Below are 107597 nucleotides of genomic sequence, written 5' to 3'. Positions count from 1 at the left end.
TTAAAAATAACACCATTATCAATTTGCCACTTCTATAAATCAATTACTTAAAAAAAAAAAAAATAATCACAGATCCCTTTACTCTTACTCTAATATATGTATCATGATACACTAATGATTCATTATTACTTAATACAAAATCATATTTAATAATAGAAAACAAAATAACTCCACATGATGTTTCTCTCTCTGTGACATTTAGTACTTTCAGACAATGATGTGTCTTTAATCATTTCTGTGAATGGCTGCATAATGTAATGCCGAAATACACAATAATATGTTTTGAATTTCAAAAAGTAAATTAAAATAAATCATGATCGTTTTCTAAAGTATGTTTTCATGGGTGTTAATCGCTTCATTTTTGTTGGAAGAAAAAACAACTGTCACACCGTGATAAAGGCTGAAAGTGAAAGCAGCGAAGACGTACTGGTATTGGATGCGAGAACACACACACCACACGCACACACGCACGCACACACACACACACACACACACACACACACACACACCTTGTACTCTCTGATGTTCGCTCTGCTCGGCGCCCCTGTGGATTGAAAAACGCGCTGAATCCGTGCAGACTCAGATCAGGGGAGGAGCCGGAACTTGATGCAGCTTGCCACCGTTTCAAATGAGTTTTTAAAGGGGACAGAAGCGATCACTAATTAATTAATCAAATAATTTTTTAGGGGGGCTGGGCATAAGTTTAGGGGGGCTGAAGCCCCCCTAAAAAGGGCCTAGCGACGCCCCTGCTCGGTACTGCAGGGAAGGACAATCCGACCTAAAGAATATTAAAAGAATCATAAATTATCAGGACATAGCCATGTTTTCATGAATGACTGAAGCATTTGTGTAGATGAAATTACTGTGACGTCACACAACAGGCAGCTGTACTTGTTTTATATTGATGGAGAAAACATGAGCTGCATTGGGTTCTAATGTTCTGTTAAGCATTAAGTCATAATATGTTGTACAAGTTATTATGAAGTGATTCATATGGATTACAGTGAAGATGTGTTTTGTATGTGTATGTAACGTCTTAGGTTGTTGAACTACACATAAATCAACACTTATACAGTCTGATAAATGATGCATATAAAAGTAAAATGCCCAGCAGACAAGCAATATGCATATTTATTTACTGGTTAAAAACACACTTTATAACATATTAACAATGTAAATAACAATAACTATTAATTTAATTATTATTTTAACTAAGTTAGATTTATCCACTTACAAATCTCTAGTGCTTGTTGCAGTGATGCTGAAGACTGTTAAATCCCTCACGCTCATTTGGTCATATGTTTAAGATGTCTTCAACTATCACTGTGGTTGTGCTTTATAAGGTAGGATCTCAAGCTTGATTTCATAGTTTGTGTAATGTCTTATTATAATATTCATTAGAAGTCTAAAAAGTTTTCTTTTTATTTATATCAACAAGGCCAAAAAAATATATATATACAAAACTCTCAAAGGCTTAAAAGTTTTAATACAAAAAGGGATGGGGTGGGGAGGGGGGTATAAAAACCTGAGTTTTAACATATCAATAACAATATCACTCAAACATTGTTCAGATTTGTTGAACCGAGGCAGTGGATGATCACTGAGACGAATGCCCCACTTCTTTGTTTGACTCCTCCTCCACATCATCATAATCTGTTATTAAATACTAAATATCAAATCAGGCCAAATGTTTTTATTGGATGAATATTTTAAAAGTCTTAACATGAAAACATTGACTAAATTAAAATAAAGATGTTAATATAATGAGAAAAAAGGGTTATAATAACTTACCCAACAGGTTTCTCACATCTTCACTGACATTCATCACATCATCATACTCCTCCTGAACTCTCTCTGATCAAGAATGACAGAAAAACATGTCACATCAGTTTATAAAACAATTCTCATTTGAAGGATTATTTTTCCCTTGAGTGACTTTATTACACAGAACACACATCTCAGGCCCTAGTCCACAATACACTGGTATTTTTATAAACAGGAGTTTTCCTCCATTTAAAAAACTTGTCCACATGAAAATGTAATTTAAATTATGCATTTAGCAGACTTACATTGCATTCAGGCTAACAATTTTCCCCTTACATGTGTTCCCTGGGATTTAAACCCCCCCAACCTTGCACAACCTAACACAATGCTCTACCACTTGAGCTACAGGAACACATGATGCAAATACACACTATGAATGAAGTGCTGTCCAGAGCATGTGAAAGTTGCCAAACCATCAAGTGGTGATATAAAAGACAATAAAGCCTTGTTGGCCAATCAGAAGCCTGATAAAAGTGTCCACTGTGACATCACAAGCTAAAAGTTGCTACACAACAACACTGCAATCAGAGTTTCTGAAAATTTTCACCCTGGAAGGAGTTTTTAAAAAGGTTCACTTTCAGTGACCTGATACTGTGTTTGTGTGTGTGTGTGTGTGTGTCTGTACGAACGACCAAACCACACAGAACCAGCTATAGTTTTGAAAATATGTTCCTGTGGACAGGGCCTGATACTTGTTACATGTTTCCTGTGTGTTTTCTGTCCTTGTCTGTTGTGTGCCTTGTTTGTCTTTATTGTTAACCTCATTAGTTCCCAAAGCCACTCATTTGACCACACCCATCTGCTTGTTGCTATAGTAACTCATTAGTCTCTTGTTCTCAATCGAATCCACCTTATTTTTTCTGTAGGAGTGTGTTCTTTTGTAAAATTTATGTGTCTGGCTTCCAGTCTCATCTGGTTCTAGCTATTTTTAGCTGTACAAAACAGCTTGTTTTGCTGCTTGATATTACAAACTGATGTGTCTTACCTTATTATTTGAATGCATAATCTTAATTATTAACACACTGGTTTGTAGTGCTTAAAATGTTACCATTTACTGCACATTGTTATTTTTCTCGTTATTTCCCTACAGCAGCTAATGAACCAGAAGTCTCACATTCACAGAAAATGACTTACTTCTGTGTTGAATAATAAGGTGGATAAATGTCCCTTGTGTTTCCCTTGGTGCTTGTTTTGCCTGTGTTTTGCATCTGTGTGTTTTTTGTTTCCCGGTTTTCCATTTTATTCTATTAAACTGCAGTTAGATCTGATCTCAGACAGCTTTGTCCAGCACATCACAATACTCATGTAAATATGTGAACGGTGATTAAAAAATTTAGTTCTGTGCATCTCACCTGTTAAACCTCGAGACCTCGGTCTATTAATGATGACATCATCATAATTCTCTGGGGTGTTCACTACACATGCAAATATGAGTCAATTTAAGTGTAAACCAAAAACTCAAATTAAGGCAGGAATGAAAAATATTATCTTTAATATTATATTATAAGTGATATTAATAAAAAAATATATATATTTATTTACCTTTTTTGATATCAGAGTCGTGTCCACTCGTCATGACATCATCATAACTCTCAGGCGTGTCTTCTACAAATTCACACATTTATTACATTCAGAACAAATTTGAAATATCTATCTTACATATATTATAATATTTTGATTTAAAAGTATATTATATGCTGCTGTAGAATAAGAGAGTGGCACCTGTCTCACGATCTGGTTTCAGTCCATCAGTGATGACATCATCATAGTATCCCGGTGTGATTTCCTTCATCATCTCTTCTGCTTCAACACACAATATGTTTGGATACAAAAGCCAAAATATGTTGTTGCTGCAGATCGTAAGACTGAAAATGTATTATATGTCATCTGATAATGAATCATGTGATCAATTTAAAAGGTCACTGACCTTTTAGGTCACTGCCATTGGTGACATCATCATAATATGCAGTATTGAACTCTTTTGCTAATAAAGGAGAACAGACCATTAATATACAAGTAAACAGCAGGATTTGAAAAGTATTGAGTCATTTATCAAATATAATATGGAATTACTAGTTACAGTTGTTCATTATAAAATTATTATTCTTTTTTTTTTTCTTTTTTTTTTTTACATTTTGTGGAATGATTATGTGCTTCAGCTCTCTAACCTGAGAGAAGCTCATCAGCATCTTCATACCCAGAATGCAGTTCTTCAGAGATAAGACTCCCTGTTAAAGAAGAGCAGAACAGAAACATGTTCTTTATTACAAACAGACTGAATCCTCTTTCCTTTCGATTATAAAACACTGTGTTAGTGACAACACAACAAATTACTTTATTATTTAACGTAATAAAGAAAAAAATCCTATGGTGTTTAGGCCCATTAGCAAACATATGAGCCCATTTCTTACTTCCAGAAATATACACAGGAAGAGACAAACACAGACACACACACACACACACACACACACACCTGCATCTACTGTACATGTACAAACATATAAGTCCCTGTTTATGACCCTCTAAAAATACACACAGGAAGAGAAGCTGACTGACACAAACACACAAACACACACACACACACACTCCCTCCCTCTCTCTCTCTCTCTCTCTCTCTCTCTCTCTCTGTCTGTCTATCACACACACACACACACACACAAAAACATGCACCTGCAGCTCTGTGGTTTTCTGTCAGGAATTCTGTGGTTTGAAGCAGGAGGTTTAACAGGACTAATAATAGATGAACATCTACTGCCTGACAGACTCTTATTAATGATATTAAATGAGATTGATGGCTCATGTCTCACCCCTCTGAGTGAAGTGACTGTGTCTGTGCTGAATCTCCTCATAAACGGCCTCAGACATCATCCTGTGTCTCCTCTTAGAGAGAGCTGTGAGTGTAGACAGACAAACCTGCATCAGTTCACAACACATGACTGATCACACACTGAATAAGACACAATATGACAGTCTCTGGATCTCTCCTACCTCTCCTCATCACTCTGTTCTGCTGAATCAGTATAAGCAGTGGCACTAAGAGCAGTAAGAGCACAACTCCCAGAACAATCACAAGCACTGGGAGAAACACTGGTGGAGGAGTTTGTGGAGGAGAGACTGATGTGGAGCGCACTGAAGGAGAAACTGATGATGTTGTGGCAGGAGTAGTGGACACTGACACATTTGGCAAAACAGACACAAATACATTCAAATTATGAATACATAAAATTATCTCAAATTGAACATTATTCCTCAGTGTTTGTTGTGACCTGCACAGGTGAGTCCAGCGTGCTCTTTGCGGAAGCAGTCAGTGTGGTTATTCAGGGAGAGACGACAGTCCCACAGGTGAATCTCATTCCCTCTGCACTCGACTCTATTCAGCCACACAACACCTTCACCTGCACCAAAGACTGAATACCCATCAGCCCTCAGTGCTGCTCCACAACCCAGCTGCCTGCAGACCACCTGAGCATCGCTGATGTCCCACTGATCATCACAGACTGAGCCCCACACAGCGTTATGATACACCTCCAGCCTCCCAGAGCACCGGCCGTCCCCTCCACTCAGTCTGAGAGGAAGATGATCTAAAACACACACATCAGCACTGACCAGCTTCAGCACAACATTTACAACAAAGTTTAAAGTGGTTATAATAATAATACAATTATAATAAACTTACTTGAACACTGTCTCTTGTATGGAGATGGTGAGGTAGAACATGTCAGAAAACTCTGAGGTGACTCACTAATTTGATCCTCTGAGATTAAAACATTAAATTTTAATAAATCACTAAATAGAATAAAATAATTAAAAGACAAAAACTTATCATATTTAAACAAACAAAACATGACAATTTCAAACCAACTTAAATCATTTAAATATCATCTCACTTGAGCAGGTGATTTTGGCCACTTCATTATCACAGTCATACTTTCCCCATGCTGAAGATGGACACTGCCATAAAGTGGAGTCATGTCGTCGACATTTAAGATTATCAAGCCAGTTACGAGGCTTCAGTCCCTCTGAATAACTGGGTTCACTGCCAGATCTTCCACAGTTCAGCTCTTGACAGATCAGACTCGCTGTGTCTCTGTTCATCTGGTTCCAGCAAACATTACCCCAGGATCCATTGTAGAAAACCTCCACATTCCCCTCACAGCCCTCAGTTAACCTGATCTCTTTAAACTCTAGATGGAAAGGGATGTGCATTAAAATAACTGCAATTCAGGTATAGTGCTTATTTTGAAATAAATAACCAAAATAACTGGTTAATTCAAGGTTGATTCATGCTGATTCATCTAAAATATTATGGTATCCTAATGTTAATGACATGATATGCTATCAGCATTTGCAACATGCATTAGCCTTTTTGGCGAGAAAAACAAAAAAATACATGAATGGAGAACATTTCCTCTTAATTATCGTAATACTGTTACTGACATTTATCACTGGCAACGTATGTTATCAGCATTTGCAACATGCATTAGCCTTTTGTTGGGGGAAAAATTACATTTCTGGAGAGCATTTCCTCTAGTGTACCGTTTACCTGAGCACACGACTCCTACATCTTTCTTGTGTTGTCAGTCATGTTTTACCCAGCCTAGAGAAGAGCAGCTCCACAGGGACGTCTCATTCCCCTCACACTCCACCTCATCCAGCCATATGTGTCCAGAACCAGGACCAAACCAGGCTGGTACCGGCTGGTTACTGAGGGCCACTCCACACTGCAGCTGTCTGCACACCACATGAGCATCTTTAATATCCCAGGAGTCATCACACACTGTCCCCCATGAGCCGCTGTGAAAAACCTCCAGCCTCCCTGCACAGTCTCCCCCAGAACCCACCAGCCTGATGGACCCACGACCTGATATTCAGAGACAGAAAAACACATTATTGGTCACAAACAACTGAAGAATCTGTCCAGATGTTGTTCTTCTCACCGATGCAGGTGATTGACAGCTGTTGTGTGGAGCTGCAGTTGAGAGTTTGTGGAGAGCTGCAGTTCCCCAGATGAGCTTCACTCCCAGAGCACTGGAAGCCCGTCACACACTCATGACTGTGTTCAGGACTGGACAGAGATGCTCACAAGTCTCTGAGCTAGAGTCCAAGTCAAGTCTCAAGTCTCTGAGCTAGAGTCCAAGTCAAGTCTCAAGTCTCTGAGCTAGAGTCCAAGTCAAGTCTCAAGTCTCTGAGCTAGAGTCCGAGTCAAGTCTCAAGTCTCTTTATTATATTAAGTCTCTGGTTATAATAAATGTTGCATCACGTACAGCGACCCATCCAAGCTGCTTAGAACACTGCATAGCTATATATAAGGAATTCAAAGCATGTAATATGTTATTATGACAACTCTATTTATTAGCATACAATATCAACTTTGATTTTGGTATATAATCAGTGTAAACAGGCTATTGCAACATGACAAAAACACCAAGAATGCTTTACTTTTAAGTTAATATCTGTATTTTGCATTTATGGATTCAGTAATGGCCTTCTGTCTGTCCTGGCTGTATAGCTGCACACCTCTTGTCTGGCTTAAGAATGAACAAAGCTACGCTGACTTATGTTATTCATACAATACCTACTCACAAATAAACATCAAAAACAAAGCCGGCTGCTATGAATTTCTGTGCAAAACAGCTTTTACTACAAACACTTCAACACAAGAACATTGTTATCACACAAGAACATTTTGATAGAGAACCAAAAATATTTAAAGTAGATAAAATTAGAATAAATAAAATGGAAATGTCTACATACTATTACTACTGTAAACTTTGCAAATAGGACATCAGCCCCTTCAAGTCAATGAACAATAAGAAAGTGGGCTGCAATGAATATCTGTGCAAAACGTCATGGCTCCGCTCCTACCCAATGACAGAGGCACGCAGGTTTTTTTCCACTGGAGTACTCACGTGAAGGATGCGTGCACAACTGATAACTAATATCATCACGCTATAAAGGGTTGGCCTGCGCTGGGTGCGCCCCTCCCCCTATAACTGTTCTGTCTCGCGGAGGAGCTCATTTGTGTGCATCTGTGTGAAACACGCGCTCTGAAACACGCATAGGAAAAAAGAGCGACAGAAAGAACGGCTCCCCTCCAGCCGTGACTCGCTCCCATCGTTCATGTTTATGAGCCGTTCAAAAGAATCGGTTCGTTCGCGAACGTCACAACTCTAACAGCGATCTCATGTGACGTTTACTAAAAATTAACATTGTTCACGAGTCCCGGAGCTCGAGTCCGAGTCGAGTCTGAAGTCTTTCGAGGACGAGTCTCAAGTCGAGTCTGAAGTCACTGTTTGTGCGACTTAAGTCGCACTCGAGTCCGAGTCTCAAACTCGAGTCCCCATCTCTGGGACTGGATAAAGAGGAGCCGGAGAAGTTCAGCACAGAGCCACAGCCCAGCTGTCTGCAGACCACAGAGGATTCAGAGAGACTCCAGGAGTCCAGCAGAACTCTCCTCCAGACCTGATGGATGAAAACTTCCACCTCCCCCTCACACTGTCTCTCTCCAGACAACCGCACCAGACCGTCATGAAGAACCAGAGAGGAATCTAAGTGAAAGATCTGACATTTCACTAAAATACTGCAAATGTGTTAAAGACTACAGAGGAACAATTGGGAAATAAATATGCTTTATATCAATATAACATTTCTATAAGTAAATTCAAAATTTAAATAACACAATAATTAATCTTCAGTCGGAAATGTATAGGGAATAAATGTTGTATTTTGTATAAGATTAAGTCTTCCAGTAGCATAATGTCAGTAAATGCTACAGTAATAGACTCACTAGAGCAGATGACTCCAACATCTCGTCTATGAGAACATTCAGCTCGACTCCATGAAGAGATGGAACATTCTGAGAGTTTTCTTTCATTCCCGTCACAATCAAACACATCAGCCCAGATTTCACCACTTCCTTCTCCAAACCAGTCTGATCCCACAACAGACACAGCAATCCCACAATTCAGCTGTCTACAGAGGACACTGGCAGCTCTCATATCCCAGCATGCATCACACACTGTGCCCCATTTACTGAAGTACTGACGTTCAACTCGACCAGAACATATGTCAGGACCATTGACCAGTCTGAGATCAGTGTAACCTGCAGGAAATTAAAACGTATTTAAACAAGACATGACATAGGGTAGTTTAGAGGGGAGAACTGATTGTTTATTTATTTTTATTTTTATATTTTTGTTATTGTTGTATTACCATTTATAATGCATAACATGCTCATTAGAAATGTTGATAAAACAATTGGATCTAATATATTTAGCGATTAAAGTGTTGGATTTGATTTATTAACTGACAGGATAAACAGTGACATTTTACCAGAACATATCAGTCCCACGTTGTTGTCTTGAGAGCACTTTATGTCATTTGAAGTTGGACACGATCGAATGTGTGATTCATTTCCTCTGCACTGAATCTCTTGTGTCCACATCTGAGCATTTCCTTTACCAAAAGCAGCTGCTCCCAGCACCTGTACAGGAGCCCCACAGTCCAGCTCTCTACACACAACCTCTGCATCCTTCTGGTCAAAGGCAGCGTCACACACTGAGTACCATGTGTTCCCATAAAGCACCTCTAACCTCCCGGAGCACAGGTGAGGTCCATCAGCAAGTCTTGTAAATCGTCCATAGTTTATGGTTTCTACATATTTGCATAATACACAAAACCAATTTCATTAGAGTCATGGTGAGTGAAGCTGTCTTACTGTGAATGTTACAAACAAACAACAACTGTGAGTGATTAAGTATATCCTTCAGTTGAATATTGTTATTAAAAAAACTGTCAATTCATAAACAAAATCATGTCAAAAACAAAAACATCACAATTACTCGTAAATTGATTGTTTATAGCTAGCTCTGAAACTAATTGTATAAAATTATTGTATATTGCATATGTTGTGTTAAGAGAAGAAAGGTTGATAAGTGATTATACAATGAGCTGCATGAAATCACTTACCTGAGCATATGACTCCAGCGTCATAATTATGATAGGCACAGCCGCTATCATGTTTACCCCATCCTCTTGATCTACAGTCCTTCAGTGTTGACTCTGATCCATTACACTGCACTTCATCCATCCAGATTTTTCCTGATCCTCGTCCAAAGTAAGAAATTCCTGGTGATTGTAAAGCCTCTCCACAGCTCATCTCTCTACACACCACTGCAGCATCAGTCAGATCCCAGTAAAGATGACACACTGTTCCCCACTGACCATCATGAAGAACCTCCACTCGTCCAGCACAGCGACTGTCACCATTCACCAGCCTCACATTCACACTGTCTGTCCATGAGGGATACATCATAAAATTAGCATACAACAATAAAATATTATAAAAGTTATAAGAATAACATTTAATTGCATAATATTAATCAGAGATAAATCAACACAGTATAGAATGTTTAAAAAAATACATTGAATTTCATCTGTCGCTGAGTGTACTTACTAGCAGTGATGAGTGTAACCAGTGAAGACAAAAAAATAAGTGTCAGACAGTTTTCCATCACTTTGTTTGCCCAAAAAATGAATTAATTCAGCACCAAAGTTTCTCCTCTGCTCCCTCAAACACACTGAAGAAACTGGCTCCTGTCAGCCCCCTAAAGAGAGAGAGAGACTCACAGCTGCCAATGACACTCACTGTTACCTTATTAGACACAACAGAGGAAATCATCAAACACAATCAGTGACAAATCAGAAAGCAGCATTTTTATTTTCTCCATATATATCAATAAAGTGTGAGCGCTGATGAGCGGGACTCCTCCTCCAGCGTGAAGAGACACTTCACTGAGGACAGACTCGTGTCAGTCAGAAGTCAGTGTGGAGATAAAGTCACACTAAACTTAAAGCAGATTGATACAGAAACACTGCAGCTTATATTCAGCATCAAAACCTGAACCTGAACACAGCAGACACAAGCACTGATGACTGACTGCTCACTTACTGAAACTTTATTTTAAAATGATTTTTGCTATAAATTTATAAATTAGAATAAACTGAACGTTTTAAAGTTATTTTTAGAAACAAAAGTGCATAATATTAGGTGGATTTTACTTCACCATTATGATTTTCTAATCAAGAAGAAAATAAACAGTATGTTAATATATTATCAGATGAACTGGACTGATTGTGTTCAACAGCAGAAGGCTATTCAGACAAGATCTGTAAATAAACATTGTTTTCTGTTCTAAAGATGTTAATTTGGCATCATATTAAACTCAATAAATTTTTAAAGAGATAGTTCACTTTCAAATTAAAATTTGGTATGTTTTAGCTTACCTCAAGGACATCCAAGATGTAGATTTCTTTCTTCCCGCAGTATTTCCCATTTTGATATTTTTAGGTCAAACCGTTCTTGCCTATGACTCATATAATGGAGGTCACCTCAAAGAGCATGCACAGAGAAGTCCAAATTAAACAATTCCCCTTCATAAGTACACATTGATGACCTAAGACACGAAACTAGCAGTTTATGTAAGAAACATCTCGGTTACGTATGTAACCTTGGTTCCCTGAATAGGGAACGAGATGCTGCGGTGACGTCACCACGTATGGGAACACCTCTGGTGTGACGAATGTCTGAAGCCCTATACCATCCCGCCAATCCTATTGGCCAAATGGCGCATAGCACCACCCTGCGCATGCGCGAGCATGATATACCTGGGTGCAGCGCGCCATTTCGCTCAGATTTCATGACTGAAGATGAAGAGTTATCAAGGTACGGAACGGCCAGAACCGCAGCATCTCGTTCCCTATTCAGGGAACCAAGGTTACATACGTAACCGAGATGTTCCCTATCATAGGTCACTTCGATGCTGCGGTGACGTCACCACGTATGGGAACGATATACCAAAACGCCTGACGTACCTGATAACTGAGATCCGAGGAAGCAACTGCTCAAGCGGAGAGAACCCGGGAGCCAGGGGCCATCCTCACATCCAGACTGTAGGATTTGATAAAAGTGCTCGGTGAGGACCATCCTGCCGCGGCACAGATATCATCCATAGAAGAGCCACTGAGAAAAGCTTGAGAAGAAGCTACAGCTCGAGTGGAATGAGCCTTAACCCCTAAGGGCGAAGCGAGTCCGCGCGCCTCATAGGCCAAAGAAATCGCCTCCACCAGCCAATGGGACATGCGCTGTTTTGTAACTGCATGGCCCTTACTTTTATGTCCAAAGCAGACAAACAGCTGGTCAGAACCACGCCAAGGAGCTGTGCGATCCACATAAGTCTTTAAAGCTCTCACAGGGCAAAGACTTAGATCTCCTGACCCGGCCTCGGCAGGCGAAAAAGCTTCCAGAACCACTTGCTGAAAGCGAAAAGGGTTAGATGCGACCTTAGGAACATAGTTAGGCCTGGGCCGCAGCAGCACCTTCACAGAGCCTGGTGCAAATTCCATGCATGAGGGTGAAACAGAAAGAGCCTGTAAATCCCCAACTCTCTTGAGGGAGGATAAAGCCATGAGAAGAAGTGTCTTCAATGTCAGGATTTTATCCGATACGGTCTCCAAGGGCTCAAACGGATGCCCTGATAAACCTAACAACACAATGGATAAATCCCATGAAGGAACTCGCACAGGGCGGAAAGGCCTCAGCCGTCGCGCACCCTGTATGAAACGAGAAACTAATGGATGACGCCCCACAGAGGCACCGCCTATGCATTCGTGGTAAGCTGAAATGGCTGCCACGTAAACCTTTAAAGTGGCTGGTGTAACGCCATCCGAGAAACGCTCCTGGAGGAACTCCAGCACTGAAGCCACTGGGCAGTAAACTGGATCCACATTATGATTACCACACCAGGCTGTAAACAGTCTCCACTTGAAAGCATATAAGCGTCTCGTAGAAGCTGCTCTAGAACTCAATATAGTCTCAGTAGTTTCAGCAGAAAGACCGGGACATACTAACGCACTCCGCTCAGTGGCCACGCCCACAGTTTCCACAGATCTGGCCTCGGGTGTCAAATCAGCCCCTGTGCTTGTGATAATAAATCCTGTCTGATGGGAATCTCCCACGGAGAGCCCGCTAGCAGACTGATCAGATCCGCAAACCACGGCTGCGTGTGCCATCGCGGAGCCACCAGCAGCAGCTGTTCCACTCTGTCCCGGCGTAATCTGCATAATACCGCTGGGATCAAACGAATCGGAGGAAAAGCATACAGACTGGTCTTGGGCCAGCTGTGAGCTAACGCATCCACGCCCAGGGGCGATGGGGAGCGTAGGGAGAACCATAGCGGGCAATGCGTAGTCATGCTCGATGCGAATAAATCCACTTTCGCTTTGCCGAATATCCGCCATAAAAGATCCACCGTCTGGGGGTGTAATCGCCATTCTCCCTGTTCCAGAGCCTGTCTGGATAGCAGATCCGCTCCGAAATTCAATCGTCCGGGGACATGAATGGCCCGGATCGAGAGAAACTTGTCCCGAGACCACAGAAGAACACGCCTCGCCAGCCTGCACAGGGGGCGAGAGCGCAATCCTCCTTGATGGTTCAGATAAGACACAACCGCTGTGTTGTCTGATCTGAGTAGCACATGACGGCCGATCAGCAGATCCGAGAAATACTGGAGAGCCAGAAAAACTGCCAGTAATTCCAGTCTGTTTATATGCCAGCCGCGCTGAGCCGCTGTCCACACTCCGTGGGCTGGTCGCCCTCGACACACAGCTCCCCAACCAGTCAAAGACGCGTCCGTCGTGACAGTCTCTCGGAAAGCATAAATTCCCAATCGAACTCCTGACAGGAGAAATTCGGTTGACATCCAAATTTTCAGCGACATCACACACCGCCGTGTCACCGAAATCGTGCGATGCGGGAGACAACGGGGTGAAATATTCCGCCTTTTCGTCCACCACTGAAAAGGGCGCATTTGAAGCAATCCCAGACGAATCACGGGGGATGCTGCTGCCATTAGACCCAAGAGCCTGAGGCACAATCTCACCGTCACCGTGCGACCTGCTTTGAAGTGCCGCACGCATGACGCAATCGACTGAGCGCGCGGGAGAGAAAGCTTCGCTGTCATCGCGCGAGAGTCCAGATCTATTCCAAGAAAAGTTATCCGTTGAGAGGGAGTTAAAACACTCTTCTTGAAATTTGTTCGTAAGCCCAGGCTGTTTAAATGATTCAGCACAAGATCTCGGTGAGAGTGTGCTTGAGTCCGCGATTGCGCTATCACCAGCCAATCGTCCAAATAGTTCAACACACGAACGCCCTGGAGCCGCAACGGGGCCAGAGCTGCGTCCATGCACTTTGAGAACGTACGGGGCGCTAAAGCCAAGCCAAAGGGAAGAACGCGGTACTGATACGCTTTGCCCTCTAAAGCGAATCTGAGGAACTTCCTGTGTCTCTTGACGATCTGAATATGGAAATACGCATCCTTCAGATCGATCGTAATAAACCAATCGCTTGGTCGGATCTGAGACAGAATATTTTTCACCGTCAACATCTTGAATTTGCTCGGTCTGAGTGCAAGATTCAGACGGCGTAAATCCAGAATGGGTCGTAACCCGCCGTCTTTTTTCGGTACCACGAAATAACGGCTGTAAAAACCTGTCTCCATCTGAGAGGGGTGTACTTCTTCTATAGCCCCTTTGCTCAGCAGAGCTGACATTTCTTGTCGCAGCACCGCCATTTCCGTAGACTTCACCGTAGTGGGAAGAATTCCGCGGAAAGGAGGCGGGCCTTTCCGAAACTGAATAGTGTATCCGTGACAAACCGTGCGTAACACCCATTGAGGAATGCCGGGCAAGCGTTCCCACGCGGCCCGAAACAATATTAACGGTTTCAAAGCTTCCGCTCCCAGCAACGCCGTCATACGCGTTAAAACGACCGGACACGAAAAACCCGTGGTGTTCGTGCACCGGGGAAGCGTATGCGCCGGAGTCGTTGCGTTCCGTTGAGTATAATCCTGAAGCGTGTCCACGGCAGGAATTAGGCCAACAGATGGAACATCGGGCTCTGCCGCTAGCGAAAAAGCGGCGGCTGTGTGAGCCGTCATAAACGGGCCGTTTGTGTAGGGTCCTTGAGTCGTCCCTCGAACTCCGAAAGCAGGATTGCGCAGAGTGTCTGAGGGAGCGTCTGTCATTACAGCTCGATCCAATGTTGCTCGAGGCGCTGTTAGCGGCGAGACAATCAATGTTTGAGCAAGGGGACTGCAATGAGAGTGTGGGATGCGCGAAAGCGGTCCGACAGCGCTCTCTAGCGGAGGGCACAGTCCCTGGCAAGCAGCAGAAAGATCAGGAGCTGCTATTCGGCACCCGAGAACGAGAGGCTTTAGCCGTCGAGGTCAGGTTCAAACGCTTACGTTGACGCTGGTGCGCCGGAGGAAAAACCCTAGGGCCCCAGTCCTTACGAGGAGGCGCCATGGGTGTAGGTTCCTCTCGAGAGGCTGCTCGCTGGCGGTGAGAGGAGGTTGAGCGAGAACGCGCGGGCGCTTGCCGGCGTTCGACCTCCCTGGGTCTGCGGGGAATCAGCTGGCGGAAAGCGGCTGATTGTTGTTTCGCTGCCCTGAACTTCTCCACTACTGACGTGACAGCCTCACCGAACAATCCATCCCTGGAGACAGGGGCATCCATAAGGAAAGATTTATCCTTCTCCTTAATATCGGTGAGATTAAGCCAGAGGTGGCGCTCAACCGAAATCAAACCGGCCATAGTACGGCCCACTGCACGAGCGGTATGTTTGGTAGCGCGTAGCGCCAAATCCGTAGCTCTACGCAGTTCTTTAACTGCCTCCGGTGTGATGCCCTCACCTTCATCCAATTCCTTCAATAACTCCGCCTGGTAGGCCTGAAGGACCGCCATAGAGTGGAGCGACGCAGCCGCCTGACCAGCCGCCATGTAGGATTTACCCACCAAACTAGACGTGACTCGACACGCCTTCGAAGGAAGAAGGGGGCGAGACTTCCAAGCCGCGGCCGAACTAGGCGCAAGGTGTTCGGCGAGAGTCTCTTCCACCGGGGGCATCATAGTATAGCCATGGTTCGCCATATCAGAAACGGTGGCGAAATCCGCGGCCGCGGCGTTAGTAATCCGAGCCGAAATGGCTGTTTCCAGGACCTCGAAACCTCCTGGTGGAGGTCCGGGAAAAAAGGCAAAGGCCTCCGGGGCTGTGTAGGTGTCCGACTAGTTAAAAAACGGTCGTCCAGCTTGGAAGAAGGTTGGGCCTCGGCCTTGTCAACCTCCCAGTCTAGCCCCAATTTACCCACCGCACGAGAAACCACATCCAACAGCTCACTGTAGGAGGGGGAAACACGCCTCTCCTGTCCGCTAGGAGGAAGAGGGCTAGTGTCGGTCGCGAAGTCCTCAGACCCCGAGGCCGCGGTGGATAAAACATCGTCGTCATAGCGTCCACAACCGAAGGAGATGGCGGTGCATGCCTCCGGTGTGGGAAGTAAATCCTCATTAGAGAAGACGACGGGCTCAGTATAAGTTTTATTCTGCAGCAGGGTAGGGGAGAGCGAGCGATGTGGAGAATATTCCAGCGCTGCGCTGTCCACAAAATCCATGTCGCACGTGTCACCCCAGGCCCTCGCCTCGTGCGGTGCCTCGGCAGTCGCAGAGGTGACCTGACGGGGGTTAGACTCGAGGGCGACATTAGAGAAAACTTCCACCCTGGAGCGCAGCACTCTGAGCCGCAGGCCATCACAATGGGGACAGGAAGAAAGGCCGCTAAGCGCCGCCTGTGCGTGATGTAAACCAAGACATACTACGCACCTGTCATGAGTGTCCCCCGCCGTGATGTACCTGGTACATGGCTCCTTACATTTTCGAAAGCTCATCGCGTCCGCGAAGAGGAGTTAACACTGCTCGAAGAGATCGCTGGAGAACGCGAGACGATAGGGCACAGATGATTCGCTATTCCTGAAGGAATGAAATCTGAGCGAAATGGCGCGCTGCACCCAGGTATATCATGCTCGCGCATGCGCAGGGTGGTGCTATGCGCCATTTGGCCAATAGGATTGGCGGGATGGTATAGGGCTTCAGACATTCGTCACACCAGAGGTGTTCCCATACGTGGTGACGTCACCGCAGCATCGAAGTGACCTATGATAGGGAAACGAACAGTATTTATATCGTTTTTACCTCTTGTATTCAGGATCGCTCCTGAGTACTTGATCTGTGTATTCTGGTTCAAATAAATATGGTTGTGAAAAAAATTAAACGTTGTCTATGGATATATTGAAATCGTCTTCCATTGCAATTTCCTGTACGTCTAAATGTTTAGATCTTCACAGTGAAAGGTAACACTTCCGAAATCTCTGTGTAAACCATAGACAGTAAGTGTAAACAATGAGTGATGTACACGTGCGAGAGATCACTTCCGAGGCTTTCCGCGCTTGCACAGACTAAGCCAGAGCGCGCGTGCATGTCACATCAGGAAGCACTCGCGCACTCAGATCAGTTGGATGTGGTTGTGTACAAGAGGTAAAAACGATATAAATACTGTTTGTTTTCTTACACAAAATGCTCGTTTCGTGTCTTAGGTTATCAATGTGTACTTACGATGGGGAATTGCTTAATTTGGACTCCTCTGTGCATGCTCTTTGAGGTGGTGACCATAGACCTGCATTATATGAGTCACAGGCAATAACGGTTTGACATAAAAATATAAAAATGGGAAATACTGCGGAAACAAAGAAACCTACATCTTGGATGCCCTTGAGGTAAGCTAAAACTTATCAAAATTTAATTTCAAAGTGAACCATCCCTTTAAGTGCTTATGCCTGTAATGTGTAATTCTTCCAGCAGATGGCAGAAAAACACTTCTAATTGTAAAGTGCAGCAGATAAGAGTCTTGTCCTTGGGAGCTTCTCACTTTTTTCCAGACAGACTTTTTTATTTTTATTTTTTTGAACAAGATTAAATTACATGTATATGACAAACAGTAAACATGATACAAACATTATACATTAAATAAACTTCTTTACATTAGAGGGGCTGTAAATTTATATAAAAATATTAAAGCGTTTTCAAACTTTCAAGCTTTTTTTAACAGAAAATCATATAGTATCAATAAAGGTGTTTTTTTTTTTTTGTTTTTTTTTTGCATGAGAACTTACATTTGTGAATACTGAATTGTGCCTTTAAAAAAAAATAAGATTTATCAAGTAAACATGACGTTTTTTTTTTTTTTGCTGTTCTCCAGTATACCAATAATGCATATTTCCATAACAAAACAAAATGATTATCAAATTTTGCACAATAAAATCACATACATTTTGCCAAAATGGTTTTACAAAAGGGCAATGCCAAAACAAATGTACCACAGTCTCAGGGCAACTGACACAAAAGGAGCAACTAAAATCAATATCAGATTTAAATTTGACCAAATAATATTAGGCTGAGTAAATCCTGTGTATAATTTTGAATGATACTTCCTAAACCAAGTTTGTAATTTAATACTAATTAGGTATAAACAAACCTTTTTCCAAACAATATTGTCTTTTTAGTTTATTCCGATATTAATAAAAATGAGGCAAATGCACAATATCTTGTTGTAATAAAGCTCTTATTGAACTGTTGTATATAAAAACAGATCATGACTGTTATAAAACAGATGTTATATAAGAACTTATTATATTAGGCAGAGAACACTGTTGGATGTTAATTCTTGTCTGATGTCTAAATAACATGCAAGCTTAAGGAGAATTGGCAACAGGATTTTTATAATGTGCCGAAAACAAATCCCATTTCAGGGAAGGGGGGTCCCATAGGGGGCCCCAAACACTGGCATGGTTTGTGTACCGCTGCTGTTGGTCATCAGAGCAGTCATATTACTTTGTAAATATTTTGACCAACAGAGAGAGCTGCGAGCACCACTAAAAATGTATCAGTTCAGTTCCTTTGACGCACACTACACCTAAACACGATTCTGCTCCTAAGCAGTATTCAAGGCTTAGTGTATCCCATCATGCATCATGTTCAGGATCTTGTGCTCCGAAATCGTGAAATGGAGGAAAACATTTGACTAAGTTAAAATAATTTGATATTGCATATAATCTTATAGTAAAACAAAAAAAGTTGTATTTTTTTTTTTTTACATTTAATTGAAACAAAGATGAGTATGTGTATTATGTACATCATTTACAACTGTTTTTATTGCTTAATAAGAAGCACCACAATTATTCAGTTGTGTTGTCTGTTATAGGGACGACTGAACAGACATTCAGAAGTTTATTTTAAAATGCAAAATATTGAAAATAACATATTTATATATATATATATATATATATATATATATATATATATATATATATATATATATATATATATATATATATATATATATATATATGTTCAATTGTTCTACACACCCCTTACTTTTGGATTACTTTAAGATATGTAAATCAAAAAAGCAATTTTATTTAACTATGACTTTAAAATTAAAGATAATAAAATCTATAGTAAAAAGTATTTTAAACTATTAAAAATCGTGTCTTGTTTCACTATCTAGCTATTAAAGCCCGTATATATATATATAAACACATATAAACATATAAACATATATATATATATATATATATATATATATATATATATATATATATATATATATATATATATATATATATATATATATATATATATAAAATGCTATGCATTAATCTACACTGAAAATAATGACTTTGTGGTGTGGTAAAATCTATTACATTAATTAATGTAATTTATACATTGTAAAATCAAGATTAAGTTGTAACTATAATATCTTAAGTAAAAATTACACTATTTATTCATGTAATAACATAACTGAGAAGAAAGAGTAAATTGTATTATATATTTACAAGTACTATTTAATGTTTTATGGTCACAGCACATTCACCTAAAAATACTAAGTAAATGTTAATCTGAAAAGCTAAGTGCGTTTGAATCCGCGCGCTTTTTTTTTTTTTTTTTTTTTTTTTTAAACAAGATCCTTCTGGCAGTGGCAGAGACGGTTGGTTTGGTTTGGGCGGTCACTTTTGGCTGACTTATCTTCGGTAAGTTTTGACTTTTCTACTTTAGATTTGTGATAACAACTATGTGTTCATTTTCATGGTTTGATTATTGCATAGACGTTACGGTTCAAAATTATCTGAACGTAAGTTTTAATCACGCCATTATCCACTTCTATAAAGTTGAGACTGATGGTTAGTCAAAACTAAATGTAGTTAGCCGCGTTCTTGTAGAAAAAGTCACCAAGTCTGGTTAACTTCAGAGTAATTTAATGTTAGCTGGCCGTGATTAAATTCAAACTGTCATGCGTTATGTAAGGAAATCGATGTAACGTAACATTAACGTGCTGACTGCCTGTGTGTGTCCTATCTAATGTTAGCCTTATTTAAAAGTGTCTAACGTTAACGTTAGTCGTTTTAAATCCACTGAAAATTTCGCAGCAAGTAACGTTAGCTTATCAAAGTCTGCATCAAAGAAGGAACGTTTGGAAAAATGCAGTAACGTTACCATGGCAGGTGAACTTCGCTACTAATTACGTTAAACATTGATGTGTAGCAGCAAGTGCTTGTATGAATTCAGTCATTTTATTTTAATAAGCTAGCGGTATGAAGGTACGGTCATCAAATCCTAACGTTAGACCACAGCCTTTCACGGCTTAAGTGAGGGAGGTTAGCATCAGTAGCTTCATCCATGTGAATCTCCGTCTAGGAGATGAAGCAAGAACCGTTATCTTTGAACGCAATGGGCGGCAAGCGTCTACGCCTCGTTGCCATGCCAATTCATTTTCAGGCACAAACTCGTAACAAGTTCATTGCTGTATTAAAAGCAATTAAAACAAAATGTAAATGAGATCTCAATGACACAATTAGTTTCTCTCAACAGGTAAAAGAACAGTACAGGAGTGCGTGCGATATCTATCTGGTCTGACACGGCAACATTCAAATATTTGTAATAATACTATAATATTGCTGTTCTTATTTCTCAAACTTACACACCAAGGAATCTTTTCAAAAAATGTCTAACAAATATATAAAAATGTGACAAATAGATAAGTAAATGCATGTTTTTGACAGGTCATAAAACTGTAATGGATTGGAATATATATATATATATATATGTATATATATATATATATATATATATATATATATATACATATATATATATATATATATATATATATATATATATATATATATATATATATATATATATATATAAAAATTTTATTTTTAAAAACTTAAATTTAACTTGTTAAAATCTGCAGAATACTGCACACAAGACAAACTGCATGCAGGTATATATGCAGAACAGCTCCTCCTGCTTGTAATTCACACAGTATTGACACATTATCAATCTGTTCACAGTACCAAAGCAGACGTGAAACTGTCATCCGCAGCCTTATCCTGTACCTCAGTGAGAAAGAAGAAGAGCTTTTTGAAGATTGCCTGGTAAAGCATTATTTTTTTTTTGTCATAAAAATCATTTTTAAGCGCAAGTGAAAAAGTAAGACACAAACATGAAGATTTTCCAATCAGCAATTGTCCAAATTATGTGCAGTCACAACTTAAACGTAGTCTGGATATTAAAAAGGGTTTCCTGGCACTGTAAAGGTGCAGAGTCACACAATGTATGGTTTCGCACAACATTCATTTTATGGGTACAATCTGTGAATTGCATCTGTCTTGCGCAATGTTCTACTAACTTTTTTACTTATGTTGACTCAAGGTAAAACACATTATACTGAATTTAACAATGTGAGTTATGTTAAGTAATTTTTAGCGAGCATGTTTGTTCTGCATTGATAATTAATCTCTTTTGTATTTGTGTCTCAATAGAATTGTGTTCTTTCTTTTTTATAAACTGTATGCAGGAGGACACTTGTAGTGATGCCGCTGAACACACCCTTAAGATACTGGTCATCCATGGTGCTGATCAAGAGGATCCAGTCGATGTGTCCATCATGCGGCAGTACTGCTAAAGCTTGAACACTGCTGATGGGGCTTATTTATGCCCTCAACCTGGCATACACCCCAACACTGCTACACCTTTGAGGTGTTCCAGAAACATTTCCTGGACCTGAATGGTGTTAAGATGTCCCCAAAAGTGCAATCTTTATAGTTGAAGTTGCTCTCTTAAATGCTATCAACATGGTACATGCTGTACAATCGAAGCTGTTGGTAGACTCCAAGTTACATCTCCAGTGCAAATATTTTTTACAAAATCTTGACTAATTTTTACTTCTTGAAATGTTTTAATGTGTTAAGGTTTTAAGAGCATAAGGAGCACTTAGTATCGGTTTGAATGTTGTTATTGCATTAAAGGGTTAGTTCACCCAAAAATCAAAATTAGGTCATTAATAACTTACCCTCATGTTGTTCCAAACCTGTAAGACCTCCATTTATCTTCAGAACACAGTTTAAAATATTTTAGATTTAGTCCGCTCTCAGACTAGGACTTTATTCATCATTGTCTTCTCTTCCGTGTCTGTTTTGAGAGAGTTCAAAACAAAGCAGTTTGTGATATCCGGTTCGCGAACGAATCAATTCGATGTAACTGGATCTTTTTGAACCAGTTCACCAAATCGAACTGAATCGTTTGAAATGGTTCGCATCTCCAATACACATTAATCCAAATGAAATCAAATGACTTAAACTGTTAACTGATGAGTCAGTCTTCTGTTTGTTATCTAGCTTGGCTTGGTGTTAATCTTCAGTTCTCTCTTCACAGCAGTTCAGTCAGTGTACTGTTTGAGTAAATGAATTACTCCGGGATATTGGTTTGTTTGAACTCAGAGGGAGTGTCAGCCACATTAAAAAAGTGAACAGCTTAAGTCATTTGTGGATTAATGCATTTTGGAGACGCGAACCGTTTAAAACGATTCAGTTCGATTTGGTGAACTGGTTCAAAAAGATCCAGTTACATCGAATGATTCGTTCACGAACCGGATATCACAAACTGCTTTGTTTTGAACTCTCTCTCACAACAGACACGGAAGAGAAGACAATGCTAAATAAAGTGGTAGTTTTTGCTATTTTTGGACCAAAATGTATTTTCGATGCTTCAAAATATTCTAACTGACCCTCTGATGTCACATGGACTAGTTTGATGATGTTTTTCTTACCTTTCTGGACATGGACAGTATACCGTACACACAGCTTCAATGGAGGGACCGAGAGCTCTCGGACTAGATCTAAAATATCTTAAACTGTGTTCCCATAATAAACGGTTTGGACTTGTTTGGAATGACATGAGGGTGAGTTATTAATTACATAAATTTAGATTTTTGTGTGAACTATCCCTTCACCTATTTGAGAAAATATAATCCCAGATATGTGTTGGATGGAGTAAAATGGATTTTCCTTTTCTTTAGGGGAAATTGTTGGTTAATTCTTATTGTAAATGATCCGAGAGGTTACTGAATGTACCTTACCTACTTATCAGTTGATGTGAATATGTGAATGTTGACATAATAAACTGTTAAACTTTATTGAATTTATTTGTGATTTGTGAGAAAAGTATTTGATGCAGAGAAAATAACTACATTTATTTGGTAACACTGAAACAAATTTTGTAACAGTTACATAATAATAGTGAGTAATAAAAATTCATTAAACTAAGTAATTCAAAATGTTAAATGGACAGTCTAAAATCTACTTAATTAATTCATAACAGTAAATATAACAGATTTATAAAATTTACTTGATATTTTCACATTTTAAAATTAAATTTACTTAATTACTTTTAATAAATAGAACCTGCTAAGTAAAATATAATTAAGTAACATTTACTTAATGTCTTCACAAATGTTACATTTAGAGTTAAGTAAATTTCACTTGATACTGGCAAGTAAGTTGTACTTGATATTACAGCAGTAAAATTTACTAAGAAAAATTGAGTGCAAATTGTTACAATGATTTTATCAAGTAAATCCTACAAGTTGTTTTTATCAGTGTAGTGTCAGTTTAGAATTACAGTTTTTATTTTTATTATTATACATTTTTCATTTCTTTAACTTTATTTTATTTCATTGACTGATTCGGGTGGGGACTCTCATGTTAATTTCTATATTTTCAGGTTCATTTCCGTTACAAAAACTTACAACTGCAGTCATACACACCATGAAGCTTTAAATCAAACACTGAATTTAGCTAACTCCATACTAGTCGGACTCGTAACTGCAAATGTTCAAGTTAGTTGAGTAGTATTTGTTAAAGCAAGAGTCTTGCAAAGCTTAAACTGTACAACTGTCTTATTTCCTTTATCCTCTTTGAAAACAAAATAACTGTGACATTTCCATACATTAAAAACGTTTTTCACTGCAGAGACCAGCGTAATTAATTTACTGTAGCAGCGTCTGTCATCTGATGAGAATAATTGAGTCAACAGGTGTCAACAGAACCAGGAACTGTGCAGCGCTGCCTGGATATATAGCGTTATGTCTTAATACTCATTGAATTTTAAATGAAACCAGTGTAGTCCTGATTTTACAAAATGTAACTGTAATCTGAATGCTTAGTTTCTTGATGCAACTGTAAATGATTATAGTTATTACATTTGTGTATCCTGATAAGGCTACATAACGACCATTTCCGTTACTACGCAACCCTGTTAATGATTACTAGCGCTGGGTCTTATTAATTTGTAGTAGTTGTTTGTGTGTGGGTTGTGAACAGTGTTGGGGAGTAACTAGTTACATGTAACGGCGTTACGTAATTTAATTACAAAATTAATGTAACTGTAATTAGTTACAGTTACTAAGAAAAAATGAGTAATTAAATTACAGTTACTTATGAAATTTTTAAAGATTACAAAGGGGATTACATTTGGATATTTACACACATCCACATACAGATTTAACTGATTTCCCAAATTGCACTGACTATTCTGAGACATACGCCCTAATAATTTCCGGGATGCGGAAACACAGTCTGGTTCGTAGAATCCAGTCATAAAAACGGAATGCCTAACGCGGACGGAATATGCCATATTTTGGATGATTAAATCAAAAGTAGGTTAGTACACTTGAATCAAAACATGATATGGACTAGTGTCTGTGAATATTAAGCCCCAAAAATGCAATATATGACTACTGCACGTTCTGCGTGTCAGTTGAAATCACGCGCGGACTGGACACCGGGAGAACCGGGACAATTCCTGGTGGCCTGGCAGCTTCCTCAGTCTTCCTCAATTTGGCCCTCTATTTTAATATCATTATTGTATAATTGCCTGCCGAATGTACTAAAGCGATCGTTTGCGAATCCGCCATTTGATAATTAAATCTCGAATAAATCTGTTAATCGTGACTCGCGCGCTCTCCGCGCCTCCGCCAAACGGTTTGGATCAGACTCCAAGTAATCAATGCGAAAGAGAGAGAAAAGAGTGGACTGTGGAAGCGCACAGCTGGAGCAGAGAAGCAGAACTACTGTTCAGGGTTTCAGGTCAGTTTCATCTGTAAAGATGCTTTTTTTTTTTTTTTAATCAAACAGCAGCACGTTGCTCATCAGTCATCACTCAAAATATATAAAGGACATCATTATTATCTGTTGTAATGTTACAGTAGTAATTTTGCTGAAAAATAATCAGAATTTTTTGGGAAGCTGAGAAAATGGTTACTATTGTTAAACTGTGGTAACCAAAAATGTAAAATTATTTTACAAATGTATTTATTTAAAAATAAATACAAATCCATTTGCAAAACAAAAAACAAAACAAGGTTATTGTACTTTTATATAGGCTAATAAAAGCATGGTAAATTTTTGTAAAGGAAAAACATGACTCGTGTACAGTATTAGGATTTTTCTATAAATATATTGTTGTATTGTAGAGTATTGTAAAGTATAGTTTTGTTCAATCTTGAGTATTAAAGTCATGAGAGAGATGGATAACAGGGCAAAATAAAGAGACTGAAGAGAAAAATGGAAGTGAAGGTGCAGTTCAGGAGAGAACTTTTAATTATTTGCATGTCCCCACTCCCCAATTTAAAGATTTAAACCTTCATGTCAGGTCCATACAAAAAATAGTTTGTATGAGTTTGAATTTTCCATTCTGAATTTTTTTCCCAGTCCGCCCCTCCTGTAAATTAATGGCAAAGACATGGTTTCATTTACTCAACATAGACCTACTGAAGCTTGCAGTGTTATCAACCTCTGCCGTCTCAATATAGGAGTACACAAGCACATAAACATAATTTCTTGTAACGCCACGCCAGCAGAGGGAGCCCTCTCCCGAGTACTGACTGTGATCCGCTCCCTCTGCTTCACCTGTACTTCCTGTTTGTGCTATATATAAGCATGGCCGCCACCACTGTCACGTTGCGAAGTATTGCCAGCCTGTCTGCCTTACCGAGCGTTTTTTCCCATTGCCATAGTTTGCCTTCTTGTGTATGATCTTTGCCTGGTTTCCCTGTCTCTGTCTTTGGATTTGCCCACTGTCTTGTTGTTTGGATTGGACTGCCTATCTGTGTATGATTCTCTGCCTCCTATGATTACGATTCCCTGCCTACTGTTTGGATTTGTCTGCTGTGGAAGTTATTAAACTGCACATGGATTCTAACGCCGCCTCCGCGTCATTACATTTCTAGAACTGCTCTGTCACTTCATGCATTTTACTTATTTTGAGAAAACTATCATCATATTATATACAAAGAGACAGCAGTTAAAAAAAAAAAACACCAATGTTTCAGGAGTTTATTATACAGAATATGACACAATGCTTATTAGATAACTGTATTTGAGTTGATGTATATGTATATGTATGTCCTAAAATGTATTTAAAGCATATAAAGTCTCCTAGGTAGATGTGCACTGTTTGTGTAGTTAAGGTGTAGTTCACCCAAAAATTTAAATTCTTTCATTTATTACTCCCCACGTATGTCGTTACAAACACGTAAGACCTTCGTTCATCTTCGCAACACAAGTTAAGATATTTTCGATGAAATCCTTGAGCTTTCAGACCAGGGTGAATAATTTTCATTTTTGGGAGAACTATTGTCAAACACTTAGAAAGCTTTAAAGCAAAGATCTACAACTGAGAGCAGTGTGGTCTGATATAGAGCCTGTCTATGGAAGGACAATTTTCAAAAGGAATTGCAAATTATATTTACATAATCCAAACACAATTGCAAATCTTGCATTATGTTTCCGTTTTCACAAATGCACTGTGACTGCCAAATTTCAAATGGAAAATCTAACTCCATTGACAGCTGTATTTTCCATGTATTATGAGCAATAAGCCTGACATGTTTAAAAAATACAGCATCAAAGCAGCTAAATAAATAGGAAAATAGTATGTAATAATGAAAAGGGACAACAGTAAATGCTCAGCTTTCAGTTAAAGTCAATTCATCATTGATTCAGCGACGTATCATCCAGCTGTGCAATCAAGTCAATGATATAGCTTGATATTAAGGGTTCCCCAACTAAGCAAGTCAGAGGCGACAGCAGCAAGGAACCAAAACTCCATCGGTGACAGAATGAAGAAAAAACCTTGTGAGAAACCAGGCTCAGTCATGGTGCCAGATCTCCTCTGACCAGACTAAACCAGCAGTTCAATTCCAGACTGCAGCAAAGTCAAAATGTGCAGAAGAATCATCTGTTTCCTGTGGTCGTCTGAGATGAGGTCTTTACAGGGGATCTGTATCTGGGGCTCTAGTTGTCCTGGTCTCAGCTGTCTCTCAGGGCTGTAGAGGTCCTTTCTAGGTGCTGATCCACCATCTGGTCTGGATACGCACTGGATCCGAGTTACTGCAGTGACCCCTCTGATCTGGATACGTACTGATCAGGGTTGCTACAGACAATACTATGGGCCGTGTTTGTATTGGGAGGGGACTTCACTCAAAGACAATTGTGCCAAACGCTTTGAACAATAGAGGTAAAGGCACTACTAAAGGCAGCTGCCGCTCCGAGAGATGCGTGTTAAAGGACAGACAGTGAAACCTGGGTCTCCCTATATTCTTGGCACCTTATACAATAAATAATTCTGTAATTTTTACCCCAAATGCAGGTACTATCCCCTGCTAACAGCTGGAGCCACATGGTACTATTGGTCAATATTCACCATTAACCAAATGCTTTTCTCCTGAGGAATAAAATATACGGTGAGATGCAAGAGTAGAACTGCAATGTTGTTTTGCTGACGTGCATCAGAGTGCAAACAGTGAGAGATTTGGGGTAAAAAACACAAAATATTTCCCAATACAAATACACCCCAAAGTATATTCCCACCCCGACACGAACTGACAGGTTTCCATGTAAGGCATCTGAAATTCAAATGCTTTTCAATTGTGTTTGGACTATGTCACAATTTATGCATCCACATGTGGAAAATTAAATATACAATTTGCAATTCCTTTTGAAAATGGTCCAGAATATCCTTACCTGTCCATTGATTATGATCAATGCCTGAGAGATCTGTTGGTATTTTTAAATTGCCATAACAATTGGTGTAAACAAAATACAGATTGTTTTAATAACAGTGATTCAGTTCAAATGACTGTGTGAAGTTAATCATGAAATTGAGTTCATCATAATTATGAGTTAAATTCACTTATGACTAGGTCTACCAAAGCAAAATATGAAATAGTGTGATTGGCTGAAAGGTGTGCGTTTCAGTCAGTATAATCAGTTTGCTGTCACTGGCACATATATGGGAGCTCACACTGCATATGCACACACAGACATTTCTATGACATGTCACGCAGGTACTGGGCTACTCTGCAGCTTTAAAACAGTCCATATATAAACAATTACAGGTGTACCAAAGTGATTAGGGACACTGATGTATTGGCTCATTATAATTTCTGTACATTCTGAACACAAAGTTTCAAAGTGCAGCTTTAACTATAGTACGAAACAAAAGTATATGTGCGTTTAAGTTACGCGAGGGTTAGTTGATAATCACAGACAATCAATTATGTATGTAAAATCTGTAAAATGTATAATAAACAGAGGAAAATGAACTTAAACGTCTCGATAAGACTACACTCGACGAGTTTTTCTCCCACAAATGTATCCATTGTGCTTTTGCTCTGAAAAGAAAAAAACTACATTTTGAATTATGGCTGGCCAAAAACATTTATTTGCGTATGTAAAAAGACTTTATAAATCACACAAGCATGAAATCACTGCGCTAACGCGCCTACGTCACCCACTGTGCGTGCGCGCACTTTGAAATGTATCGAAACCCTGAGACGTCGAATTGATAAAACTGTTTATTTGAACCTGATCGTCTGTTCTTTGATACGGCGTGTATTTTGCATAGACAGTAAAAGAAATGGACACAGCGACCCCATTGGAACTCAATTGAGACAAATGAAGCCCGGTTTTAGCGTTTTTTAGCACTTCCGTTTCTGATGCGCAGACTCAAACGAGGCTTGACGACGTCAGCAACCTGTCTGCCAGACGTAAATCTTCTAGTAGCTGTGCGTGAAAACTGCCATCGTTAATCTTGCAGAGACGGTGAGCTTGAGCGGGGAGTTCTTTGTCGTGAGTGAGCAGGAGTAAGTATTCTGATTAATTATTTTGTATAGTATTTTAAAATGTAACGCCAGTACGCCATATTAAGTTAATTGCCTGCGAGCTTCTCCTCCTGTCTGTACGGTAATGCGACAGAGAGCCGAGTGCTTATGACGCAATCGTTAGCCTATTTTTTACAAAAACTGTTTATACGGGGCCATAATGTAACATAGAAGGTAATGGAGCTCTTTATACATTGTCGTGTATCTTTAGAAATAAATAATGGACAAACAGAGTCTTTAAACGCCTCAGATGTAAAGCTATTCGCTGTCAAAGTGAAGCCAAAATGAATGGGAGTCAATGGGAATGCTAACTCAAGTGAAGTTCTGCTAAAAGATGGCAGCCCCCACCCGACTTCAACTTCCTTGCCCCTTGGTATTTTGTGACAGATCGAAGGCTGAGAAGGAGAAGAAGCAGTCTACCCTTCCGTCTCCGTCAGTCAGTGTCTGAAAATGGCGTCAGTAGAGTATGGAGTGAGATTTGGTTCTTTATTACCATAGACAGTAAAAGAAAGTTTATTACATGCGAGAAAATAAAAGATCTGAGAGAAAAAAAAAAGTTTGAGAGAAAAAGTTATCACACTGATAGCAAAAAAACATTTCATGAGAGAAAAAAGAATATTTGAGAGAAAAAGTTTTCATGCCAATAGCAAAAAATAATTATATTTGAGACTAAAAAAAGGTTTGAGAGAAAGTATTTTCCCATAGAACATAAAAAATATACATTTGACATTTTTTAAATTATTTCTGAGAAAAAAAAATCTCTCTCAAAATACTTTGAAAAAACTCTCAAATATATATTTTTTGCTATCAGTGTGAAAATATTTTCTCTAAAAAAAAAAAAGTGTTTCTCTCGAAACGCTTTTCTTTGCTCTTGATGCAATTTCTTGCTCTCGTGTCAGGATTTTGCTTTCACTGTGAGAATTGTGTCATGGGCGGGGCCATGTTCCTATTGGCCAGTCGGGTGAGCATCGTCTTGTCTTGGGAGTCGAACTGAATCATTACACCATTGTTCGGTTCACCTGCATAGATGCCGCCTCTGCCTTATGGCTAGTTAAGTTGAGCACGGACACTCCAATGTTTGGGTAAGATGATGACACACAGCTGGCTGAGCAAGTTCAGTATCACTAAAGATTAAACATTAAAAAATAGCACTCATATTCATGAATGAATGTGTATTATATTATTTGCTTGCTAATCGCTAGTAAAGCTAACCAGCCATCATGCTAGGTAAACTTGCAAACTCACCTGGTTTATACTATGTTTAAATCAAATGCCAAATTAATGTTTTGATTTAGATAGTTTCACGCCTTATTTAGTGAGTAGTGAGCAGTGATTGATATACCGTTTGAAAGTGTCCCACCTAGTTTTGTTTAAAATAGTCTTTGTATGGTTGTTGCACTACATGTTTAGCTACACTGCATGTATAGCTCACAAACTCAGCTACACGGGGCTTATTCTAAATATTTTTTACCATCTAGCCGAGGTCTAGAGCTGACAAGGTAAATTGCAGGTCTAGGACTAACTCTTACATTAGCAACCCACAAATATGTTTGTGCCTGTACTGTCATTAATTATTTTTTCTTTTAAATTTTAAACGGTATGTCAATCATTGTCTAACGTTAGCTAGTTGTAGGGTTGCCACCTTCCATGCATACTAACGTTAGTTGAAAGTTGTACGGGAGGTTGTATGAACAAGCAGTTACTCTTCAGGTGCTTTGAGGCTAGCAAGTGCAAAGGTAGAAACTAGCTAACTACTCACTAAATAAGGCGTGAAACTATCTAAATCAAAACATTAAAGGGGGGGTGAAATGCTCGTTTTCACTCAATATCCTGTTAATCTTGAGTACATATAGAGTAGTACTGCATCCTTCATAAATCCAAAAAGTCTTTAGTTTTATTATATTCATAAGAGAAAGATAGTCTGTACCGATTTTTGCCGGAAAAACACGACCGACTGGAGGCGTGATGTGTGGGCGGAGCTAAAGAATCACGAGCGCGAATAGGCTTTTGCGTTGAGAGCGTGTGGAAGCTGTGACATTACCGTGAGGGAAAAACCATCATCCAAAACAAACCATGGCTTACAGTCAGATTCAGCCGTTTATTTATGATCCAGAATCAGATCCAGAGGCTGAAACTAAACGAAAGCAGCAGCAGCAACGACTCGCTCCGAGCGGGGCTCGAACCCGGGTCTCCGGCATGGGAGGGGACGCACTAACAAGGAGGCAGAGATATTTAAAGCAGTTTTACTCACCGCCTGCGGTTCCAACACATGATCGTGACCCTTTTTCCTTGGGATTGTATCATCCTTAAGAAAAAAACGATACGCAAATCCGTCGTCAAACTGGGCCTTGTGAACAAGCATCTTCGAAATGCAGGGAACAAACAAAAACACTTGCACAACTACGTTGATGCTCTGTAAAAATAAACTCCATCCACTGGTCCCTTAATGCTGTTTTTTTTTTTTTGGTAATCTGTGCAGGGTTGTCTTGCCCTGGCAACCAAAAACACACTTCTTTTGTGACTTTTTGCGACGCTCTCGCTCTGATCAGTGAATCGCTCTGATCAGTGAAATGTCTGTGCTGCTCAGCCTTGCTATACGGGAGCACGCACTCTTCCGGCAGAAGTGCGTCAGGACCCATATAAGGAAATTCCGCTCCATCTAACGTCACACAGAGCCATACTCGAAAAAAAACTTTCCGAAACTTGTGACAAACCGGAAGGAGTATTTTGGGAACAAAAATACTCCTTCAAATGTACAACTTAATTTTTGAAACTTTGTCCATGTCCATTTAACAGTGTAAAAAAACTCAGTATGCATGAAATAGCATTTCACCCCCCCTTTAATTTGGCATTTGATTTAAACATAGTATAAACCAGGTGAGTTTGCAAGTTTAACTAGCATGATGGCTGGTTAGCTTTACTAGCGATTAGCAAGCAAATAATATAATACACATTCATTCATGAAAATGAGTGCTATTTTTTAATGTTTAATCTTCAGTGATACTGAACTTGCTCAGCCAGCTGTGTGTCATCATCTTACCCAAACATTGGAGTGTCCGTGCTCACTGCTCAACTTAACTAGCCATAAGGCAGAGGCGGCCGGCATCTATGCAGGTGAACCGAACAATGGTGTAATGATTCAGTTCGACTCTCAAGACAAGACGATGCTCACCCGACTGGCCAATAGGAACGTGGCCCCGCCCATGACACAATTCTCACAGTGAAAACAAAATCCTGACACGAGAGCAAGAAATTGCATCAAGAGCAAAGAAAAGCGTTTCGAGAGAAACACTTTTTTTTTAGAGAAAATATTTTCACACTGATAGCAAAAAATATATATTTGAGAGTTTTTTTCAAAGTATTTTGAGAGAGAGTTTTTTTCTCAGAAATAATTTAAAAAATTTCAAATGTATATTTTTTTATGTTCTGTGAGAAAATACTTTCTCTCAAAACTTTTTTTAGTCTCAAATATTATTATTTTTTGCTATTGGCATGAAAACTTTTTCTCTCAAATATTCTTTTTTCTCATGAAATGTTTTTTTGCTATCAGTGTGATAACTTTTTCTCTCAAACTTTTTTTTTCTCTCAGATCTTTTATTTTCTTGCATGTAATAAAGAACCAAAACTCACTCCATAGTAGAGCGCCGACATACATTTTCAAAGTAAAAGTCTCTAAACAGTGAACAGCAGCATCGACAAATATTGCTCAAAGGAAACAAATCAATAATAAAAAAAAATTGTTACATTCAAACTGTGTTCACTATATCTCGTTACACTATATTGGATCAGATAAAAGCATTACTCCTCTCTCTTTTGCTAACTGTTATGATTTACATGGCTACTGATTCACAAAAGTTTGAAACCTTTGATATCTAAAGTCTGTGAATCATTATTGTGCATAGTGTTTCTTACTTCTTAAAGGCTTTTCAGTTAATCATGTTTAAATGTGTGTTCGTGTGTTAGTTAAAGCCCACTATGCTATATCAGATGGATTTGTTAAAGCAGGAGGCATCACATGAAAGGGCTTGAGAAGACACACTGCCTGCATTTAAACCCTGGCACACACTGCTCAGCAGATTGTCAAACACCATCAATTCACTTTCTGCAGAGTTTATAGTTTCACCCCTGAACTGTACAATGTCATAAATAATCTGGACACTTAAAAAATATGAATTTCATTGTATTAGGTACAAAAAAACCAAAAGGCATCTTCAAAAAACAAAACTGAAGCTTTTTAGCCATTAAGTTACTTTTAATCAATTCACTTGTATGTTCCACACAGAAATATTACACAACGGTACCTCCTAGTGGCCATTATACCTTACTGCATTATACCTTACTGCCTTACTTACCTACATAGTACAAACAGGATTGAGTTAGTTTTGCATTAATAAAATTATTATCGTCTTGTTTAGGACATTTACATTTAGCTTGAGTCTGATTTCTTTATTTTTGTTCCACAGTCTGTACTCTTATCCTTTTAAGCATCTCTGAAAAGCTTGTCGTCTAGAGTAATCTATGGCATAACCAAAACATAATCTCAACTTGTCACTGATGATAAACATCAAGCATTAATAAAAAGCTATGTCACTGTGCCCTGCAGGTATCACAGCATTACCAAGCAGTTTTTCTGTAAGGCAGATGGTGTGGTGGTCATCTATGACATCATAATGGAGGACAGTTTCAGATCAGTCCGCCCCTGGCTGACCAGCATACAGGAGGCCGTAGGCGACCCTATACCTGTCATGATCCTTGGCAACAAATTGGACAAGGAGAATGAGAGCGAAGTGCAGACAAAGGAGGCTGAGCAGAGGTGTGGACATCTCTTATGATGTCAATCACACAGTATATCATAGTAAATTATTAATAATATCTAATATGCTCTGTCTTTATCTAACATCACCTCATTCAACACAGTAAAAGTATTTGATAATTTTGATAGGGAGCAAACTTGAATTTTTATGAGTGCAGTGCTTATACTGGAGCTAATGTGATACATCTGGCCAGGTAAGAACTCAAAAACACACAACTGCAACATGTTGTTAAAGATTGACATATTTTGTTAAGCTGTGATGTTTGTAACACTTCAGCCACGGCTGCAATAAGGCCCACTAAATGTGCCTGCTGGCAGCCAAGTTGAGATCACATGATCAGCCCAATGCTACTAAGTTTATCTCAGTATCTCCACTATAATCAGACACTTTCAGCTGTTGAATAAATTGGATATGAGATTAGTGTACAAGTAAAACATATGTAGTTTATATATATATATATATATATATATATATATATACGTGTGTGTGTGTATGTATGTATGTATGTATATGTATATCATCTTATAAGTGTTTTAATGAACACTGATATGTAAGTACAACTTGTTTATTTTGTTATTTTATTGTTGTTGTTTTATTTATTTTAATTCATGCTTTAAGGGTCCTGAGGGAGCAGTAAGACAGAGTATGGGTAAATACTAAAGATATTAATTTGCCGTCATATCAAATACATTTGTATATGTGTCCAGTAGATGGCAGCAAAGCTCTTATTATAAAGACCAGCAGACAAGAGTCTTGTCCTTGTGTCGCCACAAGAGAAATCTTCTCACTTTTTTTTCCAGACAAAAAAATGTTCATTTATTTAATTCACAGCTACATTTTGGGTACAAATCTAATTTGAATCAGTGGGTTACACAAGTTTGAGGGAAATTTGTTCAGATTTGTTGAACCGAGGCAGTGGATGATCACTGAGACGAATGCCCCACTTCTTTGTTTGACTCCTCCTCCACATCATCATAATCTGTTATTAAATACAAAATATTAAATCAGGCCAAATGTTGTTATTGGATGAATATTTTAAAAGCCTTAGCATGAAAATATTGAATAAATTAAAATAAAGATGTTAATATAATGAGAACAAAAGGGTTATAATAACTTACCCAACAGGTTTCTCACATCTTCACTGACACTCATCACATCATCATACTCCTCCTGAACTCTCTCTGATCAAGAATGACAGAAAAACATGTCACATCAGTTTATAAAACAATTCTCATTTGAAGGATCATTTTTCCCTTCAGTGTCTTTATTACACAGAACACACATCTGAGGCCTAGTCCACAATACACTGATATTTTTATAAACAGGAGTTTTCCTCCATTAAAACAAAAACAAAAAAAACTTTGAAAATGCAAATAAACACTATGAATGAAGTACTGTCAAGAGCATGTGGAAGTTGCCAAACCATCAAGTGGCGATATAAGTCAATAAAGCATTGCTGTCTAATCCGAAGCCTGATAAAAGTGTGCACTGCAACATCACAAGCTAAAAGTTGCTACACCACAACACTGCAATCAGAGTTTCTGAAAATGTTCACCCTAGCAGGAGTTTTTAAAAAGGTTAATGTTCAGTGTCCTGAAACTGTGTTTGTGTGTGTGTGTGTGTGTGTCTGTACGAACGACCAAACCACACAGAAACACTTGCAGTTTTGAAAATACCCATGTTCCTGTGGACAGGGCCTGATACTTGTTAAGTTTCCTGTGTGTTTTCTGTCCTTGTCTGTTGTTTGCCTTGTTTGTCTTTATTGTTAACCTCATTAGTTGCCATAGCCACTCAATTGACCACACCCATCTGCTTGTTGCTATAGTAACTCCAGTTTATCCACCTTATTTTTTTCTGTAGGAGTGTGTTCTTTTGTAAATTTTATGTGTCTGGCTTCCGGTCTCATCTGCTTCCAGCTATTTTTAGCTGTACAAAACAGCTCTTTTTGCTGCTTGATATTACAAACTGGAGTGTCTTACCTTATCATTAATGTATTTAATGCATAATCTTAATTATTAACACACTGGTTTGTAGTGCATAAAATGTTACCGTTTACTGCACGATGTTATTTTTCTCGTTATTTCCCTACAGCAGCTAATGAACCAGAAGTCTCACATTCACAGAAAATGACTTACTTCTGTGTTGAACAATAAGGTGGATAAATGTCCCTTGTGTTTCCCTTGGTGCTTGTTTTGCCTGTGTTTCACATCTTTGTGTTTTTTGTTTCCCAGTTTCCCATTTTTTTCTCTCGTTTACTTCTATTAAACTGCAGTTAGATCTGATCTCAGCCAGCTTTCTCCAGCACATCACAATACTCATGTAAATATGTGAAGGGTGATTAAAAATTTAGTTCTGTGCATCTCACCTGTTAAACCTTGAGAGCTCGGTCTATTAATGATGACATCATCATAATTCTCTGGTGTGTTCACTACAAATGAAAATATGAGTCAATTTAAAGTGTAAACCAAAAACCCATTAAGGCAGGAATTAAAAATATTATCTGTAATGATCTTGATTGTAGAGTGATATTAATAAAAAAAATATAGAGTAAAACACCTTTTTTGATATCAGAGTTGTGTCCGCTCGTCATGACATCATCATAGCTCTCAGGTGTGTCTTCTACAAATTAACACAGGTATTACATTCAGAACAAATTTGAAATATCTGTCTTAAATATACTGTAATATTTTGATTAAAAAATATATTATGTACTGCTATAGAATAAGAGAGTGACACCTGTCTCACGATCTGGTTTCAGTCCATCAGTGATGACATCATCATAGTATCCCGGTGTGATTTCCTTCATCATCTCTTCTGCATCAACACACAATATGTTTGGATACAAAAGCCAAAATATGTTGTTGCTGCAGATAATAAGACTGAAAATGTATTATATGTCATCTGGTAATGAATCATGTGATCAATTTAAAAGGTCACTGACCTTTTAGGCCACTGCCATTGGTGACATCATCATAATATGCAGTATTGAACGCTTTTGCTAAAAAAGGAGAGCAGACTGTTAATATACAAGTAAACAACAGGATTTGAATAGTATTGAGTCATTTATCAAATATAATTTGGAATTACTAGTTACAGTTGTTCATTATAAAATTATTATTATTTGTTTTTTGTAAAATGTGGAATGATTATGTGCTTCAGCTCTATAACCTGAGAGAAGCTCATCAGCATCTTCATACCCAGAATGCAGTTCTTCAGAGATGAGACTCCCTGTTAAAGAAGAGCAGAACAGTCAGAAACATGTTCATCATTACAAACAGACTGAATCCTCTTTCCTTTCGATTATAAAACATTGTGTTAGTGACAACACAACAAATTACTTTATTATTTAACGTAATAAAGAAATAAATCCCAAGGCCCATTAGCAAACATATGAACCCTTTTCTTACTTCCAGAAATATACACAGGAAGAGACAAACACACACACACACACACCTGCATCTACTGTACATGTACAAACATATAAGTCCCTGTTTATGACCCTCTAAAAATACACACAGGAAGAGAAGCTGACTGACACAAACACACAAACACACACACACACAAACCCCCCCCCCCCCCTCTCTCTCTCTCTGTCTATCACACACACACAAACATGCACCTGCAGCTCTGTGGTTTTCTGTCAGGAATTCTGGGGTTTGAAGCAGGAGGTTTAACAGGACTAATAATAGATGAACATCAACTGTCTGAAAGACTCTTATTAATGGTATTAAATGAGATTGATGGCTCATGTCTCACCCCTCTGAGTGAAGTGATTGTGTCTGTGCTGAATCTCCTCATAAACGGTCTCAGACATCGTCCTGTGTCTCCTCTTAGAGAGAGCTGTGAGTGTAGACAGACAAACCTGCATCAGTTCACAACACATGACTGATCACACACTGAATAAGACACAATATGACAGTCTCTGGATCTCTCCTACCTCTCCTCATCACTCTGTTCTGCTGAATCAGTATAAGCAGTGGCACTAAGAGCAGTAAGAGCACAACTCCCAGAACAATCACAAGCACTGGGAGAGACTCTGGTGGAGGAGTTTGTGGAGGAGAGACTGATGTTGAGTGCACTGAAGGAGAAACTGGAAGAGAAGCTGATGATGTTGTGGCAGGAGTAGTGGACACTGACACATCTGACAAAAACACAATAATAATCATGCAAATGACTGATTAAATACTCAACTATTATTAGCACTAATAATATCAAACAATCTTGCTGTGACCTTCACAGTTGAGTCTAACAAGCTTCTTGTGGGAGCAGTCAGTGTGGTTATTCAGGGAGAGAGGACAGTCCCACAGATGAATCTCATTCCCTCTGCACTCATCTTTGTTCATCCACACAACACCTTCACCAGCACCAAAGACTGAATTCCCATCAGCCCTCAGTGCTGCTCCACAACCCAGCTGCCTGCAGACCACCGGAGCATCGCTGATGTCCCACTGATCATCACAGACTGAGCCCCACACAGCGTTATGATACACCTCCAGCCTCCCAGAGCACCGGCCGTCCCCTCCACTCAGTCTGAGAGGAACATGATCTAAAACACACACATCAGCACTGACCAGCTTCAGCACAACATTTACAACAAAGTTGTTAAAAGTGGTTAAAATAATAATACAATTATAATAACCTTACTTGAACACTGTCTCTTGTATGAAGATGGTGAGGTAGAACATGTCAGAAAACTCTGAGGTGACTCACTAATCTGATCCTCTGAGAACAAAATAATTGAAATGCAAAAATTATTATATTTAAACAAACAAAAAACGACAATTTCAAACCAACTTAAAGCAGTTAAATATCATCTTACTTGAGCAGGTGATTTTGGCCACTTCATTATCACAGTCATACTTTCCCCATGCTGAAGATGGACACTGCCATAAAGTGGAGTCATGTCGTCGACATTTAAGATTATCAAGCCAGTTACGAGGCTTCAGTCCCTCTGAATTACTCGGTTCACTGCCAGATCTTCCACAGTTCAGCTCTTGACAGATCAGACTCGCTGTGTCTCTGTCCATCTGGTTGTAACACACATTACCCCAGGATCCATTGTAGAAAACCTCCACATTCCCTTCACAGCCCTCAGTTAACCTGATCTCTTTAAACTCTAGATGGAAAGGTATGTGCATTAAAATAACTGCAATTCAGGCAGTGCTTATTTTGAAATAAATAACCAAATAACTGGTGTGACGAGTGGGGCGGGGCCGAGAGGCGTGGGAACGAGGAGTGAGGCCAGGTGTAGTGATTGGAGATGAGCTAAACCTGCGCCCCACCGCCAGTCTCGAGTCCCACGTAGGAGATGGAAGGATATAAAACTGGAGTGACGACCGTGAAGGACGAGAGAGGACCAGGCCTGGGACATTATTTTATGTTTGCTTTTTATTTTGAGCGCACCAGTCGTCCGTGAGGGGCTGGTGTGCTGTTTTGTGTTTATTTTTCAATTATTAAAATGTTTTGATTGTGCGCCGGTTCCCGCCTCCTTCTTCCCGATGAATAGGAAGTTTTTATCGTTACAGTGGTGCCGAAGCCCGGGAGAAGGAGGGACGCGCTGCTGAAGATCCCTCGCCGCTGTGGTGAATCCGCGGTGCCCTCGAGCAGGCGAAGTATGTGCCGCCATGGCCGCTCGAGGCGGTGGGCTGGAGCGAGTTGCCGGGGACGTGATGGAATCCGGAGGGGCAGGGAACGGGGGACTCCTGCCGCTGCCCAAAATCGGAGGAGCCGTCGCCGTCCATTGGGCGGCGGAGGGGTGTCTAGCCATCCGCCGAGGGCCGTCCAGTGCCACCGCCAGGCACCGTGGAGGAGATCACCCAGCTGGTGGAGGGCCGAGCAGCAGTGCGTCTGGGAACCGGAATTTTTTTATTTATTTTTTTCTCTCTCCCCTCTCTCGTCCCTGTCGCTACTCCTTCCATCTCCTTTTCTCTGGCCTCCTCTGTCCTACCCCCAGGTTCCCGCAGGTCCCCGTGAGGGTCCCCCCTCGGAGGGAAGGGGGGGAGGGAGTAGAGCGCAGTCTCGAGGGTACCCCCCGGCCTGCGAGGGGCGATGGGGGTATGTGGCGAGTGGGGCGGGGCCGAGAGGCGTGGCAACGAGGAGTGAGGCCAGGTGTAGTGATTGGAGATGAGCTACACCTGCGCCCCACCGCCAGTATCGAGTCCCACGTAGGAGATGGAAGGATATAAAACTGGAGCGACGACCGTGAAGGACGAGAGAGGACCAGGCCTGGGACATATTTTATGTTTGCTTTTTATTTTGAGCGCCCCAGTCGTCCGTGAGGGGCTGGTGTGCTGTTTTGTGTTTATTTTTCAATTATTAAAATGTTTTGATTGTGCGCCGGTTCCCGCCTCCTTCTTCCCGATGAATAGGAAGTTTTTTATCGTTACAACTGGTTAATTCAAGGCTGATTCATGCTGATTCATCTAAAATATTATGGTCTCCTAATGTCAATGACATGATATGCTATCAGCATTTGCAACATGCATTCGCCTTAAAAATACATTAACGGAGAACATTTCCTCTTAGTTATCGTAATACTGTTACTGACATTTAACCCTGGCAACGTATGTTATCAGCATTTGCAACATGCATTAGCCTTTTGTTGAGGGAAAAATTACATTTCTGGAGAGCATTTCCTCTAGTGTACTGTTTACCTGAGCACACGACTCCTACATCTTTCTTGTGTTGACAGTCATGTTTTACCCAGCCTGGAGAAGAGCAGCTCCACAGGGACGTCTCATTCCCCTCACACTCCACCTCATCCAGCCATATGTGTCCAGAACCAGGACCAAACCAGGCTGGTACCTGCTGGTTACTGAGAGCCACTCCACACTGCAGCTGTCTGCACACCACATGAGCATCTTTAATATCCCAGGAGTCATCACACACTGTCCCCCATGAGCCGTTGTGAAAAACCTCCAGCCTCCCTGCACAGTCTCCCCCAGAACCCACCAGCCTGATGGACCCCCGACCTGATATTCAGAGACAGAAAAACACATTATTGATCACAAACAACTGAAGAATCTCTCCAGATGTTGTTCTCACCAATGCAGGTGATTGACAGCTGTTGTGTGGAGCTGCAGTTGAGAGTTCGTGGAGATCTGCAGTTCCCCAGATGACCTTCACTCCCAGAGCACTGGAAGCCCGTCACACACTCATGACTGTGTTCAGGACTGGTTGAAGAGGAGCCGGAGAAGTTCAGCACAGAGCCACAGCCCAGCTGTCTGCAGACCACAGAGGATTCAGAGAGACTCCGGGAGTCCAGCAGAACTCTCCTCCAGACCTGATGGATGAAAACTTCCACCTCCCCCTCACACTGTCTCTCTCCAGACAACCGCACCAGACCGTCATGAAGAGCCAGAGAGGAATCTGAGTGAAAGATCTGACATTTTACTAAAATACTGCAAATGTGTTAAAGACCACAGAGGAACACTTAAATAATAAATTTGTTTTATATCAATATTACATTTATATAAGTAAATTCAAAACTTAAATGACACAAGCATTAATCTTCAATCTGAAATGTATAGAGAATATATACAGCATTTTGTATAAGATTAAGTCTTCCAGTAGCATAATGTCAGTAAATGCTACAGTAATATAGACTCACTAGAGCAGATGACTCCAACATCTCGTCTATGAGAACATTCAGCTCGACTCCATGAAGAGATGGAACATTCTGAGAGATTTGTTTCATTCCCGACACAATTAAACACATCAGCCCAGATTTCACCACTTCCCTCTCCAAACCAGTCTGATCCCACAACAGACACAGCAATCCCACAATTCAGCTGTCTACAGAGGACACTGGCAGCTCTCATATCCCAGCATGCATCACACACTGTGCCCCATTTACTGAAGTACTGACGTTCAACTCGACCAGAACAGATGTCAGGACCATTGACCAGTCTGAGATCAGTGTAACCTGCAGGAAATTAAAACGTATTTAAACAAGACAACAGGATAGTTTAGAGGGAAGAACTAACTGTTTATTTTTATTGCTGTTGTTGTATTACCATTCATAATGCATAACATGCTCATTAGAAATGTTGAACAATTGGACTTTAGTATGTTTAGCGATTAAAATGTTGTATTAGATTTATTAACTGACAGGATAAACGGTGACATTTTACCAGAACATATCAGTCCCACGTTGTTGTCTTGAGAGCACTCTGTGTAATTTGAAGTTGGACACAATCGAATGTGTGATTCATTTCCTCTGCACTGAATCTCTTGTGTCCACATCTGAGCGTCTCCTTTACCAAAAGCAGCTGCTCCCAGCACCTGTACAGGAGCCCCACAGTCCAGCTCTCTACACACAACCTCTGCATCCTTCTGGTCAAAGGCAGCATCACACACTGTGTACCATGTGTTCCCATAAAGCACCTCTAACCTCCCGGAGCACAGGTGAGGTCCATCAGCAAGTCTTGTAAATCGTCCATAGTTTATGGTTTCTACATATTTGCATAATACATAAAACCAATTAAATTAGAGCCATGGTGAGTGAAGCTGTCTTACTGTGAATGTTACAAACAAACAACAACTGTGAGTGATTAAGTCTATCCTTCGACTGAATATTGTAAACAAAAACCTGGGTCATTTCAGCATCACAGTTTTACAATTATCCCTAACCTTAAATTAATTGTTTATAACTAGCTCAGAAACAAACTGTATAAAATTATTGTATATTGCATATGTTGTGTTAAGAGAAGAAAGTTTGATAAGTGATTAAACAATGAGCTGCATGAAATCACTTACCTGAGCATTTGACTCCAGCATCATAAGTATGACCGTTACAGCTGCTACGATGTTTACCCCATTCAATTGATCTACAATCCTTCAGTGTAGACTCTGATCCATTACACTTCACTCCATCCATCCAGATTTTTCCTGATCCAGGTCCAAAGTAAGAAAATATTGGTGCTTGTAAAGCCTCTCCACAGCTCATCTCTCTACACACCACTGCAGCATCAGTCAGATCCCAGTCCCAGTTATAACCACACACTGTTCCCCACTGACCATCATGAAGAACCTCCACTCGACCAGCACAGCGACTGTCACCATTCACCAGCCTCACATTCACACTGTCTGTACATGAGGGATACATCAAAAAATAAGCATAGAACAACAAAATATTAACCATATAGAAGTTATAAGAATAACATGTAATTGCATAATCACATGTAAATCAATACAATATAGAATGTTTAAAAATATATATTGAATTTCATCTGTCGCTGAGTGTACTTACTAGCAGTGATGAGTGTAATCAGTGAAGACAATAAAATAAGTGACAGACAGTTTTCCATCCCTTTGTATGCATCCCCCCCCCCCCACACACACACACAAAGACCACAGATATGCTTAAAAATGTATTAAAAGAATATAGAAAAGAGATGTTGTATCTTATCTTTTCTTTTTTCCTTTAGCTATCTCTTAATTCTGAGTGTATACTTACCGGCTGTAATGAGTGACACAAATGAAGATACAAAAATATATGCCAGATAGCTCTCCATTTCACTATACTCTCAGACAGTTCAGAACACAGCACAAGTTTCTCCTCTGCTCCCTCAAACACACTGAAGAAACTGGCTCCTGTCAGCCCCCTAAAGAGAGAGAGAGACTCACAGCTGCCAATGACACTCACTGTTACCTTATTAGACACAACAGAGGAAATCATCAAACACAATCAGTGACAAATCAGAAAGCTGCATTTTTATTTTCTCCATATATATCAATAAAGTGTGAGCGCTGATGAGCGGGACTCCTCCTCCAGCGTGAAGAGACACTTCACTGAGGACAGACTCGTGTCAGTCAGAAGTCAGTGTGGAGATAAAGTCACACTAAACTTAAAGCAGATTGATACAGAAACACTGCAGCTTATATTCAGCATCAAAACCTGAACCTGAACACAGCAGACACAAGCACTGATGACTGACTTCTGTAAGTATGAATACTTCAAACACTTACACAAACTTACTAGAACCAATTTCTAATGGCTAATTTTAATGAATGTACCATTTAAATCATACCATTTTAAAAGTTTCTGGATAAATAATGCGTAATATTATTGTAAGTGGTTTTTACAATATTTTTTCTTTTATTATAAAATATGATTACACCATAGTGTAGACTATATTTTGCTAAAGATATTCTGAGGTGTTTTTAATGAATGAAATATCTACTTTCATTAAGTAGGCTATAACTAATCATGTGCGTTTAATGCTGCATTGATGTATTTTTTCCAGAAGATGGCAGCAAAACGTTTTTTATTGTAAAGAGGCGCAGACAAGATTCTTGTCACTGTCAACTTCTCACTAGTTAAAGTACTGTACAAGCAGCCTGTCTTATATGTAATGCCATTTTATATTTTAAATTAAAAATATAAAAAATATAAAATAAATATATATATATATACAAAGAAAAAAGAAAGATAGAAAGAATTCAACATATTTCCTTATGTAAAATTGTATTTTCCCCACATTTATTTATTTCCAGATTTATAAATTATTCATATATGTATTTATGTACAATTTAAAACAAATGTGAAAATGTATAAATGTTGACATAAATACATATATAAAAGTGGAAATTAATGTATAAATAAATGAAAAACATTTTTGGGAAAAATTTAATTATTCATTCAGGAAATATAGTAAATTTAATATTTTGCTGTTTTAAATTTTGCTCTAGATTTTTGTATTTTTTTAAAAGTATTTTTTTATATATATTTCTTTGTAGATTTATGCATTTATTTATTTGATCAGTTTTCAGATCACGAGAGAACAGGAGGAAACGAGGAAGCATCAATATTGAAAAGCACCTTATATGAAGCAGTTATCTGATAACAACAATTTGTTCAGTCACTCAGATTTTGTTTTGGAATACCAGTTTATAGTATTCAGGGAAGAATTTTATATAGTTTTTCTCTTTGGAAACAATAATAGCTCACTGTCTCAGTGATTTCAGTTTGTTCCTCAGCTCTGAATACACTATGGTTGGTTATATTTGTTGCAAAAGTTTAATTAACAAGATTCTGTTTTTGGACATTGTTATATCTATTCCTTTTTCAATTTGCTATTAGAATAATATTCATGCTGATATTAATTGGCCACATGTGTGGTCCCTCCCTCAAAATTTTTTCCTAATGAATAAAGTTAAAGAAATATCTTACAAAATTATTCACAGATTTAACCATTAAGCATTGCTTACAAAAATGTTAAAATACCATTGACACATCCTGCTGTTTTTGTGAATATTTGACAGAAAATCTCGCCGAAGACCGTCCACCCGTGCGATGAGCTCGGAGACCCGGGCAGTGAGAGTGTCCACTTTCCGCGCGGTGGTGCCGAGCTGGGTGGCATGCTGTCCCAACAAAACTCCCTGCTGAACGAGAGCCGAGCGGAGTGGATCAGATCCCGCTGAATCCATGATCTGGTCAGACTGTTATGTCAGGAGAAATGGGCAGGATTCAGATGCGGGTTTACGCAAGGCTTTATTTAAAGCAGAGGAGGCATATCAGATGAGTCACGTTCACAGGATTACTCGTAGTGACTGGAAGAATAGTCGAAGCAGATGAATCAAACCGATGAGTAACGTTCCACAGTTATTTGTACGACCACTGAGACCGGAGGGATGACACTGAAGCTTCCAAGAGCTCTGCGCTGGGGAACAGGGGGCAGAGAAAACAGCTAAACACACTGGAGCCTGAGGACAAGACACGACAAAGGTGAGTGCTAAGAACAGCTAGAAGATCCGAGCTATTGAAACGAGTAACAACAGTCTGACAATAGGCAGAGAAACACAGGGAATGATAAAGGTGTAAAATTAGAAGAACATAGAAAACAGGTGGCGAGCAATTAAGGTTCACAACACAGAAACAAGGAGGGCGGGGAAAACTCAAACAGGTAGACACGGTGAGCTGACAAGTGATAAACACACACACACACACACACACACACACACACACCAAAAAGGCAGGTGATTAGCCCCGAGACCCGACAGTACCCCCCCTCCCAGGAGCGTCACCTGACGCTCTAGGAAGGGCCCTACCTCGATGTCGCCGGAAGTCCTCAATCAACGAGCGGTCCAGAATGTCCCGGGACGGCACCCAGCACCTCTCCTCTGGGCCATACCCCTCCCAGTCCACAAGATACTGAAACCCCCTGCCGCGGCGCCGCTCATCGAGTAATCTCTTAACCGTATAGGTGGGAGATCCATCCACAAGACGAGGGGGTGGGCCGACTACAAGCAGGATTAAGGGGGGAAGAGAACACCGGCTTGACCCTGGAAACATGAAATACCGGGTGAACCCGACCAAAAGTTGGAGGGAGCTTGAGCCTGATCGCCACCGGACTAACCACCTTGGTGATGCGGAATGGCCCAATGAATCTGGGTGCCAGCTTACGAGAAGGCGCCCGGAGAGGCAGATCCTTGGTAGAAAGCCAAACCCGCTGACCACAAACATAGGCAGGAGGAGAGGACCGGCGACGATCAGCTGCGGTCTTGGTTCGGCCAGAGGTTTGGATCAGAATCCTCCTGGCTTTCTCCCAGGTGCGACGGCAGCGCTGGACGAAAGCCAGGGCGGATGGAACCGCTGCGTCGGGTTCCTGTGAGGGGAACAAAGGTGGGTTATAACCAACAGAACACTCAAAAGGGGACATACCTGACGCGGCCACCGGAAGTGTGTTATGAGCGTATTCTGCCCATGAGAGCTGCTGGCACCAGGAACTCGGATTGTTGGATGCTAGACAGCGGAGCATTCTTCCTAGATCCTGGTTGGCCCGCTCACACTGCCCATTGGTCTGGGGATGAAACCCTGAAGACAGACTTGCGGAGGCCCCAATCGGTCTACAAAATTCCCTCCAGAACCGGGAGACGAACTGGGGACCCCTATCAGAAACCACATCCACCGGAAATCCATGGAGACGGAAGACGTGGTCCACCACCAGTTGGGCGGTCTCCCGGGCGGAGGGCAGCTTGGGCAGGGGGATAAAATGAACAGCTTTGGAAAAGCGATCCACCACCGTGAGAACCACAGTGTTACCCTTCGACGGAGGAAGCCCAGAGACGAAATCAAGGGCAATGTGTGACCAAGGACGGGAAGGGATAGGGAGAGGGGTTAGCAGACCATCAGGAGGACGATTGACCGGCTTACTTTGGGCACATGTGGGGCAGGCCAACACAAACTGTCTAACATCGGCGGCCATAGTAGGCCACCAGAAACGCTGTCGGATGGCAGACAACGTTCTCCGAATACCTGGATGGCAGACTAACCTGGATGAGTGACCCCACTCAAGGACCTCGGAGCGCAGCGCAGCCGGCACCGACAACCTGCCCGCCGGGCACTCTCCTGGCACCTGCACCCCTCGACCGGCCTCCTCAACTCGCTGCTCGATACCCCATGAAAGAGCCCCGACCACCACCCCCTCAGGAAGGATGGCCTCGGCCGCAACCTCCCCCCCTGGAGCATCGAACAGACGAGAGAGGGCATCAGGTTTGGTGTTCTTAGAGCCCGGCCGGTACGAGAGGGTGAAGTTGAACCTGGCAAAGAAGAGCGCCCAACGGGCCTGGCGCGAGCTCAGCCTCTTGGCCGAACGGACGTATTCCAGGTTCTTGTGATCCGTCCAGACCAAGAAGGGCTGCACTGACCCTTCCAACCAGTGACGCCACTCACCCAAGGCCAATCGTACCGCCAACAGTTCTCTATTGCCGATGTCGTAGTTACGTTCTGCAGGGCTGAGACGACGAGAGAAGAATGCACAAGGGTGGAGCTTCCCATCGTGGAGGGAACGCTGAGATAGAACTGCGCCAACCCCGACGTCCGAAGCATCAACCTCCACAATGAACTGGGCCTCAGGATCTGGAACCAACAGAACAGGTGCAGAGACAAAACGGGACTTTAAAATGTCAAAGGCTACCTGCGCCTCCCGGTTCCATCTGAAGGACACCTTGGTGGAGGTTAAGGCTGTGAGCGGTGCAGCGATCTGACCAAAATTTCTGATGAATCGCCGGTAGAAGTTGGCAAAACCCAGGAATCGCTGCAGAGCCTTCCGGGAGTCAGGGACCGGCCACTGGGCGACAGCTTCAATCTTAGCGGGATCTGGCTTGATCCCCTCCGTGGAAATAATGTGGCCAAGGAACGTAACTGACTCAGCGTGGAATTCGCACTTCTCCGCCTTGACAAACAACTGATTCTCTAGTAAGCGCTGGAGAACCCGTCGGACATGCTGGGTGTGTAATTGGAGAGAAGGGGAGAAAATCAAGATATCATCCAAATACACGAAGACAAATTGATTGATCATGTCACCCAACACGCTGTTGACGAGTCCCTGGAAAACGGCTGGAGCATTGGTAAGACCAAACGGAAGAACCAAGTACTCGTAGTGTCCCGAAGGAGTGTTAAACGCCGTCTTCCACTCATCCCCCTCCCGAATGCGCACCAAGTGGTAGGCGTTGCGCAGGTCTAACTTGGTGAAGAGCTCCCTGTAATAACTCAAAAGCTGAAGACATTAAAGGTAGGGGGTACCTGTTCTTAATAGTAATGTCATTCAAACCTCTGTAATCAATACAGGGGCGCAGGGAGCCGTCCTTCTTCTGAACAAAGAAAAAACCTGCACCAGCGGGAGAGGAGGAATGGCGGATGAGCCCAGCTTGAAGTGACTCACGTATATATTTGTCCATGGCCTCTCTTTCAGGACCCGAAAGGGAATATAAACGACCCTTAGGCGGAGAAGAGCCCGGGAGAAGATCAATGGCACAGTCGTAGGGGCGATGCGGAGGTAGCGAGGTGGCCCGGGCCTTACTGAAGACCGCCCGAAGATCATGGTACTCCGCAGGAACACCGGACAGGTCAGAGGGATCCTCCTGAGGAAGACAAGACACAGAGACAGGAGGAAAAACAGCACCCAAACATGACACGTGACAAGACTGACTCCAGGCTAACACGGAATTGTTGACCCAGTCAATGTGAGGATTGTGTTTGTGCAGCCATGGGTGTCCCAGAATTAAAGGGGCCTTAGGGGAATCAATAATAAACAACTCAATCAGCTCGCTATGGCTATCAGCAATATGAAGGTTTAACTTGGGGGTGATGTGAGTGATGGTGGTAAGGGGACGGCCAGCTAATGACCATGCTGATACGGGACTAACTAAGGGGATAAGTGGTATTCTCCATCGTTGGGCAGAAGCAGCATCGAGGAAGTTCCCCTCAGCCCCTGAATCCACAAGGGCGAGTCCAGCGTGAGATTGACTCTGGACGGAGAGTTGGAACGGCAGCTGAGTCCGTGCTGCAGGAGAGCTTGAACTAAGAACCGTGCCCACCAGGACGCTCCGCCTCACTGGTGGCCCCTGGCCCTTTAACGAACAGTGAAGAGCGAAGTGACCTCCCCCGCCGCAGTATAGACACGCCCCCGACGACAGACGCTCCTGCTTCTGTTGTGGTGTAAGCCGTAAACGACCCAACTGCATGGGCTCCTCCTCCGAGGGCTGTCGGTCGGCTGAACTGGCTGAAGAGGACTCTAGGTGGCGCCACGGGGCGGGAGTTTGCCGTTGCTTGCGGCGGCGGCTGAGACAGCCCTCAATACGGAGCGCGAGATTAATGAGGTTATCCAATTCCCGCGGGAGCTCTATGGCCGCGAGTTCGTATGAAATGGCGAAATCCAACCCCTCAAGAAAGCGGGCGCGCAGCGCGCTCTCATTCCAGCCACAGGCCGCCGCTAAAGTCTGGAACTGGATGGCGTAGTCCGTGACAGAGCTCCTCCCCTGAGTCAGACGCGATAACTGGGCCGCCGCCTCGTCTCCCTGAGCTGAGCGATCAAATAATTTTGCCATCTCATGACTGAAGTCCGCGAAGGTTGCACAACAGGAAGCCCGCGATCTCCACACGGCAATCCCCCATTCGCGGGCACGGCCCGAAAGAAGTGTAAGTACGTACGCAACTTTGGCCTCTTCTTTTGCGTAACGCCGGGGCTGCAGAGCGAACACCAGCGAGCATTGGGAGAGTAACGCTTGACAGGCGTTAGGATCGCCATCATAGACCGGCGGATTGTTGGCATGAGGTTCGGGCTCGTGGAACATACCGGTGTGAAGAACGGATCCGCTCGTTGCCTCTCGCCGAAGACCGTCCACCCGTGCGATGAGCTCGGAGACCCGGGCAGTGAGAGTGTCCACTTTCCGCGCGGTGGTGCCGAGCTGGGTGGCATGCTGTCCCAACAAAACTCCCTGCTGAACGAGAGCCGAGCGGAGTGGATCAGATCCCGCTGAATCCATGATCTGGTCAGACTGTTATGTCAGGAGAAATGGGCAGGATTCAGATGCGGGTTTACGCAAGGCTTTATTTAAAGCAGAGGAGGCATATCAGATGAGTCACGTTCACAGGATTACTCGTAGTGACTGGAAGAATAGTCGAAGCAGATGAATCAAACCGATGAGTAACGTTCCACAGTTATTTGTACGACCACTGAGACCGGAGGGATGACACTGAAGCTTCCAAGAGCTCTGCGCTGGGGAACAGGGGGCAGAGAAAACAGCTAAACACACTGGAGCCTGAGGACAAGACACGACAAAGGTGAGTGCTAAGAACAGCTAGAAGATCCGAGCTATTGAAACGAGTAACAACAGTCTGACAATAGGCAGAGAAACACAGGGAATGATAAAGGTGTAAAATTAGAAGAACATAGAAAACAGGTGGCGAGCAATTAAGGTTCACAACACAGAAACAAGGAGGGCGGGGAAAACTCAAACAGGTAGACACGGTGAGCTGACAAGTGATAAACACACACACACACACACACACACCAAAAAGGCAGGTGATTAGCCCCGAGACCCGACAAAATGTATGTGATTTTTCTATTTTTATTCATTTAATTATTTTTTGTAATTAACAATATGAATATGAGGAGGCTGAGCAGAGGTGTGGACATCTCTTATGATGTCAATCACACAGTATATCATAGTAAATTATTAATAATATCTAATATGCTCTGTCTTTATCTAACATCACCTCATTCAACACAGTAAAAGTATTTGATAATTTTGATAGGGAGCAAACTTGAATTTTTATGAGTGCAGTGCTTATACTGGAGCTAATGTGATACATCTGGCCAGGTAAGAACTCAAAAACACACAACTGCAACATGTTGTTAAAGATTGACATATTTTGTTAAGCTGTGATGTTTGTAACACTTCAGCCACGGCTGCAATAAGGCCCACTAAATGTGCCTGCTGGCAGCCAAGTTGAGATCACATGATCAGCCCAATGCTACTAAGTTTATCTCAGTATCTCCACTATAATCAGACACTTTCAGCTGTTGAATAAATTGGATATGAGATTAGTGTACAAGTAAAACATATGTAGTTTATATATATATATATATATATATATATATATATACGTGTGTGTGTGTATGTATGTATGTATGTATATGTATATCATCTTATAAGTGTTTTAATGAACACTGATATGTAAGTACAACTTGTTTATTTTGTTATTTTATTGTTGTTGTTTTATTTATTTTAATTCATGCTTTAAGGGTCCTGAGGGAGCAGTAAGACAGAGTATGGGTAAATACTAAAGATATTAATTTGCCGTCATATCAAATACATTTGTATATGTGTCCAGTAGATGGCAGCAAAGCTCTTATTATAAAGACCAGCAGACAAGAGTCTTGTCCTTGTGTCGCCACAAGAGAAATCTTCTCACTTTTTTTTCCAGACAAAAAAATGTTCATTTATTTAATTCACAGCTACATTTTGGGTACAAATCTAATTTGAATCAGTGGGTTACACAAGTTTGAGGGAAATTTGTTCAGATTTGTTGAACCGAGGCAGTGGATGATCACTGAGACGAATGCCCCACTTCTTTGTTTGACTCCTCCTCCACATCATCATAATCTGTTATTAAATACAAAATATTAAATCAGGCCAAATGTTGTTATTGGATGAATATTTTAAAAGCCTTAGCATGAAAATATTGAATAAATTAAAATAAAGATGTTAATATAATGAGAACAAAAGGGTTATAATAACTTACCCAACAGGTTTCTCACATCTTCACTGACACTCATCACATCATCATACTCCTCCTGAACTCTCTCTGATCAAGAATGACAGAAAAACATGTCACATCAGTTTATAAAACAATTCTCATTTGAAGGATCATTTTTCCCTTCAGTGTCTTTATTACACAGAACACACATCTGAGGCCTAGTCCACAATACACTGATATTTTTATAAACAGGAGTTTTCCTCCATTAAAACAAAAACAAAAAAAACTTTGAAAATGCAAATAAACACTATGAATGAAGTACTGTCAAGAGCATGTGGAAGTTGCCAAACCATCAAGTGGCGATATAAGTCAATAAAGCATTGCTGTCTAATCCGAAGCCTGATAAAAGTGTGCACTGCAACATCACAAGCTAAAAGTTGCTACACCACAACACTGCAATCAGAGTTTCTGAAAATGTTCACCCTAGCAGGAGTTTTTAAAAAGGTTAATGTTCAGTGTCCTGAAACTGTGTTTGTGTGTGTGTGTGTGTGTGTCTGTACGAACGACCAAACCACACAGAAACGAATGTTCCTGTGGACAGGGCCTGATACTTGTTAAGTTTCCTGTGTGTTTTCTGTCCTTGTCTGTTGTTTGCCTTGTTTGTCTTTATTGTTAACCTCATTAGTTGCCATAGCCACTCAATTGACCACACCCATCTGCTTGTTGCTATAGTAACTCCAGTTTATCCACCTTATTTTTTTCTGTAGGAGTGTGTTCTTTTGTAAATTTTATGTGTCTGGCTTCCGGTCTCATCTGCTTCCAGCTATTTTTAGCTGTACAAAACAGCTCTTTTTGCTGCTTGATATTACAAACTGGAGTGTCTTACCTTATCATTAATGTATTTAATGCATAATCTTAATTATTAACACACTGGTTTGTAGTGCATAAAATGTTACCGTTTACTGCACGATGTTATTTTTCTCGTTATTTCCCTACAGCAGCTAATGAACCAGAAGTCTCACATTCACAGAAAACGACTTACTTCTGTGTTGAACAATAAGGTGGATAAATGTCCCTTGTGTTTCCCTTGGTGCTTGTTTTGCCTGTGTTTCACATCTTTGTGTTTTTTGTTTCCCAGTTTCCCATTTTTTTCTCTCGTTTACTTCTATTAAACTGCAGTTAGATCTGATCTCAGCCAGCTTTCTCCAGCACATCACAATACTCATGTAAATATGTGAAGGGTGATTAAAAATTTAGTTCTGTGCATCTCACCTGTTAAACCTTGAGAGCTCGGTCTATTAATGATGACATCATCATAATTCTCTGGTGTGTTCACTACAAATGAAAATATGAGTCAATTTAAAGTGTAAACCAAAAACCCATTAAGGCAGGAATTAAAAATATTATCTGTAATGATCTTGATTGTAGAGTGATATTAATAAAAAAAATATAGAGTAAAACACCTTTTTTGATATCAGAGTTGTGTCCGCTCGTCATGACATCATCATAGCTCTCAGGTGTGTCTTCTACAAATTAACACAGGTATTACATTCAGAACAAATTTGAAATATCTGTCTTAAATATACTGTAATATTTTGATTAAAAAATATATTATGTACTGCTATAGAATAAGAGAGTGACACCTGTCTCACGATCTGGTTTCAGTCCATCAGTGATGACATCATCATAGTATCCCGGTGTGATTTCCTTCATCATCTCTTCTGCATCAACACACAATATGTTTGGATACAAAAGCCAAAATATGTTGTTGCTGCAGATAATAAGACTGAAAATGTATTATATGTCATCTGGTAATGAATCATGTGATCAATTTAAAAGGTCACTGACCTTTTAGGCCACTGCCATTGGTGACATCATCATAATATGCAGTATTGAACGCTTTTGCTAAAAAAGGAGAGCAGACTGTTAATATACAAGTAAACAACAGGATTTGAATAGTATTGAGTCATTTATCAAATATAATTTGGAATTACTAGTTACAGTTGTTCATTATAAAATTATTATTATTTGTTTTTTGTAAAATGTGGAATGATTATGCGCTTCAGCTCTATAACCTGAGAGAAGCTCATCAGCATCTTCATACCCAGAATGCAGTTCTTCAGAGATGAGACTCCCTGTTAAAGAAGAGCAGAACAGTCAGAAACATGTTCATCATTACAAACAGACTGAATCCTCTTTCCTTTCGATTATAAAACATTGTGTTAGTGACAACACAACAAATTACTTTATTATTTAACGTAATAAAGAAATAAATCCCAAGGCCCATTAGCAAACATATGAACCCTTTTCTTACTTCCAGAAATATACACAGGAAGAGACAAACACACACACACACACACCTGCATCTACTGTACATGTACAAACATATAAGTCCCTGTTTATGACCCTCTAAAAATACACACAGGAAGAGAAGCTGACTGACACAAACACACAAACACACACACACACAAACCCCCCCCCCCCCTCTCTCTCTCTCTGTCTATCACACACACACAAACATGCACCTGCAGCTCTGTGGTTTTCTGTCAGGAATTCTGGGGTTTGAAGCAGGAGGTTTAACAGGACTAATAATAGATGAACATCAACTGTCTGAAAGACTCTTATTAATGGTATTAAATGAGATTGATGGCTCATGTCTCACCCCTCTGAGTGAAGTGATTGTGTCTGTGCTGAATCTCCTCATAAACGGTCTCAGACATCGTCCTGTGTCTCCTCTTAGAGAGAGCTGTGAGTGTAGACAGACAAACCTGCATCAGTTCACAACACATGACTGATCACACACTGAATAAGACACAATATGACAGTCTCTGGATCTCTCCTACCTCTCCTCATCACTCTGTTCTGCTGAATCAGTATAAGCAGTGGCACTAAGAGCAGTAAGAGCACAACTCCCAGAACAATCACAAGCACTGGGAGAGACTCTGGTGGAGGAGTTTGTGGAGGAGAGACTGATGTTGAGTGCACTGAAGGAGAAACTGGAAGAGAAGCTGATGATGTTGTGGCAGGAGTAGTGGACACTGACACATCTGACAAAAACACAATAATAATCATGCAAATGACTGATTAAATACTCAACTATTATTAGCACTAATAATATCAAACAATCTTGCTGTGACCTTCACAGTTGAGTCTAACAAGCTTCTTGTGGGAGCAGTCAGTGTGGTTATTCAGGGAGAGAGGACAGTCCCACAGATGAATCTCATTCCCTCTGCACTCATCTTTGTTCATCCACACAACACCTTCACCAGCACCAAAGACTGAATTCCCATCAGCCCTCAGTGCTGCTCCACAACCCAGCTGCCTGCAGACCACCGGAGCATCGCTGATGTCCCACTGATCATCACAGACTGAGCCCCACACAGCGTTATGATACACCTCCAGCCTCCCAGAGCACCGGCCGTCCCCTCCACTCAGTCTGAGAGGAACATGATCTAAAACACACACATCAGCACTGACCAGCTTCAGCACAACATTTACAACAAAGTTGTTAAAAGTGGTTAAAATAATAATACAATTATAATAACCTTACTTGAACACTGTCTCTTGTATGAAGATGGTGAGGTAGAACATGTCAGAAAACTCTGAGGTGACTCACTAATCTGATCCTCTGAGAACAAAATAATTGAAATGCAAAAATTATTATATTTAAACAAACAAAAAACGACAATTTCAAACCAACTTAAAGCAGTTAAATATCATCTTACTTGAGCAGGTGATTTTGGCCACTTCATTATCACAGTCATACTTTCCCCATGCTGAAGATGGACACTGCCATAAAGTGGAGTCATGTCGTCGACATTTAAGATTATCAAGCCAGTTACGAGGCTTCAGTCCCTCTGAATTACTCGGTTCACTGCCAGATCTTCCACAGTTCAGCTCTTGACAGATCAGACTCGCTGTGTCTCTGTCCATCTGGTTGTAACACACATTACCCCAGGATCCATTGTAGAAAACCTCCACATTCCCTTCACAGCCCTCAGTTAACCTGATCTCTTTAAACTCTAGATGGAAAGGTATGTGCATTAAAATAACTGCAATTCAGGCAGTGCTTATTTTGAAATAAATAACCAAATAACTGGTGTGACGAGTGGGGCGGGGCCGAGAGGCGTGGGAACGAGGAGTGAGGCCAGGTGTAGTGATTGGAGATGAGCTAAACCTGCGCCCCACCGCCAGTCTCGAGTCCCACGTAGGAGATGGAAGGATATAAAACTGGAGTGACGACCGTGAAGGACGAGAGAGGACCAGGCCTGGGACATTATTTTATGTTTGCTTTTTATTTTGAGCGCACCAGTCGTCCGTGAGGGGCTGGTGTGCTGTTTTGTGTTTATTTTTCAATTATTAAAATGTTTTGATTGTGCGCCGGTTCCCGCCTCCTTCTTCCCGATGAATAGGAAGTTTTTATCGTTACAGTGGTGCCGAAGCCCGGGAGAAGGAGGGACGCGCTGCTGAAGATCCCTCGCCGCTGTGGTGAATCCGCGGTGCCCTCGAGCAGGCGAAGTATGTGCCGCCATGGCCGCTCGAGGCGGTGGGCTGGAGCGAGTTGCCGGGGACGTGATGGAATCCGGAGGGGCAGGGAACGGGGGACTCCTGCCGCTGCCCAAAATCGGAGGAGCCGTCGCCGTCCATTGGGCGGCGGAGGGGTGTCTAGCCATCCGCCGAGGGCCGTCCAGTGCCACCGCCAGGCACCGTGGAGGAGATCACCCAGCTGGTGGAGGGCCGAGCAGCAGTGCGTCTGGGAACCGGAATTTTTTTATTTATTTTTTTCTCTCTCCCCTCTCTCGTCCCTGTCGCTACTCCTTCCATCTCCTTTTCTCTGGCCTCCTCTGTCCTACCCCCAGGTTCCCGCAGGTCCCCGTGAGGGTCCCCCCTCGGAGGGAAGGGGGGGAGGGAGTAGAGCGCAGTCTCGAGGGTACCCCCCGGCCTGCGAGGGGCGATGGGGGTATGTGGCGAGTGGGGCGGGGCCGAGAGGCGTGGCAACGAGGAGTGAGGCCAGGTGTAGTGATTGGAGATGAGCTACACCTGCGCCCCACCGCCAGTATCGAGTCCCACGTAGGAGATGGAAGGATATAAAACTGGAGCGACGACCGTGAAGGACGAGAGAGGACCAGGCCTGGGACATATTTTATGTTTGCTTTTTATTTTGAGCGCCCCAGTCGTCCGTGAGGGGCTGGTGTGCTGTTTTGTGTTTATTTTTCAATTATTAAAATGTTTTGATTGTGCGCCGGTTCCCGCCTCCTTCTTCCCGATGAATAGGAAGTTTTTTATCGTTACAACTGGTTAATTCAAGGCTGATTCATGCTGATTCATCTAAAATATTATGGTCTCCTAATGTCAATGACATGATATGCTATCAGCATTTGCAACATGCATTCGCCTTAAAAATACATTAACGGAGAACATTTCCTCTTAGTTATCGTAATACTGTTACTGACATTTAACCCTGGCAACGTATGTTATCAGCATTTGCAACATGCATTAGCCTTTTGTTGAGGGAAAAATTACATTTCTGGAGAGCATTTCCTCTAGTGTACTGTTTACCTGAGCACACGACTCCTACATCTTTCTTGTGTTGACAGTCATGTTTTACCCAGCCTGGAGAAGAGCAGCTCCACAGGGACGTCTCATTCCCCTCACACTCCACCTCATCCAGCCATATGTGTCCAGAACCAGGACCAAACCAGGCTGGTACCTGCTGGTTACTGAGAGCCACTCCACACTGCAGCTGTCTGCACACCACATGAGCATCTTTAATATCCCAGGAGTCATCACACACTGTCCCCCATGAGCCGTTGTGAAAAACCTCCAGCCTCCCTGCACAGTCTCCCCCAGAACCCACCAGCCTGATGGACCCCCGACCTGATATTCAGAGACAGAAAAACACATTATTGATCACAAACAACTGAAGAATCTCTCCAGATGTTGTTCTCACCAATGCAGGTGATTGACAGCTGTTGTGTGGAGCTGCAGTTGAGAGTTCGTGGAGATCTGCAGTTCCCCAGATGACCTTCACTCCCAGAGCACTGGAAGCCCGTCACACACTCATGACTGTGTTCAGGACTGGTTGAAGAGGAGCCGGAGAAGTTCAGCACAGAGCCACAGCCCAGCTGTCTGCAGACCACAGAGGATTCAGAGAGACTCCGGGAGTCCAGCAGAACTCTCCTCCAGACCTGATGGATGAAAACTTCCACCTCCCCCTCACACTGTCTCTCTCCAGACAACCGCACCAGACCATCATGAAGAGCCAGAGAGGAATCTGAGTGAAAGATCTGACATTTTACTAAAATACTGCAAATGTGTTAAAGACCACAGAGGAACACTTAAATAATAAATTTGTTTTATATCAATATTACATTTATATAAGTAAATTCAAAACTTAAATGACACAAGCATTAATCTTCAATCTGAAATGTATAGAGAATATATACAGCATTTTGTATAAGATTAAGTCTTCCAGTAGCATAATGTCAGTAAATGCTACAGTAATATAGACTCACTAGAGCAGATGACTCCAACATCTCGTCTATGAGAACATTCAGCTCGACTCCATGAAGAGATGGAACATTCTGAGAGATTTGTTTCATTCCCGACACAATTAAACACATCAGCCCAGATTTCACCACTTCCCTCTCCAAACCAGTCTGATCCCACAACAGACACAGCAATCCCACAATTCAGCTGTCTACAGAGGACACTGGCAGCTCTCATATCCCAGCATGCATCACACACTGTGCCCCATTTACTGAAGTACTGACGTTCAACTCGACCAGAACAGATGTCAGGACCATTGACCAGTCTGAGATCAGTGTAACCTGCAGGAAATTAAAACGTATTTAAACAAGACAACAGGATAGTTTAGAGGGAAGAACTAACTGTTTATTTTTATTGCTGTTGTTGTATTACCATTCATAATGCATAACATGCTCATTAGAAATGTTGAACAATTGGACTTTAGTATGTTTAGCGATTAAAATGTTGTATTAGATTTATTAACTGACAGGATAAACGGTGACATTTTACCAGAACATATCAGTCCCACGTTGTTGTCTTGAGAGCACTCTGTGTAATTTGAAGTTGGACACAATCGAATGTGTGATTCATTTCCTCTGCACTGAATCTCTTGTGTCCACATCTGAGCGTCTCCTTTACCAAAAGCAGCTGCTCCCAGCACCTGTACAGGAGCCCCACAGTCCAGCTCTCTACACACAACCTCTGCATCCTTCTGGTCAAAGGCAGCATCACACACTGTGTACCATGTGTTCCCATAAAGCACCTCTAACCTCCCGGAGCACAGGTGAGGTCCATCAGCAAGTCTTGTAAATCGTCCATAGTTTATGGTTTCTACATATTTGCATAATACATAAAACCAATTAAATTAGAGCCATGGTGAGTGAAGCTGTCTTACTGTGAATGTTACAAACAAACAACAACTGTGAGTGATTAAGTCTATCCTTCGACTGAATATTGTAAACAAAAACCTGGGTCATTTCAGCATCACAGTTTTACAATTATCCCTAACCTTAAATTAATTGTTTATAACTAGCTCAGAAACAAACTGTATAAAATTATTGTATATTGCATATGTTGTGTTAAGAGAAGAAAGTTTGATAAGTGATTAAACAATGAGCTGCATGAAATCACTTACCTGAGCATTTGACTCCAGCATCATAAGTATGACCGTTACAGCTGCTACGATGTTTACCCCATTCAATTGATCTACAATCCTTCAGTGTAGACTCTGATCCATTACACTTCACTCCATCCATCCAGATTTTTCCTGATCCAGGTCCAAAGTAAGAAAATATTGGTGCTTGTAAAGCCTCTCCACAGCTCATCTCTCTACACACCACTGCAGCATCAGTCAGATCCCAGTCCCAGTTATAACCACACACTGTTCCCCACTGACCATCATGAAGAACCTCCACTCGACCAGCACAGCGACTGTCACCATTCACCAGCCTCACATTCACACTGTCTGTACATGAGGGATACATCAAAAAATAAGCATAGAACAACAAAATATTAACCATATAGAAGTTATAAGAATAACATGTAATTGCATAATCACATGTAAATCAATACAATATAGAATGTTTAAAAATATATATTGAATTTCATCTGTCGCTGAGTGTACTTACTAGCAGTGATGAGTGTAATCAGTGAAGACAATAAAATAAGTGACAGACAGTTTTCCATCCCTTTGTATGCATCCCCCCCCCCCCCACACACACACACAAAGACCACAGATATGCTTAAAAATGTATTAAAAGAATATAGAAAAGAGATGTTGTATCTTATCTTTTCTTTTTTCCTTTAGCTATCTCTTAATTCTGAGTGTATACTTACCGGCTGTAATGAGTGACACAAATGAAGATACAAAAATATATGCCAGATAGCTCTCCATTTCACTATACTCTCAGACAGTTCAGAACACAGCACAAGTTTCTCCTCTGCTCCCTCAAACACACTGAAGAAACTGGCTCCTGTCAGCCCCCTAAAGAGAGAGAGAGACTCACAGCTGCCAATGACACTCACTGTTACCTTATTAGACACAACAGAGGAAATCATCAAACACAATCAGTGACAAATCAGAAAGCTGCATTTTTATTTTCTCCATATATATCAATAAAGTGTGAGCGCTGATGAGCGGGACTCCTCCTCCAGCGTGAAGAGACACTTCACTGAGGACAGACTCGTGTCAGTCAGAAGTCAGTGTGGAGATAAAGTCACACTAAACTTAAAGCAGATTGATACAGAAACACTGCAGCTTATATTCAGCATCAAAACCTGAACCTGAACACAGCAGACACAAGCACTGATGACTGACTTCTGTAAGTATGAATACTTCAAACACTTACACAAACTTACTAGAACCAATTTCTAATGGCTAATTTTAATGAATGTACCATTTAAATCATACCATTTTAAAAGTTTCTGGATAAATAATGCGTAATATTATTGTAAGTGGTTTTTACAATATTTTTTCTTTTATTATAAAATATGATTACACCATAGTGTAGACTATATTTTGCTAAAGATATTCTGAGGTGTTTTTAATGAATGAAATATCTACTTTCATTAAGTAGGCTATAACTAATCATGTGCGTTTAATGCTGCATTGATGTATTTTTTCCAGAAGATGGCAGCAAAACGTTTTTTATTGTAAAGAGGCGCAGACAAGATTCTTGTCACTGTCAACTTCTCACTAGTTAAAGTACTGTACAAGCAGCCTGTCTTATATGTAATGCCATTTTATATTTTAAATTAAAAATATAAAAAATATAAAATAAATATATATATATATATACAAAGAAAAAAGAAAGATAGAAAGAATTCAACATATTTCCTTATGTAAAATTGTATTTTCCCCACATTTATTTATTTCCAGATTTATAAATTATTCATATATGTATTTATGTACAATTTAAAACAAATGTGAAAATGTATAAATGTTGACATAAATACATATATAAAAGTGGAAATTAATGTATAAATAAATGAAAAACATTTTTGGGAAAAATTTAATTATTCATTCAGGAAATATAGTAAATTTAATATTTTGCTGTTTTAAATTTTGCTCTAGATTTTTGTATTTTTTTAAAAGTATTTTTTTATATATATTTCTTTGTAGATTTATGCATTTATTTATTTGATCAGTTTTCAGATCACGAGAGAACAGGAGGAAACGAGGAAGCATCAATATTGAAAAGCACCTTATATGAAGCAGTTATCTGATAACAACAATTTGTTCAGTCACTCAGATTTTGTTTTGGAATACCAGTTTATAGTATTCAGGGAAGAATTTTATATAGTTTTTCTCTTTGGAAACAATAATAGCTCACTGTCTCAGTGATTTCAGTTTGTTCCTCAGCTCTGAATACACTATGGTTGGTTATATTTGTTGCAAAAGTTTAATTAACAAGATTCTGTTTTTGGACATTGTTATATCTATTCCTTTTTCAATTTGCTATTAGAATAATATTCATGCTGATATTAATTGGCCACATGTGTGGTCCCTCCCTCAAAATTTTTTCCTAATGAATAAAGTTAAAGAAATATCTTACAAAATTATTCACAGATTTAACCATTAAGCATTGCTTACAAAAATGTTAAAATACCATTGACACATCCTGCTGTTTTTGTGAATATTTGACAGAAAATCTCGCCGAAGACCGTCCACCCGTGCGATGAGCTCGGAGACCCGGGCAGTGAGAGTGTCCACTTTCCGCGCGGTGGTGCCGAGCTGGGTGGCATGCTGTCCCAACAAAACTCCCTGCTGAACGAGAGCCGAGCGGAGTGGATCAGATCCCGCTGAATCCATGATCTGGTCAGACTGTTATGTCAGGAGAAATGGGCAGGATTCAGATGCGGGTTTACGCAAGGCTTTATTTAAAGCAGAGGAGGCATATCAGATGAGTCACGTTCACAGGATTACTCGTAGTGACTGGAAGAATAGTCGAAGCAGATGAATCAAACCGATGAGTAACGTTCCACAGTTATTTGTACGACCACTGAGACCGGAGGGATGACACTGAAGCTTCCAAGAGCTCTGCGCTGGGGAACAGGGGGCAGAGAAAACAGCTAAACACACTGGAGCCTGAGGACAAGACACGACAAAGGTGAGTGCTAAGAACAGCTAGAAGATCCGAGCTATTGAAACGAGTAACAACAGTCTGACAATAGGCAGAGAAACACAGGGAATGATAAAGGTGTAAAATTAGAAGAACATAGAAAACAGGTGGCGAGCAATTAAGGTTCACAACACAGAAACAAGGAGGGCGGGGAAAACTCAAACAGGTAGACACGGTGAGCTGACAAGTGATAAACACACACACACACACACACACACCAAAAAGGCAGGTGATTAGCCCCGAGACCCGACAGTACCCCCCCTCCCAGGAGCGTCACCTGACGCTCTAGGAAGGGCCCTACCTCGATGTCGCCGGAAGTCCTCAATCAACGAGCGGTCCAGAATGTCCCGGGACGGCACCCAGCACCTCTCCTCTGGGCCATACCCCTCCCAGTCCACAAGATACTGAAACCCCCTGCCGCGGCGCCGCTCATCGAGTAATCTCTTAACCGTATAGGTGGGAGATCCATCCACAAGACGAGGGGGTGGGCCGACTACAAGCAGGATTAAGGGGGGAAGAGAACACCGGCTTGACCCTGGAAACATGAAATACCGGGTGAACCCGACCAAAAGTTGGAGGGAGCTTGAGCCTGATCGCCACCGGACTAACCACCTTGGTGATGCGGAATGGCCCAATGAATCTGGGTGCCAGCTTACGAGAAGGCGCCCGGAGAGGCAGATCCTTGGTAGAAAGCCAAACCCGCTGACCACAAACATAGGCAGGAGGAGAGGACCGGCGACGATCAGCTGCGGTCTTGGTTCGGCCAGAGGTTTGGATCAGAATCCTCCTGGCTTTCTCCCAGGTGCGACGGCAGCGCTGGACGAAAGCCAGGGCGGATGGAACCGCTGCGTCGGGTTCCTGTGAGGGGAACAAAGGTGGGTTATAACCAACAGAACACTCAAAAGGGGACATACCTGACGCGGCCACCGGAAGTGTGTTATGAGCGTATTCTGCCCATGAGAGCTGCTGGCACCAGGAACTCGGATTGTTGGATGCTAGACAGCGGAGCATTCTTCCTAGATCCTGGTTGGCCCGCTCACACTGCCCATTGGTCTGGGGATGAAACCCTGAAGACAGACTTGCGGAGGCCCCAATCGGTCTACAAAATTCCCTCCAGAACCGGGAGACGAACTGGGGACCCCTATCAGAAACCACATCCACCGGAAATCCATGGAGACGGAAGACGTGGTCCACCACCAGTTGGGCGGTCTCCCGGGCGGAGGGCAGCTTGGGCAGGGGGATAAAATGAACAGCTTTGGAAAAGCGATCCACCACCGTGAGAACCACAGTGTTACCCTTCGACGGAGGAAGCCCAGAGACGAAATCAAGGGCAATGTGTGACCAAGGACGGGAAGGGATAGGGAGAGGGGTTAGCAGACCATCAGGAGGACGATTGACCGGCTTACTTTGGGCACATGTGGGGCAGGCCAACACAAACTGTCTAACATCGGCGGCCATAGTAGGCCACCAGAAACGCTGTCGGATGGCAGACAACGTTCTCCGAATACCTGGATGGCAGACTAACCTGGATGAGTGACCCCACTCAAGGACCTCGGAGCGCAGCGCAGCCGGCACCGACAACCTGCCCGCCGGGCACTCTCCTGGCACCTGCACCCCTCGACCGGCCTCCTCAACTCGCTGCTCGATACCCCATGAAAGAGCCCCGACCACCACCCCCTCAGGAAGGATGGCCTCGGCCGCAACCTCCCCCCCTGGAGCATCGAACAGACGAGAGAGGGCATCAGGTTTGGTGTTCTTAGAGCCCGGCCGGTACGAGAGGGTGAAGTTGAACCTGGCAAAGAAGAGCGCCCAACGGGCCTGGCGCGAGCTCAGCCTCTTGGCCGAACGGACGTATTCCAGGTTCTTGTGATCCGTCCAGACCAAGAAGGGCTGCACTGACCCTTCCAACCAGTGACGCCACTCACCCAAGGCCAATCGTACCGCCAACAGTTCTCTATTGCCGATGTCGTAGTTACGTTCTGCAGGGCTGAGACGACGAGAGAAGAATGCACAAGGGTGGAGCTTCCCATCGTGGAGGGAACGCTGAGATAGAACTGCGCCAACCCCGACGTCCGAAGCATCAACCTCCACAATGAACTGGGCCTCAGGATCTGGAACCAACAGAACAGGTGCAGAGACAAAACGGGACTTTAAAATGTCAAAGGCTACCTGCGCCTCCCGGTTCCATCTGAAGGACACCTTGGTGGAGGTTAAGGCTGTGAGCGGTGCAGCGATCTGACCAAAATTTCTGATGAATCGCCGGTAGAAGTTGGCAAAACCCAGGAATCGCTGCAGAGCCTTCCGGGAGTCAGGGACCGGCCACTGGGCGACAGCTTCAATCTTAGCGGGATCTGGCTTGATCCCCTCCGTGGAAATAATGTGGCCAAGGAACGTAACTGACTCAGCGTGGAATTCGCACTTCTCCGCCTTGACAAACAACTGATTCTCTAGTAAGCGCTGGAGAACCCGTCGGACATGCTGGGTGTGTAATTGGAGAGAAGGGGAGAAAATCAAGATATCATCCAAATACACGAAGACAAATTGATTGATCATGTCACCCAACACGCTGTTGACGAGTCCCTGGAAAACGGCTGGAGCATTGGTAAGACCAAACGGAAGAACCAAGTACTCGTAGTGTCCCGAAGGAGTGTTAAACGCCGTCTTCCACTCATCCCCCTCCCGAATGCGCACCAAGTGGTAGGCGTTGCGCAGGTCTAACTTGGTGAAGAGCTCCCTGTAATAACTCAAAAGCTGAAGACATTAAAGGTAGGGGGTACCTGTTCTTAATAGTAATGTCATTCAAACCTCTGTAATCAATACAGGGGCGCAGGGAGCCGTCCTTCTTCTGAACAAAGAAAAAACCTGCACCAGCGGGAGAGGAGGAATGGCGGATGAGCCCAGCTTGAAGTGACTCACGTATATATTTGTCCATGGCCTCTCTTTCAGGACCCGAAAGGGAATATAAACGACCCTTAGGCGGAGAAGAGCCCGGGAGAAGATCAATGGCACAGTCGTAGGGGCGATGCGGAGGTAGCGAGGTGGCCCGGGCCTTACTGAAGACCGCCCGAAGATCATGGTACTCCGCAGGAACACCGGACAGGTCAGAGGGATCCTCCTGAGGAAGACAAGACACAGAGACAGGAGGAAAAACAGCACCCAAACATGACACGTGACAAGACTGACTCCAGGCTAACACGGAATTGTTGACCCAGTCAATGTGAGGATTGTGTTTGTGCAGCCATGGGTGTCCCAGAATTAAAGGGGCCTTAGGGGAATCAATAATAAACAACTCAATCAGCTCGCTATGGCTATCAGCAATATGAAGGTTTAACTTGGGGGTGATGTGAGTGATGGTGGTAAGGGGACGGCCAGCTAATGACCATGCTGATACGGGACTAACTAAGGGGATAAGTGGTATTCTCCATCGTTGGGCAGAAGCAGCATCGAGGAAGTTCCCCTCAGCCCCTGAATCCACAAGGGCGAGTCCAGCGTGAGATTGACTCTGGACGGAGAGTTGGAACGGCAGCTGAGTCCGTGCTGCAGGAGAGCTTGAACTAAGAACCGTGCCCACCAGGACGCTCCGCCTCACTGGTGGCCCCTGGCCCTTTAACGAACAGTGAAGAGCGAAGTGACCTCCCCCGCCGCAGTATAGACACGCCCCCGACGACAGACGCTCCTGCTTCTGTTGTGGTGTAAGCCGTAAACGACCCAACTGCATGGGCTCCTCCTCCGAGGGCTGTCGGTCGGCTGAACTGGCTGAAGAGGACTCTAGGTGGCGCCACGGGGCGGGAGTTTGCCGTTGCTTGCGGCGGCGGCTGAGACGGCCCTCAATACGGAGCGCGAGATTAATGAGGTTATCCAATTCCCGCGGGAGCTCTATGGCCGCGAGTTCGTATGAAATGGCGAAATCCAACCCCTCAAGAAAGCGGGCGCGCAGCGCGCTCTCATTCCAGCCACAGGCCGCCGCTAAAGTCTGGAACTGGATGGCGTAGTCCGTGACAGAGCTCCTCCCCTGAGTCAGACGCGATAACTGGGCCGCCGCCTCGTCTCCCTGAGCTGAGCGATCAAATAATTTTGCCATCTCATGACTGAAGTCCGCGAAGGTTGCACAACAGGAAGCCCGCGATCTCCACACGGCAATCCCCCATTCGCGGGCACGGCCCGAAAGAAGTGTAAGTACGTACGCAACTTTGGCCTCTTCTTTTGCGTAACGCCGGGGCTGCAGAGCGAACACCAGCGAGCATTGGGAGAGTAACGCTTGACAGGCGTTAGGATCGCCATCATAGACCGGCGGATTGTTGGCATGAGGTTCGGGCTCGTGGAACATACCGGTGTGAAGAACGGATCCGCTCGTTGCCTCTCGCCGAAGACCGTCCACCCGTGCGATGAGCTCGGAGACCCGGGCAGTGAGAGTGTCCACTTTCCGCGCGGTGGTGCCGAGCTGGGTGGCATGCTGTCCCAACAAAACTCCCTGCTGAACGAGAGCCGAGCGGAGTGGATCAGATCCCGCTGAATCCATGATCTGGTCAGACTGTTATGTCAGGAGAAATGGGCAGGATTCAGATGCGGGTTTACGCAAGGCTTTATTTAAAGCAGAGGAGGCAGATCAGATGAGTCACGTTCACAGGATTACTCGTAGTGACTGGAAGAATAGTCGAAGCAGATGAATCAAACCGATGAGTAACGTTCCACAGTTATTTGTACGACCACTGAGACCGGAGGGATGACACTGAAGCTTCCAAGAGCTCTGCGCTGGGGAACAGGGGGCAGAGAAAACAGCTAAACACACTGGAGCCTGAGGACAAGACACGACAAAGGTGAGTGCTAAGAACAGCTAGAAGATCCGAGCTATTGAAACGAGTAACAACAGTCTGACAATAGGCAGAGAAACACAGGGAATGATAAAGGTGTAAAATTAGAAGAACATAGAAAACAGGTGGCGAGCAATTAAGGTTCACAACACAGAAACAAGGAGGGCGGGGAAAACTCAAACAGGTAGACACGGTGAGCTGACAAGTGATAAACACACACACACACACACACACACCAAAAAGGCAGGTGATTAGCCCCGAGACCCGACAAAATGTATGTGATTTTTCTATTTTTATTCATTTAATTATTTTTTGTAATTAACAATATGAATATGGTCAAAGTGAGTTTCTTTATAAATGTACTTATGTTTATTGTAGTTTTAGCAGGGATAGACACTCGACCCTGGAGTGCTGATGTCCCGTAGAGTTCAACTCCAACCCTAATCAAACACAGCTGAACCTGTGTTTCTGTGTTTCTAATCTAATATATTTTATAGAAAAAGATGATATAATAACAGAACAGCACAGTCATCATCTCACACTGTGAGCATCACAATGAACCTCCACTAAGCAGAGAAACTACTGCTACTTAGCATCTTCACTTTTCCTGTACAAGTACAAATAGTGTTTTAAGTCAATATATTTATAGGTAAATTAGGCTCTCCTCCTCTTGAAAATAAAATTTCATGTTTTTAAAGTCTGAACACAGTCATTGTTACATGTCTGAATAGGTTTATAATGTGTGTATTGTATTTTCTAACTGAGCAACATCTGTGTAAGATTCTTCAAGACTGAGCAACAGTTTCCATCGAGTCCACTAACGTGTTAGTGTAAGTAATTATTAACCAACATTTAAATCATTAACTGATTCAAAATGCATACTGTAAACAAAATTTTTATTATTGAAAAATTAGCAGTTAACCTACTGTAATAATGAAAACAATATTACAACAACTACATAAGCATAAGTAGTAATGACATTTTTTATAAGCAGGGGAAATTCGCAACATTATACAAACATTTACAGGCTTAAGATGTTTGCATTGTAAGAATGTACAGTGAGACTTCAGATATAAAAATGCTGACTCATTAGGTGACGTTTTCTAATTACATTTATATGATTTCCTAATTACTCAGTATATAATACTTTTTATGAAGTGTCAAAAAAAAATTCTGTCAAAAATGTCAATTGTATATTTCAACACAAAATGTAACGAAACACTGTTGGTGTTTGAAATGAACTTCATCCATCAATTAAAATACATAAATATTAAAATATGCATTCTACCTTAAAAAGGTCTATAAACAAACAGGTTTACTGTTCAGATGCCCGAAATCTTAAAGAAACTAAACCCATCAGTTAGAGTCATTGACCTGTCATTTTTATTTTTGACCTGTAAATGTTTTAATTTTCTCCATAGTGATGGAAACATTATGGTATTTAGATGTGAGCCCTTCTGCAGATTTTGCTTTAATAAAAATATAAAAATGAATAAATGAATGAATGAAACCATATCTAAATTGTGTGTTGAATAGTGAAACAGCTGCCAATGACACTCTGTGTGGAGATAAAGTCACACTAAACTTAAAGCAGATACAGAAACACTGCAGCTTATATTCAGCATCAAAACCTGAACCTGAACACAGCAGACACAAGCACTGATGACTGACTTCTGTAACACTTCAGACACTTACACAAACTTACAAGAACCACTTTCTCATGAATATCACATATTCTCATCTTAATCTCACTGTTTCTGGATAAATTATGCATAATATTACTGTTAGTGGATTTTACTAATTTTGTTATTTCATTCTTTTTTTTTTTTTTATTGCTTAATGTACATAACAAGACAGGGAACCAACAGTGTAAGACACTTTCTTATAGACCAGCACATAGTTTACATTAAAGAGAGAGAGAGAGAAAAAAAAAAAAAAAATAATAATAATAAAAAAAATACATAAAATAATAAAGCAAACACAATAACAAGGAGCAAGGATGAAACCAAAATTGTAGTCAATGAAGTTAAAAATGTTTTTAAAATAATATATATTTTGACAAAGAGAAGCATAACTTTTCCGATTTTCGATTAAGTTTTTTGAGGCATTTTAAGCTCTGAAACATTTTAACAAATTCACATAAGAATATATTGAAGGAAGGTTTACATTTTTTCCATTTACAAGTATGTATATGATATTTACCCATCAACAAAACAAAATTCACAACATCAGAGAAGGATGAATTTAAATCACATTTAAAAAAAGAGCACATCTTGCTGAGTTATAGGAGAAACTGTCTCCATTTTTACTGACAACCAGCTATGTATATCAAACCAAAATTTTGAAGAAACCTCACAGTGAAAGAAAAGGTGATCAAGTGTTTCAGGAAATGAAAAGCAGAAACCACAAGGATCCACATCGAAATGAAATCGTTTTTGTATAAAGTCACTAACTGGATATATCCTAAACATAATTTTATAATGAGTCTCCTTGACCTTTGGAACAACTGGGTAAGCCATATAATGGGTAAAAGCTTTGTCCCTTATACTGAGGTTTCAACATCTCCCAGAAAATAACATTTATAATCACCAGTGATGATACGTTTAAGTTCTTTATAAATAAGTTCGTTATTACACTTATAGTCTAAGAGGTAAACATTACATATTTTCAAAGAGGGGAGAGAAACTACTGGTCTAGATAAAAGATCAGAAAAACTACTTTGGATTATTCTTAACAATCCAGTAGGTATAGCATTGCATATCTTATTATAACCTTTTAATGTAATTTTAACTTTGTATTTACTAATGAAATCAATATAAGATAAGAAAAAGCCATTATCATCTAACAAATCATGAATAAAAGAAATACCCTGGCTATACCAATCACTTTTTAACAGAGATTTTCTATTAATAATTACAACCCTATTGTTCCAAAGAGTGGAGTTGTGAGGTGAAAAGTTATGGGTAAACATCATTTTCCAAAATAACAGTACTTGTTTATGAAAATTAGATACCTTCAGAGGAATTTTACAAGGGTCGAGATCACATCTCAACACAAAATCAAGGCCGCCAATTTTCTTAAAAATGTGGTTAGGAATATGGTACCATATCGAGTGTGACTTTGTTAAACACTCTTTCAACCATTTTATTCTGAATGTACCAAGAAGAGATTCAAAGTCAATGGCTCTCAAACCTCCATGTTCATACTCTTTTACCATATGAAATTTACGTAGATAATGCGTTTTATTTTTCCAAATAAATTTAAATAAGATTGAATTCACCGATTTAATTACTCTAGGGGCAGTATACACGCCTTGAGATAAGTAGATAAGTTTGGATATTCCCTCAGTATTAGTTAAGAGAATTCTACCCAGTATAGACAGGTCTCGAGATAACCAATGATTTAAGGATTTTTTCATAATTTCTATTTTAGAGTTAAAATTTGAATGTTCTCTATTAACAACATTATTTGTAATCATAACCCTTAAATACTTAATCTCCTTTTGTACTGGAATGCCCTCTATAACGTCTAAATTACAATTATGGATTGCCATTAATTCACATTTTTTTTAATTTAGAGTCAGGCCTGATGCCTTTGAGAAAACAGAAATTTTTTCAATAACTAATGGAAGTACCTCTTTATTTTTAAGAAATAAAAGAGTGTCATCTGCAAATTGACTTATAGTAAAGGTTCTACCAAGAATATCTATGCCTATACTATCTTCAAAGTTTTTAATGAATAAAGACATAAGTTCAACTGCAAGATTAAAAAGTAATGGTGAGACAGGGCATCCCTGACGAATTCCTCGTTTAATTTGGATTTTGGGTGATGAACCAACATTAAGAGAAACACTACTAAAAATGTCATTATAAAACATGGAAATTACTTTACAAAACATAGGGCCAAAACCAAAAGTTTCTAAGGATCTAAACAAAAAGGAGTGTTCAAGGGTATCAAATGCCTTGAAGAAATCTAGAAAAAGAAGTAAGCTTGTCTGGGGAATTAAAAAATTATAATCAAGCATATCAAGAACTAGTCTAATATGACTGTGAATACTTCTCCCTTTAATAAAAGCAGATTGTGTTTCACTGATAATTTCACCAATACCCTTTTTTAGTCTATTTGCAAAAACATGAGAGAGCAGTTTGAAATCATTACATAAAAGAGTTATTGGTCTCTTTTCAATTGTCAATTGTCTTCAATTGTCTAAAAATAATTTATCTTTGTTCAACTTTGGAGCTAGAATAATTAAACCGTGCTTCATTGATGGAGATAATTCAGCTTTATCTATACATTCCTTTAGTGCTTCAAAAACTAAAATTCTTATTTCGTGCCAAAAGTGTTTATATAGTTCTACTGTGATGCCATCAATACCTGGCGACTTTCCATTAGACATTTGCTTTATAGCAGTGTCTAATTCTGAAATCTCAATGTCAGCATCCATCATATTTCTAAAATCAGAATCTATAATAGGAACTCTATCTTTTAAAAAGGAAAAGATCACAATCGCTTTCTGAAAATGTAGATTTATATAAATCGTTATAGAAGGAATATATGTAGTCATCAATTAGTGTTTTTTCTTGGCTTATACAATTATCAATACTAAGTCTATTAAAAATTTTCAAAGCTTGTTTTTGTTTTTCTAGATTAAAGAAATATGAAGAATTTTTTCCCCTTCCTCAATCCACCTGGCTCTAGATCGTATGAATTCTCCTTTAGCCTTTTCTGTATAAAAATCATGTAACTCTGATTGAAGAGTATAAAGTTCTTTTTCCTCACTCTTACTAAGTATGTCTTTATTACTGAAATAATTTAGTCTTGATAAAATTGTTGTCTGCCTAAATTTTCTAGCATTTGCAATTCGTTTGCCTTCTTTAATCGCTATTTTTTATTTATTTAATTTGACCCATTCCCATTTGCCAATTGAGGTTAATTCAGACATGGTTTTAACATTATTAATCATTAACAAAATAGAATTACAAAAAGATTCACATTTTAGTAAATGATTATTAAACTTCCAGTGAGTTCTGGTAGAGCTGTCATTACTCCTAAGAGAAAGTGATATGGCACTGTGATCAGTTAAAACTGAAGGAGAAATATTACAATCAAATATAGAAGAAAGAAGATTACTAGTTATCAACCAAAAATCCAATCTGGAACGCTGAATGCGCCCTGAAAAGGAACCCCATGTAAATTTTTTCTTATGTGGGTTCTGTACACGCCAAACATCAATTAAATCAAGAAACTGAGATATATTATAAATCAGGGGGTTATAGGAAAAAGTGGTGAAAGGAGTGGGGTATCTATCCTGCCATTCACCTGGAACAGCGTTAAAATCCCCTCCAATAATAATTTTATCTGTAAAATATGTGTTCTTCCAGACATCAATTTTTGTAGCCATATTCTGAAAAAACAACTTATTAGCAGCCTTGTTAGTGTAACCATAAACATTTATCAAAATAAAATTACATTCATTTGATTCAAGAACCACCATAATCCAATGACCCTCATTATCGCTTGAACTTGCAACAATTTTGCTGTCCATCCGTTTAAACAAAAAAGCGACCCCTGCTGAGTGAGAAGTTCCATGAGAGAATAAAGCCTCTCCACCCCATTGTGATTTCCAAAATCTCACATCTACATCAGTTGAATGAGTCTCTTGAAGAAAGAAACAATTTACTTTTACTTGCTCCTTGCAAAAAAGAAAAAGTGCCTTACGTTTAACATTACACCTAATACCTCGAACATTTAGAGATAACAGAGAAAAAGACATAAACTTGAATTAAAAAAAAAAAAAAACTAATTAGAGATTTTGCAGAAGATCAAATATCGTTCCTCTTACACAGGCATTTAATAACACATTTAAGGCCGATAAAACCAAACTCAAAATAAGCCTTAAGGAATGACGTTCAAATAATATATTCGATATTAACTTTGAATAGAATTCTAAATGAAATACCTAGATCCCTACAATCGCATGATCCTGAATATACGACATAGCCTAACTGTGCCTTAGTAGACAATTGAACCTATTCTCCTCACAGATTTAAAGTAACTCAAAAGCTACCACGTCACTTAATTCAAGCTGTCACTCTCTGACCATTAATCACTGCATATCCGTCGCGAAGGTATGCTTTCAAGTTTTTCTTTCTTGCCTCCTCAACTTTAGGCCATAGACGAGCATGAGCCTCCCGGTCGTCCTTGCAAAAATCCTCTCCAAAACGATTTTTTTTCTCCATGCAGACCGGTGCATTCTTTGACATTCTCCAAACCATGTCACGTACAAATCTCATGCCAAACTGAATGATGATTTGCCGCGGTCTTGCACCCTTCACTTTTTAGCCAAGGCGATGAACTGTGTCCACAGTATATTCTGCAATTGTTCTGGAGAGTCAGGGACAATCTGAGACAAGATATCAATCACGACACTTCTGACATCCACATCTTCTCTTTCTGGAACTCCATTTAGCCTCAAACACCACCTGCGTTTGTATCGGTCATGCTCCACACATTTCTGTTTCAACACTTCGTTTTCCTTCTGTAAGTGAGTTACCTGTGATTTCAAATTAACCACATCCTCCTTAACACCTTTCAACGCCGTCGTATTGGCATCCAGAGACTCGGAAATTTTGACAATTGCATCAGTGTTCACTTTCAGTTGGAATTCAAAGGCACGAATGTATTCAGAATTTTCATCGAATTTACGACTAAGGCTTTGGATGGCGGCGTACAGAACGCTAGTGGAAATATCATCACTTTCCTTTTCCTGTACTGCTTTCACTCTTTTGGGTCCGGGACTTTTGAGAGGGGTGTGAGGCATAGTCTTCCGTCTAACATCTTTAGCAGACGACACTTTAATCTCCATCGATAGGTTCATCTCCTTCTTCACCTGAAGCTATTCCAGCATAGGCATGTTCTCCAGTTTTCCCCGCCATAACGCTTCAGCGAGTGCAGCAAAAAAGACAAGCGAATAGACTCGTATAAATAACAAATCTCACGAATGTAGTAACAGAAAACAGAGTAAATAAATAATCTTAAATAAAGAAAAACTGTAGACTAAGAATAGACGGCCTTTTACACAATTACATCAGAGCCTGTAAAAAGTTCGACTTATCTCTCCGCCATCTTAACACGCCCCCCCCATTATTTCATTCTAATCAAGGAAATAAAAAAATATGATTACACAACAGTATAAACTATATTTTTGCTAAAGATTTTATGATGCGATTTTAATACATTAAATATTATCTACTTTCATTAAGTATAACAATAAATGACAGCAATAATCATGTGCGTTAATATTGTAATGATGCATTTTTCCAGAGGATGGCAGCAAAACATTTATTGTAAAGATGAGGAGTGTAAACAACACAAATACTGTATTACAAGACACACTCTCTTATATGGAATGCAAAATTTGACAAAAATAAATAAATCAAGTATACAAAGAAAAAGAAAGAAAAAAAGAATAGTATTTCTAGTATTTCCTTATTTATGCATAACTGTATTTTTCCACATTCATTTATTTTTTATTTATTTATACATTTATTTCCTAATGTATTTATTATTTTATATGTATTTATGTCACATTTAAATAAATGTTAAAATTTATAAATGTTGAAATAAATGGAAATAAGTGTATAAATAAATGGGGGGGGGGGTATACTGTGGAATATATATATTTAATTTAATATAGTTTTTTTTTTTTAAGTCCATCTCTTTAGAAACAATAATAGCTTTCTGGCTCAATGATTTCAGTTTGTTCCCCCAGCTCTGAATACACTGCAGTGTAAAATCTAAAGGTGCGTCAGATGTCCTTTTGAGTACTCTAAGAACTTAAAAAATCTATTTTAAGTGCCTCAAATCTATTTTTCTCATAATAGGTTTCCTGGAGGAACCTTTATAGTTTTTGCAGTTTGTGCAGGAGCTCATGGGATCCTTGAAGCACCAGTTTCATTACACTAAGAACTCAAAGTGCTCTGGGGGGGGAGGAACTCACTTGTAAAAGCCGGCATCTGGAAGAACCCAGAGATTTGTGATAAAAAGAAATCAATAAAAATAAAATAACAAAAGTACATACAAGATCTTTGAATCAGCCACAGTATATCCAATTAAATATATAAATATAAAATATAAAAAATATATCTGAAAACACTGTTCTCTGAAAACAGGAGATATATAAATAAATGGTCATAGAGGCATCCAGTGGCTACACCATGTTATTACAAATTATTGTATTTATTTATTATCTTCAGATTGCACTTTTATCTGCCTCAATTTGTTGGATTTTAAATACGTTTGATGTATAACTACAATAACTAGTTTTATTAAACAGGCTAAATGTTAAATCATCATCTGCTGACTTATGTTATCAACTGTGGCTTTGTAGATGCACACTGTCAGTCAATACTCAATCAGTACTCAAGTACTCAAAATTACTTGCTTTGAAGTACTCAAGTGTTCAAGTGAACATTAAATGTTCAAATTTTACATTTCTCACTCAAAGCTGAAGCGTGAATTTTAGAGAGCCATATCTGTCTGTGTATAAACAGGAAGTTGAACAGGAGGTTCAGGCACGTGCACAGGTAGGGCTCAACCTGTGCAGAGCACATGCCCTTTTTGCCCTTACACTCCGAAGTGCCCTTTTTTTTGGTGTTTTTTTTATTATTTTTTTTTATCAATGCTATTGGTCACACTTTACGTCTGTCTGTCTGTTTTACAAATATTTAGCAAATGAAAGTTCTTAAAACGAGCTTGTGTAAATCTTATTCGATCCTCAAGCTGTCAGTAAGCTGATAACTCCGCCCCCTCTATATTAATTGAGTCAACACACAGTACAGTAGGCAACAGCTGAGCTGAACAAAGTTTTGCGAAGGGTAAATAAATATCTTGTTGTTTGAATAAGTATTACTAAACACTATGTCTATAAAGGCTCATATTTTATTTATTTGATGTCTGACTGACTCACTGACTGAGACATGTGGGACGTCGCCTGAGAGAGAGGGCTAGCGTTTGCCATCTAGTCATAGCCGATACATAGCCAACACTTAAATAGCCTGGGCATATAGTATCATTTCATCTTTTATAAAATGCGATTTTGGCCAAATGCATTTTACCACAGGAAAAACTGAGCGCTCCGTCTATATAGCTACAAAAACTAGTTTGTAACCTGTAGATGCAAATTTAATGTGATGCCGTCAGTGGCAGGCGCCGTCGCCGTTTAAATGACGGACAAAAAAATTTCACATTTGCACACATTCGCTGGTCAAAACGATGTATTGATAAGTTATACAACAACATATAATTTGTTTTTACCATCGGGAAATCATAACAGGTGAGCCCCCGCTGTTTCGTACTGGAACTAACACAAAGCGACGAGTGATCCTCGTCATCTACATAACATTTCTTCTTTGATTTATGATTGCTGATACACTTAATTTATTAATATTTCGGCTAATCATGTTATGGTATACTCTCCGCTCGTCCTCACATGTATAAAATGTAGTAAAACATGGTTTTGTAGTAATGTAGTAGTAACTAAAAAAAAGTTACAGAAGATCACTGTGAAATCTTTATATTTTATCATGCAGAATGTAATTCATGATTCATTCCAAGGCTTCATTTATTTGATCCAAAATACAGCAAAATCAGTAATATTGTGTAATATTTTTACAATTTTAAATCACTGTTTTCTATTTGAATATATTTTAAAATGTAATTTATTTTTGTGATCAAAGCTGAATTTTCAGCATCATTACTCCAGTTCAGTACTCTTCAGTGTCACGTGATCCTTCAGAAATGCTTTTCACTGCAACTGTACTTTTCACACTATTTTTTTTTTTTTTTTTTCATTGCTGGCTTATTTTAGGGAAAGTGTAGTGAATAAGAGACCTTCAAGAGACCAACATCCCTGGTCCACCACAGTATCAAATTTTTGCCAGGTAGGCGGATACATGTTGGATATGTTATAGTAACGGTATGGCTATAGTTTCTTATAATCTGGAACTGAGTTGGACATAATTACTTAAATTATATTTCAAAAAAGTTTGTCAAAAATACTTGACTCATTGCTCACCTTCCCCTCTTCTCAATGTCATTCATAATCATGCTAACCAAATAATACAAATAAGCTTATAAAACCAAAAAGAATAGCTAAAAAAGAGAATATATATAATTGATATAAAAAAGCAAGGGGGGTGCCCTTTTTCAGTTTCAGCACATGCCCCTCAAAAGGTGTGTGCACGGCCCTGAGGAGGTTGATAGCCTAGTAGCCTACACTCGAACCCGGAACTGTGATGGGCATAGAGCTTATTGATCACCAGTCCTGAGCTTAACTCTACTGGATGTCTTGAGGATGTGCTGGAGTCGACTTTACAGAGTTGCTGGACTTTCTCATGGTCAATACAAGATCCAGGCCAAAGAAAAAAAAAGAATAAATGTTGTGATGTTGCATAATGTTGTTTAAACAATGTCGACTCCAGCATATCGTAAAGACTTTCAATAGGGATTAGGTCAGGACTCTGTGGTGCACAATCTTCCACAGTTCGACCCTAATGAATCTTGACATTGTTATCCTGGAATATAGACATTGATATGACCTCCAACTTGGTTGGTGAAATTCAAGGCTACACACTGCATCAGTTAGGGCTTAAATAACTGTCGTCAGACACAAAACATGCCAGAAACATATTAATCACTTTAAGTAATGAGTCAATCCTTAAGTAGCATGTAATAGCGATCTTTTTTGGCCTGTCAGTGTAAAATAAGAATTAAATGTATAGCCAGTTATTCTGAACTATAATACCTGAAGAAGAGAATTGTGACAGAACTGGAAACAGCCAGTCTTAAAAACTTGAGCACTCGTGTTGTTCCAGGACGGTGGCTTCAAGTGGCATGATATCACTTGCACTGCATTAAATAAAGAAGAGGAAAAAGGGCATTAAACACTGAGTACATCTCACAAGAAAACACCATTTCAGTATTTTACTTCAAAATGTCATTTTTTTTTATTTATGAATCAATCTTTCTTTGTAATTATTTGTACTTAAACTCTGTATTGTCATTTGTAACAGGTGTGAATGTGCTTTTATTTCTCAGATGAACTGTAGAGAACAAGCTTGTTAAGAAAATTGTTTTGAATTCAATGTTCTTAAATCTTTAAGTTGACTGAACTTTTAAAACAGTTACCCATACTCAAGTTTTCATACTAACTTACGTTTACTAAGAGATGTTTTATCAGATCAAAAATGAGCTAATTTGCCGCATACTACACATTCATGTGCAAAGCCAGACTGTGATGCTAATAAGAGAATTAACATAACTATCAATGGAAATATAAAAAAATTATAATGTAAAAACAGCAGGTGGACATACACTTACCATACCATATTCTTTAATGAAAGTCTCCATGTCTTCATTGAGGGAGATACTTGGGCTCCTCGGGATGTAATTTTTATATATATATATATATATAAGATCCCAAAAACATAACATTAGTCATTGATTTACTCAGACATAAAGCTAAAGCTGAGTTACAAAGCTCACTCAACTAATGCTGTAACTATACAATAAACACTGTCAATTTGTCCATTAGTATATTACAGTAATTTGTAAAGAAACATTTAAATTGAATGTAAAGCCATTTTTATATTATTATTATTTTTAAAATACATTTCTAATGACATTATTTTTCTTCTCCAGTTCGCTGGTAACTTTCTTCATAGACGGAGAATCTCCATGACGGAGGAACTAATGACCGCACCCTCTCCAAAAGCTCCAGAAGCTCCTGATCAGAGTTCAGGAGATGAACCGCTGTCAGAGAAAGAGGATGATGAAGAGAGACATTTCAGCATGTTGATGGGGAGCTTGGGTGTTAGCGATGTCTTTAAAGAGTCTTTACTGATGTTTTACACTTTGCTCTGAACATTGCTTTGTAAAAAATGCTGTACATTTACACTTTATATCGCTACAAGTACTAACAGTTTTCTCTTCATTTCAGCCCGAGTGAGGCTTGCAGCCTGTGGGCTCAGCTCAGGAAAGATGAGCCTCACCTCTTGTCATGAATCAAATCAAAGAGGCACGACAAGAGAGTAAGGAGATGGAGAGCGTCCTCCGGAGATGACATGTTATGCAACATGAAATGAGAATGAATTGAGAGCAGTATACCATCTAACATCACCCATGTTTAAGAGGCAGTAATCTGCTTTGTATTCTTAATTTACACAATGTTATTTGTGAATAATCTATGTTTAGAGGCTTAATGTAATTCTCTGTAGAATATAGTCCAGTGGCTATAAGCTTAAGAGTTACCAGGTTTTTACATACTTTGGGGGGGATCACCTATTTATGTTCAAGTCTTATGTAAATACCGAAATTGAGGTTGTAATATTATGTGAAAGCTTGATTGTGCCATATCTTTGCCTTTTGATGGCTTTAAGATAAATGTACGTTTTAACATTGAACACTCCTGAAAAATAATAATAAAAATAATATTTTTATCATATAGTGCAGCATTAGTGAGCATAAGAGACATTGAGTCTTTCAAAAACATAAAAAAAAAAAACACCAACGAACCCCAAACTTTTGACCACTAGTATAGTTCATACAGCTGATATATATCCTACTTCGTTTCAAACTATAGTTTCTGTTTCAGTTTGTGGATTTGTAATCACTTGTTCTCGGCTTGGAGATAATGGTGCATTGTTAAGTTAATTTCAGTTCAGCCTTAATCTTATGTAAATGCTTTCTTCTGCAGTCACGTAGTCAAGACCTACAGCAGTCAGACTAGACAATTATTACACATAGACAGAGATCCAACCAGCGTCTTTGAGCCTCTCATAAACACAAATACTTTTCCCCTCACAGGGAGATGTACAGAATCAAGGCTTGATGAAACAGCTGGATCCAGTCGGGTGAGCTTGGTACATGCTCACAGATGCTGTATATAAAGACAAACAACTAAAATCTTAAATCAAATGTTATTTTTCAGAGAAATGAATAAAAATCTACGAGATGAGCGAGACATTAACTTTGGAAAATATAAATGACAAAGCAAAAAACACAAAATTAAACATTTATTCTCTCACCTCTCTCTCTGTCATTTTAGAGAAGTTGATAAAGAGGAAGTGACTCTGAAGAGGGATCTGCTGCATCTCCTCAGCACCTTTGAGGTCATTCTGGTGGGAAAATCTAGTGTTGGCAAAACCTCTCAGCTTCAACGCTTCTCTGATGGACAGTTTCATTCAATTTGTGACATCTGCAAAGTACTCAGAATTGGTGCTCTGCATTAAACCCATCCAAGTGCACACACACATCAGTGAGAAGTGAACACACACTCAGAGCAGTGAGCAGCTATAGATCCAGCACCCAGGGAGCAACTGGAGGTTCAGTGCCTTTCTCTAGGGCACTTCAGTCATGGGTATTGAGGGTGGAAGAGAACGCTGTTCATTCACTCCCTCACCACCTACAACTCCTGCCAGCACCAAGACTCGAACCAGTGACCTTCGGGTTACAAGTTCAACTCTCTAACCATTAGGTCACAGCTGCCACTGTGGGTGAGTTGCTCTCCTACTCCATGTGCAATTCACAATTTAATATTGTTCAGGTTAGTGTATAGACAGGATTTAAATCTTGACTTTGCAATGAGGGATTTGCAGGAAATACAGTTTTGTTCTTTTAAGTTGGTGGCCCTTTAACTAGGTTTGCTTTTGTAACCAGTCCTTTGCTGAGCTGCTATCATCATCTGCGCTGTGTGTAAGAAGGCTCAGGACACTTTCACTTCTGTTCACCAAAGGAGATTTATTGACATCCACGCTCAACATTAACTCTGTGGATTAACATGAACAAAGTTTACATCTCTCTCTCTCTCTCTCTCTCTCTCTCTCTCTCTCATGGGCATTCCAAAGACATTCCTGTATGATATAATATTTTTTAGCTAATTAATGACTCAAAACCATGCCTATATCATACGGCCCATGTGACATAACTAGATATTCTTAATCCACTTGCGCATAAAATTTATAACAGAACACTGCATACAGTCTCAGGAGGACGTATAATAGCTATATATTTTTTATCACTTTGCAAACTTAATTCAGCAATAAAATGGAAAGCTCTGATAAACCTCTCACCAGCATAGAGAAGCGTGCACTCACGTGAAAATGGCGTCAGTAGAGAACCGACAGAAATTTTCAAAAAATTAAAGCCTCTAAACTGTGAACAACAGCATCGACAAATATTGCTCAAAGAAAATAGAAATAAATCAATAATACAATAACAAATAACCCCTAATACAATAAAATGATTTTAGTGGGGAAAAAAACAATGTGTTACATTCAAACTGTATTCACTATAACTACATTGGATCAGATGGAAGGATTACTCCTCTCTCTTTTGCTAACTGTTATGATTTATATGGCCACTGATTCACCAAAGTTTGCAACCTTTGAAATCTAAAGTTTGTGTATCATTATTGTGTATAGCATTTATTATTTCTAAAAGGCTTTTCAGTTAATCATGTTTAAATGTGTGTTCGTGTGTTAGTTAAAGCCCACTATGCTATATCAGATGGATTTGTTAAAGCAGGAGACATTACATGAAAGGGCTTGAGAAGTCACACTGCCTGCATTTAAACCCTGGAACACACTGACTGCACAGCAGATTGTCAAACACCATCAATTCACTTTCCACAGAGTTTATAGCCTTTCACCCCAGAACTGTACAGTTTCATAAATAATCTGGACTCTTAAAAAGTGTGAATTTCATTGTATTAGGTACAAACAAACCAAAATTCATCTTCAAAAAACAATTTTAATCAATTCACTTGTATGTTCCACACAGAAATATTACACAACAGGCCATTATAAAGCAATGTCACTGTGCCCTGCAGGTATCGCAGCATTACCAAGCAGTTTTTCTGTAAGGCGGATGGTGTGGTGGTCATCTGTGACATCACAATGGAGGACAGTTTCAGATCAGTCCGCCCCTGGCTGACCAGCATACAGGAGGTTGTAGGCGACCCTATACCTGTCATGATCCTTGGCAACAAATTGGACATGAAGAATGAGAGAGAAGTGCAGACAAAGGAGGCTGAGCAGAGGTGTGGACGTCTCTTATGATGTCCATCACACACTGTATATCAAAGTAAAAAATTAATAATACCTAAATTGCTTTGTTTTTATATATATGCAACTTTAATATGTATTACTTACTTTAGATTATTATTATTATTATTATTATCATCATCATCTTACAAGTATTTTAATGAACTCTGATTTGTAAATACAACTTGTTTATTATTTTTATATTCTTGTTGTTGTTTTATTTATTTTAATTAATGCTTTAAGTGTCCTGAGGGAGCAGGAAGACAGAGTATGGGTAAATACTAAAGATATTGAAGGGTTGGTTCAACCAAAAATGAAAATTATGTCATTAATGACTCAGCCTCATTCCAAACCCGTGAGACCTCCGTTCATCCTCAGAACACAGTTTAAGATATTTTAGATTTAGTCCGAGAGCTTTCAGTCCCTCCATTGAAAATGTGTGTACAGTATACTGTCCATGTCCAGAAAGTTAAGAAAAACATCATCAAAGTAGTCCATGTGACATCAGAGGGTCAGTTAGAATTTGTTGAAGCATCGAATATACATTATGGTCCAAAAACAAAAAAAACGACTTGACTTGAATGACAAAAAAAATGTTGCTGCTGACGTGTTTTCTGGCACACCCAATAACAAAGAAAACACGTCAGCAGCATCGTACATCAGCAGCACCATGAACGCACTCACAACAGACCCGGAAGAGAAGACGGTGCTGAATAAAGTCATAATTGTTGTTATTTTTGGACCAACATGTATTTTCGAGGCTTCAACAAATTCTAACTGACGCTCTGGTGTCACATGGACTACTTTGATGATGTTTTATTACCTTTCTGGAAATGGACAGTATACCGTACACACACTTTCAATCTTAAACTGTGTTCCGAAGATGAACGAAGGTCTTACGAGTTTGGAACGACATAAGGGTGAGTCATTAATGATATACCATAATTCCTAAAATAAAAGCCGGGGTCTTTTTTTACCTGAACTGCAGAAGGTAACAGGCTTTTATTTGAAGCAGGCTTTTATTAGAGGCAGGCCTTTATTTCTAATTCCATCCATTTGATAAGTAATTGTTTTAAATAACCCGTTATAATTAAAAGCGATAGTGTTCCAGTGGACAGAGATCATAACATTAGCACAGAATCAGTTCAGAATCAATCACCAAAAGAATCAGTTCGGTTCAGACGCTCTGTGTGTCGGTTTGCTTCACACTGAATCACACACACACAGTATCATCAGCTCCTCGGTTCTCGAATTGGACCCGTCCGACAGAATCAGTTCTCCGTTCAGTGTGCTGGTGATCCGAAAACCGATGCAACCGGTTCTTGACTCGAGAACGAGAAACGCTCCGGCAGTGGGCATGTACATTCGTTATCTGGCTCTTTATTTAAGACCGGCCTTTATTTGTCTGTGTTGACCACGCCCCCGGCCACTATAAGAGGCCCGGTGTTTACTGGTTTTTATTTGAGGAATTATGGTAATTTTCCTTTTTGGATGAACTAACCCTTTAATTTGCCATCATATCAAATACATTTGTATATGTGTCCAGCAGATGGCAGCAAAGCTCTTATTATAAAGAGGAGCAGACCAGAGTCTTGTCCTTGTGTAGCCACATGAAGGAGCTCCTCACTTTATTCCAGAAAAAAAAAGTTAATTTATTTTTTCACAGTTACATTTCGGCTACAAATTTAATTTATTAAATGTAGAGCTTATTTCACAGCACATTCATTTGACTTTTTGTCTGCTGCTATAATATATTCTAACACTCAGAATGAAGTAATTACACTGTAGCAGTAATATTGATATTTCTCATATTTTCATTTGTTTTTTCAATTATAATCTAAAAAGCAGGGTTGGACTTAACCAATAAGCTTAGGGCCCGATTCAGATATAAACAGATCATTAGGAACACATCATTTAGAAATAAAGAGTTAACTCAAAACAAGGGGAGTTTGCTTTTAGCAGTTATGGCACACATAGTTGGAACCAGCTTCCAGAAGAGATCAGATGTGCTCAACAGTACACATTCAGATCCAGACTCACAACACATCTGTGCATGTGTGCATTTGCTGAATGAGCACTGTGCTATATACGACTGATTCCACTGCATCTATCCTCTTTTTTTATTCTAAACAGTATCAATAAAAATATTTTTAAATAATTTTTATTGTCATTATTTTGATTCAATTTTTTCCCGTTTATAAAACTTTCAAATGCCATTATTTAGCCTATTAAATGTGCTTTATCCTAGCCTAATCCTTAATTTGCTAGCTCTTTTTTGACACAACATAAACAGCTGGCAGTAACTGGCTGCTGTTTGGTAATTGTTGAGAATGTTCATGTGAAGTATAAAGCGTTAAAGTATACATTTACTTTACCTAGTGCTTGCAGTGTAATCAGTGGGTTACACAAGTTTGTATAATTCAATGTTGTAAACTTATTGCACGTAAGAAAGAAAAGTAATATGAACAATAGGGGACAGGTGCCCTATTAGAGCTTTATATCTAGTAGTGCCTCAACAGACAGCAGACAAACAATATGCATATTTATTTACTGGTTAAAAACACATTTTTAGCACATATTAATAATGTTAATATAATAATAACTTTTTTTAAATTACTATTTCCTAAGTTAAACTATTTATTTATTCAGCATATATAAAAACCTGAGTTTTGACATCAATATCACTCAAACTTTGTTCAGATTTGTTGAACCGAGGCAGTGGATGATCATTGAGCCGAATGCCCCACTTCTTCATTTGACTCCACCTCCACATCATCATAATCTGTTATTAAATATTAAATCTGGTCAATTGTTGTTATTGGATGAATATTTTAAAAGTCTAAACTGGAAAATATGAACTAAATAAAAATAAAGATGTTAATATAATGAGAACAAAAGGGTTATAATAACTTACCCAACAGGTTTCTCACATCTTCACTGATCACATCATCATACTCCTCCTGAACTCTCTCTGATCAAGATATACATTAATACATATCCGTTTATATATCACTTCACTTCATACTTGTCCACATGAAATTGCAAAATTACTCAATGACGTGCTGTCAAGAGATTAGAAAAAGCTGCCAAACCATCAGGTGGCGATACAACCCTGACAATAAAGCCTTGTTGGCCAATCAGAAGCCAGAGAAAAGTGTGCACTGCGACATCACCAGCTAAAATCTCTGTTACTACACAACAACACTGCAATCAGAGTTTCTAAAAATCTTCACCCTGACTGGAGTTTTTAAAAAGGTCCACTTTCAGTGACCTGATACTGCGTGTGTGTGTGTGTGTGTACGAACAGCTAAACCACACAAAAACAGCTGCCATTTTGAAAATACTTGTGTTCCTGTGGACAGGGCCTGATACTTGTTACATGTTTCCTGTGTGTTTTCTGATTAAAAAAATTTAGTTCTGTGCATCTCACCTGTTAAACCTCGAGCGCTCAGTCCATTGTTGATGACATCATCATAATTCTCTGGTGTGTTCACTACACATGCAAATATGAGTCAATATAAGTGTGAATCAAAAACCCATTAAGGCAGAAATTTTAAATATTATCTGTAATGATCTTGATTGGAGAGTGATATTAATTTTAAAAAATTTATAGCGTAAAACACCTTTTTTGATATCAGAGTTGTGTCCGTTCGTCATGACATCATCATAACTCTCAGGTGTGTCTTCTACAAATTCACAAATTCATTACATTCAAACAAATTTTAAATATCTATTTTAAATATAGGCCTACTGTAATATTTTGATTTAAAAGTATATTATCTGCTGTTGTATAATAAGAGAGTGACACCTGTCTCACGATCTGGTTTCAGTCCATCAGTGATGACATCATCATAGTACCCCGGTGTGATTTCCTTCACCATCTCTTCTGCATCAACACACAATATGTTTGGATACAAAAGTCAAAATATGTTGTTTCTGCATATCATAAGATTGGAAATGTATTATACGTCGTCTGGTAATGAATCATGTGATCAATTTAAAAGGTCACTGACCTTTTAGGCCACTGCCATTGGTGACATCATCATAATATGCAGTATTGAACTCTTTTGCTAAAAAAAGGAGAGCAGACTGTTAATATACAAGTAAACAGCAGGATTTGAATAGTATCATTAATAAAATATAATATGGAATTACTAGTTACAATTATTCATTATAAAGCTTTTTTTTTTTTGTAAAATGTGGAATGATTATGTACTTCAGCTCTCTAACCTGAGAGAAGCTCGTCAGCATCTTCATACCCAGAATGCAGTTCTTCAGAGATGAGACTCCCTGTTAAAGAAGAGCAGAACAGTCAGAAACATGTTCATCATTACAAACAGACTGAACCATAATTTTCTTTTTATATTGTAAAATAATGTTTCACTGACAACACAACAAATTACTTAACACGATTACTTTATTATTTTAAGCATTCAAGCAATAAATCCAATGGTGTTTAGGCCTATTAGTAAACATATGAACCCATTTCTTACTGCCTTCCAGAAATATACACAGGAAGAGACAAACACACACACACACACACACCTGCATCTACTGTACATGTACAAACATATAAGTCCCTGCTTGTGACCCTCTAAAAATACACACAGGAAGAGATGCTGAGTGGCACACACACACACACACACACTCCCTCTCTCTCTCTCTCTCACTCACTTACACACACACATGTTTGTTTTTGTGAAAAGTGGGGAAATCCCATAAGCGTAATGGTTTTTACATTTTATACTGTACAAACTATATATTCTATGTCCCTACACCTAACCCTAACCCTCACAGGAAACATTGTGCATTTTAACTTCCTCAAAAAAAAAAAAAAAAAAAAAAAAAAAAAGTATGATTTATAAGTGTTTTGAAAAATGGGGACATGGGTTATGTCCTCATAAGTCACCCTCTCTTGTAATACCTGTGTCATACCCATGACATTATACAGAGTTGAGTCCTGATATGTCACAAAAACAAGAGAACACGCTCACACACACACACACTCTCTCTCTCTCTCTCACACACACACACACACACACACACACACACATGAGCATGCACCTGCAGCTCTGTGGTTTTCTGTCAGGAATTCTGGGGTTTGAAGCAGGAGGTTTAACAGGACTAATAATAGATGAACATCTACTGTCTGACAGACTCTTATTAATGCTATTAAATGAGATTGATGGCTCATGTCTCACCCCTCTGAGTGAAGTGATTGTGTCTGTGCTGAATCTCCTCATAAACGGTCTCAGACATCGTCCTGTGTCTCCTCTTAGAGAGAGCTGTGAGTGTAGACAGACAAACCTGCATCAGTTCACAACACATGACTGATCACACACTGAATAAGACACAATATGACAGTCTCTGGATCTCTCCTACCTCTCCTCATCACTCTGTTCTGCTGAATCAGTATAAGCAGTGGCACTAAGAGCAGTAAGAGCACAACTCCCAGAACAATCACAAGCACTGGGGGAGACACTGGTGGAGGAGTTTGTGAAGGAGAGACTGATGTTGAGCGCACTGAAGGAGAAACTGGAGGAGAAGCTGATGATGTTGTGGCAGGAGTAGTGGAGACTGACAAGTCTGTCAAAACATAATAATATTCATGCAAATGACTGATTAAACACTCAACTATTATTAGCACTAAAATTTTCAAATAATCTTACTGTGACCTTCACAGTTGAGTGTAACAAGCTTCCTGCGCGAGCAGTCAGTGTTTTTATTCAGGGAGAGAGGACAGTCCCACAGGTGAATCTCATTCCCTCTGCACTCGACTTTGTTCATCCACACAACACCTTCACCAGCACCAAAGACTGAATTCCCATCAGCCCTCAGTGCTGCACCACAACCCAGCTGCCTGCAGACCACCTGAGCATCGCTGATGTCCCACTGATCATCACAGACTGAGCCCCACACAGCGTTATGATACACCTCCAGCCTCCCAGAGCACCGGCCGTCCCCTCAACTCAGTCTGAGAGGAACATGATCTAAAACACACACATTAGCACTGACCAGGTTCAGCACAACAACAAGACATGATCTAAAACTGGAGCTTACAACTGTTATTAATTTTGAATGTGGAGTAGAAATGATTTAATTCACAAACCATGGTTCAGACTGTTTTAAGCTGGATAAAACAGGTATATGCTGATAAAACCAATAACCAACATCACAACTGTGGCCAGGTGTGGCCACGCAATCACTTTATAAACTCTGGCCACCCCTAGGGTGATTTGCAGTGGGTACTATGAATTTAAATGCAGAATGTAAATTCACAATAGATTAAGAAGAGAAATTAATAATAATAATAATGCAGCACTGTGCAGCCACCAAAAAAGACTGCAGATTGCAGATACTCCATCAGAGTAGCTGCCCTCCCCCCGTCCAAACAAAACACAGAGTGCGCGCATACATTACATTTAGACTAGTTTGAATACGCATTTATAGTGCTTTCTTTCACTGGAAACTTAGAATTATCAAATTTTTCAAGATATGTGGCAGAAAATGTATAGATCTATATATTTTATATATAATTTCATATAGTTACTATCACACAAAGAGTTACTTTTTTTTACAAATTACAATTACAAATGTGATATTGATTTTATACAACGTGAAGTTAATATCAAAAGACTTACATTTTAGACAACATATTCCCTGTTTTTGCTCTATTTCTAAAAACAAAAATCATTCCAAACACAGCTACTGTTTTGCGGCTCTGAGCAACATGAAAGTGTTTAGTGCCTGAATGAATCAACCGTTTAAATGATTCGGTTCAAATATTGACAGTGACTCGCTTCCACCAACGTGGTTTTAATTTCATATTTAAGGTACCTTTTTATTTTTTTAAATAATTTCAAACATCAGTTTTCAATGCTTTATGTTTAAATTATCAAAAACATAATTTATTCATTTGTAACTGCAGGTTAAAGTATTCCATGTCCTACACAGCTGCATTAAACAATGTGTTAAAACATCTAAATGGCACTTCAGATGCAGCTTCTGTCTTTTCTGCATTGCTGAGCAATTTTGTTGTTACTGATTGCAATTGCCTGGTATTTGCAAGTATTTGACCAAAAATATGCCGTAAAGGTAAAAATAAATAAAAAATCAGGAGTCAGCTGTTTGTACAATTAGAAATAAGAAATTAGAACAATAACACACTTAGCCAAAATAGTGTCTAATTATTGTTATTGATAATATCCCAGCAATCGCAGAGATATAATTTTTTGTCAATATTGCAAACCTTTAATTTTTTTATTATTATTTGGATGTGCTGACAGATTTTACTGTGGCCTCATCTGGCCACCCCATTCAAATGGAAACCCCACCCCATGCAAAACTTACCGTATGCTGGTGAACAGCAGTGCTTCAGTGTTCAATATAAATGATTTATAATGGAGAAGGGCAAAAAAAAGAAAGAAAACACAAGCAAATTATAAACATACTTGAACACATTCTCTGGTAATGAGATGGCGAAGTAGAACATGCAAGACGACTCCGAGGAGACTCTTGTTCACCCTCTTCTAAGATTCAGAGATGGTAAAATTTAACAGAACATTAGAAATCTAAATAACCAATAAAGGTTAAAAACACAATTTTTGAGATACATACAAGAAAAACTGTATATACATATCAGAATCACACCTGTCTCATGATCTTTTGCAAGTACATAATCATAATCATAATATCCTGATGTGGTTTCCTGCTCCATCACTCCTGCATAAAAACAAGAATTATATTTTGGGTGTTTTATTTTTTATTTTTTCCCAAACAGAATGTATGTTACAAGTGTTTATTTAAGTGTTTAATAAATTTTCTAATAAGTTTAAATATTCTGAACACTTGAGTCATTGGTCAAATCTTTCATTTCAGCTCTCTAACCTGAGAGAAGATCATCAGCACCTTCATTCCCAGAATGCAGTTCTTCAGAGATGAGACTCCCTGTTAAAAAAAAAGTAGGACAGTCAGAAACATGTTCATCATTACAAACAGACTGAATCCTCATTTCCTTTGGAACACAAAGAATTGTGCTAGTGACAACACAACAAAAATATGAATTAAATAACAAAAAATAATAATATTGAAATAAATGTGACAACTTTAAACCAATTATTCAGATAAAATTATCTTACCTGAGCAGGTGATGTTAGCCACTTCATTATCACAGTCATTATGTCCCAAGGGTGAAGATGGACACTGCCATAAAGTGGAGTCATGTCGTCGACATTTAAAAAAATCAAGCCAGTTACGAGGCTTCAGTCCCTCTGAATAACTGGGTTCACTGCCAGATCTTCCACAGTTCAGCTCTTGACAGATCAGACTCGCTGTGTCTCTGTCCATCTGGTTGTAACACACATTACCCCAGGATCCATTGTAGAAAACCTCCACATTCCCTTCACAGCCCTCAGTTAACCTGATCTCTTTAAACTCTAGATGGAAATTAAAAGAAAATCTAATTTTAAAATATACAATTTGGAAAAACCTGGGCATTATGAACATGTGAATTTGTTAAAATGTTATTTCTAAAACCTTTATATTATTTTAAAGTATAAATAAAAAAAAAACACAGCAGTGTGTTTACCTGAGCACACGACTCCTACATCCTCCTTGTGTTGACAGTCATGTTTTCCCCAGCCTGAAGAAGAGCAACTCCACAGGGACGTCTCATTCCCCTCACACTCCACCTCATCCAGCCATATGTGTCCAGAACCAGGACCAAACCAGGCTGGTACCTGCTGGTTACTGAGGGCCACTCCACACTGCAGCTGTCTGCACACCACATGAGCATCTTTAATATCCCAGGAGTCATCACACACTGTCCCCCATGAGCCGCTGTGAAAAACCTCCAGCCTCCCTGCACAGTCTCCCCCAGAACCCACCAGCCTGATGGACCCCCGACCTGATATTCAGAGAAAGAAAAACACATTATTGGTCACGAACAACTGAAGAATCTGTCCAGATGTAGTTCTTCTCACCAAGGCAGGTGATTGACAGCTGTTCTGTGGAGCTGCAGTTGAGAGTTTGTGGAGAGCTGCAGTTCCCCAGATGAGCTTCACTCCCAGAGCACTGGAAGCCCGTCACACACTCATGACTGTGTTCAGGACTGGATGAAGAGGAGCCGGAGAAGTTCAGCACAGAGCCACAGCCCAGCTGTCTGCAGACCACAGAGGATTCAGAGAGACTCCAGGAGTCCAGCAGAACTCTCCTCCAGACCTGATGGATGAAAACTTCCACCTCCCCCTCACACTGTCTCTCTCCAGACAACCGCACCAGACCATCATGAAGAGCCAGAGAGGAATCTGAGGGAAAGATCTGACATTTTACTAAAATACTGCAAATATGTTAAAGACCACAGAGGAACATTTATTTAATACATTTGCTTTATATCAATATTATATTTTTATAAGTGAATTCAAAATTTAAATGACACAAGCATGAATCTTCAATCTGAAATTTATAGGGAATATACACAGCATTTTGTATAAGATTAAGTCTTCCAGTAGCATAATGTCAGTAAATGTTACAGTAATATAGACTCACTAGAGCAGATGACTCCAACATCTCGTCTATGAGAACATTCAGCTCGACTCCATGAAGAGATGGAACATTCTGAGAGTTTTGTTTCATTCCCGTCACAATCAAACACATCAGCCCAGATTTCACCACTTCCCTCTCCAAACCAGTCTGATCCCACAACAGACACAGCAATCCCACAATTCAGCTGTCTACAGAGGACACTGGCAGCTTTCATATCCCAGCATGCATCACACACTGTGCCCCATTTACTGAAGTACTGACGTTCAACTCGACCAGAACAGATGTCAGGACCATTTTTCAGCCTGAGATCAGTGTAACCTGGAGAAAGAACACAGAGTTTACTGATATTTTAAGCAAGAGAACAGAGATAATCTGAGTAATTCTCATGTATTTCAGTAAATGTAACAACTGGATTTGTTAAATAAACAGGTTAAACAATTTACCAGAACATATCAGTCCGACATCATTTTCATGGGTGCAGTTTGTATTATTTAAGTTTGATGATGGACAGCGTTGAATGTGTGATTCATTTCCTCTGCACTGAATCTCTTGTGTCCACATCTGAGCGTCTCCTTTGTCAAAAGCAGCTGCTCCCAGCACCTGTACAGGAACCCCACAGTCCAGCTCTCTACACACAACCTCTGCATCCTGCTGGTCAAAGACAGCGTCACACACTGAACCCCATCGTCCTCCAATATACATCTCCACTTTTCCAGAGCACAGGTGAGACCCGTCCACAAGTCTCGACCTTCCGTAGTTTAAAGTTTCTGATTTTATTTACAAGAAAGAGAAGACCATCTGTCACTACGATTATGATATAGACATAAAACAAGAAGCCAGTCCTTTAATTAATTTAAAAGGATGAAAGTGAGAAGATTAGACCATAAAATATGCTAATTATCAATTAATTGTTTATGAATTGCTCTGAAAACAAATTACACACAATTATTTTAAACCGCATATCAGATGTTAATGGATGAAATCTGATCAGCGATGCATTAACAGGCTGATGTATGGAGCAGCTCACCTGAACATTTGACTCCAGCATCTTCACCATGACTACAGTCACTAACACCCCATCCTAATGATGTACAGTTCTTCAGTGTGGTCTCTGATCCGCTACAGGCCACATTATCCATCCAGATCGGTCCTGATCCTTGTCCAAAAGGAGCACCACTCAGAGCCTCTAAAGCCTCTCCACATCCCATCTCTCTACACACCACTTTAGCATCAGGCATTTCCCAGTCATCATCACACACTGTTCCCCACTGACCATCATGATGAACCTCCACTCGACCACTGCAGGGACTGTTACCACCAACCAACCTAACAGTCTCCAAATCTGTACATGAAAGAAAAGATATTTACCCACATTAGTAGTAGATCATCCTACATTCATAAGCAGGATATGGCAAAATAAGTTCCAAAAAATAAAATATTAAGTTCAAACTGGACAACTAAATCTGGTTAAGAGAATATTACAAATAATCTTATGATCATTAAATTAGTTGACTGTAAAAGATCCAATCATTCATAACATTTATTTCATAATTTAATTATCAGTGTCACTAAATCTTGTTTTCTAAATATTACACAGGCATCTAATCATTTTCTAATTGTATGAGCCATCATAGATAAACTGCTCATATAAACGTATAATTTCACCTCTTACATCTATTTTGTACTTACCAGATGTGGTTAGACTGATTATAGTAAAGAGTAAAACGAGTGTCAGACATTGCTCCATCATCTTCTTCTCGTCTCACGTCTGTTTGACTGTCAGCACAAGTCTCTCCTCTGCTCCCTCAATCACACTGAAGAAACTAGCTCCTGTCAGCCCCCTAAAGAGAGAGAGAGACTCACAGCTGCCAATGACACTCACTGTTACCTTATTAGACACAACAGAGGAAATCATCAAACACAATCAGTGACAAATCAGAAAGCAGAGTTTTTATTTTCTCCATATATATCAATAAAGTGTGAGCGCTGATGAGCGGGACTCCTCCTCCAGCGTGAGAGACACTTCACTGAGGACAGACTTGTGTCAGTCAGAAGTCAGTGTGGGGATAAAGTCACACTAAACTTAAAGCAGATTGATACAGAAACACTGCAGCTTATATTCAGCATCAAAACCTGAACCTGAACACAGCAGACACAAGCACTGATGACTGACTGCTCACTTACTTAAACTTTGATTTAAAATGATTTTTGTTATAAATTTATAAATTAGAATAAACTGAACATTTTAAAGTTATTTTTTAAAGAAATAAATGTGCACAATATTAGGTGGATTTTACTTCACCATTATGATGTTCTAATCTAAAGCACAATAAACAGTGTGTTAATACATTATAAAATGAACTGAACTGATTGTGTACAACAGCAGAAGGCTATTCAGACAAGATCTGTAAATAAACATTGTTTCTGTTCTAAATATATAAATTTGGCAACATATTAAACTTAAGACATTTGTATAAGCCTGTTTAACCCTGCAATGTGCAATACATCCAGCAGATGGCAGCATAACACTTCTTATTATAAAGAGCAGAGACAAGAGTCTTGTCCTTGTGTCACCACATGAGGGAGCTTCTCACTTTTTTCCAGACAGAATATGTTAATTTATTTATTCCCAGCTGCATTACTATGGAGGGCCAGATTACTCAAAATTAAACAATTAAATACATTAAATACATAATGAAATAATTAAATACATAAATGAATGCAGAGATGCAGAAATAAACATATAAATATTTATTTATTCATTCATAAATAATCGTAATTTATTTATGTATTTATTTATTAATTTATTCATGTGTTTATGTTTAATTATGTATTTATTAATTAATTCATTTATTTCCTCCCTCCACATTTCATTTTCAAGGATATGGGTAACGGTTGTGGGCACGTCACTCACCTTTCAAACAAAATTTATTTATTTATTTATCATGAGCTATGGCTGAGGATGGTACAGTAAAAGATCTGTTGTTGACTCTTGCAGATTAAGTTGTCAATCAAAATGTTGACTATGACATCATTTTAATGTAGCTAACGCCCATAAATAGCGCTGGGTCTGTAGAAATCTCTGTAGAATGCTGCTCTCTGTGTCCAGTGACTATAAGCTTACCAGGTTTTTACATACTTTGGGGGAGATCACCTCTTTATGTCCAAGGTTTATGTAAATGCTGAAATTGGGGTTTAATAATATGTGAAATCTTGTTTATGCCATATATTTGCTTTTTGATTGCTTTAAGCTAAATTTATGTTTTAACATTGAACACCACTGTCTCATTGCACAGGAAAGCAGCCACACATGACAGTGAAATTTGCAGATTATATGAGGAAATGGATCATCAAATGATTAATGAAAAAGATCGAACAAAGGTAAAAACTTTTTTTTAAACTGCTGACTGTGCTTTTACACTACTGTTCTGCAGTTCAGGGTCCGTAAGATTTTGTATAAAAAAAAAAAAATAATAATAAATAAATAAATAAATAAATAAATAAATAAATTAATTAATTAATTAATTAATTAATTAATTAATTAATACTTATATTGAGCAAGGAAGGACACATTAAATTGATCAAAATAACAGTGAAGACAATTATAATAAATAACAAAAAAATCATCATATTTCAGATAAGTGCTGTTCTTCGGAACTTTGAACTTTCTATTAATCAAATAATCTTGAAAAAGAATTTATATATTTATTACAGTTTAAACAAAAATATTTCAACATATTTTCAACATCGATAATAATAAGAATAATACTGAGTTTTTTCTGCAAGATCATGAAATGCTGAAGACTGGAAAAATGTCTGCTAAGAATTCAGCTTTGCCATCAAAAGAAAAAAAAACATTCATTTTAAATATATTTAAATAGAAAATAGTTATTTTAAATTGTATAATGATATTTCACAATGTTACAGTTTATAATGTTTCTTATCAAAAATGTGCTGCATTAGTGAGCATAAGAGACGTCTTTCAAAAACATTTAAAATAAAAAAACATACCAACCCCAAACTTTTGAACACTAGTGTTTGTGTGCAGTTCATACAGCTGATATATATCCTAGTCTACTTACTTTCAAACTATAGTGTCTGTTTCAGTCTGTGCATTTGTTATCACTTGTTCTCAGCTTGGAGATAATGGTGGCAAAACCACTCAGCTTCAACGCTTCTCTGATGGACAGTTTCATTCTGCCACGGAAAAGTTAAATTCATGACATTTGCCAAGTACTCAGAATTGGTGCTCTGGATTTAACCCATCCAAGTGCACACACACACATCAGTGAGAAGTGAACACACACCCGGAGCAGTGGGCAGCTATAGATCCAGCGCCCGGGGAGCAACTGGGGGTTCAGTGCCTTGCTCAAGGGCACTTCAGTCATGGGTATTGAGGGTGGAAGAGAACGCTGTTCATTCACTCCCTCACCACCTACAACTCCGGCCAGCACCAAGACTCGAACCAGTGACCTTCGGGTTACAAGTTCAACTCTCTGCCCATTAGGCCACAGCTGCCACTCAATGGGTGAGTTGCTCTCCTACTCCTACTCTTGACTTTGCAATGAGGGATTTGCAGTAAATACAGTTTTGGTCCTTCAAGTTGGTTGCCCTTTTACTAGGTTTGCTTTTGTAACCAGTCCTTTGCTGAGCTGATACCATCATCTGCGCTGTGTGTAAGAAGGCTCAGGAAACTTTCACTTCTGTTCACCAAAGGAGATTTATTGACAGCCACGCTCAGCATTAAGTCTGTGAAATGATTTTAGTGGGGAAAAAAACAATGTGTTACATTCAAACTGTATTCACTATAACTACATTGGATCAGATGGAAGGATTACTCCTCTCTCTTTTGCTAACTGTTATGATTTATATGGCCACTGATTCACCAGAGTTTGCAACCTTTGAAATCTAAAGTTTGTGCATCATTATTGTGTATAGTGTTTATTACTTCTTAAAGGCTTTTCAGTTAATCATGTTTAAATGTGTGTTTGTCTGTTAGTTAAAGCCGACTATGCTATATCAGATGGATTTGTTAAAGCAGGAGGCATCACATGAAAGGGCTTGAGAAGTCACACTGCCTGCATTTAAACCCTGGCACACACTGACTGCACAGCAGATTGTCAAACACTATCAATTCACTTTCTGCAGAGTTTATAGCCTTTCACCCCTGAACTGTACTGTTTCATAAATAATCTGGACTCTTAAAAAGGATGAATTTCATTGTATTAGGTACAAACAAACCAAAATTCATCTTCAAAAAACAATTTTAATCAATTCACATGTATGTTCCACACAGAAATTTTACACAACAGGCCATTATAAAGCAATGTCACTGTGCCCTGCAGGTATCGCAGCATTACCAAGCAGTTTTTCTGTAAGGCGGATGGTGTGGTGGTCATCTGTGACATCACAATGGAGGACAGTTTCAGATCAGTCCGCCCCTGGCTGACCAGCATACAGGAGGCCGTAGGCGACCCTATACCTGTCATGATCCTTGGCAACAAATTGGACATGAAGAATGAGAGAGAAGTGCAGACAAAGGAGGCTGAGCAGAGGTGTGGACGTCTCTTATGATGTCCATCACACAGTATATCATAGTAAAATATTAATAATACCTAAATTGCTTTGTTTTTATATATATGCAACTTTAATATGTATTACTTATTTTAGATTATTATTATTATTATCATCATCATCATCATCTTACAAGTATTTTAATGAACACTGATTTGTAAATACAACTTGTTTATTATTTTTATATTCTTGTTGTTGTTTTATTTATTTTAATTCATGCTTTAAGTGTCCTGAGGGAGCAGGAAGACAGAGTATGGGTAAATACTAAAGATATTGAAGGGTTGGTTCATCCAAAAATGAAAATTATGTCATTAATAACTCACCCTCATGTCGTTCCAAACCCGTGAGACCTCCGTTCATCCTCAGAACACAGTTTAAAATATTTTAGATTTAGTCCAAGAGCTTTCAGTCCCTCCATTGAAAATGTGTGTACGGTATACTGTCCAAGTCCAGAAAGGTATGGAAAACATCATCAAAGTAGTCCATGTGACATCAGAGGGTCAGTTAGAATTTGTTGAAGCATCGAAAATACATTATGGTCCAAAAACAAAAAAAATAACGACTTGAAAGACAAAAAAAAATGTTGCTGCGTTCCATGAACGCACTCACAACAGACCCGTAAGAGAAGACGGTGCTGAATAAAGTCATAAGTTTTGTTATTTTTGGACCAACATGTATTTTCGAGGCTTCAACAAATTCTAACTGACGCTCTGGTGTCACATGGACTACTTTGATGATGTTTTATTACCTTTCTGGAAATGGACAGTATACCGTACACACACTTTCAATCGTAAACTGTGTTCCGAAGATGAACGAAGGACTTACGAGTTTGGAACGACATGAGGGTGAGTCATTAATGACATACCGTATTTCGTAAAATAAAAGCCGAGGTCTTTTTTTACCTGAACTGCAGAAGGTAAAAGGCTTTTATTTGAAGCAGGCTTTTATTAGAGGCAGGCCTTTATTTCTAATTCCATCCGTTTGTTAAGTAATTGTTTTAAATAACCCATTTTAAATGAAAAGAGATAGCGTTCCAGTGGACAGAGATCATAACATTAGCACAGAATCAGTTCAGAATCAATCACTAAAAGAATCAGTTCGGTTCAGATGCTCTGTGTCAGTCTGCTTCACACTGAATCACACACACACAGTATCATCAGCTCCTCGGTTCTCAAATCAGACCCGTCCAACAGAAACAGTTCTCGGTTCAGTGTGCTGGTGATCTGAAAACTGACGCAACAAATGCTTGACTCGAGAACGAGAAACGCTCTGGCAGTGGGCATGTACATTCGTTATCTGGCTCTGCTGCACAAATCCCCCCCCCCCCCCACCTTTATTTAAGACCGGCCTTTATTTGTCCGTGTTGACCATGCCCCCGGCCACTATAAGAGGCCCGGCATTTATATGACTACTGTTTTTTATTTGAGGAATTACGGTAATTTTCATTTTTGGATGAACTAACCCTTTAATTTGATATCAAATACATTTGTACAACCCCTGGCAAAAAGTATGGAATCACCCCTCTCAGAAGATGTTCATCCAAATGTTTAATTGTGTAGAGAAAAAACCAAGCACATATATGCCACAAAACAATTTTCACTCAACAAAACAATATTCTGGCTGTATAAAACACTTAAAAAAACAACAAAGAAAGATAACTATAGTCAATTACAAGTGTTTTTACAGATCAAACAGAGGAAAAAAATATGGAATCACACAAATCTGAGGAAAATTATATGGAATCACCAAATAAAAACACTACTAGTACTTTGTTGCACCACCTCTGGCTTTTATAACAGCTTGAATTCTCTGAGGCATGGATTTAACTAATGACAAACAGTATACTTCATCAATCTGTCTCCAGCTTTGTCTTATTGCAGTTGCCAGATCAGCTTTGCAGGTTGGAGCCTTGTCGTGGAGCATTTTCTTTAATTTCCACCACAGATTTTCAATTGGATTGAGGTCCGGACTATTTGCAGGCCATGCCATTGACATTATATGTCGTTCCTGTAGAAATGTTTTCACAGATTTTGCCCTATGGCACGATGCATTATCATCCTGAAAAATGATGCTACCATCACCAAACATCCTTTCAATTGATGGAATAAGAAAAGTGTCCAAAATCTCAACATAAACTTGTGCATTTATAGACGATGTAATGACTGTCATCTCTCCCATACCTTTACCTGACATACAACCCCATATCATTAATGATTGTGGAAATTTGCATGTTTTCTTCAGGCAGTTGTCTTTATAAATTTCATTGGAACGGCACCAAACAAAAGTTCCAGCATCATCACCTTGCCCAATGCAGATTCACGATTCATCCCTGAATATAACTCTCATCCAGTCATCCACAGTCCAAGATTGTCTTTCTTTAGCCCACTGAAACCTTGTTTTTTTCTGTTTAGATGTTAATGATGGTTTTCGTTTGGCTTTTCTGTATGTAAATCCCATTTCTTTTGGGCGATTTCTTACAGTCGGTCACAGACATGAACTCCACTTTCTGCCCATTTGTTCCTCATATGTTTTGTTGTAAATTTTCTGTTTTCAAGGCATATTGCTTTAAGTTTTCTGTCTTGGCGCTTTGATGTCTTTCTTGGTCTACCAGTACGCTTCCCTTTTACAACCTTTCCATTTGATTTGTACTTGGTCCAGATTTTAGACACAGCTGACTGGGAACAACCAACATTTTTTCCAACATTCTGTGAAGATATACCTTCTTTGAGAAGTTTGATAATCCTCTCCTTTGTTTCAACTGACATCTCTCGTGTTGGAGCCATGAGTTATGTCAATCATCTTGGTTCAACACATCACTAATGTGTGCAAGCACTCTTTTTTAACTGCAGACTAATTAGCAGTTGTAATCAGATACAGGTGTTTGTTTTAGAAATGCAAAGTGCATGGTGATTCCATATAATTTTCCTCAGATTTGTGTGATTCCATATTTTTTTCCTCTGTTTGATCTGTAAAAACACTTGTAATTGACTATAGTTATCTTTCTTTGTTGTTTTTTAAGTGTTTTATACAGCCAGAATATTGTTTTGTTGAGTGAAAATTGTTTTGTGGCATATATGTGCTTGGCTTTTTCTCTACACAATTAAACATTTGAATGAACATCTTCTGAGAGGGGTGATTCCATACTTTTTGCCAGGGGTTGTACAGTATTGTTCAAAATAATAGCAGTACAATGTGACTAACCAGAATAATCAAGGATTTTCGTATATTTTTTTATTGCTACGTGGCAAACAAGTTACCAGTAGGTTCAGTAGATTCTCAGAAAACAAATGAGACCCAGCATTCATGATATGCACGCTCTTAAGGCTGTGCAATTGGGCAATTAGTTGAATTAGTTGAAAGGGGTGTGTTCAAAAAAATAGCAGTGTGGCATTCAATCACTGAGGTCATCAATTTTGTGAAGAAACAGGTGTGAATCAGGTGGCCCCTATTTAAGGATGAAGCCAACACTTGTTGAACATGCATTTGAAAGCTGAGGAAAATGGGTCGTTCAAGACATTGTTCAGAAGAACAGCGTACTTTGATTAAAAAGTTGATTAGGGAGGGGAAAACCTATAAAGAGGTGCAAAAAATGATAGGCTGTTCAGCTAAAATGATCTCCAATGCCTTAAAATGGAGAGCAAAACCAGAGAGACGTGGAAGAAAACGGAAGACAACCATCAAAATGGATAGAAGAATAACCAGAATGGCAAAGGCTCAGCCAATGATCACCTCCAGGATGATCAAAGACAGTCTGGAGTTACCTGTAAGTACTGTGACAGTTAGAAGACGTCTGTGTGAAGCTAATCTATTTTCAAGAATCCCCCGCAAAGTCCCTCTGTTAAAAAAAAGGCATGTGCAGAAGAGGTTACAATTTGCCAAAGAACACATCAACTGGCCTAAAGAGAAATGGAGGAACATTTTGTGGACTGATGAGAGTAAAATTGTTCTTTTTGGGTCCAAGGGCCACAGGCAGTTTGTGTTGCCCTATGCTGAAGAGGACATGCCCTTGAAATGGTTGTTTCAACAAGACAATGACCCAAAACACACTAGTAAACGGGCAAAGTCTTGGTTCCAAACCAACAAAATTAATGTTATGGAGTGGCCATCCCAATCTCCAGATCTTAATCCAATTGAGAACTTGTGGGGTGATATCAAAAATGCTGTTTCTGAAGCAAAACCAAGAAATGTGAATGAATTGTGGAATGTTGTTAAAGAATCATGGAGTGGAATAACAGCTGAGAGGTGCCACAAGTTGGTTGACTCCATGCCACACAGATGTCAAGCAGTTTTAAAAAACTGTGGTCATACAACTAAATATTAGTTTAGTGATTCACAGGATTGCTAAATCCCAGAAAAAAAAATGTTTGTACAAAATAGTTTTGAGTTTGTACAGTCAAAGGTAGACACTGCTATTTTTTTGAACACACCCCTTTCAACTAATTGCCCAATTGCACAGCCTTAAGAGCGTGCATATCATGAATGCTGGGTCTTGTTTGTTTTCTGAGAATCTACTGAACCTACTGGTAACTTGTTTGCCACGTAGCAATAAAAAAATATATATTTATTTATTCAGTTACATTTTTATTAAATGTAGAGCTTATTTCTCAGCACATTCATTTGACTTTTTTTGCTGCTGCTATAATATATTCTAACACTCAGAATGAAGTAATTACACTGTAGCAGTAATAATGATATTTCTCATATTTTATTTTTTTTTTAAATTATAATCTAAAAAGCAGGGTTGGACTTAACCAATAAGCTTAGGGCCGAATCAGATATAAACAGATCATTAGGAACATGTCAGTTAGAAATACAGGGTTCACTCAAAACAAGGGGAGTTTGCTGTTAGCAGTTATGGCACACATAGTTGGAACCAGCTTCCAGAAGAGATCAGATGTGTTCAACAGTAAACATTCAGATCCAGACTCACAACACACCTGTGCATGTGTGCATTTGCTGAATGAGCACTGTGCTATATACGACTGATTCCACTGCATCTATCCTCTTTTTTTATTCTAAACCGTATTAATGAATTTTAAAATAATTTTTATTGTAATAATTTTTATTTAATTTTTTTCCCATTTATAAAACTTTGAAATGCCATTATTTAGCCTATTAAATGTGCAATATCCTAGCCTAATCCTTAATTTGCTAGCTCTTTTTTGACACAACATAAACAGCTGGCAGTAACTATGGCTGCTGTTTTGTAGTTGTTGAGAATGTTCATGTGAAGTATGATGAAGACACAAATAAATAAGTTCATAAAGCGTTACAGTATATATTTACTTTACCTAGTGCTTGCAGTGTAGAAACTGTGGGTTACACAAGTTTGTATAATTCAATTTTGTAAACTTATTGCACACAAGAAAGAAAAGTGATGAGAGCAATGAGGGACAGGTGCCCTATTAGAGCTTTATATCTAGTAGCGCCTCTTATGTTATTGTTACAGTTACCCCCTTAAGGCTCAGACGAGGTTTCCGTCCTCTACACAGTGCCTCTCTCAGGTTTGGGGCTGTTTTCAAAATCAGAGAAAAATAGGTGTGGGTTGGCGGATGGTTTATTTATTTCATGCAGCGACTTTCAGGTGATGTTTGAGCATTTCTACTCACAACTCTTCACGGTCATTTAGGATTCTTCTATTTCATTTAAAACTGTGTTTATGAGGTCACTCGCTAAAATGTTCATAAAGGAAACTGACTTCAGGGACAGGAAACTTTCCAGTTTACTAACAGCATCAAAGCCCAGCAATTGCAGATATAGAAATACTAGTGCAGATAACACATTGCTTCATGCTTCTCACTTTGAGTTCTTTTTAGTTAGCCTATTAAATCAAATGTAGACTACATTTTTAAAGATTCAAAAGTATTATTATTCAAAAGTATATTTTAGCAATGCTTGTCAAGAACACATTAGTTTACATATATGAATGCATGTAGTTACTACATAACTACATTGTAGTATATTAGTAGGGCATTTAAACAGATATAAACAGTTCATCATACAGCAAAAGTTTGCAGCTGCACTTGTATTTGTTTATACTGCAATACCGATATATTACTTTGGTGGCAGTGAATCAACTGAATCAATGGAGTTCACTCAGCAAAACTAAAATAAGAAAAAAAGAGCGCTCGATGAAGAGGATACTTACCTACAATCAACCAAAACGAACCTGCAGCTCCACACTATCTCTGTCAGCAGTGAGAAGATGTAATGTTGTGTGCAGCTTTGAATGACTCTGTACTGCAGGGAAGAACAATCTCCGACCAAACGAATATTAAAAGAATCAAAAGTAGCAGGACATAACCATGTTTTCGTGTATGACTGCAGCATTTGTGTAGATGAAATTACCGTGACGTCACACAAAAGGCTACTGTGCTTGTTTTATATTGATGGAGAATACATGATCTGCACTGGGTTTTAATGTTCTGTTTATTATTAAGCATTATTAAGTCATAATATGTTGTGAAAATTATTATAAAGTGATTCAAATGTCTTATAGTGTAGATGTACAGTATTTTAAACATCTTACAGGTTGCTGAACTACACATAACTCAACACTTGTACAGTCTGATAAATGATGCATGTAAGAGTAATGCCCAGCTGACAAACAATATGCATATGTTTTTACTGGTTAAAAACCCACTTTTGCACATATTAATAATAATAATAATAATTTTTTTAATTATTATTTCATAAGTTAAACTATTTATTTATTTATTCAGCATTTACTTTCAAATCTCTAGTGCTTGCTGCAGTGATGCTGAAGACTGTTAAATCCCTCACGGTCATCTGGTCATATGTTTAAGATGTCTTCAACTATCATTGTGGTTGTGCTTTATAAGGTAAGATCTTAAATTTTATTTCAGGGTTTGTGTAATGTCTTATTATAATACACATTATAAGTCTAAAATGTTTTCCTTTTATTGATATTTACAAGTTCCAAAAAAATACAAACCTCTTAAAGACTTAAAAGTTTTAATGCGGGGGTGTATATAAAAACCTGAGTTTTGACATATCAATATCAATATCACTCAAACTTTGTTCAGATTTGTTGTACCGAGGCAGTGGATGATCACTGAGCCGAATGCTCCAATTCTTTGTTTGACTCCTCCTCCACATCATCATAATCTGTTATTAAATTAAATTGTTGTTATTGGATGAATATTTTAAAAGTCTTAACTGGAAAATATTAACTAAATTAAAATAAAGATGTTAATATAATGAGAACAAAAGGGTTATAATAACTTACCCAACAGGTTTCTCACGTCTTCACTGACACTGATCACATCATCATACTCCTCCTGAACTCTCTCTGATCAAGATATACATTAATACAAATCAGTTTATATATCATTACATCTCATTTTGAAGGACCCCTTTTCCCTTGAGTGACTTTATTACACAGAACACACATCTGAGGCCTAATCCACACATACACTGGTATTTTTTATAAACAGGAGTTTTTCCTCCGTAAAAAAAAAAAAAAAATGAAGTGCTGCCAAGAGATTACAATAAACCTTGACAATAAAGCCTTGTTGGCCAATCAGAAGCCTGAGAAAAATATGCACTGCGACATCACAAGCTAAAATCTCTGTTACTAAACGACAACACTACAATCAGAGTTTCTAAAAATCTTCACCCTGGCAGGAGTTTTTAAAAAGGTCCACTTTCAGTGACCTGATACTGCGTGTGTGTGTGTGTGTGTGTGTGTGTGTGTGTGTGTGTGTGTGTGTGTGTGTGTGTGTGAAAACAGCCAAACCACACAGAAACAGCTACAGTTTTGAAAATACTTTCGTTCCTGTGGACAGGGCCTGATACTTGTTACATGTTTCCTGTGTGTTTTCTGATTTAAAAAAAATGTAGTTCTGTGCATCTCACCTGTTAAACCTCGAGGGCTCGGTCTATTAATGATGACATCATCATAATTCTCTGGTGTGTTCACTACAAATGCAAATATGAGTCAATTTAAGTGTAAATCCAAAGCCCATTAAGGCAGGAATCAAAAATATTATCTGTAATGATCTTGATTGTAGAGTGATATTAATTTTAAAAAAATGTATAAAGTAAAACACCTTTTTTGATATCAGAGTTGTGTTCGCTAGTCATGACATCATCATAGCTCTCAGGTGTGTCTTCTACATATTCACAAATTCATCACAGACACACACATTCATTATATTAAAAACAAATTTTAAATATCTATTTTAAATATACTGTAATATTTTGATTTAAAAGTATATTATATACTGCTGTAGAATAAGAGAGTGACACCTGTCTCACGATCTGGTTTCAGTCCATCAGTGATGACATCATCATAGTATCCCGGTGTGATTTCCTTCACCATCTCTTCTGCATCAACACACAATATGTTTGGATATAAAAGCCAAAATATGTTGTTGCTGCAGATCATAAGACTGAACATTTATTATATGTCATCTGGTAATGAATCATTTGATCAATTTAAATGGTCACTGACCTTTTAGGCCACTGCCATTGGTGACATCATCATAATATGCAGTTTTAAACTCTTTTGCTAAAAAAGGAGAACAGACTGTTAATATACAAGTAAACAGCAGGATTTGAATAGTACTGAGTCATTAATCAAATATAATATGGAATTACTAGTTAAAGTTATTCATTATAAAAGTTTTTATCTTTTTAATGTGGAATGATTATGTGCTTCAGCTCTCTAACCTGAGAGAAGCTCATCAGCATCTTCATACCCAGAATGCAGTTCTTCAGAGATGAGACTCCCTGTTAAAGAAGAGCAGAACAGAAACATGTTCATCATTACAAACAGACTGAATCCTCATTTCCTTTTGATTATAAAACACTGTGTTAGTGACAACACAACAAATTACTTTATTACTTAACACGATTACTTTATTATTTAAAGCATTCAAGAAATAAATCCCATGGTGCTTAGGCCTATTAGCAATCATACACAGGAAGAGACAAACAGACACACACCTGCATCTACTGTACATGCATAAACATATCCCTGCTCATGACCCTCTAAAAATACACACAGGAAGAGATGCTGACTGGCACACACACACACACACACACTCCCTCTCTCGCGCTCTCTCTCTCTCTCACTCACACACACACACACACACCCACACACACACACACACATTTGTTTTTGTGAAAAATGTCGAAATCCCATAGGCGTAATGGTTTTTATACTGTACAAACTGTATATTCCATGGCCCTACACCAATCCTCACAGTACACAGTACACAGTACACAGCACACTCACTCTCTCTCTCTCTCTCTCTCTCTCTCTCTCTCTCTCTCTCTCTCTCTCTCTCTTTCTCTCTCTCACACACACACACAAAAACATGCACCTGCTGCTCTGTGGTTTTCTGTCAGGAATTCTGTGGTTTGAAGCAGGAGGTTTAACAGGACTAATAATTGATGAACATCATCTGTCTGACAGACTCTTATTAATGATATTAAATGAGATTGATGGCTCATGTCTCACCCCTCTGAGTGAAGTGATTGTGTCTGTGCTGAATCTCCTCATAAACGGCCTCAGACATCGTCCTGTGTCTCCTCTTAGAGAGAGCTGTGAGTGTAGACAGACAAACCTGCATCAGTTCACAACACATGACTGATCACACACTGAATAAGACACAATATGACAGTCTCTGGATCTCTCCTACCTCTCCTCATCACTCTGTTCTGCTGAATCAGTATAAGCAGTGGCACTAAGAGCAGTAAGAGCACAACTCCCAGAACAAACACAAGCACTGGGAGAGACACTGGTGGAGGAGTTTGTGAAGGAGAGACTGATGTTGAGTGCACTGAAGGAGAAACTGGAGGAGAACCTGATGATGTTGTG

The 107597-nt window shown here is 39.6% G+C and overlaps 1 protein-coding gene and 1 long non-coding RNA gene across 2 annotated transcripts; one reads left to right on the top strand and one right to left on the bottom strand.

Moving 5' to 3' along the window:
• The first annotated feature begins 19426 nt into the window (after positions 1–19426).
• LOC127976433 (uncharacterized) lies at positions 19427–23181 on the top strand. The gene is made up of 3 exons (XR_008157788.1): positions 19427–19799; positions 21123–21206; positions 21629–23181. It is a non-coding gene; the product is annotated as an uncharacterized LOC127976433 (long non-coding RNA).
• Positions 23182–34882: 11701 nt separating this feature from the next.
• LOC127976297 (scavenger receptor cysteine-rich type 1 protein M130-like) lies at positions 34883–92911 on the bottom strand. Its single transcript, XM_052580632.1, has 17 exons — positions 92620–92911; positions 92180–92494; positions 91615–91938; positions 91372–91538; positions 40740–40890; positions 38906–39202; positions 38731–38808; positions 38318–38632; positions 38024–38227; positions 37843–37926; positions 37255–37314; positions 37028–37084; positions 36823–36900; positions 36643–36705; positions 36452–36514; positions 35205–35267; positions 34883–35065 (listed from the first exon to the last, which is right to left on the bottom strand). Exons 1-17 carry the CDS (start codon positions 92876–92878, stop codon positions 35010–35012), a joined length of 2634 nt encoding a protein of 877 aa, XP_052436592.1. The 5' UTR covers positions 92879–92911; the 3' UTR covers positions 34883–35009.
• Positions 92912–107597: the final 14686 nt, after the last annotated feature.

This window comes from Carassius gibelio, chromosome A4 (genome assembly GCF_023724105.1).
Source record: "Carassius gibelio isolate Cgi1373 ecotype wild population from Czech Republic chromosome A4, carGib1.2-hapl.c, whole genome shotgun sequence".
Lineage (NCBI taxonomy): Eukaryota > Metazoa > Chordata > Actinopteri > Cypriniformes > Cyprinidae > Carassius > Carassius gibelio.
Note: the sequence above shows the minus strand (reverse complement) of the source record. Positions and strands in the feature narration are given on the sequence as shown.

What these genes read in the sequence shown, in the direction of transcription:
- LOC127976297 (XM_052580632.1), bottom strand. Translation starts at nt 92,878, where the DNA reads ATGTATATTGGAGGACGATGGGGTTCAGTGTGTGACGCTGTCTTTGAC. An exon ending in TGGCCCTCAGTAACCAGCAG is followed by an intron (nt 40,891 to 91,371) that starts GTACCAGCCTGG and finishes AGTAACCAGCAG; the next exon opens with GTACCAGCCTGGTTTGGTCC. An exon ending in AGATGTGAGAAACCTGTTGG is followed by an intron (nt 35,066 to 35,204) that starts GTAAGTTATTAT and finishes ATTTAATAACAG; the next exon opens with ATTATGATGATGTGGAGGAG.